General features: G+C 36.6%; 1 protein-coding gene across 3 annotated transcripts; it reads right to left on the reverse strand.

Annotated features, from left to right (window-relative positions):
- Nucleotides 1-942: 942 nt before the first annotated feature.
- Nucleotides 943-105,513, reverse strand: PKIA (cAMP-dependent protein kinase inhibitor alpha). 3 transcript variants are annotated; one of them, NM_001444954.1, is given in 4 exon segments: nucleotides 943-4,383; nucleotides 7,833-8,010; nucleotides 35,569-35,696; nucleotides 105,354-105,513. In NM_001444954.1, coding segments are annotated over 2 exon segments (231 nt in total). In that variant the 5' UTR covers nucleotides 7,984-8,010; nucleotides 35,569-35,696; nucleotides 105,354-105,513; the 3' UTR covers nucleotides 943-4,303.
- Nucleotides 105,514-137,099: the final 31,586 nt, after the last annotated feature.

The raw sequence follows: 137,099 nt of genomic DNA on the forward strand, positions 1-137,099 counted from the left end.
CTTTCCTGGATTTGGTCTGAGTGCTGTTTGATGCTTGTGTTCTTCTGAGCCCTGCTTTGGTCTCTGCTTGGTCTTTATGGTATGCCTGTATATGGTAAAAATAATATTTTTAAAAGAGCAACATTAAGATAAAAGAAGTTAACTCTTTGCTCCTCTATCCCAAGATATCCTTCATATAGTAAAACCCTGCTTGGCTGTGAGAACGCTGATTCACTTTAAAGTTTTTCAGTGAATAGGGGGGTGCATCAGGAAGCCTTGTACTTCTAGACCTTGCAGGGGTGAGAGTAGGAGGAAAAGTTATGAAAGTGTTAGAGGGAATATTTGTAAGAAAAGGAGAGTTTGTGCATGAATATATATCTGCATGTGCAGTTAGAGGAAGGAGCATTGTAAACACTTTCAGAGGATTCTGATAAACACCTGCCTTTCTTCTTCAGGTGAACAGGTAAGAACACAGGAGTGATAGCAGGGTTTAATATTTGAGAAGTAGGATGGCTCTGGTAGATGATAAATAAAAGTCCAGGAGGATTTCCTGCTGTGGTACAGTGGGTTAAGAATCTGACTGCAGTCGCTTAGGTCACTGTGGAGGCGCAGATTCCATCCATAGCCAAACCTCAGTGGGTTAAAGGATCCAGAGTGGCCGCAGCTGCAACGTTGGTCATAGCTGTGGCTTGGATTCAATCCCTGGGCTGCGAACTTCCATATGATGCGAGAGTGGCTATTTTTTTTTTTTTTTTTTTTTTAAAGGTCTAGGAAGTGGGCTACCAGGGTGGAATAGAGGAGGTCAAAATGATTGGATTAGAGGCCAGAAAAAATGAGGCTGGAATGCTGGGTACTTCCACCACAGGATGGTTGAGCTTTGGCTATCTCCTTTATCCCCCACAACACTTTCTCAAGCACCAAGTACATAGTTGTGTGTTCAATAAATACTCTTAATAGACTGTGTACATTTCAGAAAAATGTATTACTTTTAATATCAATTATGTGAGCATGCAACATTGCTAAATACAAAAGTCATACAAGCTCACAAATGACTTCAGAGACTGCCACTTTTTAAATGAAAGAACAATTTAGGGCCTATTAAGACATCATAAACATAGTTCCTTTCCTGTTTTCACTTGATGACTTTACATATTCTCCCCATGACTACTGGCTTCACCAAGAAACTTTACAGCCCACAGTTACATTTTTTTTTTTTAACCCCTTATTGCCTCTCTGAAGCAATATTGTTCATCTTCTAAAACAGTACATTTCCACTGTAAGTAAGACTTGAGTGTTGGGTATTTACAGTGTGTAGCTCTGGGGATATTGCCTAAAAATCATTTGTCATCTGTTGTAAAAACATTTCTATGAATTTATGATTTCAATATCAGCACAGGATGCTTACAATTGATTAAAGATAAATTTGAAAAGTTCTCTTATTGCAAGTAAGTCAAAAAACTGAAATTATCACATTTCTAGTTAATTAAACAAAATGAGTAGCATGGAATGTAAAAAATCTGAACCATGCTAAGTTTATAGACTTCATGTCAGAAAAATGTCTTCTGGGAAGTATAACACAAAAAATAAGTTTTAATTAAATTTATTATTATTTTTTTTAAATAAAAGTGCTAGTCACATCTGCGTCATTACTCATCTAGGTAACTTTGAGATCAACAATTACTCTTTCCTTCTCTAAAATATGGAGGCTGATCCAGTCCATCTCTTATAGACATACATGCTCTGTAACTGGCTTCAATTTTAGAGCATGTGCCGTGGAAAGCTCCCTGGAGACAGATAAACACAGGTTCAAATTTTATTTCATCATTTATTAGCTTTTTAAGCTTGTAAAAGTTATACCTTATTGAGCTTTAATTTCCTGATTCCTGAAATGGAATAATGTTACCTCTTTAATTGAATTGTTTGAGGATTAAGTGGAAGAATATGTGTGCTGAAGTGATTAGCAGAAAGTCAGTTAATAGGCATTTAATGTGTATAATCAAACCAAATGCATTTCTTTCTCTCCTTAAAAATTCAATCCCATGTATATTATTGACTTGCAAAGTAAAAGATATGACAGAATTTGGAAGTTATTTTGAACTTTTGCTGAGCAACTTTCATGGGATGTGGATGTTTTGGAGAGTTGATTTTTATTTTCTGGCCTGGTAATACCTTTGGGTTTGAATATAGCAGACAAAGTAGCAGTAAGAGGTCAAAATAATTCAAAAGCTCCATATGACTTCACAATTTAGCACTATTATATATTCAAAGACAAGCATGATACCACATGCATTAATAATTATATATCACATAGGAATATAAATCCTCCACATATACTCAGCACTAGTCCTAAACTTTACAGAATCACATGAAATCAGTCTGGAACTCTATAAATTTAAGGATGAAGAGAATGTTACCTGGATGCACAAGAAAGCTATGAGGATAATAAATGAGGATATGAAAAAGTGATTGTATGGATGTGTAAGTGGATGTCCTAAATGGACTACCAGAAATTGTCTAAAATAGCCTCAGGAACCTCTTTTCCCATTTGTGAGTCTATTAATAGGTGGATTGGTCTGAAATTTAACTGGCCATTTTGGACCCTATTGGGTTAGACAAAAGGAAGTTCTCTAAAATTTAATCTTTCCTCCTCCTATTTTCTCCAAGAGTCACACAGTTAACATTTTTTCTAGTAATACATGATTGAGGATTAAGTGATACCCATGCCCTTATCTCATTCAAAATGTACTGTAAAGGGAGATGAGGGCAGACTTACCTTTCATCACTTATGTAACTACAAAGGAGGGCTGAGATCCTGGTTTGTCCATACTGATTATCTGCTGAAATGCTGCCTAACCTACTTCACGTGAGACGCTATCTAAGACCTCGAGGATAGTTAAGTGGGCTTTTTATTGTAAAGGGTCTTCCTGTTGCCTTGTATTTATCCAGTAATTCATGAGCCACTGCATATTACTGGTGCCTTTTTTATTACTACTGAGAAATGATTTCATAATACTGACTGGAGGGATTACACAGGAAACTTTCCATATAAGAACCATGATGTCAAAACACAGCAGAGGCCATCAACAGTATTAATAAGGATTTTTGTCAGCTTCTAATAATGATTATTATTGTATCAGAATGCAATTCACACTAATTATATTAGTAAAAGTTTACAAACATTAAAAACTGCATAATAACATTTGGATCTGATAGGGCTGAAAAAAGACATGAAAAACACAAGGGCTTTATTTTTGTGATTGGTGTCCACATGATTGCAAGGTCATTTTCTCCATCTTTTGCAGCTCTGTGGAGATAAGTTGTCCTCCAAATTTTAATAATATCATACAGCACTGTGAGAAATTTGATTTCATAGAAGGAAGTATTTCCAGTGCTTGGTATTACCTTGGATTCTCTTTCCCACCTCCCCAATTCTCCCAAATCCTCATAACTGAAAATAAAAATATTCATTGGAAAAAGTTTTACACTTGGGCAAAAGACAAAATTTGCAGATTGAATTCTGGTCTGTGCAGACACCAAACAGACTGAATTCAGGTAATATTCACATTAATGGATATTTTCGAATGCCTGTACAATAAGCAAAAGGAGTCTTGATGAATCTGTTAGACTTAATTCATCAGCAGTGAATTAAGGGGAAAGATTATGTTTAAAAAAAAAAAAAGTGTGTTCTATCTTATCCTGTGGAGCAGAAAAAAAGGCAGCCCTTTTAAAAATGAGTGGTATAAAAATTCACAGTAACAAGACATCATTTTTGTTTTTCATAAGCAATCAAAGAAGGGGGCAGTGCTGAGCATCTATATTGTACAATACAAAACAGTGTAAATAACACAGCAGGAACACACAGATACATAATGTTAAAAACAGTGCTTTCTGGATGGTTCTTTTACTGGGTGAATACTTGGGCCAGAGATATTTAAAACTCTGGGGTTCAACCAACCCTTTGCGATTAGACACAATTAAATCCTCTGACATTGTGAGGGGCCAGATGCTACAGGAAGAATCATCATCTAGGTCAGTGCTACTCTCTACAAGCATTTCGTCATATATATGGTCAAGTGAAAGGATCCATCCAAAAATGACATCCAAACACAAGCCACATGATTTCAACCATTGCTAATGCCAGAGGTAGAGAAAAGTCTGTCTGCAGCCACAGCCTCTGCCCCCATTTTTAACATAACAAGCAGTTTCCGGCAATGCAGAACAGCCATTTTCTTTTTCCCCCTTTCACTCTCGGAAATAAATGCATTCCAGACAGGCCCGGAGATTTGAGACATTGTCAGGTGTTGATAAAGATCAAAGTGGAGTGTTAGCTTTCTGATTTTGCTGCTTCTCCCTGGGCTTCCCCACTTTGTTCTGTCGAATTTCGCTGTGCATCCTCTTCACCTTCTGTTAGAGACATAAAAAAAGATAAAGGCCAAATAAAAATGACTGTTTATATTTGCTGGCTTTCAATATATCATATTGGAAATTTCACAAATACTCAAGTCTGAAATCCTCATAGAGACAAATGTATTTTCATGGTTATCAGTTCCCCACCAAGAAAACAAATAGCTTAAGTGTTTCAAGGGCTGACTAACTCTGGTTCTGGGACAGCATGGCTCAAAAACAAAATAATAATGGAATTTTTAGAGTGGTTAGCGACGCTCTATGCTTTTGATAAATAGCTAGGGATGGCCAGGTCATGGCATGGCACTTGCAGTTTCACAGGTTGCAGAAATCAGATAGGTCGTTAGGTAGGAATCAGAAGTAGGGAGCAAGTTTACCTTTAGATGTCTGACTGTCCTATTTTAAGAAATACTTTTAAATTGAATTTTACCTTATTTTGAACACTTGGTGATAACTTGACTTCTCAGAGGATTAATTAGTTTAAATGAAAAGCAACAGCGAAGGACATTATGTCAGCTGGTTAGCCTCTGTCAGTTATGAAGGCTTCTGGCCTGCCCTTATAGAACATATGTACGACTCCAATAAAACTACCTTCATAACTGCACCCTTAGCAACAATCTCAGTCAGTGACATAACAAACACTAAAATTAAGCAATGACTTCTCCCCATATTAGGTTACTTTACCTGGGTGCAAACTGCAGACAGTCCTTGATTCAAAGATTCAAATATTTTTGTGTGTGTTAGCTTGTCACTAAGCAACCGATATGGCTTAGTGGACAAACTAATTTGGGGTGTTGCAATAATGTACGTTATATTAATTTTTGCTAACAGTTTGTTACCATAAATCAAATGAATAGAGGAAGGTGGCCTTTCCATGAATTTAGCTGGAGATGTTAAAGGCAATTTCTCCTTTACATTTAATAAACACATAAGATACCTCACCATATACCATACTTTAGGGAAATTGGGAAATTAAAAGCAGTTTTTCCACATAAAAATCATATACTGTTCTAAAGGGGTTCTAAGAATATCACAATGCACTATATATAATTTTCATGTACAATGTTTATTATTAGAGCAATGAACAAGTCCCCAAGATGTGCAGATGGCCTGAATCTGAGATGTGTCGATTAGCATGAAATAAGAACTCGATAAATAGGAGAAGCTCTTGGTAACCAAAGGGATGAAGTCATATTAGGGCAGATGCAAGAGAGTAGAATATTAAGGATGAAAGTGACTGCATAAATACAAAATGAAGGTCTCTACTCCCATGGGGCTTGGGACTTTCTAGGTATCCAGGGACACTTTTCCAGCCCAATATAATGCTGTAAACACAGAGCTGTGGCTAAATAGATGCTTGTTAACTTGTCAAGATAAGCATGGGACAATATTGTTCAGCATAAACTTAAAAAGAAACTGAAATACTCAGGAATTACAAAGGAAGTCACGCACTATTCTATGCTAGTGATGTTTAATTTGCCATTGTACAGTTGTCATTTTCTTACATTTTAGAGTTTTAGTTGTACAGTTATTATTTTTAGTTCTTTGTACTTAGAATAATAAACAGTCAATGTTGTTCATATTTTGCCTTATTCTTGACTTTGTGATTTTAAGAGAAACAAAATTCTTTCAAAGGCCTACAGAATTGCAACTAACCTAGAGAAGTAATTTTAAAAGAATAAAATTTGGAACCATAAAGATATTTGAATTATTTTAAATTATTTAATTATAATAAATTAATATAAAATATAAATTGTATCTTTATTAATATAAAACATCAACTTATATACATTATAAGAAAATAATTTAATATAGTCTCATATAAGAAAGGTCTTAGGGCTAATGGATCTCCATTTCAGTGAAAACAAAAAAAGAAATACTAAACTACACCAAGAATAAAAATGTCCTTATATTAAGGGTGGCTAAAATGAATGCAGGAGTTCCCATTATGGCTCAGCGGGTTAAGAACCCAATTAGTATCCATGAGGATTTGGGTTTGATCCCTGGCCTTACTTAGTGGGTTAAGGAACTGGCGTTGCCATGAGCTGCAATATAGGTCGCAAATGCAGCTTGGATCTAGTATTTCTGTGGCTGTGGTGTAGGCTGGCAGCTGCAGCTTGGATTTGACCCCTAACCCCATATGCCACAGATGCAGCCATAAAAAATAAAATATAATAAAATAAAATTAATGAAGATTATTTAAAATAGAATACTCGCATCAAATTGCAAATTTTATGAAGAAGATTAGCAAATTCTCAAAGATTACAGAAAAAAAATTTATTTACTTACCTCAAGCCACCAAATTGGAATAATTCCCTATAGCCTTTCTCACAGCCATTTTAAAAATTAACCCCCGTTAGTAATAAAGGGAAACAATGAAACCTCAAATATATATCAGTCTATATATCCCATGGTGGCGATTGTTAAAGTTTTATTTTCAACCTTAATTTGAAAAGACCAACCTATGACCTGCTGACCCACAGCCACTGAATAAAGTTCTGTCCATTGGTATTTTAAAGTCATGTTGCTAAGCTGTTTCGTTAACATATATACATATAGTCTGACTCAGTTTTCTAATAACTGGAAGGCTTTGACATAAAAATTCTAATAGCAAAGAGGTATTGAGTGGTTGCCATGAATCAGAAACTTGTAACTGCTTTTTATGTACACAATATCATACTTCCTTAACTATGAACTCCATTTTACTTTTAAAGATTATTTTTATATAAGTTTTTCTCAGAGAAATACATTCAGCTTTGATACTGCAAAAGTTATGGATGAAAGAACTATCAGGAGAGTCATTCACATATTCAGAAGTACTTGGTCATGTTAAACTTGTTTTACTTTTGCATTGGTAAAGTCAGATTTGATGGGTGGGAGTTCAAGGCCTAATAAGATACAATTTTCAAACTCAGTGTATCATGAAAGGAGAACTAAAAGAACTTTTACCTAAGACTTATTTATGTTACAGACTATTTTGCTTCTATTCGCAACAAAATTGGTCCCGGAGACCCTTTTCTTTTGAAATGGTTCTTGGGATTGAGGTCCATCAAACTCATCTATGAATCTTATTAAACACATAACACTATTAAATGCTACAGGTGGGCAATATTGTCAAAGGAGGCACTCCAACTTTGTTAAATATTCTACATTAGATATAATAGAGCTTTTATAACAATTAGGATTAAAAAAAAAAACTCCTGTGTTTTATTGATTGCATTAGTAAAATCAGATTGAGGACTCTGCATTTGAGTGGAGAACCTTGTAAAAAGTCACTGAAAACAGAGTGGGAGTGATTAAGAGATTAGTCTCTGACTTTAATCTTGCTTTAGACTGTTTATAACTCTATTAGGTTACTCTCAAAGGTGTTTTTGGATGCCTTAATCCTACTTAGTGAAATGCTGCAAATCATTCCATGTTCATAAAGAGTTGGGTATCAAAGGACTCACCTGTCTTGTTGATATCAAGACCTGCTAATTTCAAGGCTAATTCATTGCTGTTGCCACTTGCAGAGGAAACCAGGATATCATGTATTGCATTTCTTCTACCTGTTCTTCCTGAAGCAATAAAATCTGCATATGTAGTTTCCACATCAGTCATTGCTAACAAATATCCACATAGCAGGGACTACAAAACAGAGAAAAATTAATAGGTAAATAACAATGCTGGTCAACGGTAAACATTTAACAAAGACACTTGTTATATTACTGGCCTACAACATAAATGTGAAATAACTGTCTTGCTTACATTTCTGCAAAGTAAGTAATGCTTTGATTATTGATCAAGGGTCAGGGAACATTTTTTGTAAAGGGCTCTGTTAGTAAGTATTTTAGGCTTTGAAAGTTAAATAGTTTCTATCCAACTATTCAACTCTGAGTTGTAGTGAAAAAGTCGTCAAAGATAATACATTAAAAAGATGTAATAAACAAATAATAGTTACAAAAATAGGCATAGGGCCAGATTGGGCCTGCGTGCTGTAGTTTGTGGACACCTGGCTTAGATCATAAAATTCTCCTTCTCTAATACGTTTTAGTCAGTCTTCAACTCCACAGAGAAGCACCACCAAGGTGGTGGGGGGTTGAGTGGAAGTGGTCTGTTCCAGAAGTAAGAAGTAAGCAAGTGCATTGTGTGCAGAGAGTCTAAGAACGATAATAAAATAATGAAATTGACCAAAATCTAGTTTGCTTTTTATTATCGCATGAACCAATGAGTCTAAACAATGCCAGTGATCAAGTATTTCTCCCATTCTAGGAGGCCTGCTCCCTTGTCCCCCCAATCCCCTTCCCCGTAAGTCATTGTTTGAGAGGAATAACAATCTTTTGACTGAATCTTTGAAATAAAATCCTCAGATTTACAAAGGAGTCAATAAAAGTGAGTTGTCCCAAACAAACACAGTAACACACATACTTAAAGACTTGATGAAGAAAATATTGTCAAGGTAAAATATGAGATACATGTAATAACAAAAGATCATCAAATGTATATCTTTATTTTTTTTTCTATGTTAAAAATGTATATCCTTTCCTGAAGGTCAAAAGAAAATGAATATTAAGATATAAAATAAATTTCTGCTGGAGTAATTTTCTTTATTTTCTTTTTTTTTTTTTTTTGTCTTTTGTCTTTTTTTTTGTTGTTGTTGTTGTTGCTATTTCTTGGGCCGCTCCCGCGGCATATGGAGGTTCCCAGGCTAGGGGTCGAATCAGAGCTGTAGCCTCCGGCCTACGCCAAAGCCACAGCAACGCGGGATCCAAGTCGCGTCTGCAACCTACACCGCAGCTCACGGCAATGCCGGATCGTTAACCCACTGAGCAAGGCCAGGGACGGAACCCGCAACCTCATGGTTCCTAGTCGGATTCGTTAACCACTGCGCCACGATGGGAACTCCTATTTTCTTTCTTTATTTTTTTGTCTTTTTGCCATTTCTTGGACTGCTCCTGTGGCATATGGAGGTTCCCAGTCTAGGGGTTGAATTGGACCTGTAGCCACCGGCCTACGCCAGAGCCACAGCAAAGAGGGATCCGAGCCGCGTCTGTGACCTACACCACAGCTCACGGCAAGGCCGGATCGTTAACCCACTGAGCAAGGCCAGGGATCGAACCTGCAACCTCATGGTTCCTAGTCGGATTCATTAACCACTGAGCCATGATGGGAACTCCAGATTAATTTTCTTTAAACAGAACTGAAAAATAACATAATTTCCCTCCCACTCCTAAACATGCCAATTATATTTTACTGTAGTTTAACATTAAAAACCCATGACAACAATCGAGAGAAAAGAGTCTTTTCAACATATAAGAAATATAGGAGAATCTAAAATGGTAGAACCATACACTATCATGGACATGCCCACTGGCACTCTGAAATGACTTGATGCCATTTACAGTGCAATTCAGTGTGGTAGTCAGTAGCACCTTCCTTGAGGCTTAGTATTTCTTCTCCCAATGCATAATGAGGGCACTATGAACTTAATATGGAGAAAACTTTTATACTCTCTTCTGTAAGAGGAAGCTGAAAGAGGAAAGACGGAGGAAGAGCATAATACAAGTTTTGAAATAGGAAATATATGAATACTGCATGTTTCATGGTGACTATATAATGGATAGTATTGGTTTCTAATCACTTGACTATGTCTACCGTTCTTTTTTACGGGAATATGATTTAATGATTGTTAATTAAAATTTCAAAATGATCCTCAAGAGATCCTGGGTTTGTTTAGTACTGGCTCTGCCACCTGGTCATGGAGTGACAGTCAAAAAATCACTTGGGAGTTCCTGTCATGGCTCAGTGGTTAACGAATAACATGAGGAACCATGAGGTTGCGGGTTCGATCCCTGGCCTTGCTCAGTGGGTTAAGGATCTGGCATTGCCGTGAGCTGTGGTGTAGGTTGCAGATGCGACTCGGATCCCACTTTGCTGTGGCTCTGGCATAGGCCGGTGGCTACAGCTCCGATTAGACCCCTAGCCTGGGAACCTCCATATGCTGCGGGAACGGCCCAAGAAATGTCAAAAAGACAAAAAAAAAAAAAAAAAAAAAAAAAAAAAAAAACACTCGACTTAGTCTTGCATTTTCTAATAAGTAAAGTAGGACAGATGGATGACATAACCATTAATGATACTTCAAGTGAAAGTGTAAAAACAATGATCACTCAAATCTGCATCATTTCTAGAATCTTGAACTTAGAAATTCCCTTCTGGGACCATAATCACCTATTCTTTTTCTTTTCTTCTTGCTCTCAATGAATCTGTTTTTCATATTCCTTTAACCCTTTTTGTTTTAGCTTCTTCTAGGTCTAGCCTGTTTCAATTGCATGTAGTTTCTTATTAGCATCGAGAAGTCCCTTTGCTCTACTGTCACCTTGACTTTCCTAAGCCTCACCTGGAAAAACAGCACGATGCACTTTCTCTGATCTCATTACTGGATGGCCGAGTGTTACAAGAAAAAGTCACAAAATTGTGCCAACTGGCTCAACTAAACATTTTTACTCTATTATTAGTATACAGTCTGAGTTGCACGGAAATTCTTTTGTTCACCTCTAGTTGACTCCTCCTTATGTTTCTTTCTGTGGGAAGGATACTAAATCCTTTCTAGTCCACAGAACCAGACACCACCTGCCTTAAGAAATGACTTTGCATCTTCTTTCTTGGAGAAGATATAGGACATCTGCTGCAAGTTCTATAAATTTCTTCCTTTCTCAAATACATTTTTCTGTAAATCACTACTCTTTCTTTCTAGATAAGCTAGCTGCTTTCTTTTAAAGTGTGCTATTGATTCCCTTTCTTGTGACCCCCTATAGGACTGGCTTCATCCATTTTTTTTTCCTCAATAATTTGAGTTTTCTTTCTCCTCTGGTTTTCCTCCCTTAAGTTTATAAGCATGTTCAAGTCTTCCCTTACTAAATAAATGAACTAACCATCCAACCAAATACCTTTTCCTCAACCTTCATACAGCTTTTCACTACCATCTCTTTCCTTCATTAAATATCTCAGAAGAGTTCAGCTGATTTTATTTTATCACTATCCTTGAACCAACCTTTAGAATTTTTCTTTTCCATTGGCTTTTATATAGTATGTTTTACTTTCTTATAGAGCACTGAAATCATCTGTATTAACATTAAATAATTGCTTAGTGTTAAGTTCTTGTGCGGGTGTCCAATCTGTTTGAGCTAACCATAATACATGACACTGCCAGCTACATTCTCCTTGCAACTTTCCCCTAGTACATACAGAGACAAGATAATTATAGGAACATCCTCCTGTGTTTGAATCCGGACTTCCCATTTACCTGTTATGCTGTGTCTAATCTCCTCTGTATTCAGTTCTTTACCTACAAATTGTGATAAATATACTTAGTTCTCAAGATGTTATGAGAATTTATTTGGACTATGTATTTCAAGAGCCTACCACACTGTTTGGCACATGGTAAGTGTTGATTAAAAAACAGTTGTTTATAGCTTTCGTGATATCTTACTATCCTGGGTCCATCCAATTTAGCCTTTGTATTCTTCACAGATTTCCCTTTCTAGGGTCTTCTGTAGAAATAACAGCATATTTTGTAGGAATTTAGAATCAGTCATTGACCTTCTTTACTTCCTGACTTGAATAACTCATCTACTCCTAATGCTTCTAATTCTTCACTATGGATAATGTGAAAGTGAACACCTCCTATTGAGACTGTTCTCCCTAGCTCCTTACACACAAGAGCAACTGACTGCTAATTAGGTACTTCTACTTGGTTTTACACAAACATTTCAAATTCAGTAAAACAAAATAAGATCACCATAAAACACACAAATAGAATTGGCCTCATTAATATGCTTTGTTGGATCATATTTTTACTTATTTGCCTCACTTGATATCTATGTCTAATCATTTGCCAGGTCATGTTGAGTTTTATTTGCTGTCACTCAAATTTATCCTCTGTAAAACATAGGAGAAGCTCTTACCAGAATTACTGCTGAGTTTTTTCCACAATCTGGTGGAAAAAAACTGCTTTAACCACTAGCTCTCATACTTCATATGTTGCAAAATAATGCACAGTATTTCCCCAGAGCTTCTCTGATGGTGCATTTACTTAAGCTTGTTCAGCAATGCCTTCCTCTGGCAAATTAACTTTTTTTTTTTTGGTCTTTTTTTGCTATTTCTTGGGCCGCTCCCGTGGCATATGGAGGTTCCCAGGCTAGGGGTCTAATCCGAGCTGTAGCCACCGGCCTACACCAGAGCCACAGCAAAGTGGGATCCGAGCCGCATCTGCAGCCTACACCACAGCTCACGGCAAGGCCGGATCGTTAACCCACTGAGCAAGGGCAGGGACCGAACCCGCCACCTCGTGGTTCCTAGTCAGATTCGTTAACCACTGCGCCACGACGGGAACTCCAAATTTACTTTTTAAAATGGATTTAGCCCCCCAAATTCAGCCAAATTCCATCTTCTCTTTGTCTTCTTTCTCTTGTCTCTTCAGCTAGCACTCCTATGGGACTGTATCCTGGGGACTAAAATTCTAACTAGCATTATGGTTGCTTGTCCTTCTAGACAGATCACAAATTCTAACAAGACAGGAACTGAATTTTGTCCCTATTTTAACTACATACAATGTCTAGTAAAGCCTTTTGCACATGGTCAGTGCTGCATAGAAGTATGTTGAATAGCACTGAACAATGGAAAAGAAACATTAATCCACTCTCATCAGTAGCCCAGAGAACTTCCCTATTCCCTGGTTATACTAAATTACCAAATCATAAAAATCTGGAAGGTTTTGTAGGTGAAGAATCTGAGAACTAGATCTTTCAAGTGATCTGCCCATCTTCACAGTCAATTAATTATTTGGAATGAAGGTCAACAAAGTCTCAGGCCACTCTTTCTGTTTTACCAGGTTGCCTATCTGTGAGTAAGCTATTAGTTTGGATAAAGTTTTTTACCTTGAAGTAATTCAGGGATATTAGTTATAACGATATTTTCATTAGTTACTCCGCCACCATTAACCAACACAGTACTTAGTTTCTATGCTATCTTACAGATTTAGAATTGGACTTCTTTACAGATTTTTCTATGGTCACCTTTTGAATAAGAGCAAAGTTTGTAGGAATTTAGACTCAGTCACTGACTTTCTTATATCTAGCAAAAATATCTAGGCAGGTTAGAGGAATAATAAGATTGTTGCATTGTCTTTCACTCAGTCTCTATGACTTTTTAAAACACAGGCTTTAAAAAATAACCTAACTGTGGAGCTCTTTTGTAGCACAGTGGGGTTAAGGATCCAGAGTTGTCACTGCAGAGGCTTGGGTCACTGTTGTGGCATGGGTTTGATTCCTGGCCTGGGAATTTTCACATGCCACAGGAGTGGCCAAAACAAAAAAGAAACAAACAAAAACAGCACAACTGCTATTATTTCTCATCTGATAGCAAGTCTATGAAGCAGGCAAAAATATCCTCATTTTCAGTTGAAGAAAATAGTCTCAGAGATGTTAAGTGACTGCCAAATAACACACAGAACTATGACTTAAACCCAGGTCTGTAGGTCTTGCATAAAGAACAGTGTATTTTATAATAAAGTCCCTTGTTTTTTGCCATTATAATTTTTTAAATATAGATTGTCCTAAGAATATACATTTATGAGAGAGTTTACATCTAATTCACTTGGCCTTGAAGAGATTTAAAACATCAGAGTGAGACAGAAAAAAGTGGTGACATTATCCATAAGATATAAATTTAAAGGTGTCCTGTGTTATGATTTGTATATCTTGGAATGTAATTTTCTGGTGATGGTGGTAGTTCTACTTATAAGAGGGGAGCCAACAACTTAATTTGAATTTTCACGTAGTGTACTCCTAAATAATAATCACATGGAAGCAGAAACAGGGTTATGAAAGACACGTGTATACATATATATATATATATATAGAGAGAGAGAGAGAGAGAGAGAGAATTCACCTTTAAAATGTGTGTATCTAGCTTTTGATTGGATTGAATGAAGGCAATAATGACAGTTGTGAGAGAAGATTATTCCTGTAAACATCTTTCCTCAAGCGTTTATGAAATCTATTTGCTAGATTAATTATTATAGAGTAGTACTGAATTTTTATTACATTGGCTTTCTCCAGACAATAAACTTGTTTTTCAGCAAAAAGAACAATAGCTGACAAATTGTACATATGTAAATATGTAAATGAAGGAAGAATATAATTACATTTTTAAGCAAAATATCTAGATACTATGAACTTTGTATCCTTTTCTCTCTCTCTATGATCATACTTCCTTAGTGAATTCCCATTAGGTGCTCAAAAATAGCAATTTTTACATGCACGGCAGCTATATTATTTTTTTTCTTTCAGCCAAACACTTAGACACAGCTCTTCAGTTTATTGATATGACAACCAGAGGCTCAGAATATGTTTAACACCAACATAATAGCTGTTTAATGACTTGTAGTTTGCTCAGAAATTCTGGGGAAACTGTTGCCAAATGATTAGTTCTGACAGATATTCACCCCAAAATGATGAAAGTCAAAAAAATCTAATAAATGCCAGCAGCCGGTAGAGGTTTAACAGAGTAGCAATTAGCACATATTCCGGCCTTATGCAAAGTAATCAGAATAAAACTTGAAAAATTGACCAAAAGTGGGCTTTGATTCTTCACTAGAGTTTCCTCTTTATGTTGCTATAATTCAAATTTTCTAGACATGACAAAACGGTAGTATTGGGTATAAACAAGATAATATGGTGGGGTTTTTTGTATCTATCTATACACAGAGACATTATACTAATAATCCAAAATCTAATTAGAGAGAGGAAAAGACATTTTATTAAGTACTGTACTATTTAAAACTAGATTAAATTTTACAGTATAAACCTCTAAATATTGATATCTAAAAATCCAATAAATGTCTTTTCCCCCTTCTTAAAAAAGTCTCACTTTGTTCCTCTTTAACAACGGAAGTAGCATATTAGTATTCTAAAAATTCTGTTTGTATAATGGATTTCTAAAGTAAGATTCATGACTTGTGTTGGTATTTTCCTTATGTCCTTTTTCTTTTTAAATATCATATACACAAATTGAGAGAATAAATCAGAAGATTTTACTCTAGTACAATGTATAAATTTAGATAGAATGCAAGAAGCCAGAAAAAGTATGTACTTACGTCTCCTCTATGAAAACAAATCAAAGCATCCACATAGATGGATCCTAAAAGAGTTGGGTCTATGAAGCTGCTTACATGATTTTTATAGTGACATTGAGTCATAAGCCAAATGGTGACTGGATGACATGCTAATTTTACTCCTGTAAATGGGGACACATGAAATGAGACTCACAGACTTGGAAGAAAGAATGGAGAGAATGCCATCAGCAGGCACTGAAGTGTTCTCTCTAATATGAATGGTATGATTTCTTTTATGTTTAAAAGAGAAGGAAAATTATTCCTGCCCCATTATTTGCAAGTGCAATTGCATGAATTTTCAATTGTTACTTTATGAAATCATGTGAAGTTTGTTAAAAGCCCTTGAGTGGTTTACTGTGTGCTTAGGGTTTGGTCTACATTAGAGTTTCTGAAATGATTTGGTCTCATATATCCATTGCATTCTCAAAAATTATTGAGAACTCCAGTGAGATTTTGTTTATGTGGTTCTATCTGCCAATGTTTACCATATGAATATTAAAACCAAAAAATTTAAAATATTTATTAATTCACTTAAAATATAAATAATAAGCCCATTACATGTATCCATAAATAATATATGTTTAGTGAAATGAAATGTATTTTCTAAAGTAAAAAAAAGAGTGGCAAGAATGGCACTGTTTTACATTTGAAATTCTCTGGCTTAATTTTGCAAATGTCTGGTTTAATAAAAGACATCTGGTTTCTCATATCTGCTTCTCTATTCAATCCGTCTCAATATGTTGTTTTAGTTGAAGTGTATGAAGAAAATCTGGCCTCACACAGATTTTTTTTTTTTTTTTTTTAGTTGGAAAAGTGAGGAGAATTTTAGTAGATTTTTCAGATAATTGTGGAATTTTTTTTAATGTGTTTTCCATACTATCAAACGTATGGAAAACCATATCAATATGTTTTCCAGGAGTTCCCGTTGTGGCGCAGTGGTTAACGAATCCGACTAGGAACCATGAGGTTGTGAGTTTGATTCCTGGCCTTGCTCAGTGGGTTAAGGATCCGGCATTGCCATGAGCTGTGGTGTAGGTCACAGACGCAGCTCGGATCCCGTGTTGCTGTGGCTCTGGCGTAGGCCGGTGGCTACAGGTCCGATTCAACCCCTAGCCTGGGAACCTCCATATGCCGTGAGAGAGGCCCAAGAAATGGCAAAAAAAAAAAAAAAAAGAAAAAAAAATATATGTTTTCCATACTATTTTATTAAAATCTTTTGTCTACTTTGTACTTTAAATTAATCTTTTTCCCATGCATATTTTTTAAAATATCAGGCATTGGTCATTTGGAAAAATATTGGCTCACTGGGTTATGCAAAATTTCCAGATGGTACTGTATTTCATTATACAATACCACATCTGTTAGTAATACCACCTGTCTCATCAGAAAAGTCTTTAAGAACTAGGAAACTGACAAGTTCACAGGGGCAGATAATAAGCTTCCCGAAATTGTAATTTTTGTTTGAAAGCTCTGATTTTATCAGGCAACAGATACAGTTGGATCTTGCTTCCCTTGAAGTGACAAACTCACTTTATTCATTTTCAAGAAAATCTCTGCCAAATATCCAAGTTTGAAAAACCACAGTTTGCCTGTCAGTTGTTCTTTCAAATAAAAATGGTGATTCATGAGAAAAGTGGCTCATTCAGCTCTCAATCCAAAGTACACAAGTACTTTACTTGAGACAACTATCCACTTTAGTACATGGCAAAAGTGCTTCATGTGACTTACCATTTCATCACAGAAAAAGAACAAAAAAGCAAAAAACAGACAAACAAAAACAACAGCAAAGAACACCTCTATTCAAGAGTTGAAATTTGGTGAAATTAATATTTTTTACTGCTTCATCAAGTACATTCTTAGGTTAATCTTGTATTTTAAGAATATTAGCTGCGAGTGTAAAGTGTCGAAGAATACAAGGGTTACTCGTAGAGTTTGATACGGTTTGGGGACATGAAGGAGTCAGGGGACCAAATTTTGAGAACTATTGATCTACACAGTAACAGGAAGAATCTGACAAATGCTGTAGATTATAGAAGGGAACTCTTGTAAAAAAAAAAAAAACTTAACTAAGCAAGTTTTTGATTCCTGAAATGTTCTGGAAATATTAGCTATTTCCATGCTAAGTACTATATATCTTTTTCTCATTTCTTTTCCCGTATAAGGATATTATTTCTCTAATTCAGGCTTACAAACAATCTAGTAGCTCATCTCTAAAAACAACCCCTCAATCTCACAAATTAGAGGGCTTCAAAACTGAGTCTCATGAGCTCAGGACAGGGGGCCAGAATTTGATGCTACTTCAAATCCCTTTTTCCTTGAATTGGGCTATCTTCTAGTCACATTTTGGAGTGAATGACAGCAAAGAAGAAATCACGAACTGCACCCTATTAATAGCAACAATTTGAAATTTTCCACAGGAGTTTCTTCTGTTAAGGCATAATTATAATTCCTGTACCAGATCATGACATCGTGTGCTCCAGAATACCATTTGGTATAACGGGACCTCCGCTGTCCTTTAGAAGAGTTTGGATACTGTCCTATCCAAAGTACATTTTTAAAAATGTAATCTCTTACACTGGGTTCTATCACAGAAAGATGCCAACACGCATTAACTCTGTCAAGTCAAACACCCCTGCCGCCTTTTTCTTGTTCTAAATCCAAAGCACTGACCTCGTTATCATACAAACATTCGGCTAGAATAAATTTTGCCTAATGTGAGAGAAAAGGTCTTTTGATAATTTTCACAGTAACTTTTTAATTTTTTTTTATTTTATTTTTTTTATTTTCCCACTGTACAGCAAGGGGGTCAGGTTATCCTTACATGTATACATCACAATTACATTTTTTCCCCCACCCTTTGTTCTGTTGCAACATGAGTTTCTAGACATAGTTCTCATACAGTAACTTTTTGACTAATACTTCTAGAAATAATAATTCTCTACCTCTGTTGGGGGAAGTTCTTCACTTCTTCCCTGATTTTCAGTGTATAATAAAAATTCTCAAGCTCACAAAGTTCCAACATTTGGTACTAATGGTTATTCTCAATCTTCTCTCTACTCATCAGTTCATCTCTGATCCTCAGTGATGTGATATTGTGATTTGTATGCCTTCATTCAAGGAAAAAAAAAATATATATATTTCTTGTTTTGACATTCACACATTTTTATATTGCTTTTGTAAATTCATGACCTCATCAATTGTATTATTACTTAGTTTCTTCTCTAAAACTTCCCTTAGCCCAGATTCAAATTCTTTTTTTTTTTTTTCTTTCCACAATACTTCTCAAATCAAAACACTGTAATGAGAAATCTAAGCCAAAAAATGTTATAAAGCCAGAGGCACAGGCTATATTCCTTTAGGGAATGTTTTCACTAAGGAGGCAACAAGTGACCTCAAAGCTACTCATAAATCCTTTTGCTCATTTTTACCTGACCTCTCTACCATCCCTAACAGCAGCAATTTATTTTTGTGTGTGCGTCTTAAGTCTTATTTATATTTCATCTTCTCTCTCTCCATAGAAAATCTTGCTTAATGACTTCATGGAGAAGATCAAGATCATTCTACATAAAGTCCTCCAATTTATCTTTATCCTCACATCAAAGTCGGCCATGTCTTTATTCAAGTCCTTTTGCCAATGTTAATGCCCGACTGAGCTCTTGATTCTATCTTCTCTCCCATTATTGTTCCTCAGTTCTGCCTTGTGCTTCTGGGGTCTCTTCCCTATTCTTCCAATGCCTATAAAATTGTTTATATTTTCTCTTGTTATAAAATATATTTCGCCTTTTAACTCTTTATGTTCTTTAGGACACTCACCTTTTACTTTCATGTGCTCCCAAACTTCCTGCTTCCTCCACATTGCTTTATTTTTAATTCCTTTGCAGTTTAACTTACAACTCTATCAATTTACTAGAATTGTTTCCTCAGAGAAAAACCATTACAGATTGATCCCAAAATTCAATTTTGCTTTTCACAATAATCCTCTGTATCAAATTGTATACATTTTACATCATTAATTATCTCTTCTTGAAACATTTTTCTCCCTTGGCTACAATAGTTACTGTACTCCTAGTTCTCTCATAAGTCCTCTTACATTTCTACTTGCCTTTTCCTCACTTATCTACTAAGTAATATTTATTCTATTTTTTAATGTCCTGTTTGGTAATATTAAGTATCCCAACTGTCTTAATTTCCAACTGTGTATAGATGGCTATGGAATCTATAATTTTGGAGCCTGGTATTCTTCTGAAGCATAGCTTGGGGAAATTTACTTCCTATTGGATATTCCCTCATGATTGTCCTTAAAAATTCTAATTCATAAATTCAAATGAAATCTCTTTGCTACGTCTTCACCTCCACTCCTGAGGCTATTCATTATCCTTATCATTTTAGTGTATATCACCACTATTTTCTTAGATATCTATGATAGAAATCTTAGAATTGTGTTCAATTGCTTCCATCCATTAATTCTTCACATTCAATCAGTTCTCAAGCTTCATTGTTTTAATTCTGTCCATTCACTGTTTTTTCAATATTCTTTACTTGCATTCTTTCTCTAGTCACTCCCTTCATCATCTCTTTATTGACTATTGCAATTATAGACTAACTACTTACTTATCTAAACTTATTCTTCTCCAAATCTATCTATCATAAGAATTAACTTTATAAAATCGAAAAAACTCAAAAATCTTCAGTGGCTCCTGGAAACCCACAAAGCATAGTTTTAACTTTCTTGCATGGCCCTGGAGAATTTGAGGCTAACTTAATTTAATACCTTCTTTCCCTGTACTATCTCTCCCCTGCATACTAAGGTTTGGTCATTCCAAACACTTGCAGTATCTCTGATGTTCTTTTATTGGTTTTCTCTTGCTGTTTTCTCAACCTAGAGTGACCTTCTCTCCCAATGATAACAAAATCTTCCTCATCTTTCAAGCCCACTTTATAAGCCACACCCTTCCCTATCTCTAGGTATAGTGAATAACTTTATTATAGCATTTATTTAACTAGACAACATGCAAGAATTAATTATTTTCATGTTGCTCTTCTTCCTATATTTTCCTTGAGATCTGGGCTTTTGATTTTTGAGTCCCTCAGAATGGTTGGCACAGGATTTTTTTATGTTCTTACATCTGCAAAAAGTACATTGCACACTTATTTTTATTCATCTTCTCAAGATCCTTATTGGTAAAGTAAATTTGTCAAGGTTATATACAATTGTCAGTAGCAAAAACAGGCTCAGAAAGCACGTTTCTTTATTCTTACTCAGTTCATTTTCATGTCTCATAATGGTTTTCATCAATTTAAAGAGATGATCTGCAATCATTTCCTCTAATACACTTTTTTCTGTATATTCTTAATTATGATAGAAGATTTAAAAAAAAAATAACAGCAACAAAAACCACTCTATAATGCCAAGTAGTTTATCATGTTTTCACTTTACTGAGGGCTACCTCTTAAGTTTTTTTTTTAATGAAATACATATGACTAAAGCTGCAAATTAATGAATGGAATGATTTGTTCTGTCCTTTTGTTAAGGCTTTTTACATCATTTATTTAATATTTCAAAAGGTTTATAAATCATGTATCAGCTAATCTTTGCAACATCCCTGCTGAGACAGTCAATTAGCTGAAGAAATACTGCTGGTTGGCAAGTGACAAATAATATTACTTGCACATTACAGATAAAGAAACTAAAACAGAGAGAGGTTAATTGACTTGACCATGTCTTACACAGTAAGTGGTAGTACTGGTGTCAGAATGGGGACCTGGGGTTATTCGCATCAAAACCATAAAAGCATTAAGCGCCTGGAGCTGATGCTGTTCTTTATTATATAATACTTTCTAAATCCTTTGTTTTAGCTCCTTTTCTGGTTGTCTGTACATTCAAGGAGGAAAGATATTTTTAAAATCTATACCTTCTCATTAAACTAAGACTATGTTTCTACATCAAATAAAAAGGATGTTATAATACTGACACATTTCTCCTTAAACTAACTCTGTATTAACTTTTTCTTCTTTAAAATCACAATGAAAGATCGAGTCAAGCTCAGTAGTATTTTCTGGTCTGCTCCAAGTTGTAACAATGACTATAATAGTGAAATAGCTATTGTTTACTAGTTCCTTATCAATATAATAATAACAAAAATATCAAGTATTTGCCAGATATGACACAAAGAAGTTTATGTGAACAGTATATATACAGCTTAAATTTACCAACAAATCTATCAAAAAGGAATTCTCATTATCTCAGTTTTAATGATGAAATAAAAACGGTTTAAAAACATAGTCATTAAACTGATAGATGATTTAACTGCTTATAATGCCATTTTCCAACATTCATTTTGTAACATACTAAACTTCATTTTTTGCTGTTGGTTTGCCATTAATATTTTAAAAATATGCAAGCAGTGCATATATATGTGTTGAGACATTACTGTGTAGGTTGATATTATATTGACATCTCTATAGAACCTGTTTTTTAGCATTATCATCTGATACACATCATATTAATGGACACTGCCATTTCTTCCTTGATGTCTATATTTTTTTTTTCCTACAAACACTTTGCATTCCAACTCCCACACACCTGGTCTACTCATCCATATGACAGTTCTCATCTTCAGACATCTTGTTATCTGGGCTATTCAGCCTATGCGTAAAAGCTTACTTGTAAAGGACCAAGAGTTTGAGAAGGACTTAGAAAATTGTATGAGGAGTTCCCGTCATGGCGCAGTGGTTAATGAATCCGACTAGGAACCATGAGTTTGTGGGTTCGATCCCTGGCCTTGCTCAGTGGGTTAACGATCCTGCGTTGCTGTGGCTCTGGCGTAGGCTGGCAGCTACAGTTCTGAATGGAGCCCTAGCCTGGGAACCTCCATATGCCGCGGCAGGGGCCCAAGCAATGGCAAAAAGACAAAAAAAAGAAGAAAAAAAAAAGAAAGAAAATTGTATGATACCTGAAAAAATGGCTGCAAAATATGAAAACAGGGAGTTCTTGTCGTGGCACAGCAGAAACGAATCTGACTAGGAACCATGAGGTTGCATGTTTGATCTCTGGCCTCGCTCATTGGGTTAAGGATCCGGCTTTGCCGTGAGCTGTGGTATAGGTTGCAGAAGCGGCTCCGATCTGGCGTTGCTGTGGCTCTGGCATAGGCCGGCGGCAACAGCTCCGATTAGACCGCTAGCCTGGGAACCTCCACATACTGTGGGGGCAGCCCTAAAAAGACAAAAGCCAAAAAAAAAAAAAAAAAAGAAAGAAAGAAAGAAAAAAAGAAAACAAATCTGTAAAACAGTAAACAACTTGTTTAATTAATGTATTCAACACTAATATAACTCATCAACTGCAATGATACTCAGCTTTCATTTAGTAATTGATAAATTATACTGAATATGAGATGAGGGTACATTTTAGTGCATTTGGCAACATTTAGGGTGAAGCTTCCAAAAGTGCAATTATCTATGACTGAGGAAGGTTTAAACATAGCCCTGCTCACAATGAACTAGAACTGACTTCAATAGGGGGCTGAGGCAGAGACCCTGGCCCCTGAGAGTGACAGAGCAGGTATACCTTGGAGAGAGCTTTCAGATATAAAGGACAGCCAGGAATCTGTGACTTATTGGGTGGGGAGCATGAAGGTAGGGGACCTTATGATGAGAATCCTGGGATTGCTTCTAGATGTGTAACTCGAATGAATGACAGGACAGTACTCTTTGGTGAATGCTAAAGGAACAGCACAGCAGCAAAAATTTAAGAATGGAATTTTAACATATCACAATGCCATATTCAAAGTAAATTTGGCATTCTTTTCCTTTCTGAATGAATGAAAATAGATTAATTAAAAACACATTCATATACATGCTAGTATCAGCTCTTCTGCAATCACAGACTTTCTATGTAGGGTCTAAATATCTATTCCAGTTCAAGCAGTACTGAAACACTTCAATATGCCTCTTTTCAGACAAAAAGAAATACTTTCTATGACTGTGTTTAGACATGTTTTAAATATATGTATAATCATTGCCAACTTATCTGCTTTGCATATACTAGTTTCTGATGGGAAACAATATTTAATATCTGCCTTTATTGAAAATATCATTGCTCAGTATTATAATTAATGTTCTTCATTTTTATTATGTCAATGTTAGAACTATTGATTAATCTCTTCATTAATGAAATGATCTTCAGAACAATGTTTTATATTCTTCTTTTGTACCATCATTATATGTTATTTTAATGATTTTTCACACCTTTACTTTAATTGGCCGATTTTTCAGGCTCTTTGAAGTCAACAACGTGATCTTCACTGGGAAAAGGAGATGTTGAAGGATAGCAATATGAAGTAAAAACAAGTAATTAAGAAAGCACTAAACTAGCCATTGAGAAATACATATTAATATTTACATATTATATAATGGATATATAAATCAGTAGTTTCAACCTGAGATCATCTACTGAACAAAATACCTGAAAATATGAGATAAAAGATGTTGTAAAATCTCTGTATAAATTAAATAGAAAATGTTTATAAGCCACAAAAATAAATAAGTACATTTTTTTCCAGGAGACAAGTTGTTATCTTAGAAACCTTATGACATTTTTTAGATTATCAAAGTCACTTTATTGTCAATCTTGAGTATTTCTCTTATCAATTCTGTTATTATTACTATTGAAAATTACCATTCTGACTTTATTTCATTATCAGGAACATTCAAGACACTAAAGTGCTAAACACTGGTTTTAACAAATAAAGACAACTCATTTGATGAAGATGTTACAATGAACTGAGATCTAATTCCCATTTTTGTGTCAACCAAACTTATCTGAGTGATAATTAGAAGACTTTGTTTATCCTATCCCCTAGGATTTCATTTTTGCATATCAGTTCATTAATTCACACTTTTGATACTGCTATAGCACAACCAAAGACTATAAAAACATAGAACAAGCACTTTCCAAAGAACTCTAAATAAAACAGGTCTCAGATATGAAATTAGAGTCATGCTTGGTTATAATTTCATCAAAGTGTTTCATCTAAAGAAAGACATAACCCTGCTGCATGTAATAATCACCTAGAGTGACTTTTAAACTTACCAATGGCTGTCCCTTCTATCAAATCTGATTTTAGTCTAGATGATAATAGTTTTTTGATCAGAATTTTATTTTACTGGTTGCAGAGGCAGCATACTAGTTGATAGCAAATATGTGCACACACACACACATACACACAGTCCTAGTGCCTTTAAAATTGTGGGACAGAATTAATAATACCTATTGAGTTTAAATGCCATTTATCAACTTATTAAAGTGCAAACAGAGAAAATAAGTTAAAAACAAGATGGTTGTCTTTTAATTTATTTTTTAGAAGTCTTTGAGAAATCTTTAGGAAATTAACCCAAAACAGTGGTACACAAAAATCTTTTTGCCATGTTTACTCCCTAGTCAGTGGCAATGCACACAATGGAAGTTAACCTGGAATTTACATTAAGGAAAGCTATAGTGTATTAAGTCTAGCTAAACATTGTCTAACTTGCCACTGTTTTTTTTCAAACAAAATTTCTGTTTTCTTCCCTCTCTCCCCATCTCCCTTTAAGGTATGTCAACTCTACCCACCCAGTTTTTGCCCCCAACACTTAACTCCTCTACTAGATGTGTTCCTGTACTTATTGCTATACAATAGGTCAACAATAAAAGATCATAAATGCAGGCAGAGATGTTATAAGAAGGAAGGAAAATGCTTATATTTTAAACATAGAAATAGCATTTATCAAAAAAGTAGCAAAATTAAAAAAAAAGTAGTTATAGCCAAAGGTTGCAAATAATGTTATCATCTTCTTAAAGAAGGAAGAAGGATGAGGTGCAGAAGGAATGTGGTTTTGAGGGCAATGAGAGCAGACACTTACTGCAATCTGTCGTATGCTGCATTCAGTGGATTTAGAAGACAGAGGCTTGAGTGCCATCATCATTACTTGTTTGCCACTTGATGCTGAGCAAAAGATTTAATTTCATTGGGCTTCAGTTTCTATGCCTCTAAAATATGGGTTCCTAGGCTAAGAAAAAATTTCACATCTTTTCTAGGTCTAAAAATCACTCACCTAAGTGTCTGTGTTTTAAAGACCATGTTTTAGCATTCTTGTAAAATACTTTTAGAGAAAGGAAAAGCTATGTTTAGAAAGCCCACTCAGTGTCCAGGGGTGTTCTCAAGCCTTACTGCTATTTATAACCAGGTGTGGACCAGAAGGACAACACATTTGCTTTTAACTAATAACTGCCCAGGTTTCTGGGAGTTAAATGTAAGTTTTCCAGTATTCTATGTTGACATAAGAAATTACTGAAAACAAGAATTATTTTAACTTGCCTACTGAATTGTCCAGTTGTTACATGGCCTGACATGAAATGTGATTTTAAAGGTTGCATTTAAGTTTGGACATAAAGTCTTAGACCTCTTATAGGATAAATATGTGCAATCATTTTGAGTTTCTGAGAGTGAGTGTTCCTTATAGTTTTTCCCCCTTATAAATATGATATCAACTTATTCCAATTCGAATGGTAGAAATTTATAAATTTCTCTAAAAACTTATTTTCATTTGTATGAATCTTATTGATTTCATTTTAATACTGAGGACTTTGCCAAATTCATAGATATTTGATGGAGTGAAAAAAAAAAAGCATAATTAGGAAAAAACCAAAAACCTCAAGTAGAATATAAGATGCTGTGTGGTTAATAAGAGCAATTAGCACAAATAGGCTGAACAGCTGACTGTCATTGTAAACTGAACTTTTAACTATGTGACTCACCAGGAAAAGGAGGATTACCTGACTCAGGGATCTTTTCATTTTTCTTTTGTTATTTTTTTTCTAACAATCTCGAATATCACAGAAAGGTGACTATAAAAATAATCTGTTTCCCAAAACCATTTGAGAGTAAACTGCCAACACAATGCAATGTCCCCCCCAGATACTCTAGTATTTCCTACAAACATATTTCATCCAAATATAATGATGAAAGTCAGGAAATGAACACTGACACATTACTACAGGGCTATCTAATCCTCAGGCCCCTTTCCAGTTTTGTCAGTTATTCCAATCATGTTCTTCATAACAAAAAGTTCAGGCCAGAATCACATACTGCATTTACTTGTTCTGTCTCTTTAGTTTTTTAATCTGGAAAATTTTCTCAAGCTTCCCTTGAATTTCATGAACCTGAACACTTTGAAGATTACAGACCAGTTATTGTATAGGATTTAGCTGCCTGTATTTGTCTCTTGAGTAGATTCAGGATACAGGAAGTTGTCAGGAAGAACACAGTGGTGAAGCTCTGTTCTTCTCATTGCATCCTATCAAACAATTTTGGCAAACTTTTAACTTATAACCTTACTGGAATATTACTTTACTCATTTGATTAAGGAATATCACTTAGTCTTCTCCATTGTAAAATTATTTTTTCTCCTTCATTATTAATAGTTTTTGTGGTAAGGCACTTTGTAATGATATAAATATCCTGGTCTGCATCAACTTGTAATTTACCCAATTTAATTATTTATATCACTATGAACTCACAGACTCCTATTTTGTTCAATGGATTACAATGTGTTTCTATCATTATTTATTCTGAGCCTTAAAATATTCAAGATTTGACCAGTGGAAACCCCTTCAATTTGGCTTATATGTTCTTGATGTTTCCCCATTATTCTTTGACATCTCCCTTGCTTCATGAAATAGTAACACTTTCTACTATCATCTTAGACTTTCCCTATGGTAGCTCTGGAATCAGCCATTTCTCCAAAGAGCTTTAGTTCCTTCAACTGGAAGGTATTTAGAAACCAAGATCTAGATACTAGGTTATTCATTGCACTTGGGAAGTAGCGGTACCAGGTTTTCACAGTAGGCAGAGCTAGGGAATTTATGTACATATATACATATCCACATGTGAAAATAAATATTCATGAACATTTATATCCTCATACTCACATGCACATTGTTTATGTTTATTTCTTTTTCTTTTTTCTTTTTACAGCTGCACCTGCAGGATATGGAAGCTCCCAGGCTAGGGGTCGAATCAAGGCTACGGCTGCCGGCCTATGCCACAGCCACAGCAACACTGTATCTGAGCCTCATCTGTGACCTATGCCACAGCTCGTGGATCTTTAACCCACTGAGTGAGGCCAAGGATCAAACCCAAATCCTCACAGACACTATGTCAGGTTCTTAACCTGCTGAGCCACAATTAGAACTCCCATATGTATATTACTATAATGTCTGTATACTGAAAATCATGAATTCATATTAATATCTTCCATTCTCCTTCAACACCAATGAGTTCATTCTAGTTTTTGCCCTTTTTCATATTTTAACTCCCTCCTCAGATACTAAAAAACACTGATTACCATATCCTTAATATCCTTACTTATTTGATAAGTCTTCCTGTATTTAAGTAAATTCTTATACAGCCACCCTCCCATCCCATCCCTTTTCTCCACCTAGGGCAGATTATGACTATCTGTACTGAGTGGATATTGGGCCACTTCCTCATGCAGATGCCCTTTCACACCAATCAGATGTCAATAATCCATGGTAGGCTCCCTTCTGTAGACAGCTTCCCCCCTTTCTTAGGCTCTGAGACCCAATGCCAAACCTTTGTGATTGCTTCCCCATGCCAGCAAAGGGTTACTTTACCTCACCTAATGGATAAAATTGACCAAGAAGGGAAGAGACAAAGAAAGGGATGAACACTTTGTTGTACAGCAGAAATTATCACAACACAATAAATAAACTTTACTTCAATAAAACTTTAAAAAATGAAAAAAAGAGGATGAAGAAAGGGATGAACAGGTATCTTTTTTTTCCTAAACAATATGTTAAGAAGTACTAGCTGAAGAAATGAACCTAGACTACCTATAGTTACATATCTATATCTTCTATATTTATGACACATAAACACATAATTTTATAGCAACAAAAATATATGTAACTGAAGTTCCTGTCATGGCTCAGCAGTAACGGACCTGACTAGTATCCAGGAGGACGCAGGCTTGATCCCTGTCATTGCTCAGTGGATTAAGGATCCAGAGTTGCCGTGAGCTGTGGTGTAGGTCACAGATGCAACTCAGATCTGGCTTTGCTGTGGCTGTGGTATAGGCCAAGCAGCTATAGCTCTGATTTGACTCCTAGCCTGGGAACTTCCATATGCCATGGGTGCGGCTCTAAAAAGACCAAAAAAAAAAAAAAAAAAAAAAAATCAGTATATATATAAATGTGTATATATATATGTACATATATATATAAAACAAAGTTTATGATGTTTTTAATATATTTTAATACTTAACAACCAAAAAATAAAAATACAAAATAAAAAATAAATAAAAAACTCCTAGCCAAGAGTACTGGGAATAACACCTATATTGGTCTTTATTGGAGTCTCTTCCTCTTTTGTCACTTGGTTTTTAACTCATCTGTTGATTCTCAGTAGCATCTCATTGGTGAGTTACATGCTCATTAGTAGTCATATCTGGTCTCCTGTATCTGAGCAAATACACCAGCATGGTGTCTCTGAAAGGGCTCTCTTCAAACCATTTGTAACAGAATCAACTGTGTTAAAATTCAGGGCCATGGGCCCTGTGCTGATTTCCTGCTGAGAATCTCTGTAGGGGATAATGGGTATTTGGAAAACACCTCAGCAGATTTTTGTACATTAAATATTGAAGCCATAGTGTAGCTCGCATGGCTACAATTCCTCAAAGTTCACTTTAAAACATGTATGTCTCACCAACTCCAATTTGTTTGTTTTAGCTTTATCAATTCACATTTATTATTTAACTAACTTGGAAACTGCAAGATGGTGAACTGTTTCCAAGGTAAAATGTATCTATTCTTTGCCAAAATATTTTTTACCAAATGTCTCTACAAAGTGAAATGTAAATGCCTTCTGAGATTTCATTTGGAGGAATCTTAACAGATATTTAAAAAAGCTTCCAGGTTTTAGGGAATAACAAGGGTAAAGGGGCCTGATGTTGGGAAAGCCATTGAGGAAAGAAAACCTGGAAGTGAGTGTGTGAGAGAATAGTAGTGGCAAATGAGATTGGCAAGTAGGGCGGGAGAGATATGGAGTAAAGCATGTGAGGCAGAAAGAGGCAGCTTAACTCAGTCTAAAAGGGATCAGAATGGGTTTTGAGAAATAATGTGATCTGATTTATGAGTGTTTTTAGATTATTCTGGCTAATCTATTGGTTATAGACTCTAAGGATTGGGGCAAGAGAAGTGGGAAGACTATGGAGGAGGCTGCCGATTCCATTAGATGATGGTTAAGATGGTGAGAGTAAGGTGAGAGATAGATGGATTCAGAATGTAATTTCAAGAGTTCCCATCATGGCTCAGTGGAAATGAATCTGCCTGGTATCCATGAGGATGCAGGCTTGATCCCTGGCCTCGCTCAGTGGGTTAAGGATCCAGTATTGCTGCGAGCTGTGGTGTAGGTCATAGAGGTGGCTGGGATCTGGCATTGCTGTGGCTCTAGTGTAGGCCAGCAGCTACAGCTCCGATTTGACCTCTAGTCTGGGAACCTCCATATGCTACGGGTGCGGCCCTAAAAAACCAAACCAAACCAAACCAAAACAACAAAAAAGAATGTAATTTCAAGTTGGAGAGGGCAAGAATTTCTGATGGACTGGATGTAGGAATTGTGGGAAAATAAGCATTTCAGGAGGACTCTAACACTTTTGGCCTTAACAACTAGATGAGTCATGGAGCCAAGAAAAACAAGAGTGCAAGGGATGGAATGAAACAAAATACTGACTTTTATTTGTTAAGTTTGAAATGTCCATTATGCATTGATTGGAGATATTTAGTGGGAAATTAGAATTAGGAGTCAGGAGGGTAGGTGAGTGGTTAGGGCTGGAAGTATGAATTTGAGAGTCATAATTATCTGCCTATTAAAGTACTGGGACTAGATGAAAACTCATGAGTATGAGGGTAGACGGAGAGCGCAGAGAGCTGGGAATGAATATGAGGGCATTCTGACAGATGTAGAGGAAGGGGAGGCATCACCAACATAGACTGAGAAGAAATGGCAAGTGAGGAAGGGAGAAATCTTAGAAAAGTATGGTGTCCTGGTGGCCAATGAAACAAAATATTAATGCTAGAAATTATAAAGCTCATTTTGCAAAGTTTCCTGAGTTGATGAGAATTTGAAACTTGATATTTTAAATAGAGCTTTAGAAAAGAGAATGGGAAATAACTGTCTATCATGAGTGACTGGCTGCAATAGCATGGGGAATGGAAAAATTGTGAAAAAGGAATCAAGAATTTAGGTAAGACACAATTTTAAACAACAGTATTCATTTAAAATACAAGTACACAATATTTAGACATTATGTTTTGTCTATGTGCCAACCACCACTACAACATGCTTTAAGTGAAGGAAGAAGGATTACAGTTTAATATCAAATCAGGGAAAAAGTGAAATACTTGAATTCTTTATAGATTTTTAATAGATTTCAAAAGCTTTATGGGTTTTGAATCTTGTCATATTTCAAGCATAGTTTTCTAAATAATCATAACAATTTTAGAATAAAACTAAACGTTATATATGAAATAACTTACTTGAATGCACATATAATTTACTTTTATGGTAGAACTAAAAACCAGGTCTTCTGACTGCAGTACTATTTCTTATTGCAACACACTGTTTAAATGTATAGATGGTTTAAAAGAGAGATTAACAGTGATCTCTTAGGTTTTTTTTTTACAAAATATTAAGAAATTAAAATCAGAGGAAATAAGGCTCATAAAGATTAAATTATAGGAAGAGCTTGTAAGACGGCAAAACATAACTAGATGCATTTCTATATGGATAAATATGAGATTTTAAGAGAAAACAAATCTGTAAGGTCATGATAGTAGAGAAAATGAAATAAAGACAACTATCATGGGAATAATATATAATTTTGCAAGTGGATTTTGAATATGAAGACTGATACAGATTAATATATAATTATTTCAAAAAGTTAGGGATGACTCGGTTAAGTAACTTCTCTTTTTAACAAGAGAATAGCTGTCACATGAAAAATCTCACTATGCCACTGACAATGACAAAATCCCAGATCTGCATGGCTCTGCAATCTAAAAGATTAGAGGTACACTGTCCAGTATAGTGTCCATTAGTCACAAGTGACTATTACACACTTGAATTGTGGGCAAGTTTGACTAAGGAACCTAAATTTCAACTTTATTTGATTTACATTAAATTAAAAAAAAAACACGTGACTAATGGTTACAGAATTGGACAGCACTAAGAACATTTCCATTACCACAGAACGTTCTAGTGACCTGAGCTGACCCATAACATTTAAACAATTTTTACATTTATTCCTCTTTGCTAAGAAAATCCTCTCTCACTAATAAATAATATTAGCAAGATGATTAGATATAAGCTCAAGATGCAAAAACCTACTGGTGTTCTATAATCCAGCAACCAAGAGAGAACTTAAAAATCACTTAAAATTTTAAAAAAGTTACCTAGGAATAGATTTAAATAAAGATGTGCAAGACATTAATGGAGGAAATAACAAAACCTTATTGAAAAATATTAAAGAAGTCTGTCTCAAGTAAATGAGGAGTTATATCTTGTTTATGGGTAGAAAGATTCATCATAATGATGCAGATTTTCCTAGCTTCATTTATACATTCAGTACAATTACAATAGAAATACTTAGAGGTTTTGCAGAACTGCTTATTCTGAAATTTATAGGAATAGTCAAATGGCCAACAATAGCTCAGACACACTAAAAAAATCCATTTGTTCTAAAATGATCCTGGAAAACTTAATTATTCATAAGGAAACAAAGAAATTGGATAATACATACAAGTCAATTCTAGAGGCATTAACGGCTTGAATATAGAACAGAGATACACTAGAACTTTCAGAGGAAAAGCTAAATCTGTACAGCATAAGCTAGGAAAGGACATTTTAAGACAAAAAGGCACTAAGATAAAAAAATAAATTTGATTTCATTAAAACTGCCAGCTGTTACTTATCACAACATTTAAAAAGTGAGAAGACAAGACGCAGCCTATTTGTGTCATATGTATTTGACAAAGGATTATTTATATGTATTTAAAGAACAATGAAAATAATTAAGAGGAGTTCCCTTGTTACACAACAGGTTAAGGATCTGGCATTGTCACTGTAGCTTCAGTGGCTCAGGTCACTGCTATGGTGCAGGTTCAGTCTCTGGCCCAGGAACTCCATTTGCCACAGGGTGGCCAAAAAAGAAAAAAAAAATTAAGTGAATGTTGAACATAAAGCTACGATCAAAATGATTTCTTTGATGAAAGCAGGAAGGTGGGATCAGGGTAGAGAAAAGAGATCCAGCAGTTTTAATTCTAATTCTTAGTTTTGAAGGTGTGTTTGCAGGAGTTTATTTTATTATTTCTCATAGCTTACTAAAATTGAAAATATTCTTTTGTATATCATTTAATAATATTTTAAAAATAAAAATCCCATTAGACACCCCTTAGACATTAATTATAGAGAAGAGAATCCATTTTGAAACAATATACATATTTGCTCATAAATATTTTATAAGTTGAAATATTTCAGCTATGACATTCTTCCTTTCATATGAGAACTTTGTTTCATAATGAAGCCTCCTGCTTTGGGACAATTTGCCCTCTTTATTTAAGTGATACTAGTGTTAGTATCACTTACCTAGAAATTTTAAAAAATAATTAACAATTACATCTTCTGCCCCCAAGAGAATACAGGAAAAGGATGGAGCAGGGGAGACAATCTCACACATTATTGTTAAATACATACAAAGACAGTACTGATACAAAACTATTTATCCATCTAGCAACTCTGAATTTTTATTAATAAATACATATAAATATCAAATATTAATAAAAGAATAAATTATCAAATATGAGTAGATTTCTTCTTATTTTGCAATGAGTTCCAGGGTCCTATTTTAGATGATTACTTCATATCTGAGTCTGTGAGTGTGTGTGTCTGTATGTGTTTGGTTTTGTGGAAGCTGCATTGTGCTAAATTTTACATTTCTTTTTGAATTAAATGGCTTTTGTTCTCCCTTGGGAAAACAGAAGATGGCAATAGCAGATTATTGTCTACGGGTGGAAAAGTATAAATAGCAATTTTAGCAGCTAGTGATTCTGAAATTGCCCTTAACTTTGTCATTATAAAAATGCTCCAAAAATCATGTTTTGCAAGTCAAAGGATTTTCTATTCATATTCAAGTCATTTATATGGACAAAGAATATTGCCTGCCATATTAGCATAGAAAGTCCATCAAGCGCTCATCCACTGTAGCCACACCCCTCTCCCCTCCCCATTCTGAGGGGGATTCGGGATGGAGAAAACGGGATACTGGTCCTAGATATTTAGGGAGCATATCAAAGGAATGATTTCAATGACTTCTTATATCTTCCCATGCATAAAAAAGTGCTAAATTCATTAACTTGAGATGTCGGATTTCTTTAATCAGCAGTAATCTTCTGATATTCTGACTACCTGGTTTTTGTTGCAAAAACTCATTATCCTGGTCCCTTCCTTACTTCTTCAGAACACTCCCTCAGAGCTATCTGAGAGGCTATCTCCTGGCTTATGTCCCCAGTATGTCCGCTGAATAAAACTGAATATTTCTCAGTTTTTAGCTTGTACATTTTTTTTAAATTGACCTTTAACAGTATATTTCATGTAGCTACTATGCCTAAATGCAATGGGATGAACTGTCAATGATTAAAACTAGATAAATTTTGTCAGCCCTATTGATAGCTGAGATGCAAGCTTTCATTTCATGGGTACACTTGTCATAGACCTTAGCAAATGGGGTCTGTGTTGGCCTTAAAATTATCCTTAGAATTGCCAGGACTCATTCATTCTTCTCACAAATTTTATTGCTTACATTCTATGCATCACTTACAGTGCTGGGTCCTGAAAATACAGGCAGCAGCACACAAGAAAACACATTTTTCAGAGTACCCTTTGTGGCTCAGTGGGTTACAAACCTGACTAGTGTCCATGAGAATGTGGATTTGATCCCTGGCCTCACTCAGTGGGTTAAAGGATCAGGCATCCCCACGAGCTGAAGTGCAGGTAACAGACGTGCCTCAGATCTGGCATGGCTGGGACTGTGGCCAGCAGCTGCAGTTCCAATTTGACTCATAGCCTGGGAACTTCCATATGCTGCAGATGTGGCCCTAAAAAGGAAAAAAAAAATTTTTTTTCTACCATATTAACTTTTTTCATTCATTCATCCATAATTCTTTCAAAGAAAATCATATTGAGTACTGATTAGGGGGTAAGTGCTATGTTAACACTCAATATATAATGGCAAATGAGACAGATAGGCTCTGATTTTGATGTCACTGCTATCTCTTGTCCTGCCATATAATGAGATCTCTTTATTGTTCTCTATACCCTAAGTTTTGTTTAAATCACACAATTTAATGAAGTAAAATTGCTAGTGTGGTTTTTGACATGCATAGGTAAATGAAAACAGAACTCCTCTTTCCCCTGCCCCATTCTCCTCTCTCAAACTCCTTATGTGAAATCTTCGTGCCAAGACCAAGAAAATGGTCAATAAGAACCAATAAAAACCAAGCTGATATCCACACACCATTGACTGGGACTGTTCCTCACTTAGAAGACTTGATGCTTAATTTTGATAAGCAACTAGAAGATCATGGAAACAACTTATGAAAATGAATCAACTTGGGAGAAAATACCAAAAAGGTTCATCTGCTATTCCACATGCCTAACCTCGTAGGATTAAACCACAGGCACCAAGATCACCTTGTGTACTTGGCAACATTGAGCTAAAAATGGAAAAAAAAGCATCATACTGCTGTTGTATTCATTTTCCCCAGGGTACTGTCTGATAAACACCTTAGCCTCAGGGGAATTGGGAATAGCTTCCTTGCAGAGTAGGTTATATATCTACCTTTTTCCAAGAAGTTATATTGTATCCAGCTATCAGCACATTTTATTTAAGGTGGTTAAATGGAAGCAATTTAGTGTCCCTACCTGACTGGAAACCTTCTTGTCCTTAATTCATTGGCTATACTGGATTTTTTTCCCTTGGATCAGACCTTCAGACCTCTACCAGAAATCACTCCTCTGGGGAAACCAGGCCTTCACAGAAATTCAGGAAACTGAAAAGAAGAGAGCAAGAGAAAGGGAAATTATTTGTACATATAGATCTCAATTTTTCAGTTTTAAGTAAACATCCAAGCATATACCTTCTAAACAGTCTAACTTAAGAGAAATTCACAGTTTATAAATTTGAGTACTCACAAAGTAAACACATTATGACAAGAGTACAGGTGTATTTTGTGTCTTCAAGCCAAGCAAAGACGTCAAAAAAGGACTAGCTGTCCTTTGTTCATTAAGGTCCAAGTGAGGGCAAGTTTCTAAGTTGTTTTCTTTAAAATTGACTTCCTCCCTTCAGTATTCACCAAGCCCTTCAGGAAAAGTATTGATTTGGCTAAACTTAATTATTCATAAAATAAATACAGGAACCTGCAGAAGAATATTTCAAAGACCTGTAATGTACAATGTCATCTATTGCACATATGCACTACAAGCTTGCCTTCCCTAGCACCGTCATACACAAAAAGTGTGTGTGTGTGCATGTGCATGTGTGTCTTTTTTCGTGATGCATGGTGAGGAGAGAATAAATCTGTTGGCTTCTATTTAATGATTTAGAAAGATAGATGTTAGGAGTTCCTGTCATGGCTCAGTGGTTAACAAATCCGACTAGGAACCATGAGGTTGCAGGTTTGATCCCTGGCCTTGCTCAGTGGGTTAAGGATCTGGCGTTGCCGTGAGTTGTGGTGTAGGTCGCAGACGTGGCGTGGCTCGGATCTCGAGTTGCTGTGGCTCTGGCATAGGCAGGTGGCTACAGCTTTGATTAGACCCCTAGCCTGTGAACCTCCACGTGCCATGGGAGTGGCCCAAGAAAATGGCAAAAAGACAAAAAAAAAAAAAAAAGAGAGAGAAAAAGAAAGAAAGATAGATGTAAAGAAAAAGGCTTCATCATCAAGTGAAGCAATAAAGTTGTGAGGTTGTGTTTCCATAATAATTGCAGTTTTCTGAGTAACCAAGGGAGCAGTCTTCTTAAATAATAGCCACACCTGTTACAGACCATCTGCCATACATTTCACATGATCACTAATGGAAAACAAATGGCACTGTCTCTCCTTGCCTTTATCCATTGGCCATTCTCACATAAACCTTTTTTTTTTCCTTCAAGGTCTTCCTATCTGCTTAAAAACATTAGGATCTAGGAGGAGTGACACATAATGTGCCATTCCTTGGAACCTATACCAATAATCGCCCTGTAAAGAGCACTGAATTGTTAGGAAGTTATAAATTGGGATTGTCTTAGGTTGAATTCCCCTAGAAGCAGAACCTGAGGTAAGAATTCAAATGCCAACTGTTCATTTGGGAGGTGCTTCCAGACAACTCAAAAGTGGAGGGGGAATTGAGAATAGAGGCATGAAAGGGAGCCAATAGAGGTGCCTTACTGAACAGGTTACTCCTACAGGGAACTGATATCTTCAGGGGAGTTCTATGAAATGCTATAGGACATGCCTCAGAGTCATCCCAAGAAAGGGTGAGAAACTTGAAGTTATTATCTTCCACCCGCCTCTGTCCCTGGTTGAAAGCTATACCCAGATACATTACCTCCTGGACACCTCCGGCCTGCCCTAAGGTGGATAATTGCAGGTGATAGTATGACTTTATCAGTATATACTGGAATGATGACTGCTGGGGAGATATAAGCAGAGAAGTGATACCACCTAATATGGTGGGGGCAGAAGTTCTTAATTACTGGCTTCCAAGCCCAAACAGATAACCTTAAATTCCTGGGCTGATGATTTTACTTTGAGGTATTCAAGCACAATGTGTCAGTAAAAATTTCCTCTATTAAATCAAGTCTAGGAACCTAAGTCCCTAACCTTCTGGAAGACTGCTGGGTGTCTTTTGACAAATTTTTTTTTTTTTACCTTTTTAATTTTTTATTTAGTTTTTAAAATTTTTAAATTTTCCCATTGTACAGCAAGGGGGCCAGGTTATACATTACAATTACATTTTTTCCCCCACCATTTGCTCTGTTGCAACATGAGTATCTAGACAAAGTTCTCAATGTTATTCAGCAGGATCTCCTTGGAAATCTATTCTAAGTTGTGTCTGATAAGCCCAAGCTCCCGATCCCTCCCACTCCCTCTCCCTCCCATCAGGCAGCCACAAGTCTCTTCTCCAAGTCCATGATTTTCTTTTCTGAGGAGATGTTCATTTGTGCTGGATATTAGATTCCAGTTATAAGTGATATCATGTGGTATTTGTCTTTGTCTTTCTGGCTCATTTCACTCAGTATGAGAGTCTCTAGTTCCATCTATGTTGCTGCAAATGGCATTATGTCATTCTTTTTTATGGCTGAGTAGTATTCCATTGTGTATATATACCACTTCTTCCGAATCCAATCATCTGTCGATGGACATTTGGGTTGTTTCCATGTCCTGGCTATTGTGAATAGTGCTGCAATGAACATGCGGGTGCATGTGTCTCTTTTAAGGAGAGTTTTGTTTGGATAGATGCCCAAGAGTGGGATTGCGGGGTCATATGGAAGTCCTATGTATAGATTTCTAAGGTACCTCCAAACTGTTCTCCATAGTGGCTGTACCAGTTTACATTCCTACCAACAGTGCAGGAGGGTTCCCTTTTCTCCACAGCCCCTCCAGCACTTGTTATTTGTGGATTTATTAATGATGGCCATTCTGACTGGTGTGAGGTGGTATCTCATGGTAGTTTTGATTTGCATTTCTCTTATAATCAGCGATGTTGAGCATTTTTTCATGTGTTTGTTGGCCATCTGTATATCTTCTTTGGAGAAATGTCTATTCAGGTCTTTTGCCCATTTTTCCATTGATTGATTGGCTTTTTTGCTGTTGGGTTGTATAAGTTGTTTATATATTCTAGAGATTAAGCCCTTGACAAATTTTTTTTTTTTTTGTCTTTTTTGTCTTTTTGTTGTTGTTGTTGTTGTTGTTGTTGTTGCTATTTCTTGGGCCGCTCCCGCGGCATATGGAGGTTCCCAGGCTAGGGGTCTAATCAGAGCTGTAGCCACCGGCCTACGCCAGAGCCACAGCAACGCAGGATCCGAGCCGCGTCTGCAACCTACACCACAGCTCACGGCAACGCCGGATCGTTAACCCACTGAGCAAGGGCAGGGACCGAACCCGCAACCTCATGGTTCCTAGTCGGATTCGTTAACCACTGTGCCACGACTGGAACTCCTTGACAAATTTTTAAAAAGTAAAATGATTAAGATTTCAAGTCAACCATTCATTCATTTACTCATTCAAAAAGCATTTATCGAACACCTAAAGTATGGCATGGATTAAGCTAGGTACAAGTGCTGCCATTACTAAAATCATTATCTTGCCATCTAGAATTCAATGGATTGGGACAGCCAGAGAAGTAAATCCATACCTCCAGTACAAATTACAGACTGCTTATTACAGAGTGCTATGGGAAGATCCAGCAAGACTTTAATTCGTGCTGTGGCCAAAAGCATATAGGAGATATCAGCAGGGCTTCCTGTTGAAGGCAGTACTTAAAATGGATATGCAGCATGAAAGAGGGGTGCATTTTTGAGGCAAAGAGAAGATAAATTCATGGTTGCAAGAAAATGAATGGCTAAGGATCAGATCAGAAAGGAGTTCCCTTTATAATCAGTATAAGAAATGCTCATTAGAGCGTAAGAAAAGACAACAGAGAAGGTGGTAGAAACCAGATCATGAATGGTCCATGTGTGTATAGTAAATGCTATGGTCTAATTTTTGGGTCTCTCCAAATTCCTATGTTGCAATCTTAATTTCCACAGGTGGCAGTATTAGTAGGTGGGGCCTTTTGGGAGACGATGAGGTCATGAGGGTTGGAGCCCTCATGAATGGGATTGGTGCTCTTATAAAAGAGACCCCACAGAGCTCCCTAGCTCCTTCTGCCATGTGAGGATACAATGAGAAGGCTATGACTTAGAAGAGGGCCCTCATCTGACCATACTGGCACCCTATTCTTGGCCTTCCAGCCTCCAGAACTGTCAGAAATAAATGTCTGTTGTTCACAAGCCACCCAACCTGTGGTACATTCCTAACAAATCGGTACAGCTCAAATAGACAAAGAGTTAGGATGTGAGATTTTACTCTAAGGAGGATGGGAATCCATTGAAGAATCCATTGAAGAGATGAGAAATGCAAGTGTTTTTATAAGAAAAAAACTGTTTCACTTTTAGAAAGATCACTCTGGAAATACTGTAGCATGTTGCTGGAGAAGAGTGATGGCAATCTTGGATATAGAAAGATGACTTAGTAGTGCATTAATATAAGTCAAATAAGAAAGTGAATATAAAATGTGTGATTTTGTGACTGACAGTTCTTTTCTTTCAGTATTTAAGAAATGTTATGCCAGTACCTCTGACTCCATAGTTTCAGATTAAAAATATACTGTCATTGGAACTTGTGTTTATGAATAATGCACTGTTTCCATTTGCCCACTTTAAACTTTTTTTTCTTTGTCTTTACTTTTCATGAGTTTAATTATGATGTGTCTTGGCATGGCTACCTTTGTATTTTTCTTCTTTGGGTTTGCTCAGTTTTTTTTTTTTTGTTTGTTTGTTTTTTTGTTTGTTTTTTTTTTTTTGGTCTTTTGTCCTTCTAGGGCTGCACCCGCAGCATGTAGAGGTTCTCAGGCTAGGGGTCTAATCAGAGCTGTTGCTGCCAGCCTATTCCAGAGCCACAGCAACTCGGGACCCGAGCTGCATCTGCAACCTACACCACAGCTCATGGCAATGCCAGATCCTCAACCCACTGAGCAAGGCCAGGGATCAAACCTGCAACCTCATGGTTCCTAGTTGGATTCATTTCTGCTGCACCACAACAGGAACTCCCCAGATTCTTAAGTATAAACATACGTTTATGTCTTTTTAAAAACTGGGAACTTGGAGTTCCCGTCGTGGCACAGTGGCTGACGAATCCAACTAGGAACCATGAGGTTGCGGGTTCGGTCCCTGCCCTTGCTCAGTGGGTTAACGATCCGGCGTTGCCATGAGCTGTGGTGTAGGTTGCAGACGCGGCTCGGATCCCACATTGCTGTGGCTCTGATGTAGGCTGGCGGCTACAGCTCCGATTCGACCCCTAGCCTGGGAACCTCCATATGCCGCGGGAGCGGCCCAAGAAATAGCAACAACAACAACAACAACAAAAGACAAAAGACACACACAGACACACACAGACACACACACACACAAAAAAACCTGGGAACTTTTTAATCATTATTTATTTAAATATTTTGTCAGTCCTACTTTCTCTTTTCATTTTGGGATTTTGATGATGAATGTTATTTATTTTGTTACTGTTTATAAATTCTTGGGATCCTGTTCCTTCCCCATCCCTCATCCCTTCCTCCTCCCCCATCTCTTACTCCCAGTCTATTTTTCTGTTTTTCACATTTGGTACATTCTATTGATCTCTTCTCAAGTTCATTATTCTATTCTTTGTCATCTCCATTCTACTCTTGAGCCTGTCTAGAAAGGTTTTTATTTTGATTGTTGTATTTTTCAGATCTATTATTCTCATTTGTTTTTATTGTTATAACTTCTAGTTCTTTGCTTACATTTTCTATTTTTTCCTATTTCCTTCAAGGAACACATAATTGCTAATTGAGATTGCTAATTGATGCATTTATGTAACAGCTTAAAGTCTTTGATCATTTCAACAGCTGTTTTATCATAGAGTTGGTGTTACATTCATTGCCTTTTCTCATTTATTTTTTGATTTCTTGGTTCTTGGTATCATGAGAAATTTTCAATTGCATTCTAAACATTGTGAGTATTATATGACCCTGGATCCTACATAACTTTATTATTACTTTTTAGCAGAAAGTCCTCTTATATTGAGGTACATAATATGAAGGCTGGAGATGTTATGAACAGCTTTCCATTGGGCCCTGCTAACAATACCCCAACAAAGGTGGGCATTTACACTGTCTCATTGCAGAGAGATCAAGTAGAAGTTCAGCTCCCCTACTGGCCCTTCTTAACACCTTCCCTCTCAAAGTAGAAACATTCATATTATCGTGTTGCCTCTAAGTGGAAGTGGAAGTTAAGCTCCCCCAGTAGATTTCTTGACACCAGGGGAGGGGGAAGAGAAGTTTTGGCTGTCTTTCTCCTCACCCATTCATTCCATCTTGTTGATGCTGGGTGTGAGTAGAGGCTCACTACCTACTAGACCCCACTGACACCAGGCGGGAAGAAGAGAACTGCCATCTAGCCCTGCTCTGTGCCATCTCATTCTGTTTTATTTCCTCAGGATACATATAGTGATTCTGCGCTACACTGGGTCTCACTGACCCCAGGTGCTGGGAATAGTGGAGTGTCTATTAGTTTCAACTTGCAATATCTTATTATTGATGGTTGCTAAGCCTCTCCCTGCCCCCACTGGGCCCCAAGCCTGTGTGTGGGAAGCCCAGTGGTAACTAGCCCATCAGACACTACCTTTTTAAGTCTGCTTGCTAATGGAAAGGGGCTGGGGCCCCACTCGCCAGTGGACCACACTGAAACAACCCCAGTGGGGAATCTGAGCACTGGCTCTTCCAGAGGGCAGGCCTGGGGTGGTGTGGAAGATCAGATCCTCCCTCAGCCCAATTGAAATCTCAGGACATCGCAGATGGAAGCAATATTTCCATTGGCATTTGGCTCAACTAGTGTGTGTGTTGCCAAAACAGTTTTCTGTTTTTAGCAACCCCTTTCCACATACTTTGGCTAGAGATAATAGGTTTTTTTGGGGGGCAGGGGATTTTTTGTCTGTTCTATTGGTGGTTATGGATCAGAGACTCTTGTGGTGCCCTCTCTAGGATATACTGGAAGGAAGCAATAGGAAACACAGGAGACTCAATACCATGTCATTTCCCACGTCCCACGATCCCTTGTAAGTCTGCTTTCTCATTTCCACCTTTCAGTGTCTTCCTCTGCTTCTTTGTTGTTATGCTCGGGTGTCAGGAGACATGTTTCTACAATCTTTTCTTAGCCTCTCTGTTTCTATTCTCTATGCTGAAAACTCCATCTTGTCCTGTTTTACCTTTACCCTAAATTCCTGCTTGAAAAACAGTCACCATGCTGGTAAATAACAAGCGAAAGAACAAAGACCAAAAGGCATAAGTTATTCATGTGGTCAGCTGAATGAGGACATTATGCGTTGGTCTAGGCATGCCAGACCTGTGCAGATAGGCACAGCATGAATGTCCTGTTAAAATAAGAGAAAGAGGAGCCTCAAGGCCTCACAGATTTATGAGGGGTCGTTAGAGGGATATGCATCAGCAAGGAGAACGAGGTGCAAACCTAGGCATGGGTTGCTGCAAATAGGAAGCACAGTGGTGATTCTCTAGATGCTATGCTGACTCCAGGCTTCCCCAAAGTTAATGATTGTTAAATGCCTAAAAGTCAGAGTAAAAGCTTAACCAGCTACCAGATATGAGACTTTTAAAATAATAAAAAACTATATCCTGCACCTACAGCCCCCTCCTCACTTGATGTCATCCTAAAGAACACAATAAAAGCAGTGTGGTTTCTTGAGGTGTTGCTCTTGGTCCCTGAGACCTTGAGTCCCCCGGTTCCCACTTTGATTAAGATAAATGTCTCTAAGTCTTGTTTTATGTCAACTTTTTCTTAAGTTTCACAGCACCCGTTCTTCAGCCCTCACCTGCTGAACCGGTCTCAGCACTCGGGGTTTTAGCTTTACGTAGGAGAACCTGGGAGAAAAGTGCTAATTCATCTTCTTAGAAGCAGAAGTTTGGAGCTCTACTGGTGTTAGAAAATTCTGCTGACTATAAATTAAAATTTGATGCTGTACACCTTGCCCTTTAAGAATTATTTGCTAGATAATATGGCTTCCCAAAGTCACTATAATTTGATTTTCACACTTATAAAAGGCAAGTGTTTTGCTGGAGTTGAAATTTAAAGATGGGAGATGAGGCTAAAATGATCTCTGTGGTACTAAAGTTGGAGACACCAATATACACTCATGTTTAGCTTAATAATGCTTAATATACACATCATTTGACATATATATTTATATACATGTAATATACACACATTTAAATCTTTGTTCTGTCAGGTGATAAGACTTAGAAGCAAGAACATCCCGGCAGCAAATAGCACACTTCACATCTAGATCTGGCTATCTAACACCATTCGCCAATAAAAAGATCTCATTCTCCTTGAAGAAATACCTGATTCTAGAACTGGAGCAGTAAATAAACAAGAGAAGCCTATATAGCATCAGAAAGTATGGAAGTGCTAAAAAAATAATATGGATGGGGAGACTTCAAAGTAGTATCAAGCACAAGAGCCAACTGAAAGAGTTCACAAGGGTCAGGACTAGACAATTTGAGCAACAAAGTAAATAAAGTAGACTTAGATTATAACCCAAAGTAAAAAAATCCATGAGTTCTGCTGATATAAATAAATAATTGGCTATATAAATAATGAAGGAGAATAGACAAATCTCCATCTTAAACATAATTCTCTACTCCTTAGTTGTGGGCTGAGCATGTTAATTTTCTTCCGAAAAGTACAGTATGAAAAAGGGAAAAGAGTAACTTGACAATAGAGAGACCTGAAAAACAGCCTCAGTCAGGTGATCAAGATCGACCTCAGCATTCAGAATGCATATTGATACTATGTATACGTCATGTGATCTGACAGAAGAGCCCTTCTACTCTGTGGTCTTCCTCCCCAAATAATTCCAATCTTATAAAAAATGATAATCCCAATCTTATCATAATCCCAATCTTATCATAAAAAATGCATCGAATCCCAATAGTGGACATCCTATAAAAGCCTAAGCGATACCACTCACAATTGCCAAGGTCATCAAAAACAAGGAAAGTCTGAGAACCTATCAAAACTAAGAGGAGTCTAAGGAAACATGACAATTAAATGTAATGTGGTGTCCTGGTTGAAACCTTGGAACAGAAAAAGGACATTATGTAAAAACTAAGGAAAGTGGACTAAAGTGTGGACTTTTAGTCAATGAAAATGTATCAATATTTGTTAACTGATTGTAACAAATATAACATACTAATATAAGTTGATCATAATAGAGAAATGAGTGAAGTAAATGGACACACTATAATATCTTCCCAAATTTTCTATAAAATTAAAACTGTTCTAAAAGTAAAGTCTATTAAAAAAGTTGTGTTTACTTGTTTTCTGATTCCCTGCCTGTATTTCTTTCTTTCTTTCTTTTTTTTAGTCTTTTTGCCATTTCTTGGGCTGCTCCCACAGCAATGTGGAGATTCCCAGGCTAGGGGTCTAATCCGAGCTGTAGCCGCCAGCCTATGCCAGAGCCACAGCAACGCGGGATCCGAGCTGCATCTGCAACCTATACCACAGCTCATGGCAATGCTGGATCCTTAACCCACTGAGCAAGGCCAGGGATCGAACCTGCAACCTCTTGGTTCCTAGTCAGATTCGATAACCACTGAGCCACAACGGGAACTCCCCATGCCTGTATTTCTTAGTGAATATGTAAATTTGCTTTACTTCCATTGATACTGATGCTAAAGAAAAAAATAAGTAACTTTGAAAGGATCTCTAACTCCAATTCAACAAGCAGTATTACTTTTTTGGAAGAATCCACTGAATAAATCAAAGCAAATTGTCTTTTAATGCTGAACTTCTTTTCAGTGTTTCATCTTTTATATGATTAATGTATACCACAAGCATCATAATTCTGTTTCAAAGGGCAGGAATTATAAACATTGATTGCAGGCAGCGTCTAAAGTACAGTGAAATATCAATGCAAGATGCTATAACAGCTTTAATGTATTTTGTCTTTAAAATGGTGAATTGTTATTTCAGTCAACAAAGGATTCACTTTTATACATTTCCTATCCACCTTTTCCCAAAACACTCACAAGGAAATGATACTATCATTTGATAGTAGGTTCCTCAATTCAAATTGGAGTTTGTTGGTACTTGTGGTTGCCAATGGTCCTGAAAAGTATGTTACTTTTACGAATCCTCTCCATAGCAAAATCTGATCTTCACAGGGTAAATCACAGTAGGTGCCTGAAGCCATATGACATATAGCTTTGTAGCTTGATTACCAAGCATTTTACTTAGAGGCGCAATAGAATGGAGAAAAGGCCATTTCTCTCCCTGTCTTTGCTACTCAAAGGTCACTCACCACCTTACTTTTTATCAGCCATCTCAGAAGTGTTCCGTAAGTTTAGACCACATAATGTCATTTAATATGACTGTAGCCCAATATTTTATCTTAATATGGCTAACCCCACATTACTTTTATTGGTGCTACATATGGAATCATCAGGGAATTTTGTACTTAACTTTTTAAAATAAAGTAAGTTATTTAACACATTTTTCCTTAGGTGTTTTGAGAATCATCTGGTATCATTGTAATCTTCATTCTACAGATAAAAATAACCAGGCTCAGAGACATGAGGTTATTTGCCTAAAGTAAAATGGCCCAGAACCTACAGAACTGGAATTAGAAGCTTAGACTTGATAATGCCAGATTCTGTTTTTAATCACAATATGTGTGTATCTCCGTGTATGTGTGAGAGAGAGAGAGACAGAGACAGAGACAGAGAAAGAGGGAGGGGGAGAGGGAGAGAGTGTGTATGTTTAATAGAGAACTTCTGAGAAATGGCAAGAAAACTTCTAGGCATCCATCAACCAATAATTTAGGAACTTCTTACTATACAGTAATTGTTGATCATGTGGCTGAACTAAGGATCTCTCTCTTAGTTTCTTTTGAACTAAGAAATCAAAAGGCTTCCAGAAGCTGAGTCCAAATTTTACACTTACATAGGTACTTAATACAGAATGCCAAAGTATAATTCAATAACTAAAGAGCTCTGAAAATACTGGAAGCATTCATATTAAAATGATTTCATAATGTGGATAATAGGGGATTAAGAAACTCACAGATGCATCTGCAGATTCATTTGTTAGCATTTCTGAGAAGGGCAAGATAAATTAATAAAAATGAGAAAAGTAGAAAAGAATGGCTAGCAATTTTAGATAGTTTTAGTAATTTCCATACTAGAAAAGACTAAGAAAGAAAAAAACCAAACATACCTTGAAATTACATTTTTAAAGCACCTAAAGTACATATGGTCTTTTTATACCAAATAACTTATAAATATGAACTGTTAGATAAGTCTAATCTCATATTAAAATTTTGACTTTATTTGAAACGAAATGTAAAATGAAACAATAATCAGAAAGTCTTAAGAAAAGGAGTAGAAAAAAATTCCTTATTGCTTCTCTTAAAAAGCAAAATTGGAGCTCACTGACGACAGCGGCTGAGGTCGCTGCGGAGGTGCGGGTTTGCTCCCTGGACCAGTGCAGTGGGTTAAAAGATCCAGTATTGTTGCAGCAGGCTACAGCTGTGGCTGGATTCAGTCCCTGGCCCAGGAACTTCCCTATGATGCTGGTGTGTCCATTAAAAAAATTATAACAAGAACCATGTTAAAAATATTTTGAGGGGAAAAAAAAAAAAAGACATCCTGTTGTGGTGCAGTGGTTAACGAATCCGACTAGGAACCATGAGGTTGCGGGTTTGATCCCTGGGCTTGCTCAGTGGGTTAAGGATCTGGCGTGGTGCAGGTTGAGCTGTGGTGCTGGTTGCAGATGCAGCTCGGATCCCACGTTGCTGTGGCTCTGGCATACACCAGAGGCTACAGCTCGGATTAGATACCTAGCCTGGGAACCTCCATATGCTGCAGGAACGGCTCTAAAAAAGGCAAAAAGCAAAAAAAAAAAAAAAATTTGAGGGAGTTCCCACTGTGTCACAGCAGAAGTGACATGAACACAACTAGTATCCATGAGGATGAGGGTTCAATCCCTGACCTTGCTCAGTGAGTTGGGGATCTGGTGTTGCCATGAGCTGTGGTGTAGGCTGGCAGCTGCAGCTCTGATTAGACCCCCTAGCCTGGGAACTCCCATATGCCACAGGTGCATCCCTGAAAAGCAAAAAAAAAAAAAAAAAAAAAAAAAAGAAACAAAATGCCCATTACTTTTACAGAGCTTTTAAAACTTTATTTTGGTTTAATTTTTAATAAATGTTCATATGTTTACATAATAACTGCCACAAGGCAGTTTTAAGTCAGCTTTCTTCATTCTTTCTTAAGAATCATTCTATTTTGCCACATAGTCTTGTAGATATGATAACTGTGTAATTTTCTACTAAATGGATACAATTTACTATCTTCCTATTGCTAACAATTAAAAGTGTTTGTGATTTTTTATTATAAATGACATGACAATGAACACCTTTATTTACATAATAATGCTCTAGATATAAATTTTTTATTGGCGTTAGCTTCCAGAATTAGAATTAATGTGTAAAAAGCTATTAACATTTTTATCTTGCTAGACATTGCCGAATTACTTGTCAAAAGATGAAACCAGAAGTTCCTGTCGTGGCTCTGTGGTTAACGAATCTGACTAGGAACCAAGAGGTTGCGGGTTCAATCCCTGTCCTTGCTCAGTGGGCTAAGGAGATCCAGCGTTGCCTGAGCTGTGGTGTAGGTTGCAGACAGGGCTCAGATCCCGCGTTGCTGTGGCTCTGGTGTAGGCCATCAGCTCCGATTCGACCCCTAGCCTAGGAACCTCCATATGCCGCAGGTGCGGCCCTAGAAAAAGCAAAAAAAAAAAAATAAATAAATAAATAGATCAAATCAAATTATACTTCAAGGAACTTTGCCAACAGAAGATATTATATATAATTTTTGATTTTACTAAATTATTAAACTGGAAACCTATGTTTCATTTCTTTGAATTTTTTGATAACCATTGAGGTTGAACATCATTTATATATTTAAAATATGAATTGTACAGTCCTGTTTGGTTGGGGCAGTCACAGCTGCTGGAGGCTGGGAGAACAGTTATACCTGCGAAGGCTTCCCAGTATTGGAGTGGGGAAAGAGGAAAGAGTTTTTTAAAAAAAAATCCCACTAAATTGTATTTTCTCTTGATTGTTCTCTCGCATTCTTTTCTGCCTTTTTGTAACTTATATCCAGGTAGCTGGAGAAAAATCCCTGTGTGGCAGGGCAAATTGGTATTGCACTAAAAAATGATCGTCAACTTCAAATGGGTTCTTAAAACTGGAAACATTGTTTGACTTATCAGTAAGTTCTTTCTAATTCTCCTGAAGGACTATTTTCTTAGAAACTTTACCCACTCTCCTCAAATTCCCCTCCATGCTCTCTGCTCTCTACCTCCCTCACTCGCAGCTGGCTGTGTTGCATGATATCTCATTTAGAAAATAGAAGTCAGTAAGTAATCCACAGCCAAATCCATTAGTTCATTAGCATTTGCATGGATCTTTGTATTCCCTTTTGCTGTGGGCATGAAAGTTAAAAGGCCTTGTGCACTAGAGATAGTACTTCATTTCCTCTCATCTCCGAAAGTACTTCACAGCAACGCATTTTTTTCAACCCATCTACTTATGAATGAGTCTCCTCAAAATTCAAACTTATTCTAGACAAATAATTCCTACTGAAAATGTTAAAAACTATACATGCAACATGAAACCCTCCCTGATCTCTCCGTACCTTTATCCAACTTGTGGTTGAGCTTTTCAAAATTGTTACCTTCATATATTGTTTCCTGACATAACAATTTACTCTATAATTTACAGCTGTCTGGCTCCTCTCACAGCAATCTCTTTGCCCACTGTCCTGAAATTTTATTTATGAAGGTCACCAGCAATTTCCACGTCTGTATAGCCACTGGATAGTGTTTATCCTTGTTCTAGGCCTTTCCTTCTTAAAAAAAGAAGGAAACAAAAACAAAACAAAAAAAACTTTGTTTTTTTGCTTCTGTTTTTACACCCTCATCATCTTTTACCTTGGGGTGTTTTACTGGCTTTCCTTATTTCATCTGATTTCTAAATATTTTTGTATCCTTTATCTTCAGAGGAGTATACCACTATATGAAGGATTTTTCTCAACATTTAGTTTTCATAATTACAGTAGTAGTAGCAGCAGCGGATACTTCTATAATGTTTGCTATGTGCCAGACACTGTAGATACTGTTTTATAACATACTTATAGGGTATATATATTTTTCTTCCTCATAAACCTATGAAATAGTCCTGTTATTATTCCCATATTACAAATGAGAAAATTGAGGCACTGAGGCCAAGGTTATACAATTAATACTTGGTGATGCCCCAGCTGAGTTAATGCTAGAATATTTATTTATTTATTTATTTATTGGCTGCACCTGCAGCATCTGGAAGTTCCCAGGGCCAGGGATTGAATCCAAGCCCAAGCTGGGACCTACACCACAGCTACAGCAATGCCAGATCCTTGAATCCAAGCCCTGGCTGTGACCTACACCACAGCTACAGCAATGCCAGATCCTTTAACCAACTGTTTTGGGCTGGGGATCAGATTTGCCCCTCTTTAGTGACCTAAGCCACTGCGGTAGCCACTGCAGTTCCACCGTGCCACAGTGGGAACTCCTATGCTGGAACTTTAGTCAAGTTAAATAATGTCTCATAGATTGGCCTTAAAGTAAGCAACATTTAATTAATGTCTTGGAAAGATGTCAGAAAAAAAATGGAACATTTTATATTGAATGGGAGCTAATATGTCATGTGTCAGTAACTAAGAATCATTGACTCTTACTGAATGAAATTATTTTTCATTATTCTTTTGAAAGAAAAATATTCTTGTGCTAGTGTTTCACAGGTTTTATTCATTCACATACTTATTCATTTATTCAACACACATTTCCTAAACACTTTCCATGTGCTACTGTCTGTTACAAGCCTTAGAAGATTCAGTGGTGAACAAGAAAGCACAAAGTTCTTGCTTTTAAGAAAATGCCCAGAGGCAGAGGGAAGCCAAGTAAACACGTAAACAAATTTCAAACAGTGACAGAAATATGACTGGATAATGGGCTAGAGAGGCATTGAGGAGGCACATAGGGTTTTCTGCACATGAGCAAGTACGTGAAGAGGAAAACAGAATGAGTAGGGTAAGAGTATAGTCACATATAGAACTGGTGGAAGCCTTAGCAGTAACAAAACTAGTGAAATTAGAGCTAGTTAATTAGCAGTCAGGAAAGTTTTTCATGTGTTGCCATTAATTGGTTAACTAGAATTAATTAGGCTCACAAACAATAGAAAGCAGAATGGAAAATCTATTATTCCCAATAACTTTTCCTGCTTGTTATCAGAGCAATTTTGTTCCCGTTTATGAAATAATAACAGTTTAGTATTCAAATTTAAATGTCATCAGTGTAGGATATAGAGATGAATAAAGCCTACACATTTTCCTCATAAATTTAGTACTATAGCATCATAAATTCCACAGTAGAATGATTTAGGAGAAAGATAAAATTCATGCATAGTATACTAATTGTTTAAATTTTAAAAGTATTACAAAGATTGCTGACTATGCCTTGGCATACCTTTCTTTGTAGAATGTTAGAGCTAGCTTTTCTTTTTTTTTTTTAAATTAAGAACTACTGTTCTAGAAAGAATATTTCTATTCATATTCATAAATCATCAGGCATATCAAGGAGCTGACTTCTTTAGAATCAGTAAGTGCTTTTTCCCCTCACTTTTTTTTTTAAAATAATATTTATTTATTTATTTATTTTTTGTCTTCTTGCCATTTCTAGGGCTGCTCCCACAGCATATGGAGGTTCCCAGGCTAGGAGTCCAATCGGAGCTGTAGCCTCTGGCCTACACCAAAGCCACACAACGCGAGATCCAAGCCGAGTCTGCGACCTACACCACAGCTCAAGGCAACGCCAGATCCCCAACCCACTGAACAAGGCCAGGGATCAAACCCGAACCCGCAACCTCATGGTTCCTAGTCGGATTCGTTAACCACTGAGCCATGACGGGAACTCCTTCCCCTCACTTCTTAAAAAAGAACTGAACAGCCCATAGGAAAAAAAAAACTCCTCTTTTTTTACTGAATTATAGATGATTTACAATATTATATTATTCTCAGGTATACAACATAGTGATTCAAAATTTTTAGATTATACTACACTTAGTTATTACAAAATAATGGCTATATCTCCCTGTGCTATCCAACAAAATCCCTCTTTTTGTTAAAAAAGTAGCAAATGTGGACTGTCAGAAAATGAATTTTTTACTTTCCATGAATGATGATCAATAACTATTAGAGAGTGATCCATGTAAGTTCAATAGAGGCTTCTTTTTTTATGTGATTCTGAATACAAAATATATCCATACCCAGGCAACAATTTCAAAGTGAATTTTTGTTTTGGTAACTAAATAACCATAATAGGTAGTAAGATCAGTTTATTTTAATTTACATAACTGCTAAATATAAAACAATAAAATGTAGGGTATTTCTCAGTTTTTAAGTTTGTATATGATACAAAGAAAACTGTTTTCTATCATATTGTAATTTTTGTGTAACTACTGCTGCCAAAATTCTTGAAAGATAGTACTACCTCTTTGTGTCTCCTCAAAACAAATCCCAGTGCCATAAAAAAAATCAATAGCCTTGAGAGACCTTTCAAGAAAGTCATTGTTATTGATTCATTCATCAAATATGACCCGACTTAGCAATAAAATGATGTTGAAGTTTATTGCTTCTCACTGAATTAACTTTGGAAGGTTTAAATGTCTTTTCCTAGATGACAGATTTGGCTTCTTTATACATATATAATAAACATATATACACAAATACACATATATACACATCTTGATACCCAGTTTCTATCCATTTTCCATACTGAATTTCCTCTGCCATTTACCAACACGTATATACACATCTTGTTACCCGGTTTCTATCCGTAATTCCATATTGAATTTCCCCTGCCATTTACCAACACCAATGTTACATTATTCAACTCCTTTTCCATGCTGGACGGTTTAGGTTTGGGAAACAGAGAACAATTTTAGGTCCTCTTTAGTATTCTATTTATGAACTAAGAAATGGTTTTTATTTCTATTTTCTGTTATCTTAAGCCTTTCATATGATTGTGTCTCTCTAACTGGATAGCTTGCAGAACTAGTATCATGATTGGAGATTTGGAAAAGTTCTAACACCTAAAAAGGTCTTCCTGCTTGCTAGCCCCAGGCTGGAAGTCAACTCTCACCCTTTTATCTCTAAATCTTATCACCACCGGTTAGCTTAAATCTTTCTTTTCCCATTGAAATTCAAATCCTGGTTGTGCTTTAATATCTTAGTCATTTTTACCTCAGCCTGAAGGATCCAAAGGTGAATTCTGAAGACGTGTAGGAGGGAAGGGAACTTGAGGGTGTAAGGCTTCTGCAGAGGGCATTACGGAACAGAAAAGATAGAGCAATAAGTAGACTCACAGGGGAAACTCAAAAAGGAGAGCTTGAAACAAGCAAACCTTACAGTTGTGCTAAGGTCTGTTCTAATTAGTTAGAAAAGAAAGGTCTAAAGGCAACTGCTGTTCCTGTGTAAAAGTCTTCCTGAAAAGCTTAACATTTGTGCCCTTGCCTACTACAGATATACAATATAATTCACAAAGAGAAGGGAACACACTAATTACCACATGGCCTCCGCCATTCTCCATTTGGTAATATGACCACTTTTTTTTTAATCATTCAATTTTTTTTTTTTTTTTTCCATTTTCTTTTTCTGGCAGCCCCTGTGGCATATGGAAGTTCCCGGGGTAGGGTCAAATCAGAACTGCAGCAGCTGGCCATGCCACAGCTAAAGCAACACCAGATTCAACATGCTAGATTCTTAACCCACTGAGCGAGGCCAGGGATTAAACCCGCATGCTCATGAACACTAGGTTGGGTTTGTAACCCACTGAGCTACAACAGAACTCCCTGTAGCCTGCCCACTTTGAGCATCAGAAAATGGATTGTAGAAATTTGGTTCATTATATTTTAAACTTCTCTTCCTCAAATTTGAACCAGTATTTATTTAAAAACTAGGCTCTTTAAAAAGACTGCAAAAAGGGAGTTCCCATTGTGGCTCAGTAGGTTAAGGACCCAACACTGTCTCTGTGAGGATGTGGGTTTCATTCCTGGCCTTGCTTAGTGTATTAAGAATCCTGCATTGCTACAATCTGGGGCATAGGTAGCAGATGTGGCTTGGATCTTGCTGTGGCTGTGGTGTAGGCCAGCAGCTGTAGGTCCAATCTGACCCCTATCCCAGGAACTTCCGTATGCTGCAGGTGCGGGAGTTAAAATAAATAAATAACCGACCATAAAAAGACTGTAAAATTATTCACTGAAAAGAACCTAACATTCACTACTGTAATGCATTATGTACAATTTATTGACTGTTTCTTCTGAACATATAATTATGTATTTTATAATCTAAAATTTATATTAGTTGTAATTATAATAGGATTTTGGTGTCAACAAGGAAAGCCTTTCTTACAAAACTGGTGAAATCCTTTGCTACAAAAATGTCTCTGCCTTATATTGTTGTTTTAATATTAGTTTCCACACTTGCCAACAAGTTATATTTCATACTGGTAAACTTCTAATAGGCCATTTCTTTGAATCATGGATAAAATACAAATTACAGGGAGTTCTTCATTTCTGATCATAATTTTAAAAATTTTAAGTGAAGGGCAAAGACTTCATCAATTTCTATAGCTTGCTCTCTTCCTAAACCCACTTGCTTCTTACGTCAATATTACGTTTCCGGTTTTAGATACCTGTGATTCTCCTTTAATGTGTTCTCTGTTAAAAGCTTTCTCTCTTTAGAATTATTAGTAGAAGTGGAATTTTCGTGGGAAGAAAATAGCATTGCCTCTACTTACTAGGGTGTCAGGACTGCAGAACTACATTCTTAGTTGCATAATCAAAAACCTGGCCTGGCATCAGCTAGTGGGATTACAAACCACTTTTTCACTTCCTTGCAATTAAAATATTTACATCAACTTCTCTTTATTTTAACAATGGCATACAGAATCCAGTGTGGGTGTAGCTCATGATTCTGCTTCTCTAATTCATGATCTTAGACTTCCTGCTTCCAACCTCTGATGAATCTCACCCTTTACCAATTGCTGGGGGCCAGGTTTGTTTGCTGCTATTGGTTCCCAACAGTTCAATGTCATGCGGCATCTTTTGAAAGTATTTTTTGCTATGTTTACAAAGTAGTTCTCTCTCCTGCCTTCTCCCTGCTCTTGGGTTCTATTGCTTATTTAAACTTAACATCTGTAAATAGTCCACTGGGTTTCTTTCATTGGTGGACTGGCTATTTTCCAAGATTCTATGGTTGATCTTGTCTGACATTTTAAGAATGACCTTTCGGTGATGTTATAAAACTTCTCAAGAAGAAGAAAACAGATGTGCTCATTTAACCCTCTTCCAAAGGCTGTGCAAAAAAGACTTTTTTTTTTTTTTTTTTTAAACAGAATGGCTGATGATATAAAGGGCTGCAGCATATTACATCTGCACCTGCATGTTTTTAGTTTCCAGAAAGTAAAAAATGCGCTCTGCAACATGTAATTAGACATGAAGAAAAACCAAAGGGGAAAAAAAAAAAAAAGACTTCTGAAAAATTTTTCTGCCTGATGCTTGAATGTATTGGTGTGAACAGGCCTCCTAATATTTAGAAGATAATTGGTCAAATAACTAATTCAATAAAATAACCAATTCTTCCATGAGAAAGAAAAAAAAGAGTGATGCTACTTAGAATTGACAGAAATTAATTTTAGGAGTTTTAGACCTGGAAATAATCTTGAAGGTCTCCTTTTATGGATGTTAAGTGACTCGTCCAAGCCCTAGGATCAGAGATGAGGTGTTCTGTCAGGATGTTGAGCTTATTCTTTGACTAAATTTGCTGAATGTTTACGCATTACATCAAGAGGGCCTATATATGCTGGATTTGCTTCCATTTATAGATAGGAGCAAGTCAGTGCTTTTACAGGTATTGTAGCATGAAATCAGTCCATTCAACCACTATTAAAAAATTAGTCAGTCTAGAATTCCTAGAGACAATGCTTTTAAGCCTTTTTTTCCCATACTGGAAATGTAAATTAGATAGGTAATGCTGTTTGTATGTACATAAATACATATATTCATTTATATGTTCAAATTTAAAAGGATGTAATTTTTATTGTCTAATTATATATGATGACATAAAAAAAACACCTGTAGTTAATAAAAAATATTTGTAGTATTTACTTTGATAAATAACTTCTTTATATATCTCTACGGTTTTCAAGATAATGGCGCAACATAGAAATATTACGCATTTTCAAGCAAACACTGAGAAATACTGTTTTATGTGTCCTAAATTATGCAAAGACTAAAAATACCATTGTTCTATCTATTCTATGGAAAGTGGTTGATGCTTAGCTATGAAATAATGCTATATACATCTCAGGAAACAAGGCTTAGGTTAAAAAAACTCTTTCTCTCCACGACGTACTGTTTTTTCCACAAAGCTTTAATTCAAAGAATTTGCCTTTGTAAGATTTTGAGCACTTTTCACCATTGTTCCCATGCATGTTCCTGTTAAGGATGCCTGATTCTGTTGCTAAGCAACCTTGCAATCTTGTTGGGGCATGATGATGAACTAATAATTATTTTAAATATGCCTGTTGGAATATGGTCTCTTTAAAAATATCCTGATACTTTTGTCAAAGAGGCTGTATGAGAGGAAACACAATTCTGTAGGAATATAAGTGATAGAATGACGTTTTCCAGAAGAGTTGGAAGAATGCCAACAGTGCACTGGAAAAGCACTAAGCCTTTACTTCCTCCCAATATGCTCTTTTCTTTCTGGAAAAGGGTAAAAATCAGCTGGATGGCAAATCAAGAAATTTACCAGAGGATTTCAAAGAAATGTGAGGAACATTAATATTCCTTTTATTGACTAGATTATTTTTCTTCTCACCCAAAATTCTTTTTATTTTATTTTATTATTATTAAAGTATAGTTGATTTACAATGTTTCATCAAATTCTGTTGTACAATAAAATGACCCAATCACACATATTTCTCTGTGCTGTACATTGCACATACATTCCAAATGTAACAGTTTGCATCCCCCAAACACCCAAAATGCCCATCCATCCCACTCCCTCCCCTTCCCCCCCACCGGAACCCCAAGTCTGTTCTTCTTGGCCAAGATCTGCTTCTGTTTTTTTTTTTGTTTGCTTTTTTGTTATTTTTAGATAGGCTCATCTGTTCCATATTTTAGATTCCACAAATAAGTGATATCACATGGTACTTTTCTCTTTCTTTCTGGCTTACTTCACTTAGTATGAGAGTCTCTAGATCCATCCATGTTGTTGCAAATGATATTAGTTTGTCTTTTTATGACTGAGTAATATTCCATTGCATATATGTACCGCATCTTCTTAATCCATTTATCTGTTGATGGGCATTTAGATTGTTTCCCTATCTTGGCTATTGTGAATAGTGCTGCTATGAACATAGGGGTGCACGTATCTTTTCCAATGAAAGTTTTGTCTAGATATATGCCAAGCAGTGGAATTGCTGGATCATATGGTAGTTCTATATTTAGTTTCCTGAGGTAACTCCACACTGTTTTCCATAGTCGTACACAAATTTACATTCCCTCCAACAGTGGAAGAGGGTACCTTTTTCTCTCCAAATTCTTAAGAAAAATTGTCGAGCCACATTATGTTGAAAATTAAGTGCCATACAAGCCAGATATGGGCATTTGAATTTTATCAGGCTTTCAGATCTAACTAAATTGTTGATTAAATCCTCCCTACCTTGCTTTGTCTTATCCCAGACATTCTCCCTACTTCAGGAATATCCTCCTTTAAACAGTTTATTTAATCCGATGGTACTGGTACCAGTAGCCTTACTATTTCCTGTCTGATATGTAGGGATATATAAGAGAACTACCAACACATCTCTAGCTCGTAGTACGAGTGAGTAAATAGCTAGAGATACCAGCATATCTCCAGCAAATAGTGAGAGTAAGTAGTATTTGAAAAAAACAAAAAGTTTATACCTTTAAACAATTTTTTGGTGATAATGCAATCAAAGAAACAGATACATTTCACTACTGAAGGAGCACAGAAAATGTCCTAAGAGCCCATCTAATGTCATCTCAATTTCCATCCCACCCAGAAATGCAGAGCTGACAGCACTATCAAGAGACAGTCTCTTTGTGGTGACACCACCCTCAAAAGCTTTGGAAGTTACCCCCCCCCAAATCACCTGTTTTCTTTACAGCCTTCTTTATATCTAGTATTTAAAGATCCATCTGACACTGTATTGATCCTATTTATATTTCAAAAATTGAATCCTTCTTCGTTGTGTCATCTCACATGCTAAATTAAACATTTTGATCATTTTTTCCTTCTTCTAAAACTTAAACTATCACAATTTATGTTTAAGGCAGCCAAGTTTAATGGCTGTTTTTATGACTTGGAGCCATAAAGGTGAGGGTTTAAAACTTGCTTCACTATTTCGTAGGTATATGGCCACTCTAAGTATCAGTTTCCTTACTTATGCAACAGATTTGCAATGCTTTCCTCACAGATAAAGGATTAAATCTGATAAACTAACACTGTGTCTAACATATACTGTACATTAAACGAGAGCCCCCTTTCCTATATTCACTGAGTATGGATGGCCCACTTCTAATTTTCTAAATTTTAGTAGAAAATTTCAAACCTTCTAGAAATATTTATGGCCTCTGACCATGTTCCCTTAAAATTTTCATTTTACCAAACTAAAGGCCCTTATGTCTTTTGTGATTCCCACATTCTTATTTCCCATCTACGTTACCTTCCTCTGAATTTTTTGAGAATTGTTTATTTTAACAGGCATTAATTTAGGTTAGGGGTGTTACCGTAGGTCCTGCAGTTACAAATGTAAATAGGATCTCTGTCCCCTTGTACCTTATAATCTAGTGCCAAGAGGAGTAGTAAACAGACAGAATTGCAGTTTGACCTTTTAATTTCTGTGATATTGGCAAGCCAGTGACAACACAGAAGTGAAATATCTAAATCAGATTAGGGAGGATGAGAGATTAAGGGCACTACCTGTTCTTGGATGCTTTTCTCTAGAGTTGGCAAATATCTGTACCTGTATATTCCAGGTGTAGCTTGACCAGGACAGCCTTAACATTCCTCTCCGCTAGACAAAACTTGAGACAGGTTTCCTCCAGACTATAAGCCCCTAAACTCCCCTTATTAGAGTATTTACACTAAAAAATTTGCAACTGTAAATTCTTTCCCTGCCTCTTTGACTTGTAAATCTTCTAGTAATCTTGGCAGTTTTACAACCAAGTAAGGTCTTTCTTAAAGAGCTGGGAGCCATTTTTTTTTCTTTTGAAATGTAATCATTAAGAAAGATAGCACCTCATTCTCTGTGGGAGGGCAAGAATCTCACTTCTATAAGTGCCAATTCGCAAACACAGATGCCCTATTCACATTGACCAGTTTCCCCTTAGTGCCCTCCAGTACTCCCAGGCACTGAAACGCACTCCCACTTTTTGTTTCAGCAGAGTTGACTCCAATCTCTCACTACTATTGCAATATTTTTGTAATTTTTTATTAAAGTATAGTTGATTTACAATGTTTTTTTTTCAATTTCTGCTGCACAGCAAAGTGACCCAGCCACACAGAATATTCTTTTTCTCATATTATCTTCCATCATGTTCTACATAAGTGATTGGATATAGTTCCCTGTGCCGTACAGTAGGACCTCATTGCTTATCCATTCTAAATGTAATTGTTTGCACCTGCTAATGCCAAACTCCCCATCCATCCCACTCCCTCCCCCTCCCCCTCCCCCTGGGCAACCACAAATCTGTTCACCATGTCCCTGAGTTTGTTTCTGTTTTGTAGGTGGGGCTCATTTGTGCCATATTTTGGATTCCACATGTAAGTGATATCCTACCGCACTTGCCTTTCTCTTTCCGACTTACTTCACTTAGTATGAAAACCTCTAGTTGCATCCTATTGCAATAATTTTGTTTATTTATTTACTTATTTATTTATTTTGCTTTTTAGGGCCTCACACACAGCATATGGAGGTTCCCAGGCCAGGGGTCCAATTGGAGCTACAGCTGCTGGATATACCACAGCCACAGCAATTCAGGATCAGAACCGCGTCTGCAACCTACACCACATCTCACAGCAGTGCCAGATCCTTAACCCACTGAGCAAGGACAGGGATCAAACTGGCAACCTTATGGTTCCTAGTTGGATTCGTTTCTCCTGCGCCACGATGAGAACTCCATGTTGCAATAATTTTTTTTTTCCTGTCTTTTTGTTATTTCTTTGGGCCGCTCCCACGGCATGTGGAGGTTCCCAGGCTAGGGGTCGAATTGGAGCTGTAGCCACCAGCATACGCCAGAGCCACAGCAACGCGGGATCCGAGCCGCGTCTGCAACCTACACCACAGCTCACGGCAACGCCGGATCGTTAACCCACTGAGCAAAGGCAGGGACCGAACCGGCAACCTCATGGTTCCTAGTCGGATTCGTTTACCACTGCGCCACGACGGGAACTCCATATTGCAATAATTTTGAATAAAACTTCTCTTGCCTGTTTAATTCTGTCCTTTGACAGGATGCATCCAGGTTTTGTACAAGGGGAAAAAAAAATGATTTTGCCCAATAATCCACTCACCGAAGCTTAGCACTTGGTCAACCTCTGTAATTGCTGTTTAAAATAAGTCCATATTGGGAGTTCTCATGTGGCGCACTGGGTTAAGGATCTGGTGTTGTCACTACAGCGGCTTGGGTGGCTGCTGTGGCATGAGTTCAATCCCTGGACTGGTAACTTCCACCACATGCTTCAGGCACAGCCAAAAAAAAAAGTCCATCATGTCAGTGACTAGGGAAGAATGTTTTCAATGGCTCTAAACTCTTCCACCAGCAATAAATGAAACCTCAGAGTTCACCATCTTCTAATTGTAACCAGAATTATTTTTTGAAAAATATATTTCTTTATGCTTATGCACAAAATGTGCTTTTGCTTCAAAGAGACCATGAGTTGGCCAAAGTATTCACTCTCCCTAATAGCTTTATACTCATTCTTCTGGTATTTCAATGATCTCAAGGTTTAGGAATCATGAATAAACTAGGGAGCAATTCATGATATTTATCATCTATACAATACTCTACAAGCGTTCTCCCTACTGTTCTCCATGAAACTCTCCACAGCATCAACTCAAGTACAATGTAGATTGAGAAAGGATTTCAAAAAATTGACGGTTTTTGTCAAAAATTTGAATTCTAAAAGTGGTTGGAAATTTTTAAATCGATCACAACAAATTATAAATTATTTTCAAGAAAGATTGCATAATAAAATTTTCCCTCTAGTGTGCATTTGCTCTACTTGCTTTTCCTCTTTCCAAAAAAACTTTTACCAACTTAAGGACATATACAACATATGGCACCTTAGAATTAAGGAAATATGGGAGAATGATTTTGATTATCTCCTCAGGCTACATAAAAATTCAAAATTCATTACTTCCAACTTTCTTGGTCAGTTTTTAAAAAGATGCCAGTCATCTAACTCACAGAAACACCCATATACATATGTACATCTTTCCTGTTGGGGAACAGACTTATATAAGTGTAACTAAGTGGTAATTAAAGTTAATGAGTTCATTTTATATAATGATAATTTAAGACATAGTAAAAATATGGTTTGTATATAAAAATATATCCTTCTTAAAAATATACTAGAGATTTATATAGCTACCTCACAGTGCATATATTTGTCCATTAGGAGGTTTAGAATATACTTTACTACTTAAATGAGTTGGGTAGATATTTTATAACTATACATTTGCTTTCATCATATATTGTGATTGCAGAGTCTTTGGTCAGAAATATATCCTCTGCGTTATAATAATATCATTACAGGAAAATGCAGTATTTTCTTAATATATAATTTATTATGAAACTAGGACAGATCTTCAGCAAAAGAAGGGGGTGGTATATATTTGGTTTCAGTCACAGGACTGTTTCTCCCCAGTAATTACCCAGTCTTTACATTTCAGTGCTTTTAAGGAAATTCAGCTTTTTTTGCTCTTAGGTCTTTTCTTCTCACAAAATACTTGGCAAACACATAACTATAAGCTCGATACGAAGTGGTTGTATATATCAAATTTTTTTCACAAGCCTGCCTAACCTAGGTACCAAGTAATTTGCCCAGAATCCAAAATAAACCATTAAGCGCTAAGTGTGCAAAAATTCCTACAACACCCAAGATTCCAATGAGCCATAATTGTATTAACTTTGTATCATTTAGCAAACTCAGACTGGGTTTTTGGGCCTTTGAGTTTCTTTAACTGACAAAATGTTGAAGAGCACAGTTTAAGTACACTGACACAATGAGACTGTGATGGAAAATGCAGTAGGAATATAGGGAAAAAAAGCCCCACAAAAAACCACTCACATATGTCCTGATCATCTTCTGCTGAAGAGAGAATATCAACTCCATAATGACTATATAAATATATTATATGTTTCTTATAGTAAGTTCATATCTTTTGAGAAAGACCATTTAACATTCTGTGTGGCTTAATCCTTCTTAACTTGAAATATACCTTTAGAAATAATACTTTGTTACTGTTACAGTTTGAGAAACTTCACCCATTACATAGTTATTTATCAAAATATTTATGAGATATTATGAAGGCATTTTATTAATAACTTTATGAAGACATTGTAATGACAATTTAGTCTTAGAGTTTTATAAAAGAAATAGGCCAACAATAGAGGTACTTCTTTTGGCTCAAACTGTACAAATGAAAATTCTGAAGCGAAGTAAATTGGATAAAGTATGTTCTTGTTTCATAAGTTAAAGAAACTAAATTTATTTTATAATATTTATTTATCTTGTATTGGTTTATACACATAAGTTTTAGCAGGTATAGTATTATATTTGACATCTGTATACACTACAGCATGCTCATCACCAAAGTTTAGTTTTCATCTGTCTTCATACTCTTCCCTCATTTACCCATTTGCCTTCCCTCTACCCCTTCCCCTCTGGTAACCACTATTCTGTTCTCTGTATCTATTTGTCTGTTTCAGTTTGGCTTCTTCATTTTTTACATGTCACATATGAGTATAATCACATAGTATTGGTCTTTCTCCATCTGACTTATTTCACTTGACATCATACCCACAAGGTCCATCCATGTTGTCATAATTACATCTTTTTATGACTGAGTAGTATTCCATTATATATATATCATGACATCTTATTTATCCCTCAGCGGGTACTTAGATTGTTTCCATATCTTGTCTATTGTGAATACTGCTGTGATGAACATAGGGGTGCATATATCTCTTTAGATTATTGTTTTGGTATTTGGATAAATACTCATTAATTGGCATTGCTGGGTCATATGATCATTCTATTCTTAATTTTTTGAAGAATCTCTGTACCATCTTCCCTAGCAACTTCACTAATTTACATTCCTACCAAAAGTGCACAAGGGTTCCTTTCATTTCCAACACTATTTTTTTTTTTTTGTCTTTTTCATAATAGCCATTGTAACAGGTGTGAGGTGATGTGTCGCTGTGGTTTTGATTTACATTTCCCTGATTTAGTGATGTTGAACATTTTTTCATATGCTTGTTGGACATCTATATATATATTGCCTTCCTTGGAAAAATATATTCAGCTTCTCTGCTTTTTTTTTTTTTCTTTTTATGGCCACACTCACAGCATCCTGGGTCAGGGATTGAATCTCAGCCACAGTTGAGACCTATGCAGCAGTTGTGGCAACACCAGATCCTTTAACCTACGACTCCAAGCCAGGGATTGAACCAGCACCTCTACAGTGACCCAAGCCACTGAACTCAGATCCTTATTATTGAAGCAGCAAACACATCCTACACAAATGCTTGAGCCCTGCTAATAACACTAATCGCCACATCTCTAACCGCCGTCTATAGCACCCGAATCATTTTCTTTGCGCTCCTAGGACAACCGTGTTTCTCACCCCTAGTCCTAATTAATGAAAATAATCCTCTATTAATCAACTCTATCAAACGCCTCCTGATTGGAAGCATCTTCGCGGTTTCCTCATCTCCAATAATATCCCTGTGCCATGGGAAGAACTCTTCTGCTTATTTTTTTAATAGGATTGTTTGCTTTTTTGTTGCTGCATTGTTCGAATTCTTTATCTACTTTGGATATTAATTCTTTCTTAGATTTATGATTTGCAATATCTTCTCCTATTTGCTTGGTTTTTGTTTTGCTGATTGTTTCCTTTGCTGTGCAGAAGTTTTTTAGTTTGATATAGTCCCATTTGTCTAGTGTTGTTTTTGTCTCCTTGCCTGAGAAGACATATCCAGAAAGATTGCTAAAACCAAAGGTGAAGTGAATACTGCCTGCTTTCTTCTAGGAGTTTTATGGTTTCGGGTTTTACATTGGAATCTTTAATCCATTTTGAGTTGATATCTGTATATGGTATAAGACAATGGTCTAGTTTTATTCCTTTGCATGTGGCTGTCGAGAGAAACTAAATTTAGGTGATCCCCTTCTTTCATCACATTTTAAATCCATTGAGATTAATCTGGAAAACTTCAAGAGGTTTGAAAGTAGAGAAGTTATTACTGTCTGGCTGATATTTAAGAATAATTAGGGCAGAGTTATAAATCAAATTAGTGCAAACAACATCTTGGCTAGTCCGTGTCGGTTAGTTCCCTAAATTTCAAGGTTATTAATTACTCAATTTATCTTCTGATTTTAAATTTAGAAAGGTTCAGATTAGCAATAGGTTTTCATATGACTCAAAGAAGTAGGGGTTTTACAGAACGATTCTGTTAAATTAATTCTTGTTCAATTGAAATATAGATGATTAAGATATATATAAATTTATTACAGAAAAGTCATATACGCTTCAGTGGAAAAAGTCTTTTCTGTACTCCCTCGGGCTGTTTGTGCAAATTTAACAAATATTGATTCAACTCTTTTTTTCTTTTCTGATTCAAAGCTTCAGTATGAATGATGATTAGATGCATGACTAATGAGACAGTAATCTTCTCAAACATTTTTAAACCCATTATACAATCTTTTATATGAAGCAGTAGCTCAATATGTGTTGAATGAATGAGTGACAGATCCTGTTCATGTGGAAAACTTCTCTAAAAATCTGAAGGTTAATTTTGTGGTCAAATGCTTAGAAATGGAAATAGAAGTCAAAGTTCCATTTGATTTATAGCATGAACTCTTTCTTCAGCAGATTAATCAGGTTAGTTTTACCAGTGGCTTTAGAAAACATAGTAAAGGTGTTAGCAGAATCATGATATTTATGGTACATACTTAATTGGTTTGAGAACTAACTGAACAGGGCAATCAGATGCCAGTTTCAATGATGAGACCTGAAATGCAGGAGTTTCAAAGTCAGCCCTTGTTAATTCTGGCTTAATTTATAATGCTTCCTGATGCTGCCACATAGCCTCTTATTTTGAGGTAACAGGTGATCTGACAGTGCTTTTATGTTTCGTTTTTTGTTTTTTTCTTTTAGTGTGCACCTGCAGCGTATGGACATTCTCAGACTAGGGGTCAAATTGGAGCTGCAGCTGCTGGCCTGCATCAGGGCCACAGCAACGTAGAATCTGAGCTCTATCTGTGACTTATGCCACAGCTTGCAGCAATGCCGGATCCAGAGTAAGGACAGGGATCAAACCCGCATCCTCATGGATACTAGTTGGGTTCTTAACCCACTGAGCCACAGAAGGAACTCCTTTTTGTTTATGTTTTTAATGTTACACAGAAAGCTAGAGTGAAGAGTATGTATGTTGTTTGAGAAATATGATACTTTGGATATATTGTTCTTTATGATAAATCTAGATTTACATAAGGTAATCTCAAACTGAAAAAAAAATTAATTAGAAATTTCCCCTTAAATATAATTATTGACAATCCTTTTCTCCTTAAACATATGGCCCTATATCTAGGCTGCTTTATTTGTGCAAGATACCAAAGTTGTTACCACAGGACTCTGCCATTAGAGGCAGATTTTCCAAATGAAGTCAAGACACCACTCATGGTTTTAGCATGATCCTAAAATTGGCAGTTTTAGGGCATTCATTGCTGTATTAGACAAAGCCATGGATTTCATTTGCTATTCAGAAAACCTGTATTTTATATATAAAGAGAAGTACTGCGCAGCCAGTGGGCTGGGCCAGCTTTTGCCAATTACAGGAAGCCTGGGTTCATAAAGTAATCTAAGGGCATTCCTGATCTAAACTCCAGCAGAATGGGATTAATACCTAAATCCTCGCAGGAAGTTTGGACATTGGAAAGATCCGTCACTTAGGATGGCAATTCAATTTAACAAATGAGGCAATGAGACTGATGGAATATGCCATTTCCAAGGAAGAAGTTCCAATAATTTCCATAGATGCTATCAGTATATCAGGCCTGTTTCCAAGAGGTTATATATAATATCATAGAACACTGAGAACAGATAATTGAGCCTTTCTAAGAATCAGAAAAAAAAAAACATATTAAATGTCTCTTGACAAGAAGAATAGAGCTCTTTTCCTGATTACAATCATTATTATCATTATAGAATTACTGTATTATTTAAATAATTATTATCTGCAGAGAAGACAGACTGGCATCACATAAGTGTTACATCATTAAAAGCTAATCAATACACAAAATGCACTAAGCCTACACTAGGGCGTCTCATTTCTGATTTTCATGTGATGCCCATTTATCCCAATTTTTCAACAAAACTTTGTCAAACTTACTGTATCTTATCCTTCACTATATCAGAACTATTTCAAAAGGGATATTGTTAGTCATCTCCTTAAAAAAAAAAAGAAATCCAAGCCATGCCTTTTCTATGAAATCTTTCGAGGTTGCTATGACAATGTTATTTCTAGCTCAGCCCACAATTCATATTCTTCAGCTCTTACCCAAAGTAACCTGGTTTTGCTCACTAGGTGTCATCTTTTAAGACTCCAAAAGATATTGCCAGAGATTTCTCCAGAGATTGGGATTGGAAAAATGATGACATTATTAAGTACTGAACTTAAAAAATCATTTCTATTTCGAGCACCCTAATATAGCTATCTTCATTTTGCATAATTCTTTTTTTTTAAACAAAGATGCACATTTTCACATGCTTGCAATTAGAGTGAACAGTTTGGCTTTATTCCTTTATTATTTCCAATAGTGACAGAATTTTCCACTTATTACAGTTTGGGGTATTATTTTAATATTAAAGAATACATGACATTTAGTGGATATAATTTATATTTAATTTAATCAGGCCCCTACTACTACCTATATAATTTGTGTTATTTTTTTTCCTTATTACTGATAGATTCACAAGTAACATGAATTTTATTTTCCTCTATAGAATTGTTTCTTTAGAATAGACAGGTGTTATGGTTTGTTTGGCTTGTGTTGATAGTATTTATAGAAGTCTAGATCTGCATGTGTTTAGGTGAGGCAAGTGAAATAACCTGTATTCTCCATTGCTTTTCCCCGGGCCAACACTGCAAACTGAGATTACTTGCCTGACCCTGAAAGCATCTGACTTTTGACTCCTGGTTTACTGGGTCAAAAGTGTAAGTATTTTTATGACTTTCAATAATGATTACTATTTACCTTCTCAAAACTAGTTATACATGTATTTCAATGTCATCAACTTGCATTCAAGTAATTCCATACCTTAAGTGCTGTGGAGACATTAAGGACACGATGAGGAAATAAAACAATGAGCAGGGAGTTACAATGAAGTGTGAATTAATACAACTTAGTCTAGGATGCTAGGGAAACCTGAAAGAGGAACAGAAAAAAGTCTTTTCCAAATAGGGTCAATACATAGGGAAATGGTGGCAAGCAGGCAAAGTATGGAGGAAGGGGAGAATTCCAGGCAAAGAGAACACCACATGCAGTGGCCTAGAAAATATAAAGTAAAGCAAATTTTAAGTAGTAAGAGAACACAGTGGGTGAGGTTAATGTCGGAAGGCATGAATATACATAATATATATATACACACACACATATGTTGGCTTTATAACAACATAGCCATCAGTAAGTATCATTAATAATTTTTGTTGGGAGTTCCCATGTGGTTCGGCAGGTTAAGGATCCAAAGGTCGGTGCAGTGGCTTGGGTAACTGCTGTGGGGCAGGTTCACTCCTTGGTCTGGGAACTTTTGTATGCCATGGGTGTAGCCATAAAAAATAATAGTAATAAATTTTTTTTGTCTAATTCATTGATTACATAAGCATGTTATAAATGTAGATTTAGTATGCCTTGCATCTGAGAAAATCAAATGGCATAATCACTGAATGAAAAGTGACACAGAGATTAGAAAACAAAATCCCCAGCACTTAGGAGAAAAGATGTTTGTGTAGTTTGATGGCAGCACAGGCCAATGTGTAGAAGCAGAAGTGATGGAACTACAGGAATAGGTTGGAAGAGTCGAAAACCTAGAGTGCCAGGCCAAGGAGTTTACTTTGGCTTTATTTCATGGTCGATGAAATTACACAGAAATTTTGGAGAAAACAAAATTGTTATTAAAGGCAACACTAATTCCTTTCACTAAAGCCAAAATTCAGAACATCCTGGTTTTAGCAATGGAACGCAATCTCCAGGTAACTGAAGCAGGAAAACCATACTCATTTAGGGGTTCTCTCATTTGGATTATCATAGTTAACACCATGCCAGTCTCCAGGCCTCCACTATAACACTTTCATCCAGGTATGGAAAAAATAAAAACATCTCCTTTTGTTTCACTTTAGTACAAATGATATAAAAGAGACATCAAAAGAATTTATGAAGTGATAAGAGAAAGTAACTGGGAAACAAAGAGTGTGAGAAATACATAAACAGTCTAGTTTACAAGGCACTAGTTTACTCTTTTAGCCTGAGGTCCATGGAATTCTACATTGGACTCCAAGTATGTTTTAACTCTGTGACGTAATATGTAAGACAATATGTGCATTTGTATAGTCTCTGTACAAAGGATGTGATGGAGAAGGCCCTCTACCAATAGACAGAAAAGAAATTCTTGCAACTGTCTTTTGTGCAAGCCAAAAGCAGATGGGACAAATTGGCAGAAATAATACTATAAAGGAGATAACGTAATGTGGTCCAAGTATAAATATCTCTGTGGGTTGCATTATTCAAGAGTAAATTTTAGAATGTCTGGAAACAGAGTTCAAGACACATAAGGTTTCTGAGAATCTCTTTGAAATCACATTGAACATCTTATGCAAATGTATGGGGATGTATGTATATTTTCTGAGAAGTTATTAAAAGGCTCATTAGCTCTTCTACGATGCTTCCTCATTTCACTTCTCTGCTGGGCCTGCCCCCTTCTGAAGGCAGAAGTTCCAGTCTCTGAGACTTTGGGCACAAGGCAGCAGGTGGTGACAGCTTTCTCCTCCAACACTCTGCATCTTTTAAGTGTTCTTAAGAAAGCAAGCAGCCATCTAGTTAGGAACATCATTCAGAAGATGTTCTGTATGTAAGAACTGTATTTCAGAAGATTAACATGGGAAAGAGATGGGAAGTGAGTAGACAAGAACCTATTATAAACATAGAGGTGAAAAGTGACAGAATCTAAACTATGATGGGATGAGTGGGGATATAAAACTGATGATGGGCAGAGGAGGCACATCTTGGTATTTGGTATATAGCACAGTGCTTTTTTATGTACTAAGTTGTCATTCTCTCATTTGAAACAAATTTTTTTAAAAATTGCCACTTATTGGGAAAGAAAAATGAAATTGAAGAGTCAGTCAGTGCTTGGCATATAATAGGAATGTAATACATTTTGGAAAGGAGCAAACTACCATGGTGAAACTACAAATTTTAGTATTAACCCCATGTTAATTTGTAGAAGAGGCAGCAGCTGGACTTTTATATAAGTAGTGCTTACAATACTTTAACTTCTGGTCATCTTATAGAAGTTCATTAGACCACTAGTAATGGTTGCAATGGAGCTCTGGAAGTTTGTATTTTGAGATGTGAATAAGAAATGATGTCATGGCATAAATGAAGATAGGTGATGAAACTATAAAAATGGTAACAAGCTTGCTGAACTGTAGTTGACCTCGTTCAGGAAGATGTAAGTGGGTACTGGTTCTAGAAATACAGGAGTGGCTTTAAAAGAGAGAAGGCTAACATTACTTCCTAACATTAAGTTAAAATTAAGGGAATACAGAGATTATAGAATAATTTACGACATCAAAAAATGGCATAAATGTAAGAAACAGACTGGTTCTTCTTACACTTATAGAAGAGAAAGCTAAATTTCTGCTGGAGATGGTAGGGAAATCATTTGAAACAATCTGGATTTCTACTCAATACTTTGTAACAACCTCTAAGGGAAAAAAGAATATATATATATATATATATATATATATATATATATGTACATATATATGTATGTATGTATAACTGATTCACTTTGCAGTACATTTGAAACCAATGCAAGATTTTAAGTCAACTATACTCCAGTAAAATTTTAAAAATAAATGAATATGTATATCCCATAGTCCCTAAAAAAAAAGTCAGAAAATATTAAGGAAAAATAAAGCTTAGGTTATTTCTTAGAAACATAGAAGTTAGAGTTAGGAAAACCATTGCCAACATAAGGCTTTACCATTCATTATTATTTTATAATTCTAGACTAATCAGAAAAAAAAATATGAACTACAGTGCATATTAAGTCAATGTTGAGGAAAATGATGTATTTATTTGAAGTATGATCAGTTATTTTGCAATGTGTTAATAAAAGTACGCACTACATATGTACTTTTATGTATAGTATAGTGTACAGATAGATGTAGATCTTTATATATATACTTTTAGCATAGAAAATTATAAAATTATCTAATGATTTAAAAGAAAATAGCATTATCCCTTCTCATAAAGTTCTGAAATTAAAGAAAAATTATGAAGACATAAACTATTCACTGAAGTTTCTGAAATAATCAAAAAGCCTGAAGCAAAGAGATACTATGTATGTTTAACAAGGATGTGTTATTATTTAATTTAATGGTTAAAGAAATAGAATAACTCAGTGGAAATACTTTTCTGTTCAACTTTCCCCTCTGGCAGCTGATGCAAATAAAGGAGGTAGTATCAGCTCCCCTTCAACCCCATTTCCCTAGAACAGGGGTTAACTTCTTCCTCAAGGGTTTAACTTCATGATTAAAAGCATGGCCTCTGGGCTCAAACCCTTTGTGCCTGAATCCTAGACGTGTCACTTTCCAACTGTGCAACTTTCGGCATTTTTCTTACTTTTTCTCAGTCTTTGCTTGTGTGATGTGGATAATACTTGTAAGGATTAAATGCCAGGGATAAATAGTAAATGTTAGTATAATATTTAAATGCTCAATAAATTTGTCTATCAAGAGGAGTTTGGATGGTAGATGGAGATAGATGACTTCATGAAGGAAATGCAAGAATTAGGTTAGAATAAACAGTTTCACAAAAGATAACAACTGAAAAGAGTCCTCCTTCCCTTTCAGCTGCTAGGAAAAGGTGTGGTTAACAGGACGAGAGAACAGGTTGAAAACTTGTGACTCTGTGGGCATGTTTGTTTTATGCATGCAGAGAGAAGCAGCTAAATACTATCATCCAAAAGAGCTGCAGATACATACTTATGCCTGTTTGTGGGTCTGTCTGTACAATGTCTTTCTTGAAAAGTCAGCAAGAGCTGTGAGGATAGAGTTGCCATCCCCTCTGACACTTGTTTGGGGCAGGGGCAGCAGCAGGGGTAGAAGAGAAATGGCAAAGTGAAAGGCAACCCACCAATACCTGCAGGGTATTACTATTTCTCACTTTCCTTCTAGCCTCAGAGCTCTCAGTGATTGATAACTTTTCACTGCCTTATTCATTCCCTCCATGCACCTTCCACAGTCAGGCTTCTGTTTCACATTTTTTTTTAATGATTTTTATTTTTTCCATTTTAGTTGGATCACAGTGTTCTGTTAATTTCTACTATACAGCAAAGTAACCCACTCATACATATACATATATATTTTTTTTTTCTCACATCATCCTCCATCATGTTCCATCATCAGTGACTAGATAGAGTTCCCTGTGCTATACAGCAGGATCTCATTGCTCATCCACTCCAAATGCAATAGTTTGCATCTATTAACCCCAAACTCCCAGTCCATCCCACTCCCTCCCCTCCTCCTTGGCAACCACAAGTCTGTTCTCCAAGTTCATGAGTTTCTTTTCTGTGTTTCACATTTTCTACTTCATTTTCTTCTGTGATGCTATAATTGCAAAAATGAAGTGATCTTGCCTCAATCCTTTTTCTTTTTGTCCTCGATGAACAACGGAACTGGTATTTAGTTTTTTTCTCTTCCCTTACCTAGAAATCCACCCTTTAGCGATATGAAATCCTACAACGTGTAAGACAAAATTGTTCTCTTATATTGCACGTAACTGTATAAATCTTTACATTCATAATATATATAAAATACTCAGTTGTTATTCATTATATATTTACTATATTCATATTTACATGTAAAATGAACACAAATACCAGTTTTATCCCCCTTAAATTTAAGCTTTCCATGTAAGAAATCTTTGTCTCTATCACATTCTTTCTTTTCCCTTTTTCTTTTCTTACAATTTTAAAAAATGTAATAACCATTGGATTTGACCCATTCGACATGGTTTTTTTACTGCTGCTTTAAAACTAAAAACTCTTGAGTTTGAGAAAAATACAACAAAATTCCATAATCAGTTGTTGATGCTGGATATTATACATTTTAGTGTAGGTGAGAGATGACAAGTACTATGGTGAGAATATGCTTATCAGTTCCCAACAAATCTGAGGAACAAAAGCAAGTTATGTGAAAGGAAATCAAAATGGAGTCAGTGTGGGGAAATGATCTGAAAGTGAACGGATGTGTGAACATGTATAACTGAACCACTTTGCTGTAGAGCAGAAATTATTACAACTTTGTAAATCAACTATACTTCAATAAAACTTGAAAAAAGAAAAAACAGAAAAAAAAAAAAAAAGAGTCAGTATTGCTAGAGAGAGCTCTCTAAAATGAAGCCTCTGAGGAAGTGTGACTTACTCAACTCTCAGCCAGGATGGGATCTGAACTTTGACCACCTAATATCTTAATGCAGGCATCCAGAATATCTGTCCAGGGTCCAGAAACTCAGGATACTTATCAGACCCTTACCCTGATATAACTTGTGACAGAACATCCCTTACGGACAAATATTTCCTTTCCTGTGTCAGAGGCGATCATAATTCCTGCCAGACAGCTTTAACAGTCTTGTACCTTTTATCTTTATAAGCCCCTGATGCTTCTTCTTCCATGGAACACTTTTCGAGTTTTACCTGAATCTGTGTCTCCCGAATTGCAATTCTTAGGACCCCAAATAAAACTCTTTGTTCTCTGCAGCCTTAATACTGATGACTGAGAGCCACATCATTTATGAATAAATGAGGCAAGTTCCTACCTTATCTGTTCGAGTTTCTCTTTGCTTGTTTTATTTAACTGTTACTTCCTACCAATGATTCCTTCCTTATATTAAGATAGAGTTCTAATATTCATCTTAGATCTAGTTTTGTGGCAAAGGAATTCTCATACTCATTTTCTCAATCTCTTATGTACTATTTTCTGCTTTGATACAGCAAAACTATAACTGTTGAGAAAATTATTTATTTTGCTTGTTAATTTGATCTCACTGACCTTTTCCTGTATATTTTCAATGCTACATTTAATCAATTTAAATTACTGACATTTGATTTCCAGGCCTACCAAGATACTACTTCTGTCTTTCAGTATTCACTCACCTTGCTTCTATGCACTTTTTTGTGTGATTTTTTTTTTTTTTTTTTGGTCATATCTGCAGCATGTGGAGGTTCCCAGGTCAGGGATCAAACCTGAGCAGAAGCTGCAACTTGTGCCACAGCCACAGTAACGCCAGATCCCCAACCAACTACACCACAAGGGAACTTCCTTGTCTACCATTTTTGCTTCATTTTGCTCATATTTAAAAGTCCCCTTGTAATATCATGCATAATTCACTCACAGATGTCAGAAAAACAGATGTAATGCCTTTCTGCCAAGGCAAAAACTCACTCACAATGCCCACTGGTTTCTTTCCTTAGCTCCATATAGGATCTTTCTGCTGGGATGGGTCTTTTATCATCTTCAAACACGCAAGACTAAGCCACACATACACCTTAACATCTCCAAATCCTACCAGTCTTCCAGGCTATAAAGTTTGTAGAGCAAACTTTTTAACTCCTAAGCATCTGCTACAGTCTGAATGTTTCATATTGAATTGCTATGTTGAAATTCATATGTTGAAATCCTAGTGCCCAATATGATGGTATTAGCAGGCAGCCCTTTGAGAAGTGCTTGAGTCATGAGGGTAGACCCAGCACGAATGGGATTAGTGCCTTATAAAAGGCTCCAGAGAGATGCTCTGCCCCTTCTACCTTGTGAGGACACAGGGAGATGATGCCAGTCTATGAACCAGGAAAAGGGTCCTCATCAGAAGACAACCATGCCTTGGATTTTCCAGCCTCCAGAACTGTGAGCAACAAACTGTTGTTGTTAGAAGCTACCCAGTTGGTGATATTTTGTTATAGCAACATGATCGGAATAAGACAGCATCTTTCTACCCTAGGGGAATAGTTCCTAGACCAATTACACAGTAAAATTTGTGTATTACTTCAGCATATACCAAGTCATGATGGATAAGGTGAAGTCCAAAAACAGGGCTGCAGAAGAGTTTTATCATAATCTATTATCACATACCTGAAACATATTACCCAGTCATTAGTGTCAGAAGCTCTACATGGCAGTGCTTTCTTCATGGCAGTGTGGATACCAGCATCAATGCTACTTGCTACTCCTAAAGGAGCTGGAATGCTTCTCTCCTCTTCCTTGTTTGAGAACTATTCCAGTTTTGACATGGCTGATCTTCAAGCTAGTTATCCTAAGTGCCCATTCTCTTGACTTTCAGGAACATTCATTACTCTTCTATCCCACAGAGCAATTTTAGAAGTTTAGAGCAATGAAGAGTAGCCTCTTATGACAAGAAAAAGAATTGCTGTTGGACTGCTCTTCATTTATTTGGCATGTATAAGTAGTTGGTATGTGCCAGGCATTTGGGCATTGTGCTTTTGATGTCAGAAACAGTCCTTGCTTTCAAGCTGGGATGAGTTTCAACTAGCCAGAATGGTATGAAATAACCGGTATCTAAGTGCCAGGACAGAGTGCCAGGGTGGGAAGGCAGACACAGAGAAAGAATAAGTTCATCATGAAATACTTTTGACTAACAGGACACCTGATTTGTGTTTTGAATGAAATATAGGAGTGTGAAAGACAACAAAAAAAGTTTCAGAAATGAAACGTTTCAGTATTTCTAGGTAGGGGCTACAGCAAGATTTAAAAAGCAAAGGAGGCACAAATAGCAATGAACTTCCAATAGTTAATAGCAATGAACTGCCAACAGTTAAATATGACTAGAGTCTAAGATGCATTTGAGCAAGTAATGCAAAATTTGCCAAAATTTGCAGTGGATACTCAATGGTAAGAACACGTTACCTTCCTTTTTTCCATTCTGGAAATATTTACTTTGTAGCTCTTATATGCCAATGATTGTTGCATGTTCTGCAGTGAAAACACCAAGACCCTACCCTAAAAGAGACAGAAAATAAACCAATACCAAACTATAGTGTTTGGCAGATGGGAACAAACATATGGAGAAAAATATATCAAGGATGGGACAGAGCATGTGTATAGGTTAATGTGTTCATTTTTAATAGGATGATCAAGGCTCACTGATGTGGTAACATTTGATCAGAGACTTAAAGGTGATCTTGTCCTATCTGTTAGCATATCTTCTAGTATAATATTCTATTTATATGAATGGACTTTTCTAGAACATTCCTGGAAGATGAAATTATAAATGCAAGGGCCTCGTCATGGGAGAATGTTGAGTGTTGAAAGCATAGCAAAGAGGCTGGTGTCCTTAGTGTGGAAAGAGTGAGAAGAGCTGTGGATAATGTGGAGAGCTGGTGGTGATGGAGGAGGTGCAGATAAGATAGAGCTTTTTAGAGTGTCTTTAAGTACTTGTTCCCTTGTGGCTCCCCACCTCGTAGATAAAGCCAAGGAAATGTCTGGGTCCAGGCAGTAGAGAACAGGTATTTGATATTTTGGGCTAAACATCTTTATATATAGAGAGAAATTTTGCTAAACTTTTGTAGCTCTTCCTTACTACATTAGAGTAAGAGATGAATACATCTAAAGAATTTTCCACATAGGGAAAGCACCATAAGGATTTGCATATTTTTTGTTTTGTCTTTTTTTTAAACAAGGAAGAGAAATTACCATTACTATTTGGAATCTGAGAAAGACCGGAGCAAAGAGAGGCTAAATGGTTCATTAAGTGCAAACCTGGGCTTAAGAGTGGGAAGGTTAGGCATGTTCTACATGCTGCCCTGGTCCAATCACTTATGCAGAGTGTCAGGAGACATGTTTCTACAATCTTTTCTTAGCCTCTCTGTTTCTATTCTCTATGCTGAAAACTCCATCTTGTGCTGCTTTACTTTACCCTATATTCCTGCTTGAAAAACAGTTGCAGTGCTGGTAAATAACTTAAGCTTAAGAACAAAGACCGAAAGGCATAAGTTATTCATGTGATCGGCTGAATGAGGACATAATGAGGACATAATGCGTTGGTCTAGGCATGCCTAACCTGTGCAGATAGCCACACTGTTTGCACAGCATGCTATATCCTGTTAAAATAAGAGAAAGAGGAGCCTCATGGCCCCAGGAGGGTTATGAGGGATCGTTAGCAGAATATGCATCATCAAGGAGAATGAGGTGCAAACCTAGGCTGGCCACAGATAGGCCATGTGAGGAAGCACAATGATGATTCTCTAGATGCTATGCATAGACAGCTGACGCCAGGCTTCCTCAATGCTAATGATGGTTAAATGCCTAAAGGTCAGAGTAAAAGCTTAACCAGCTACCAGCTACATGACTTTAAAAAATAATAATAAAAGAACTAAATCCTGCACCTACAGCCCCCTCCTCACTTGATGTAATCATAAAGAGCACAATAAAAGCAGTGTGGTTTCTTGAGGTGTTGCTCTTGGTCCCTGAGACCTTGAGTTCCCCAGTTCCCACCTTCAATTAAGATAAATGTCTCTAAGTCTTGTTTTATGTCAACTTTTTCTTAAGTTTCACAGCACCCGTTCTTCAGCCCTCACCTGCTGAGCTGGTCTTGGCAGCAGAGGAGGGCCATTTACTTTCAGTAAGATCCCCTGGGGCAGTGGTGATTTTCTTCCCAATAGCTTGGACAGCTTGATGAGCAAGATCAGAGGTTGGCTTCAGCTCTTCATAGCTATCTTTTTCTACTTCCTAAATCCCCATTCCTTTTACTTGAGCTGCGGTTCATCAAATATGTAACAGCAGCAAAAGTTTCTCCTAGAAACTTGTTAGAAATGCAAATTCCCAGCTTAGGCTCCAAAAGGAAATCGTTGTTTTGACAAGCCTTCTGATTCACACTAAAGCTGGAGACCTATTGCTCTCCTTCTGGTCTGGGAGAGCTCGAGAATGCCTAGGAAAGGATATTGGAAATTTAGATAGCTTTTTATGTTGGCTATTTACAGTGGTAATTTACAAACGATTGAAAACAACCACAAATGGAAACAAGTGGTTACTTTGAGGTCTCTTTAGCAGAAATCAATCTTATACCATGACAGTTTGCCTATACTCACGTCTATTATGTAATAGGTCATTTCCCCATAGCGATGACTAACAGCAATTCAACGAAAATGCTTTATATTTAAATAGCACTTTCTGTTCCAAGATGTCAAAATGCTTGACAAATAGTCAAAATGTAGCTCACTAATATATTCTCAACTCCATGGCAGTAAATAACCGGCATCTACCATCACTGCTGTTTACCAGTGATTTCTTACCTGGGAAAGTCGAAGCACCCCGGCTCCCTGTAGAAAGTCATAGAAAGTCAATGACCAAAGGAGAAAACATCATTCACCGTGGTTCCCATAGGAAACCAACTTGTTAAATTACTCACTGACTTCTATTATTGCATCTCAAGGACAGATAACAAATGCTCATCAAGGAAAAATCACAAAGAACATGCTTGCGCTATCTCTGATCATAACTGATTTTTGAAAATCATCTGGCTCAATTACATTTAATTATGATATGAATGCCACTTAATTCCCCATTACTTCTGATTGCATAGGATCGATGCCACCTGAAGAATAAGAAGCAAAGACTCACTGCATTGGGGTCTCTTTGAGAGCCAAGTCTGTGCCTTAGTCATCTTTGATTCCCTAGTAACCAGCCTGATATCAGGAATAGTATATGTGATCACTCAGTAATTATTTCTTGAATGTATGATGTATGAATGAGTCAAGATATTTTTAGAGTTGGAGTCATGGATCAAGAGGAAAAAAGTATTTTTCTTTTTTCTTTGTTTTTTTTAAAAATACATTCTCAAAACCCAGAGCTGGAACGAATGCAAATAACAACTTGACAATGTCCTCTGTTATTTAAATAATGTTGTGATACCAACATTTTTGATAATCAATCAAAAAAAGATTTTCAGAATTCAAATTCAGACAGGATCTGGGGCTGGAGATTCCTCTCACCTATCTTTTCTCATGATAAAACTTGGAACTATAGTGTCAACAAATAGAATGTCAGTTTTTCATTTAAAATTGGAAGGTTTAATCCAATTCTGGAGACATGAAATGAAATTGATGTGCTAATATTAGAATTTCTATCAATGAAAAAAACCTAATTTCCAAAACGCTGGAGGTTAGTTTCTCAAAATATAAAAACTGCCTCATATCCTAAGTCAAAGGAACCCATTTTTACTAAATAAGAGATAAATATATACTAAGTATATGTTGTGTAATTACTCTCAGTGATTTTTTAACTCAGATTGAAAAAAATTGATTATTTCAATAATACAAAGTTCAACAGAAGTAACTACATATCATTTATGCTGTAAAACTTGAGTTGGATTTCTTCTATCCCAAAAGTGCCAACCATGCATATAAATAAAAGGGCTCAAACCCTTTTATTCATTATAGGGCTTGGGAATGTCGACTCTCACTAAAACAGAAACTTGATTTTAAATACTATATCTATGCCTTACTAGCTGTGTGACCATGAATAATTTAATCATTCTGTGCCCCAGTTTGTCCATTTGATAAGTAGGTAATAATAGTGCCTACCTCTTAAGATTGTTGTGAAGGGGAATTCCAACTGGTTATAAAACAGTATTTAGCAAAAAGGAAACATAACAAGTATTATTTTTTACCTCTCTCATACATAAAATGTTTAGTACTGGGACTCATAGTCTCAAAATCTAACATTTACTCTTGTGAATATCTGATTAATTAGCTAAATGGAGAAAAAAATGTTATAGTAATTATTTTTTTTAGTTTCTCATTTTTTTAAAACTAAAAACCAGAATCAAAATTTCTTGGCATTATCTGTTATCGATAAAAAAATAAGATCATAAAGAAAAAATGAATGAAAAGAATTGAGGACAGTCTAAGAGAAGTCTGGGACAACTTTAAATGCACCAACATTCATATTATAGGGGTGCAAGAAGGAGAAGAGAGAGATAAAGGTCTGGAGAAAATATTTAAAGAGATAATAGTCAAAACATTTCTTAACATGAGAAAGGAATCTTCCACTCAAATCCAGGAAACACAATGAATACCATATAGAATAAAGCCAAGGAGGAACTCCCCCAAGACACATATTAATCAAACTGACCAACATTAAAGACAAAGAGAGAATACTGAAAGCAGCCAAGGAAAGGCAACAAATAGCATACAAGGGAAACCCAATAAGGTTAGCAGCCAATTTTTCAGCAGAAACCCTGCAGGCCAGAAGGGATTGGCATGATATACTTAAAGCGATGAAAGGAAAAAACCTCCAACTGAGAATACTCTATCCAGCAAGGCTTTCATTCAGATTTGAAGGAGAAACCAAAAGCTTTACAGACAAGCAAAAGCTAAGAGAATTCAACACTATGAAACCAGCTTTACAACAAATAATAAAGGAACTTCCTAGGTGGGAAAGAAAAGGCCACAACTAGAAACAAGAAAATTAAAAATAAGAAGGCTCATTGGTAAAGGCAAACATATAGTAAAGATAGGAAATCATCCAAACACAAATATGATACCAAAATCATCAATTGTGAGAAGAGGAGGGTACAAATGCAGGATACTGGAAATGCTTTTACAATTAAGAGACCAGCAACTTAAAAAAATCTTGTATATATATAGAGAGAGACTCCTATATCAAAACCTCATGGTAACCACGGACCAAAAATATATTTTCCGATATAGATACAGACACAAATAAGAAGAGCAATTCAAACACAACACTAAAGATAGTTATCAAACCACAAGAAAAGAGAACAAAAAAAGAAGGGAAGAAAAAAGACCAACAAAAAAACAAATCCAAAACAGTTAACAAAATGGCAATAGGAACATACATATCAATAATTACCTTAAATGTAAATGGCCTAAATGCTTCAACCAAAAGACACAGATTGGCTTACTGGGATAAAAAAACAAGACCTGTATAAAGAAGACGAGGTACATATATACAATAGAATATTACTCAGCCATAAAAAATAGTAAAATAATGCCATTTGCAGTAACATGGATGGACCTAGAGATTATCATAAGTGAAGGTAGTGAAAAACAAAATATGGTATCACTTATATATGGAATCTAGAAAAGATACAAAATGAACTCACTGCAGAATAGAAACAGATCACAGACTTTGCAAACAAACTTATGGTTACCAAAGGGGACAGGTGGGTGTGGAGGGAGGGATGAACTGGCCATTTGACATTGGTATATGCACACTTTGGTATGGAGGATGACTGGCTAGGGGGGACCTGTTGTATAGCACAGGGAACTCTACCCACTATTCTGTGATAATCTATATGGGAAAAGAATCTGAAGGGATGTGTGTATATGTGTAACTGAATCACTTTTTTTGTACAGCAAAAATTATCACAACTTGTAAAACAACTATACTTCAATAAAACTTTTAAAACTGGAAAAAGATTAAAAAATAAACAATAGAAGATCATAATGTTACTTTTGAGAAGGCACTGAATATTTGACATGAAGGAAACAAAGAGATATTAGTAAATAAACTTTTTTATTTTACTAATCCCAGTGAAAGATGAAATTAATGATGATATATGTGAAATCTCTGGAGAAGTCATACAGAAAGAACCTCAAGTACTTACAGTGTAGTTGAAATTCAAATGACAGAAAATGACTAATTCTTAAATCAAGAACCCTTCGCTAAAATTAAAAACATAAATGCTTTCTTTTTCTTGCTTTCTTGTGGGAAGTGAAAGAGTACTTGGTAGGTGTCAGACTATTTTAAAAAGCAGGTATAGTGATATTTCAGGAGCATAAAAATACTAAGACAGCTCTCATAAATGACCTGTTTAAATTTATGCTTAACAGAAACTTAATGAAATACATTACAACTGTCCAATGTAGTTGTAGGAGAGAATTTTCTGTGAATTTTTTTATTACCTTTTAAAATGATAGATTATATGGCCATGTGTTACAACTGTATAACATTCTAGTTTGGAGAAAAAAATCACTACTTAAACCTAGTGAGTGTGTGTGTGCGTGTCTGTGTGTGTAAGTAGAATGATACAGTCTCATGAATGTCATCATTATATCCATGCAAATCAGACTGATATATTATTTAACTCAGGTTAACGTCAGCATTTCTATGTTTACGAAGCAATGCAGTCTTTTAGATAGGAGGCATGGTTCTTTGCAGTAGTTGTTAAGTACAAGATACAAAAAATGGAATATGGTGAAAAAATATAGACAATATAAACTTTTTAAAAATTAAATCCAGGAACTTAACATAGCCACTCCTTTGGATTGAAGGAAGAAATCCATATAGATTTTCCTGGTTCAGGCCCCAGTGAAATCCATAGGCAAGTTTGTAACTAGAGGCAGAGTCAAGCCTATTTCCATTTTTGTGCTTACCTCTTAAACATGTCCAGTTTCTATGGCATAGAGAGAGAGGAAAGCACTAGCGTGGCCATGACAAGAAACAGGTTTGAATTTTGATCCTGCCTCTTAATAACTGTGTACTACTTAAATAGGCGATTCGCTAAACTTCATGAGATTCAATATCCCCCACTGTGTAAAATGAGTATAATCTTTTTTCTACCAACTCTAGATAGTTAGGATGGTCTGAGAATATGTATATTAAAATGCTTTGAAAATTATATAGTGCTTTAAAAGTATTATTTATAATTATTATTTCAGGATGAAGGAAAATTCTCCCTCATCTAATATATTAAGTAGTTTTATGGCCAGCCTAGATCTTCCAGAAATCTACATAAAAATTGAATATTTTAACAAAACTCAGCAATGTTTAGATGTTAAAAAAAGAACACCCAAAGTGGTACATTTCTTGATAAATAGTTCTAAAAGTAATGCACACCAAATGCAATTAATTTAGAAGTACAGAATGAGATAAAGAGGAAATAAAGATCACTTTGACTCTACTTCTTGAGTTAATCATTGATAAATGATTTTTTAATTTTCTTTTGAGTCTTTTTTTCTATGTATGTGATATTCAAAACCAAGTTGTGAATATGTCTTATTTATTATTTAACATTCTTCTCTTCTCATTTAACATTTTATAAAAAATTTATTAGTTTCTATAGTTTCCCAATCTAAGCATCTTAAAATACTCAATAGTGAAGATTACCTATGAATTATTATGTAAATAAAGTTCAGCATAGATAAACTAAATATACTAGAAATTCATATGCTTTAAAGGATATTCCTATGTTTTTTGTGTGCTTGATCATTTCAAAACTTTCATAGACCAACTTCAATATTTATATTTAATCAAAGACCATGAAATTTTTTTTTTTAGTATTTTTAAATAAAAAATGTTAAATAAAGACAACTTCTTTTAAAAGCTGACATGAAAGCTCTAGGAAACTTCTATTTCAGTATAGTGGTAGATGTAAAAGCACTACAGAAGTATAGATTATACTTGAGTTTAAATTAAAATATGAATAATTACTATAGAAGTGTTATTTACTGGAGTTCCCGTTGTGGTTCAGTGGTTAACGAATCCGACTAGGAACCATGAATGAGGTTGGGGGTTCAATCCCTGGCCTTGCTCAGTGGGTTAAGGATCCAGCATTGCCATGAGCTTTGGTGTGGGTTGCAGACACGTCTCGGATTAGACCCCTAGCCTGGGAACCTCCACATGCCATGGAAGCAGCCCTAGAAAAGGCCAAAAAAAAGACAAAAAAAAAAAAAAAAGTATTATTTACTCATTCTGTTAATAATTGGTAATAGGCATATTATGGAGAATGATTGAACATTAATAGTCATATGTCAATTATTAAGATCACATTTGTGCAGTACAATGAATTTGCAAAAATAGAGTATGAAATATATTTTATTGTTACAGACATTTCATAGTCTAGGCTCTAAAACATATCATTTATTGATAACTAAGAGACATCTTAGTACATGATTTAATGGGACAGAAACTCTAAACTGGGGATATTTTTGTCTTTATCATTCATTTGAGATAGCAGCTATTAGAAACCAGAATAATAACACTAATAACCTTCAAATTAATTTTGACCCTAAGCTGTAGCAATTTCAACAGTAGTATTTTTACATACCAAATAAAAATTTCTAAACTAGAATTACAATTGATACAGTATTTATATGAAATGCTACATGTATAACACTTCACTAAATTTGTAAAATGGAAACAGTACTGTCAGAAATATTTGTATCCTAGATAGGATTTAGAAGGAATTTCTGATCATATATACATGATTAGTCCTATTACTTTTATCTATAAAGCAGCCAGATATATAATTCATCTGTAAGATTATATATCTTTAACATCAAGAAAAATGTATTCTAGAATTAATTTTAAAAACATTGCTTTTTTGTGCTTATATTTTCTAATTGAGAGATCTGGCTTTTAATCATTTTCAAATCATAGAACTAATCAGATAGAAAGCATGAGGAAACCAATAATCCAACTCATAGCATTTGTTAATATAAACCTTTGTATAAAAGTGTTATGAGGAGTTCCCGCTGTGGCACAGTGGGTTAAGAATCTGACTTCAGTGGCTCAGAGGTGCGGGTTTGATCTCCAGCCCGGTGTAGTGGGTAAAAGGGTCTGGCATTGCCGCAGCTGTGGTGTAGGTCACAGTGGCAGCTTGGACTCAATCCCTGCCTTGGAATTTCCATATGCCATGGGTGTGGCCATTAAAAAAACCAAAGCCTGTTATGAAACTAAGAATAAAAAAAATAGAATGATTAATCAGCAAGTGGATATTTTTTAAAATCTAGTTAATAGTATATTAGCTTGGTTTGAATAGTGAGGAAGACTAGAATAAATGCCAGAACAAGTTTGGTTCTCTTAGTTGAAAGAATTATAACATATTGGGTCTATTTTCTAATTCGGGACTATGTAACTGCCACTTTCATGTTTCCTAAGTTTTACTGTGTGAGTATATTTTGTTAGGAGTTAAGTGTAGGGAAAAAACTCAAAAAACTAGAAAATTCCATAGTGCAGTTTCCTTCTTCTCTTTCCCCACTCATTCTCTAACAGAAAAAAAAAAGAAAGAAAAAAAATAGAAATACCTAACAAACAGATCAGATAATTCAAAAATGGACAAGTCTCTATTTTGAAACACTATTCTAATCATAACATTCCAAATTAGGATTTTGTGAGACCCTGGAAAATTATGGCATGAAACATAGAATATTTCTTATGCAATGTAAAATATATTCCTCAAAGCGCAAGAGCTGAAGGAAGGTCAGAGCACTTAATGGATCAAACATAATCAAATGAAACAGAAGCATGTTCCAAGCTGACAGACAATTATACCACTATTTTCCTTTTTTTCCTTTTTTTTTTTTTTTTTTTTTTTTTGTCTTTTTGCCTTTACTTGAGCTGCTCCTGTGGCATATGAAGGTTCCCAGGCTAGGGGCCTACGCCAGAGCCACAGCAACATGGGATCCGAGCAGCGTCTGCAACCTACACCACAGCTCATGGCAATGCCAGATCCTTAACCCACTGAGCAAGCCCAGGGATCGAACCCGCAACCTCATGGTTCCTAGTAGAATTTGTTAACCTCTGCACCATTACGGGAACTCCTATACCATTATTTTCATATAATTGGACAGTACTTAAAAGCCAGTAAGATCACTTTAAAAACATTTAAATATGTATAAATAGACACATATACATATATGTACATAATATATATAGAAATGTGAAGTAGATAAATACATATCCATATATTAAAGAATTACCTTGACAGTTTTAAGATATTTCTCTAACTTTTGAAAAATAAACAGCTAGTGAAAAACTAAGTCTCCTTTGCAAAACTTGACTCTGAAAAGAAAGATTCTTCAAATGCTTCTCCAAGAACTTGTCTATTTATTTTAAATGAAATCCAGCTGTGAAGTAATCAAATACTTGAAATAGAAGGAAAATGTTCATGAAATCAGACATATATACATACATATATGTGTGAATATATTTACACACAACTGGTTAAATATAATTACTATATAATACATATAAAATATAGATCTTCCTTAACTTAACTATGGCATTACATCCCGATAAACCCATCATCAATTGAAAATATCATAAACTGCAAATGCATATACTATGCCCAATCCACCAACCATCAGAGTTTAGCCTAGCCTACTTTACATGTGCTCAAAACACCCACATTAGCCTACACTTGGGCAAAATCATCTAAGATAAAGCCCATTTTATAATAAGGTGTTGAATAGCTCTTGTGTTTTACCGAATACTGTACCAAAAGTGAAAAACAGAATGGTCGTATGGGGACAGAATAGTGTCCATGTGTTGTTGTGATCGAGTGGCTGACTGGGAACAGTGGCTTTTGCTGCTATTGCCCAGTGTCACAAAACAGCATCGTGCTGCATATCACTAGCCTGGGAAAAAGATCAAAATTCTACTAAATTTGTATCACCTTTGTACCATCATAAAGTTGAAAAATAATGTCACACCCCTGTAAGTTGGAAAATGTCTGTATATAAATTTTTATATAATATATGTGTATACATGTGTACACATGTATATTTAACACAGGTATTTTCATTGTTCGTAACATCTCATCTTCGAATCGGATTATGCCCAAAAATCTATGCAGCAAGCCTTTGGTGAATAACTAATGAATTCAACATTTGAACAGGGAATACTGGTGTGGAAATTCAGGACAAACCTATACTCCTAAAAATGTTTTACATTTTTTACTTGGAAGAATAAACTTAGGTACACATGATTAGGCTCTGCCATTTGAAATAAATGACTGCAAATCTGGCTAGAGTTGTTGATCACCACAAAATTCTCACTTGTGAGCAACTATGGCTTACATATTAAAAGGAAGGCTTTAGGCAGTTTTTGTACTCGTTTTCTTAAACCAAAGTGGTCCATATTGATGATTAAAAGTCATACAGAAATGTAAAATTATGTGTTTTACAAGCCCTTCAAAAACTGTTATCATACTAAAGCCTATGTGTGTCCTGTTTTTTTAAGTGAGTGTTTTTGGTACTAAAGTTTTCACATTAATTGAGGCTTTTTTTGGGGGGGGGGGGCTGTGCCTGCAGCATGTGGAAGCTCCTGAGGCAGGGATCAAACCCAAGCCACAGCAGCAACCTGAGCTACTTCAGTGACGACACTGGATCCTTAACCTGCTGCACCACAAGGGAACTCCTCATTGAGGCTCTATTTTTGATTTCAGTTTTAAGGTGTTACAAGTGATTGAATCTAATCAGTAGCACAGAGTTAAGGAATGAAATTCTGAGTGTTAAAAATTAATTCTGAGTATTACATGTTCTCTAAATTATCTGAGATTCAGTAATCTAGAAAGATATCATATACCAAAAAGATGCTTTTGTAAATGATGTACGATGGAGTCACAGATTAATTTTTCTTTTTGGAAAACTTAATTATATTGATTAACAGTTAAAAAACTTTTTCAGGAGTTCCCTGATGGCCTAGTGCCTTAAGGATCTGGCATTGTCAAAGCTATGGCTCGGGTTCAGTCCCTGGCCTGGGACCTTCCCAATGTCACAGGAGTGGCCAAAAAAACCAAAACCCAAAAAATTTCTTCAATAGTTATATATTTAAAAAGAAAAGATTGGGGTACAAGGCAGATAATTATCAGGATTATCTTTAAAGGTTTTTGTTAGAGGAAGTGTTAACAAATCTTTATAAATTAAAGTTGCCCTCTCCCAGGAACATCAACACTGTATTATAAAAAAATTAAACTTGTCCACTGTTGCTTTAAGAAAAGGAACATTCCCATTTTCTGTGACATTTGCTTCTGAAATCAACACCCTTATGCAACAACCTTGATATTATTTCTAACAATGAGTCAGTGAAGGGTAATTAGACATATGGTACAGTTCAGAAAAATAAGATGCACAATTATTAGCCAATTGAGATTTCCCAGGTCATCCAATCAACTACCTGCAGAGGTAAAAATAGAAGCTAAGTCTAATTCCCACAGCTACTTCCAGATCAGAGCCTGACAACTTTGTATTGTGGTAGCCACTACTGGGACCACCTGCACTGAGACATCTTCCCATGAGGTTCAGTCATTTCAAGGCTTGGTTTAAATGGAGAGAGGAAAGGTTCATATTTTGGGGTGGGGGGGAATGGAATTTTTGGTATGAGATCTGGTTGGAAATTGCTTATGAGAATTAGAATTAAAAAGATAAAAACTGGAAACATTTATTAACCCTTACTATGTTTCCAACAGTGCAAAAGTTCCCTTTTATGTTATCTTTAATCTTCACAACAACCCTGTGATTTTCCTGTTTTAAATACCAAGAAAAAACACATATTGGTTAAGTAACTTAGCCTAGATCATAGAGATAGAAAACAATAGAGGTAGGATTCAAACTAGGTGGGACTCAAAGTTCAAATTCACTTCCTAGGAGTTCCTGTTGTGGCACAGTGGAAACAGAAATCCTGAGGTTGCAGGTTCGATCCCTGGCCTCGCTCAAGTGGGTTGAGGATCTGGCATTGCCCTGAGCTGTGGTGTAGGTTGAAGACACGGCTCGGATCTGGCATTGCTGTGGCTCTGGCATAGGCCAGCAGCGACAGCTCCAATTAGACCCCTAGCCTGGGAACCTCCATGTGGCATGGGTGCGGCCCTAAAAAGACAAACAAACCAAAAAAAAACCCAAATTCACTTCCTAAAAGACATGATATGGACATAAATGGTACCCCAGACTCCCCATAATAAATAAAAAATAAAAATAAAGAGAGAAAGGGAAGGAGGAGGTCTTGTGATCAGTATATCTTAAAGACAATGTTTAGAGCTTTTTGATTCATTTTAAAAATTACTAAAAGCTTCCTGAGAGCTCTAAAAATAAAATTATCAAATTAAACATAAACCATTGATTTTATAATCATATATTTTGACACCAACCCAAGTGCTTTCCTTTAATAACGCTGTATTGCCATTTTATTTCATTTTCCATTTTATTTACTAAGGGATAATTTAAACACAGGTATTTAAACACACGGACACCTGAATGGGTTACTGATTTTTTTTCTTGTAAACAATGACCAAGATGCCAATCTTCTCTCCTTAATCAATGAACTATTTAGTGTCAGATCAATTTAGTGTCTAATTTAATTTTTGTGGTAAAATACTGATTTCACAAACCCTCTGAAGATGTTATAGGTCCACTATCTCAAACTGTATCAAAGAGGAGTTTTTTCCAAATGATATGGACTTTGCTTTCTCTATGATTGCGTTCTTCACAATCAATGAGATTGAAAAAGATGTGGAGATAAGAAAACTGTTGACTAATATTTTCTTATTAAAATCTGTGCCTTGCATTTTGAATTTTCTAAAAGTTCAAATCCTTTGTGGTTGAAAAGAGAAGAAAAACATCCTATGTCTTGTCCTGGATAAATGGACTGTGCTTGGTTGAGTGTCTTGAACTGCTCATACTTTAAGGTCCATCACCTTAAATTTCCACCTTACCAAAACCTCAGAGGGAACAGAGTATGGTTTGGCAAGGAACAGGGGAAAAGGTGGTGCCACCCATAATTCATTCCCACCACACCTACAAAAATAATCAAAATGAACTTGTATAGAATACCAATTATTTTGTATTAGGAGGGCATGGTATTGGTTCATACTGTTGTTTAATAAATATCTTATATATGCCTATCATAAAGCCAAGTACCAAACTGACCATTTGAGATGCAGAAATTTTTATGCTCTCAATATTTAACTGTTTTAAAATACCAGTTTACATTTGAATGCTTACCATAGCATATGATACCATTAACATATCATAATATGATACCAATAATACATGATACCATAATGTATGAAACCAATGTTGAGATGTCTAGGGACAAAAAAAAATATGAAATATAAAATATACCAACTGCCAGAGGCCAGCTCTGGCGGCCAGGGAGTGTACACTTTCCCGAAGGAGAGGGATGGATGTTGGCTTTTGCAACAGAGACAGTCTCTTTGTCCCTTCTTTCAGGGAGCTGGACTGCTCAAACTTTATTGGCAACAGTGGTTGATTATATAGACAGTTTTTCATTACAGATTACACCACAGTGTTAAAAGTGCATTGGTTAACTATTACATGGTATAGCAGCTATACATCATGTTTTAAGATCTCTATCTTAACTAAACTTAGTGAGTACTTTGAAGAGGCCATAGACACAAGAATTTGGCATTCACAAACTTTGTTTGTAGACTGGTGCTTATCTTCAAAGTGTTATGGCAGGGAGATAGTGTAAGTAAATATAAACCAACTTAACTAAACTAGCTATCACTTAAAAGCTTTTAAAACCAAGGACAAAACTCACAGCTAGGTTTTTTGGGTAATATATGTCTAACTTTTATGAACCTCATTAAGATCCTAACTCTAAAGTTTATAACTAGTTAATAGATAAACACTATGTTTTAACTAAGTTGGATTAAAATAGGGGAAAGTCCTTCAGGATGAAATTCTTATTATATTATTGTTGTAACTTTGTTAAATCACAAATCACCACAGGAAAATAAGAGTGGGAAATAAGAATAATAAGCAAATGATCAGGAAAGACTGAGGAAAACTGAATAACAAATAAAACAACGGGAAAGACTAGGTCACCCAAGAAACAATCCATGTTCTCCAGCGAAAACATGGAAATTGTTTTCCCAGGAAAGCCCCAATTCTTCCCCATCAACATCAAAATAGAGCTGTGTAACCTGAGGCCTGCCCTCAGCTTGTACCATACAGGCAGGCTTTCATCCTGACCAGAAGCCCACCTTTGGCATGTACCGTTCAGGCAGGCTTTTTATCCTGACCAGAAGCCCACCTTCGGCATGTACCATTCAGGTGAGCTCCCTTCCTTGGTAAGGAACCTGCCTTCAGGTTTTTCTGCCATCAGGCAAAGTCCTTTTTTTGAGTCTCTGCATCTCCTCGGCTCCCCGCAACCAACCAAATGCTACTATCTCATACCTTGCTTTGCAATCCTGGGTTGCTTTATAATATGAAGATGATGTAAGAAATGTAATTTAGGTACTGCTTCTATAGGATCAGCAGCTATGTCTCAACTAACTTATATCAATGGAGAGGCTCAGTAGGTACTTATTTATTTTTTATAAAACCTTTCGGTACTGATCTTTAGGTAATTCTCATAAGTGTGGGTGTGTCACAATAGTTAAGAACGTCAGCCCCATTTCACTTCAGCTTGATCCACTACAGGAAAGCACAAATTAGATAAGAGCAATTTACCCCAGAACAACTCACTTCCTTGAGATGAGAGGTAAACTTGGATGAACAATGATGCGTCATAATTTATTTTTGAGAGTAGTGGTTTTTAAAAAAGTGCTCATGTAGTCTTTTCAGAATGAATCCTTCTAAGATGCATTATTCTCCAGTGATTATAATACCTTATAATTTAAAAAACCCACACATATAAATTTTACTTTTTGAAAGTTTTATTTATCACCATAATAACAAATATCAAGAGATTAAAATCTTTAGTGTCTTTACAACATGATGGACTTTAAATCTGAATTTGGATTTGGTAAATTTGACGGATTATTCTGAGTGATTCCATTGGCTATCTACCAATTCAAATTCAACATTATTTCTGCAAGTCCTAACAGGATTAAGTTTTGTTGAATGGATAGAGGGTATGAGCATCCTGGTTGGTTTTCACTACATTTCAATTGAAAGAAAACCCGAGTGAAAGGTCATGGAGAGGAGTGTAAGAAATGGCACTAACGATATCACTGACGTCTATTGACTCAGATCCTACAATATACAACAGAAGGATCAAAGCAGGTTGTGTTGCTGCTGTTCTTGCAAAGACCAAAAATCTTCAGTTTCATAGCCATTGCAGTCCATCATTTAAGAGGTGGATTGGTGTTGCTTATTCAGGCAAATGTCAGAAAGCTTATTTGTTTTATCTCTGTTTTGTTTTGTTTTGCTTTTTAGGGCTGCACCCATGGCATATGGAAGTTCCCAGGCTAGGGGTCAAATCACAACTACAGCTGCCGGCCTACACCACAGCCACAGCAACACAGGATCCGAGCCACATCTGCGACCTACACCACAGCTCACAGCAATGCCAGATCCCTGACTCACTGAGTGAGGCCAGAGATTGAACCTGCAGCCTCATGGATACTAGTCAGATTCGTTTCCACTGTGCCACAAGGGGAACCCCTATTTTATGTCTGTTTTTTAATGAGGGTTTGATCAGACAGTGATAAACACAAAGTAAATAAATGGAGAAGTATTTATTAATAGGTCCCTTCCTCCAAATCAACCAAAGAAAAGGCATACCTTAAAATACTGTTGTGAAATGTTTAGGGTATGTTTATCTGTGTTCTTGCAACCCTTCACTTTTAAGTAGCTGTTCAAAATATGTTACGAACATCCTTGCCCTTTTGGCCTGTTAATGTCCAATTCAAGTAAAACATATGATGCAATCGCCAGCAAGCTCTCTGTTTCTCCTTTCTTGGACAAGGCAAATTAGAACAGTCTTCCTCTAAGGAAAGTAGCTAAAAGTTTTGCCAACTGTGTTCATACTTCAGATATTTCAATATTCTGCAGTTTAGCTTCATAAGTCACTCTCATGACTGGGCTTTAACTATTCTGTTTTAACATAAATTAAAAAGGATATATTAAAGAGAAACTAAGGGGAAAAAACAACAAAGTAAAAGATTTATCATAATGCAGGTACACAAATTTGAACTAAAAAAAGATTTAGGTTAAAATTTAATCTATTTTTTATTTTTTAAATTAATCTAACTAAAAATTTAGACTAGGCTAGATACGAATGATCCACTGCTGAAGCTTAACAAACCCTAGCTATAGACAGTTCTAGTTTTCTACATTGTTGTTACAAGATCTGACTGACATCTGTGATGTACTCTATAGTATTTCTGAAATGATATGTGATTGAGAGACATGAAATCTTTCAATACTTGTGTATAGAATTTTTCCTCCATAAATTAGAAATGAAAAAAGTAAGATTATTTCCTTCCTCCAATCACATTAAAATGGACTCCCTTATATTACCTGAATTCATTTTAAAGACAGTCATAAATGGTTACAGAAAATACAGGCATACTATCTGTTGAAAAAGTTCATGGTTTTTATAGTCAGTGTACGCCATTTAAATTACTATGTTTGTGCATAATCTCTGACCCAACAATACCACTTCAAACCACTCTAAGAATTCTTCCATCTAAAGTAAAAACACTGATATATAAAGATACACACCTCTATGTCCATTATCACACTGCTTGAAATCATAAAACAATTCGGAACTTAGTAAATGTGTATCAATGGGTTTTGAGTGAATTAAATTATGGCACACTCACAGTGCACAGTGCTGGGCATTTACTAAAGGTTATGCGATAGTGTTGTGTGCTAGATATCACTGATATAACAGAAAGGCAATGTACCAAAAGTGTTTTCCAACTAAATATTACCATATGTGGTATATATATAGACAATGAAATATCATTCTGCCTTAAAAAGGAATGAAACTGTGATACATGCTATAATATTGATGAACTTTGAAAACATGATAAATGAAAGAAGCCAGGCACAAAAAGACAAATATTGTATGATTCCACTTCTATGAGGTAATTAGAATAGGCAAATTATAGACACAGAAAATAAAACAGAATTTACCAGAGGCTGAGGAGAGGAGAGAAATAAGGGGTTATTGTTTAGTGAGTACAGTTTTTGTTTAGGATAAAAAAGTTCTTAAAATGGACAGTTATGATGGTTGCTCAACATTGCGAATGTACTTAATACCAATGAATTGCACCCTTAAAAATGATAAATTTTATGTTATGTACATTTTACCAAAGTAAAAAATAAAAATCTATAAAGTACAGATTTACCTCATATTAGGCTCATGAAGTTTCTATCAAATTATACTTATTTTAGAAGCTTATACAGTTATTATCATAATTGGGAACCTGTAAAGAAAGCAACAGTTTAGCTGTCTTTTTGAGTTTTCTACCTCTTCCTCTTTCCATCTCTATTATTTCTAGATTAATGTTCTTTTCATACCTTTATTTGACTACTAGCATTAGTAGGAACCATACTAGCTGGTAATGGTTTCCTTAAGTATCGGCTAAAATTTTTAAAGCATTTTTATGTGGTAATTGCTTTAGAACCTGGGAGAGATGTCACTCTTTCTTTAACCTGACGAAAGCAAATACATTACTCTAGACAGCATTACTAGAAAGAAACAGTAACTTTGAGGCAGACATACGTCCATCCTAAGAAAACTGAATATATTTCAAAGTAGACTACACCACTCAACTGCTGGCAATGTTCTTCTGCATATTTGGCAGTATATAGTACTGTATGTCTGAGAACTGTTTCTTTTTTGCACAAATGATTTTGATTGGAAAAACCCTAAATAAATCATTTGGAATGTGTCACGTTTAGAGCTCCTTCTGGGATTCCTTTTCCATGAATCAAGGATTTTTGACTCACTATTCTCATTGGCACTTGCTTCCTAGTCACTTCAGCTGCCTTTGTGCCAGTGGCAGTGAAGAGCTCTTATTTTAGGTCCTAAAGCTAGGAGAACAATAAAAAGAGAACTTCATTTCAAGTGCCAGAAATATCTGGGCTACAAAGGACACACACATTGTCAACATGAGCTCAGAGTGGGGTGACATCGCTAAGATCATTCCTGGTTCTGCTCCCCCTCACGGGAGGAACAGCTAACAATTATTTGGGGACAGGACACTATTTGAGAGAACCTTATTACACATAGGTGAGGCTGAAGAACCCCTTGCACCACAGACACCAAGACAGATGGCATTAAAAGAGAGAAGCAACTACACATTCATTGATCACACTGCTCCATGGGTGAGGTCTCCCTTGAGCCTCTGATTCCTCCCATAGGAGAAGAGAACTGGGGGACAGCCAGCAACCCCCCCCATCCCTTTTGTGGGAGCCACTGCTCTGATCTGACCCACTATGCTTGCAGGGGAATCTGTGGGGCTTGACCACTGAAAGTTGGACTGTGATAAAGGGGGAAGGGACACGCAACAGTCAGCACATGGATTGTGACAGAATTCATACCTCAGTACCCAAGCAGTGATCACAACCAGCATCTTTGCTCATCAACAGAGCTGGTGGGCTGGGGGTACAGTACAACCAGGGGACTTAGCAAGGTACAGATCTGCCTGATTTGCATCAGCCATAGAGCCAAGTTTGCCCACACTCAAGAAAAGAGAGGAGTCATAGCCACTCACCGTGGAGAGCGTCTCTAGCCATCTGACCCAAAGGGCTTGCAATAAATCCTGGAAGCTCTGGCCCAGTGGTGCTCCAGCTGAGAGGTGGGCAGGCAGAGCTGATTAATCCCAAAGCAAAGTTAGTAATGGCTCTGGGCGTTCCTGTGCTATGCATAGGCAGGGAGATTAATTCATAGACACGGCGGAGGGTAGCCCCCAGCTCCTTCCAACTAGAGAGCCTGCTTGAGAAATTAAGAATAGCCAAGAGTGTGCCTCCTCCTTCTGTCCAGGCAAAGAAGCCAAGCCTAGCCCCATCCCACTTGCTGTGGAGGGTTATCTTCCTGCCCCATCTGACTAGAAGGGCTGATAACAACTCCTGGAAGCTGTGCAGCCCAGCAGTATTCATGCCTAGAGAAGGATGGGCAAAGCTGATGGTGTGCAAAGAATATTCAGCCAGAAAACCTAGGGTGTGGCCTGGCTTGAATTAAGACAACAAAGAGCCTTACTGGCTTTACAGCTGCTACTCCTGCTGCACCTGGGCAAGAAATCTAATTCATAAACCTGCTCATTGCTGAATATAGTCTTCAGCCCATCCAACCAGGGGCCTAACCAGAGTACACAGAAGCTGTGTACACAGAAGCTATTCCACAGTCCTAGATACAGTGGCATCTAAACAGCACAGCCCATGCTGCCCCCATCTGTAGAGTAAAACCACTGTTCTCACCTGACTACCCACTCTGGCTTGATTTGGGTCCCCAAACAATGAGCTATATAGGCCCTCAGTCCTGTTCTATTTCCCTGTCAGGAACTAATCCATAGCCTCACCTATTACTGAATATAATACCCAGAAAAGTTTGGAGAAGGAGCCTAGTTACTCAAATATGCAGATGCCGATGTAAGGAATAAGGATCACCAAAAATTTAGGCAAATATGACACCACCAAAGGAAACTAATAAAGCTCTAATAACTGACCTTAAAAAAAATGAAGACCTATGACCTGCCAGACAAAGAATTCAGAAAAGATTCCGCTTGGCTTTTAGTGTACGGATGTCGTTTCAAGACTTTTGAGCAGAGACATATATTTTCTGGTGAATAACCACAGGGTGGGGGACATGGGCATGGCTGTGGGGGCACCACTGACCTGCTTCCCTTTGGAATAATCCCTGCGATCTCCCCCATACGTCCTTTGGAATCCTGGTGGTACTCGACCTGTGTTTCCCTGTGGGGTCCACAGTTCACTGCAAGCCGCTGTACAACTCTGCTGCATTGTAAGGCCTTTCTCAACAGAGATGCATGGCAGGGGGTTCAATGCCTTGATATAAATCTGAGTTACTAACATATTCAGACTTTTTTTGAATGGGCCATTTTTGGGCCTCTTGGTTTGGCTTTCTGTCTTCCTTCCCGTTTTCTGTCTTCCATTCTCCTTGGTTTCTCTCCGTATCTGTGTGTGTCACAGGAATTCTATCCTCTTCAATGCAATGCTTGGTTCTAATGTCGTGAATATTCTATTGGTCTATTTTTCTCTCTTTCTACTTATTGTCATCTATTTGTCTATATGTCTATTTATGGTTCTTTCTCTGGATTTTACTTTCTTCAAGGATTTTGAGCCAATTGAGGGTGCTTTTTTCCTTCTGGAGACTCAGTGGAGACACTGGATCATGGTTTTTGTCTGTGGTTGAAGATACAATGTATTTTGGTGTATTGGGAACTTTGCAGAGTTGTTTTTGGCCTGGTGTGGTCATGGATCTGTAGTCTGATTCCTCTCTAAAATATCAGCAAGTATATTTACAATGGGGAAGGGTGTTTGGGCACCTGTTGCCCCATAGATCTGGGGTGCCTGGGGAATGGTTGAGCCCAAAATATGGAAATGTCTTTGACGGTTTCAGGAAAAAGAATAAGGGGCCAGAAAGAAATTGAGGGACCCACTTTCCTGCAGGAAGGGTGGAGCAGAGCGTGGAAGTGTGTGGGGTGTGGAAGGGTGTGAAATGATTTGTGACTGGTGTGGAAGGCTGCGGGGATAGCAGTTTGGAGTGTGGAGGTGTGTGGGTCCTGCAGAGCAAAGCACAATGGGTCTGGAGTGTGGTGGGGTCTGAACTGGAGTGTCAGTCTGTTTGGCTCGCCATGAAGACCACTGAGGCTGCATTTAGGGGATCAGGGAGACTCTGAGCTGGCCTGTCATTTTAGAGTGCCTTAGGTTCTTAAAAAAAAAAAAAAAAAAAAAAAAAAAAAGAATTCAGAAAAATCTTCTTAAGGAAGTTTAGTAAACTATAAGAAAACACAAACAACTACGTGAAATTAGGCAAACAATGGATTAATAAAACAAGAAGTTTGAGAAGCAAATATCAACATCAAAAAGCAAAAACAAAAAAACCCAAAAACAAACAAACAAAAAACAACAACAACAACAAAAACACAAACGCAAACAGGAATACTGGAATTTAAAATTATAATTACTGAACTAAGGAATTCAATATATTTTCAAAGGTGGATTCAACCATGCAGAAGAAAGAATCAGCAAACTGGAAGATAAGACATTAGAATTTACCCAGTGAGAGGAACAAAAAGAAAAAAGAGAAAAGAGTGAAGAAAGCCTACAGAAATTATGGGACACAATGAAAAGCAAAACGTTTGTGCTATGGGAATTCCAGAAGGAGAAGAGAGAGAGAAAGGGATGGAAAATATATCTAAAGCAATAATGGCTAAAAAGTTCCCAAACCAGAAATGAGAAATGAATATCCAGAACCATGAGGACCGAATGACCTCAAATAGGTTAAACTCAAATAAGGCTACACTGAGACATGTTGTAATTAAATCATCAAATTCAAAGACAAAGAAAAAATTTTAAGAGCAGTAAGAGAAAAGAGAGAAATTACCCAAAGGTTACCCCCATAAGACTATCAGTGAATTTTCAACAGAAACTTTTCAGGCCAGGAAAGAATGGGATGATATATTCAAAATATTGAAAGAAAATAACTGTCAACCAAGAATTCTGTCCTTTAGAAAAAAAAGGAGAGATAAAGATTTTTCTGAACAAACAAAAGCTGGAAGGGTTTATTACCACATGCCTTACAAGAAATGCTGAAGTGGAAGTAAAAAAAAAGCCAATTGATATCATACAAACCTTAAAAGGTAGCATAAGTATCACTGATGATTGTAAACATATAGTCATAGTTAGATGTTGCAATATGGTAACAGTGGTGTTTAATTCACTTATAAGTTTAGTTTAAATGTTAAAAATACAAACAAAACCAAACATAATAACTACAGTAATTTATTATTGGTTACATGATATAAAAAGCATAAATTGTGAAAGCAAAAACCTAAAATGTGAAGAAGTAAAAATTTAATGTTTACAAATTCTATTGATGGTATTATCAATTTCAAACAATTATAATTTATTTTATATAAGCCACTTGGTATCCACAGGGAAAATCTTATAGTAATTACACAAAAGAACATGATAAAAAGTCAAAGCATACTGATACTAAAAGATGTCAAAACAAAGAAAAGACAGCAAAATAAGAAACAGGGAAAAATGGACCTACAGAACAACCAAAAAACAATGAGCAAAATGGTACTAAGTCCATGCCTATCAATAGTTTAAAACTGTAGAAATTAATGTAATATTGCAAATCAACTATATTTCAATAAATTTTTAAAAGTAATTTAAACACAACTGGATTAACTTATCCAGTTAAAGACAGAATGGCTGAAGGGATTTAAAAAACAAAATCCAGGAATTCCCTTGTGGTGTAGTGGATTAAGGATCTGGTGTGGTCAATGTAGTGGCTTCGGTTGCTGCTGTGGCATGGGTTTAATCCTTGGCCTAGGAACTTCCACAAGCCATTGGCACAGCCAAAGGAAAAAACCAACAAGAAGACAATCAGAAAATTCAGGGACACATGGAAATTAAACAACGGTTTTCTGAATAACCAATGGCTCTAAGAAGAAATTAAAAAGGAAATTTAAGTTACTTGAGACCAACAAAAATGGAAACAACATATCAGAATTTATGGGACGCACAAAAGCACTTCTCAGAGGGAAGTTCATAGCAATATACAACTACATTAAGAAGCAAGAAAAATCTCAAATAAACAACCAAACACTATATCTTCAGGAATTAGAAAAAGAAGAACAAGCTGAGCCTAAAATTAGTTAACAAAGGAAATAATAAAATATCAGGGCAGAAATAAATGAAATAGAAAACAGGAAAGCAATAGAAAGAATTAACCAAACTAAGAATTGGTTCTTTGAAAAGATAAATGAAACTGACAAACCCTTCACTATACTAACCAAGAAGAAAAGAGAAAGGACCCAAATCAACAAAATTATAAATGAAAAAGGAGACAATATAACTGATAACATAGAAATTCAAAGGATTATAAGAGGTTACTATCAACAACTATCCACCAATAACTGGACAACCTAGAAGAAACGGAAAAGTTCTTATAAACATTCAACTTACCAAGATTAAATCAAGAAAAAATAGAAAATCTAAAGAGATCAGTTGCTTGTAAGGAGACTGAATCGGTAATCAAAAATGTCCCATTGAAGAAAAGCCTAGAACCAAGGGGCTTCATTAGTAAATTTTACCAAACATTTAAACATTCAGTCCTTCTCAAACTCTCCCAAAAACTGAAGAGGAGAGAATACCGTCAAACTCATTTATGAGGCCAGCATTATCTTGATACCAAACTAGAAAAGGATGCTACCAGCAAAAAAAAACTACAAGCCATTATCCCTGATGAATATAGGTGCAAAAAAAAAGAAATCTATAAATAAATTAAATAATAGCAAACTGAATTCAGCAGCACAACAAAAGGATCATCTACCAAGATCAAGTGGGATTCATCCCTAGCATGCAGGAGGGTCCAACATATGCAAATCAATCAATGTAATAGAACATATCAACAGAATGAAAGAAAAGAATGATGTGGTCATCTCGACAGATGAAAATTAAGCATTGACAAAATTCAGCATCCAGTCATGATAAAAACTCTTAACAAATGAATAGAAAGAACATTTCTCAACATCATAAAGGCCATCGAGTCTACAGGTGATAACATACTCAGTGGTTAATGGTTAAAAGCTTTTTCTCTAAGATCAGGGACAAGATAAAGGTGCCCACTCTCACTTCTATTCAACATAGTATTAGAAGCCCTAGCTAGAGCTATCAAAAAAGAAAAGGAAATAAAAGGCATCAGAATTGGAAAGAAAGATGTAAAACTGTCTCTGTTTACAGATAACATGATTTTTATATATGGGAAATCCTAAAGACTCAACCAAAAAACTGTGGGATCTAATTAATGAATCCAGTAATGCTGCAGGATAAAAAATTAACATATGGAAATCAGTAGCAATTCTATACACTAAAACAAATTTTCTGAAAAAGAAATGAAGAAATTGATGTAATTTACAATAGTAGCAAAAACAATTAAATACTCATAAATTTAACTAAGGAGGTGAAAGTTCTCTACTGGGAAAACTAGAGGACAATGATGAAAAAAAATTGAAGGTTTAAGTAAATGAAAAAGTATCCCATTTTCATGAATTGGAAGAAGACTGTTAAAATGTCTACCCAAACATTTAGACTGTTAAAACACTACCCAAAGCCATCTATAGATTCAATGCAATCAACACAACAAGTTTAGGGAATGCACTAAGACCATAGTGAGATATCATCTCACGCCTATTAGAAGGGCCATCGTCAAAAAATTAAGAGATAGGTTATGCTGGTGCGGATGTGGAGAAAAAGGAAAACTTTGTGCTGTTGGTGAGAGTGTAAATTGGTATAGCTGCTATGGAGAACAGTATGGAGGATTCTCAAAAAATTAAGACTAGAGCTATATATATATGATCCAGCAACTGCACTTCTGAGACTAAACTCAAAGGAAAACACTAACTACAAAAGATTATCTGCACCCCCATGTTCACAGCAGCATTATTTATAACAGCCAAGACACAGAAACAGCCTAGGTTGCGTATTGATGGATTAATGGACAACCTCTTTATACAATTAAATAATCTTCATCTATAAGAAAATAAGGAGGAAGTTTCTCTGTGGCACAGAAGGTTAAGGATCCAGTGTCGCCACAGCTGTGGCACAGGTCGTAACTGCAGCATGGTTTCCATCCCTAGCCTGGGAACTTCCACATGCTGCAGGTGCAGCCAAGAAAAAAAAAAAAAAGAAGTGCTTACTTATCTAAGACACCTTCCCTTCCCCTGCTGACTAGTTTTCAGTAGAATGCAAACATACTAAAGCAGGTACAACTTCTTTAAAGTTTTTATTTTACAATGCTTACTATGGTGGGTTTTTTTGGTTTTTGTGTTTTTTAATATGGATGAGCCAGTATTCATTTTAGTGGATGTAAGCTCACAACTTTTTTTTTTTTTTTCTGTCTTTTTGCCTTTTCTAGGGACGCTCCTGTGGCATATAGAGGTTCCCAGGCTAGGGGTCTAATCCGAGCTGTAGCCACCGGCCTATGCCAGAGCTTACAGCAGCACGGGATCCGAGCTGCGTCTGCAACCTCCACCACAGCTCATGGCAGTGCCGGATCCCCAACCCACTGAGCAAGGCCAGGGATCGAACCCGCAACCTTGTGGTTCCTAGTTGGATTCGTTAACCACTGAGCCACGACAGGAACTCCAAGCTCACAATAACTTTTGTTGAATATAACTATTTGAATGTACTTTCACTATATTTATTATTATATAAGAATTTTAAACAACTAAAACCAACTCGCACACATATTTAGAGCCTAACTTGCTGGGAGTATAGGTAGACAAAGACCCCTGGGAAACAACAACTAATTTTTTCACTAAAATCAAATTGCAAAGCAGCTACTTTGCACATCCATAGCTAGGCACCGTACTATGGGTTGCAAGTAATAAAAAGTTGTTAGTTACAGACTCTGTTCTATAGGGCTATTTTAGAAGAGCAAATCGTGTTCTCACAAAAAGAGAGACCAAAATAGAAAGTGTCATAGGAATTTAGACAAGGGAGAAACACATCTGACAGGAAAAGGAAGGTGGATGTGGGGAAGGCTTTACAGAAGAGGCAGTGTCTGATGTGAGCAAGGTTTCAACATGTAGCAAGCAGGATGAGTGAAAGAAACAAATTAATGATATTATGGCGAGTAAACTGGAAATAAATACCACTTGGTTTTGGCTGGTCATGGGGTAATTTAAAGGGATAATGAGAAACTAGATAATGAGATATTTCAGTGCCTCATATATATTACTTATTAATAATATTTTAAGCATAAGCATTTAAAAAAGAACAATATGGGGTAGAAGATTAGGAGGTACAAACTGTTTTGTATATAATAAGCTATGAGGATATATTGCACAACATAAGGAATATAGTCATAATTTATAATAACCACGAACAGAATATAACCTTTAAAAATTGTAACTATATTGTACACTGGTAATATATATTACACATCAATGATATTTTAAGTTAAAAATATTATTTTACACTTACATGTGGAATCTAAAAAAAGGACACAATGAACTCTGCAAAGCAGATACTGACTCACAGACTTTGAAAAACTTATGGTTTCCAAGTGAGACAGATTGGGGGGTGGGGGATGCATTGAACGTTTGGGATGGAAATGCTATAAAATTTGGTTGTGATGATCGTTGTACAACTATAAATGTAATAAAAATTCACTGAGTAACAAAAAAAGATAAATAAAAATGTTATTTTAGTGAATGAAACACTAATCAGTAAAGTTTTTAAAAGAACATAGGAGAGAACTTAAAAATAAAGACATAATGAACATGGTGAAACAGTAAAGAAATCTGGCAGAGGCCATTGACTACTTTAAAAATAGCACTATTTCTACCCATTCTCAATGGAGGCAATGGCGAAATACAAATGACAACTCTTCTTCCGCCTTATTAACCCTACTTTTCTTTTTCCATCTTTCAAAATCTCAGGATAAGGCTATTTCAATTGTAGCTAATGACAGTAATGAAAAACCAGAAAATGACTTTTGTTAGGAGAGGGCAACTTTGATTCCTAAATATGTACTCAATTTACTGATAATACTGACCACCACTGGAGTAAATTTTTATGTGATTAGAAAGCAACATATTGATTTCTTTTTTCATTTGTTTGCTTGTTTGTTGGCCTTGTCTATGGCATTGGAGAGTTCCTGGGCCAGGGATGAAAATCACACCACAGCAGTGACCCACTGTCCATCCACTGACAATGCTGGATCCTCATCCTTAACCCGCTGCACCACAGGAAAACTCCAGCAACAGACTGACTTCTATTCTATCTTGTCAAAACTACAAAAAGTTCCTACAGTTCATTTAGCATCTAATAGTGCACATCTTCCTATTTTGTATTCCTCCTCCATTTCTTAACACTAGGCAATTAATGTTTCCTTTCTCTGGTAATTTTTTTTTTTTAAAAAGGGAAATAAAGTCATAAATCAGTTTTAGTCGGGAAATCATACACATATTTCTTCCTAGGACTCTGAATTTAGAAACTTGCCTCAGAAATTGTTTAAATATAATAAAGCCCAGATGCAGAAATCCTTTAAATTTAATTATCATATTCAGTTGTACTGAAACAAGAAATTAAATTTTCTATCTTGTTTTCTTTCTTCCCAAAAAGGCTTCTCCAACCCTCATCCATAACTTCATGCATCCTCACCTGTAAAATCACTGGCAGTTATGACACCAGCTTAGGCAGCACCAATCTCCTAATCCTGACCCATTTCCTATCAAAGAATTCAGTTTTTCCAGAAACCAAGTAATAGACGCTGTCAATTTCTTACCATCATTAGGATATATTCACGTCTTATACTTCAGTATAAAGACAGTTTTTAAAATTACAGAAATTCTTATAGTACTTAAGGTCAGTTGCACTAATCTGTATGCTGTATGTCACATACTTTGGGCTACTTTCTTAAAAATGAATTATTATTTTAACATGTTTCTCACTCTCACTTATTATCAGAATAATTATTCCTATGGTTGAATATTTTATGATTAGGCCAGAAAGGTGGTAGAATAAAGGGTTTTGCTGTTCTCCTTTGTTCCCCTAGTTGGTGTGCCAGAGTCAAATTTTTGGAATTCTGAAATTTAACATTTCAAACACAAACTACATTCAACAGATAATAATAACAACAAAAACAAGCCAAAAAAAAAAAAAAAATTTGACCCAGAGGTTTTCATGGTCCAGGAAAACAGTTCCTGGAATGGGCCACTTGGAATAGGATTTGCCCACTCCCTCCACTCCTTCTGCCCCAAATACTGACGGTAGAGACAAAGAAACCAATTCCAGTCTTTTCAAAGTGTATTTATAAATTGAGAATTTATCACCAAAAACCAATAATGATGTATAATAGAATGAACATGATTTTGCAGAACCAATATCTTCGTCTAAAAACAATATTTAAAAAAGCAGAGCTAATATTTTTCGCTATAAACCCTGCCCCGCTTTTCCACTGATTTCCTATTTCAATTTGCTAAAATAAAACTGCTCAGCTTTTGAGTCCAATTGACTCTTTCATTGCAAATGTAAAGATAACAAATCTCCTTTTAAATAGAATGGTGGCACACAGAACACCACACAGTCTGGCTTATTGCAACTGTTCTCCGTTGGTGAAGTGGCACATTTGCAATCCCCACCACAGCCATCTTAACCATTTCACAGAATAACATTCACATGTACATCCCTCCGTGGGCAACAGGAAGAGGCAGGAGCTTGGCAGCAAGGCACTTGTGTGGGGAAATCCTAGGTTAGAACCCTTAAAAGGGGAGACTAACTTGAGGATGCTCAAATATCCTGAAGTTTAAATTGGGCCAGCTCCCCTGGCTTTCTGACTGCCTGTGGGGAAAGCCTCTCTGGAAACTCTTTGGAGGTTATTGAGGAATCCTAGGACAAATGCACTGCTTGCTTTTGAGGGAGGGCTTGCCTCATACTCTACCAAGCTAGATATCTCACAACCCAGATGGATTTAAAAAGATCCAAGTAAATACTGGATAGACTGACACTCACATTTCTACTTCCACCTACTCCCATGCACAGGGAGCAAAATACGTAGGTATGGACCGCTTTCTCACACCCCAACAGTTTCTGCTGTCCTCGAAAGCTGGCCAGTAGCCACAGGCGCTACAATGGAGTTATCAGAAACCATATCGGTAATAGGCTTAAAGGATTTTTCATACCATGTATTAGGGTGACGGACACAGGTAACAGCTCAAACGCGGTGAAGAGCAATGCCCTTTCTGGGTCCTTGACAAAATCAGTCATGGAACAGAGGTGGTGGACAGGAGCTGAAAAGAGTGGCGTGGGAAGGGGCACAGCATGGGAGGGGGGGTAATCAATGACATGATTGACAAGAGAAGATGGTAAATTGAAAGGAGAAGTAGAGACAAGTGCTGCTAACCCAAGCTGAACTCCAAGAGATAAGTTTCTCCTCTAATGTGAGACTCCTTCTAAAGGTTCCATTGAAGTGGCTGTTTGACATTGAAATGTGCACAACCCCATTCTGATAACTGGAAAGGGAGAGGGTAGAGGAAGGAGGAAGAAGAAGGAAGATTCCTGATTACTTCTCCAGGCTGCTGCCAAGGACCTGCTGCTCCCAAAGCAGAAATTAACCAAGTGAAGGTTGAAGGTAGCAGCGTAAATGTGCAGCTCAAAAATTATTTTACATTTTGAATCCTCTTCAATGTCTAAGCGAGTCTGGCTTTGCAATGGTTGATTATCTTTAAAGAGTATAAAGGCTGACCGCCTTCTTTGTTTGCCCAGTAACACCGCTCCTCCAATCTCAGGCACTTGGCTGATTAACATTTCAATTCCAGTTGTTGCTCCCTTTCCCACTGCAGAATGCAGGAGGGACATTCCCCTTCTTCCCTCTGTATTACAAACCCCATTATTAACCGAGCGGAAAGCACCGCGCAGTGTGGCCGAGGCTAATAATAGCGAGGCTGCTTACCTTCTCCGGATCAAGTCAGCGCATGTCCCCAGCGCCCACTGCCCCGGGGCCGCAGTGCCACCGCGCCGGGCCGGTACGTGGTCAGCTCCACCGGCCCCCACCCCACCTGCCAGCTGCAGCAGCTGCTCCCGCCGCCAAGCTCCGGCCGCATGAAGTCATCCCCCGCCCCGGGCCGGATCGCCACATTCCGCGCCAGCCGCGGGGGGAGAGGGACATCTCCCGGCTGCAGGGACTGGCTCCTGGAAATTGTGACCGACGACCGCTACCCTTCCCGCTTTTAGGATAATTTTCTATTAATGCTTTTACCGAGGACGCGTCGCTGGACGGGAGACCGAGAGAGAAGAGCCAGAGAGACTTTCTCTGCATAGCGCCTTTCCGCCGAGCGCTCCCCTGTCCCTCCCGCGGCATGGACAGCTCCATTCTGCTGTGTGGGTTTCCCACCCTCTTCATCTTCCTTATCAGTATTGTTCATTTCGCTAAATTTGAGAGTGGAATTAGCTTTTAAGATAAACATTCAGATACTCCGAAAATGTTTTAAATTGGCAACCAGTTTTTCCAAACCTCTTGTATCAGGCTCTACTTTCTCCCAAGGCGGGCGCGCGCGTACACACACACACACACACACACACACACACGTACACGCACAACCAAACCACTCACAATTATGAAAGCTGGGACCTCTCGCCCTCTTGCCTACGTAATGGAACAGGAAACTCCCAAGGGAGTGGAGAAGTAGACCCACTAGAGAAAGCATTCAAGGAAAGAGACAGGGGTAGCCCCAGTATTTTGTTGCTGTTTAGCGGAGTACTTAGTGGACAGATGTTCCCCCTCTAACACCCCCCTCGCCCCGCCCCATTTGAGAAGCCTGCTCTGGTGACAGCTATAACATTTGGAAACAAAGAAGCTGAATCCACAAGAACAGATGGCTGTATCTCTTCCTTCCCGGAAGAATTTACCAGAATTGGCTTTAGGAATAATATAAGCACATACCCATATAAGCCCTTTCCTTCTCTCTTTAATTTGGCACCAGCTATTAACAGTTCTCTTTCTCTCCCTTTCTCCCTCCTTCCCTTTCTTCGCCTCCTAAACTGATTAGATCAGCGTTTCGGGGATTTAAGGGGTGAAAAGGCCAAGGATGTGCTCTCTTTGCAGTTTAACCGGGGTTTCTTTTCCTAATATATAGCCATTCCCAAGTAGAGAGGCTCTTTGACACTAGGGTTCTGCATGAGGAAAGCTCTCACATTCAGAGTGCTTTTGGAATCGCCCATCACTAACTAGGTCCAGGTCAGCTTTACTCTTGAATTTGTCCAGCCATCTAAACAGTATAATTGCACAAAGCCAGGACAGTACTTTCGATCTATGAAGAGTTCCCAACCCTCCGCTTAGCAGTTCCAGACTGGGAGGTAGTGTAGCAAACAGAGCTCCAGCAGGACTCCGTAAGAATTCTTGACCCTAGAATGCATGCTTTTTGAAAGGTGGAATAATCACGTATTCATCTTTCATAAAGTTAGGCCATAAATATCACCAAAGCACAGGGGATCCTTCATATATATTAAAGGGTATGTGGAATCGGGAATAGGAATATTACATCTTTAATTTCACTAACTTCTAATTGAAATTTAGCATTTAGCATTTCCTTTAAACACAAATGCAGACAACAAACCACAATAATATTAGCAGTACCTGTGACTTTATCACTAATAGATGTCACAGATAATTTCCTATTGCAGTTTTTATAGCTATCTCAAAATACCACTACTCTGTTACAATCAAGTCATCATTACCTTTTTTGTTTTATTTAATAAAGACTATATATTTTGAGAATGCTTTTAGATATACAAAAAAAATTAAGGGGAAAGTACAGGGAATTCTCAGATATCCCATTCCCAATTTCCTCAGTATTTTGGTACCTTTATTACAATTAATGAGCCAATATTAGTATAATAACATTAACCAAAGTCTGTATTTTATTCAGATTTCCTTGGCTTTTACCTTATGTCCTTAAAACTGTTCCAGGCTTCCATGCAGGACACCTTGTCACTTTTGGTTATCAAGTCCCCTTAGGTTCCTCTGGGCTATAGTAAGTTCTTAGGCTTTTCTTGTTTTTGATAACCTTGACAGTTTTGAGGAGTAGTGGTCAAATACTTTGTAGCATACCTCACTAATGCAATCTGTCTAATGCTTTTCTCATGATAAGACTGGGCTTATGGTTTACTGGGAGGACAATCACAGATATAGTGTCATTTTTATGAGGTCATATCAAGGGTATATACTATCATTGTGATTTGACTCTTGATGTTGACCTTGATAACCTGGCTGAGGTAGTGTCTCAGATTTCTCCACTGTAAAGTTGCTTCTCCACCCTTCCTTCCACACTTCACTTATTGGAAGAAAATCACCATGGGAAGTCCACATCCAAGGACTGGAGATTTATTCTCCACCTCCTTAAGGAGAGAGTAGGCACAGAAAGTATTTGGAATTCTTCTGCATAGGAGATTTGTCTATTTCCCCCCAAATATGAACATATTCTATTATTTATATCAATATAGACTCATGGATATTTATTTTATACTTGATGTTATAATCCAATACCATTTTATTTTGTTGTTCAAATTGTTGCAGCTTTGGCTATTGGGAGCTTTGTCTGTGGGCCACTTACGCTTCTTTGACAAACATCCTTTGTTGTGTGTGTGTGTGTCTGTGTGTATGTGTGTGTACATGAGTTTAGAAATGGAAAAAGAAGATGTTTAATCTTTTCTTTCAATTTGTATGAAGCAGCGGGGATTAAGTGTGTTGAATTGGGACATGACCATCACATATTGTATTGTCCTTCCTGGCATAGTTTTTATTCTGTGATGCCAGAATCACTGAAGGCATAGACAGTTTCTCACGATAATTTCCTTTCTCTATCACAGTACTTTTACCAGGTTTTCTTTGCTCACGGAAGACAATCAGTGTTGATGGTGCTAAGGAAAAAACAAAAATTAAAGATATTAAATGGCAGGAATTACTGTTTCAGATATCACAACATGGCAAGAGGCATAGGGGAAATAGAAAGAAAAAGAAAGAAAATGAAATGACATTACATCAACATATAGTGCTTGAATCTGTCTGCTTGGACCTTGACATACACCAGTCTGACAGATAATTTAATTTAATGAGTCGTGGCTAGGGTGAGGTGAAATAGATTGATTTTTTAATCTATGACTTTTCATTGCAAAAACATTTTTTTAAAATCATTCTTTGGATCATGACTTTGAGGTCTGCAATGCTTCCTTTCTGATATTCTGGAATTACAGATCCAATGCCCTAATGATATTATGAGTCTCCACAATGGCAATATGAAACCTGAGCCAGAGGCCCTGGGTGCCTAAAGATGTCAGCCTTAGAACCACTCCTTTGGGTTAAGGAGTCCTTCCAGAAAGGGCTCATTTAAATGCAAATACACCATCAGGAGAGTTAAATGTGTATCCAGTATCTCATTAGCAGCCATTAGCAATTTAGCAGAAATTAGCTTCCCAGATTTATTATGGAGAGGAGTTGTCAGGGTGATTTGGCCCATGCATTTGTCATCCACTGACTGCCAGGTCCCCTGCCCTCGTCACTATATAGGGGTCTGCCTAAAGCTGGGAACTTAGTTTACTTGGTGCATGACAAATCAATACTGTTTTATATAATTTTGAATTACAAGAAAGGGTAGAGGGAGAATTTCTATACTAATAATACGTGTGTGCTCGCGCGCGCATGTGTGTGTGTGTGTGTGTGTGTGTGTGATAGCTGCTCAGCTTAGGTTGATTAATCATGCCGTACAGAAATCTTGAATTTTATGGCAAATATCTACTCATTCAATGTGGTCAGCATACACAAAATATGCACAAATGTAGTTTAGGGATAACAAAGCTATAGTAATAGAAGTAGAGTTACATTCAAGTAATTGTAGATAGACTGATAATTTCCTCCATTAATATGAAAGCTCTGATACAAGAATACAAGAAAATGATCATTCATATGAAGATTGATATTCAATATTGAATGTCTATAACAGACATAGGAAAATGGAAGAAGGAAAGTGACTACAAACAGAACAGGAGCTGTTTTTTGTTTGTTTGTTTGTTTTGTTTTTTTTGTCTTTTTGCCATTTCTGAGGCAGCTCCCTCGGCATATGGAGGTTCCCAGGCTAGGAGTCAAATCGGAGCCATAGCTGCCGGCCTATACCATAGCCACAGCAATACGGGATCTGAGCCGTGTCTGCAACCTACACCACAGCTCATGGCAATGCCGGATCCTTAACCCACTGAAGTAAGGCCAGGGATCGAACCCACAACTTCATGGTTCCTAGTCGGATTTGTTAACCACTGAGCCATGACAGGAACTCCTGTTTGTTTTGTTTTGTTTTGTTTTGTTTTTTAATATGGAGTTAGTTTTTGGGCAGTGTTTTGGCCACAATTTTAGCATGCAGAAGTTTCCTGCCAGAGATTGAACCCGAGCCATAACAGTGACAACACTAGATCCCTAACTCACTGAGCCACCAGGGAACTCCATGAACTGTTTCTTTAGACACTGCTAGGAATTTTTACTGGTAATGAGTTGACATATAATACTGGATCTATATATATATATAATACAGGTTGTGTTCCATAATTGTGAAATGTATTTTACTTATATGAGATGCTTGGTAAATGGCTTATGATACATTCAATATCATGCTGTAAGTAATTATCAAATAAACCTTTTAAAAAAAAATCATCGTGTGAAGTCATGAAGAAAAACAATCCACTTCAGTAATGATCTTTAAATTTTTTAACCTTTAGATTTAAAAAAAAAAAAATGATGAAACCAAAACTTTCCTTCTAGAAAAAAGTACAGTTTAAAGAAAACTTTTCTATTGTAATGAATAGATTACTAAATAGTATTTATAAAGAATTATGTCTCTATAATTTTTCATTTTTTTAAAAAAAGGAATATTCAATTTTTCAAACCTAATTTAGGCTAATAAAAAGTGGAAATTTAAATTTGATTAAAAAGCAAATTTCAGGAGTTCTATTGTATCACAGCAGGTTAAGGATCCTATGCTGTTATTGCAGTGGCTTGGGTCACTGCAGTGGTGCAGTTTCAATTCCTGGCCCAGGAACTTCGAAATGCCATCAGCATGGCCAAAACCAAAAAAAAAAAAAAAAAGTAGGTTTCAATTAACTGTGCTTGATCATCAGAAAAGTTGATATTCATCATTCAGTAGATACTGATTACTGATGGATCATCTAATATGTGCTGCTGTTCTAGGCACTGGAAGTACAAAAGCAAACAAATAAATCTCTTCTTTATGAATCTTATGCTCCAGGGGAAAGAGATAAACATAAACACATAAATATAGCATGCTAGTTGGTGGAAAGGATCATGAAGGAGCAGCATAAATGGTGGGGACAATTATATAGGGTGGCCAGGGGACATGTGAACAGAGATTGGAAAGAAGTGTGGGAGCAAGCCATGTGAATACATTGAAAAATCGGTTTGGCACATATAGGTAGGTGAGCTTATACTTTATGTGTTCCAGTGACTACGAGGTTAGTTTGTTAGTAGTGAAATGTTCAAAGGGGAAATGGTTGAAAGATGAAGTTGGAAAGCTAAGTGAGTAAAAAATCATTAGGGCCTTTTAGGTAGTGGTCAAGAGAGAACTTTAGAGCAATAAGAGTTGGCTTTTGGCCATGCTAAAATTGTGGTTATCTATCAGATCTTAGTGGCTGCCTAAAGTAGACAGCCAGATATACTAGTCTGAAATTCAGCAGCAAGAGACATCATGGTAAAGATGAACATTTGTAAATCATCATGGTATTTAAAGTCTTCAGACAAGACAAAATCACTTTGTAAGTAGGTGTAGCAGAGAAGAAATGATGGTGAAGGAGCCATGAGACATTCCAGTGTCTTCTGGATCCAGGAAAGGGTATAAGAATAAGTGATGAGGGAGAAAAGAGGAATTGTCTCATGAGCCAAGTGGAATTCGTTGAAAGAGGGCATGATTATCAGTCCTACTATTAGATTAACATGAGAACTGATCATTTAATATAGGATTTGGCAACATAGGTATAATTAATAACCACTTCCATGTGGTGGAGAGGACAAAAATATATAAGTGGGAGAAAAGGAAGTAAAAACATCAGTAGAGCTATCTTTTTAAAGTAGTTTTGCTGTGAAGAGGAGCTGAGCAACAGGGCAATGATTAGAATGGGATATAGGAACAAAGAAAGTTTTTTTCCTTTAAGATGGGAGGTATTAGATCTTTGTATGCTGATGGAAGCACCTGGTAGAGAGCAAATAATGGAAGATACAGGGAAGAGGAGACACAGGAGAAAAGAAATCCCTGATGAGGCAAGAGGGAAGTGATCCAGTGAAGAGTGAAGGGTTTGGGTTTAGAACAGAAGACAAACATTTTTTCTGCTAAAGAGGGAAGGCAGAGCAAGTGTGGCTCAGCAAGTTAAGGATCCAGTGCTATCACTGCAGTGACTCAGATTGCTGATTTGATCTCTGGCTTGGGAATTTCCACATGCGGCAAAGCCGAAAAGAATTTATATAAAAGGGGTGGGGGGACATGGTTTCAGAATCAATCAATCCAGGTAGACTGATTGATGGACTTGGTGTTAAGCAGTTCATGGATATTCTTTTCTAATCCCTCTTGTGTTCTCAGTAAAATATGAAGCAGCTGAGAATTTAAAGAGAAGAAGAGCTGCAATAGGTGTAAAGAAAGAGGAGTTATGAAATTGTTGTCTGGCACAGAAGAAAAGAGAATTGACTAAGCAGTCAGTTTTCTAGTAAGTACTAAAAGTTCACTTGGGGTAAATGATTATGAATTTAAATGAGATCAATTAGCAAGGTTGCTCGGGTTTTTTTGTTTGTTTTTTTTGTTTGTTTTCTGTAGCTATATTTTGGTTCTTGGCACAGGTGCTGAATTGGCATGAGGTTCTGTTTCACTAGGGCTGGCCAATATAACTGAGAATGAGCGCCAAGGGACTTCACAGAATCTGTGCAGCTAGAGTGATTCTAATATGGACTGTGGACTCGAATCAGGCAGGGTAAGCCGAGAACTGAGGAATTAGGCCATAAGCACTACACTTGATTTTAACTGTACATTGGGTCACAAGAGCTGAAAATCTTGACTGATGATGGTGATGATGGTACGGTAAGAGCAGAGCTAGAACTTCCACAGTTCACTCTGTTACACAGGAATTCTCCATGTTTCTTTCAGTTGAATTTCTGTTTGTAATTTCTTGATCCTTAGGTCAACAATATTATCAGAAGTGAGATATACATTTTTGATAAAGCCTTTCAGAGATGCATTTTATAAGACTATTTTATTTATTTATTTTTTTGTCCCTGCTAGGCATGTGGAAATTCCCAGGCCAGGGATCAAACCTGCACCACAGCAGCAACCCAATCTGCTGCAGTAAAAATGCCAGGTCCTTAACCCACTGCATCACAAGAGTGCTCCAAGACTATTTGAATTTTAAAGTGATCAGAATAGAAGTAAGTACAACAGAGCTTGTGGTGTTTTCAAATGCTTTGCTTACCTTTAAAGAGACATTTGTCTGTTACACCTGGTTCCAACCTTCAGGTGTTCTTCCTCTGGCACTGAAAATAAGAGTAAAATGTAAAAATTAAGCAAACATATTATCTTTAAAGGAGTATGTAGCATACCACTGTTTCCTTTCTAATATGGGCCCAATCTCTCTATTTACTCCACTTCCATTTTTTTCCTCAATGTACCTACTTTACTAATAGTTTTCCCTTGTGTGTATGAGGCATGTTTGCCCCCTCGTGGAAGATTCTGGAACTGTAACCATGATTTTTTTTTCTTTCTAGTTTTTAGTAAGAAAAGATAAAGTCTGAAAATGCAGATATTGTGGTCAATGGGAATTATTTTCGAAGAAGCGTTGAGGCTGACCAAAAGAGGTTGATACCACTAGATATTTAACCTTCTTGTATTAGCTTGAAAACTAAGGACAACATGTTGGCTGAATCTGGAAGAAGATGATAGTCAAGAAAGTTAAATGTTTGACATTCTTTTAAAATATGAGAACACAGAATTGTGAAAGTTAATCTTGCCTTTATTATTTAATATGAATATAAAATATTAAATTTTAAATATTAAAACAGTGTTTGTAACTTAATTCAGAAGGATGAGATAGCTTTTCTTAAATTAGTTTAAGAGTACCTAAATATAAATAAAAGAAAGCCAATGTTTTCCTCTAAGAGTTTTATAGTATCTGAAAATGGGCAGAAGGTCTAAATGGACAATTCCCCAAAAAAGACATTCAGATGGCCAAAAAACACATGAAAAGGTGTTCAACATCACTAATTATTAGAGGAATGAAAATCAAAATCACTATGAGATACCACTTTACACCAGCCAGAATGGCCATCATCAAAAAGTCTACAAACAGTAAGTGCTGGAGGAGAGTGTGGAGAAAAGGGAACCCTATTATACTGTTGGTGGGAATGTAAATTGGTGCAACCACTGTGGAAAGCAGTATGGAGATTCCTCAGAAACCTAAAAATAGAATTACCATTTGATCCAGCAATCCCACTCCTGGGCATCTATCCAGAGAAAACCATGACTCGAAAAGACACATGTACTCCAATGTTCATTGCAGCACTATATACAAAAGACAAAACATGGAAAAACCTAAATGTCCATCAGCAGAGGAGTGGATCAAGAAGATGCGGTACATATATATAATGGAATATTACTCAGCCATTAAAAGGAAAGAAATAATGACATTTGCAGCAACATGGATGGACCTAGGAATTCTATGCTAAGTGAAGTTAGTCAGACAGTGAGATACCAACATCAAATGCTATCATTTACATGTGGAATCTAAAAAAAGGACACAATGAACTTCTTTGCATAACAGATACTGACTCACAGACTTTGAAAAACTTGTGGTGGGGGGATGCACTGGGGGTTTGGGATGGAAATGCTATAAAATTGGGTTGTGATGATCATTGTACAACTATAAATGTAATAAGTTCATTAAATAAATAAATAAATAAAAGAAATCCAGCCATTGATTAATCTTCAGTTGCTATGTATCAATTATACGAGAAAGTCCTTTCTTAAGAATATCTGAATATCAATGAATCTCACTTTTCATTAATAATTTTTCTTAACTTACTAGAAAAAAGAACTTTAATGTGTTGAACTAGGCACTTTGACTTTAACTGCTTGGCACTGTTACAGGCTCTGGGAATAAGACCCAGTTTCTTTCCTCAAAAGAGTTGCAAGCTGATGTAGAGAAAAAAATTGCATTGAAGTGTAACAAATTCCACTGCAGAAGTTTGTATTTGATGTAGATTAATGTAAATGCAGGCCACATAAGTTCATTCCAGAGGAGTGATTGAGAATAATTTCATAGAAGAAGACCTATGAAGACAAGTGCCATCTTGGGAGATCTTTACACAGATGCAGAGTGGGAGCTGGAGGTGAGAAGGCAAAAGCAGTCCAGCCTTAGAAAGCAAATGCACAGAGACATGCATGCTCTTGCGGCTTATTCACCATTCTTATAAGACTAATAACACCTTAGTAGCTTCATTGCCATCACCTTCACCGTCACAATGAATGGACTCTTATTGTCAGTCAAATAAACGCTTTATAGGCAGCGTCTAGATGTCTTCTCCCATGCACCTTATGAGTTCAGTATTGTAACTATCCTCATTTTACAAAGGCTTAAAGAGATTAGATAATTTGTTCAAATCTAGATGTGTGCACTTTCAACTCCATGCTTTGTACCTCTGTGCTTCACAGGCTAGGATGATTTGCCCATATTAAGGGCCCAGATATTGGTTGATAAGTATAATAATCTCCTAAAAGTTAAAGTGAAGAAATCTACCTTGATGTTTATGATGCAGTTTGGTGAATGAAGTGTCCATAGATAAACAATGAAAGTGAGAAACACACAATAAATAGAGAATAAAAATTCATATATGTATGTTTGTTAGAAACAAAAAATCCTTTTGAATGTCTCATTTCTTAGCACATAGCAGGATATCACATACATATATCATCATAAGGCAGCATCTGTGGAATATTCCTAGTCCCCTGCAACAGGACCATGTTACAGATACACAGAGAGAAAATCCACGTTTCCTGCACATTATAGATAAGAACATATGATGGTCCTTTTTAAAGAATGAAGTAATCTGAATTTTTAATTTTTATTATCAGTTGGTATATATAGACATTCCTGCTGTGGCCAGTGGGTCAAGAATCCAACTGCTGCAGTTCAGGTCACGGCAGAGATGTAAATTCAATCCCCAACCTGGTGCAATGGATTAAAGGATCCAGCTTGGATTCAGTCCTTGGCCCGGGAACTTTCAAATGCTGCAATTGCGGCCATTAATGAAAAATGATATATGTGAACCATGTTAGGTGAATTGGATATTTTATGTTTAAATTTTTTACAGAAAACAGTAAACAACTCCTTTTAGGCTTAAAATATCATGTTCAGCAAATGAGTTATGCTGAAGAAAGTGATCACTTCAGTAAAGTGTCTGGAATCTAAAATATAGAAGGAACAGAAGGAACAGGGAATAGATGGAATGAGACAAGACCAGGAGGGAACTAGGTGGTGACTAAACTATTTTAAGAATTGTCCTGTGAAAAAAGGTGTGGCTGTACCGCACTGAGGATTTTAGACCAATTAGCCAGGTTTAGGTTGATAAAAGGATGCGTATCTTAACTAGCAGAATCTTTCAACAATAAAATAGACTGCATTTTAAAATCACGAGCTCCAGAGTTCCCGTCGAGGCACAGTGGTTAACGAATCCGACTAGGAACCATGAGGATGCAGGTTCGGTCCCTGGCCTTGCTCAGTGGGTTAAGGATCCGGCATTGCCGTGAGCTGTGGTGTAGGTTGCAGACGCGGCTCGGATCCCGCGTTGCTGTGGCTCTGGCGTAGGCCGGTGGCTACAGCTCCGATTCGACCCCTGGCCTGGGAACCTCCATATGCTGCAGGAGCAGCCCAAGAAATAGCAAAAAAAAAAAAAAAAAAAAAAAAAAAAAAAAAAAAAAAAAAAAAGTCATAAAATCACGAGCTCCCTGTCATTGAAGTGTTTTAACAAAGGTTGAAGTTAGGAAGTTGGAAAGGATCCTTTACCGTGAGAAAATTCTATGATTCTATTGCTTTCAACTCCTCATAAATTTGTATACTTCATGCATTCCTCTCATTGTGATAATTAAGTGTATGATGCCTTGAAATGGCCACAGTTGTTTCCTGTGCTGCACTCTATGATTGGTCCCAGATAAATTTTGTCTTCCCTATTGAATTAGTATTATTATTCCCAAACAAGCAGCTTTGGAAACAAAAAAGAGGTTTGTAAATGTCCAAACTAAATTTAAAAAAAAAATTCTGTTTACCGAATTTTTACAAATTTTTACAAATTTTGTTTACCGAAGAAACTTCAAATGGCAGTATGAGTTCCTATATAGCCTTTACACAGCTTTCCCAAATGTTAACATTTTATGTTACCATAGTACAATGATTGAAACCAGAAAGATTACCTTGTCACAATGCTACTGAGGAACTTATAGACTCATATTCAAATAGTGCCTGTTGTCTTGTGGTCCAGATTCAAATCTACGATCCCTTATTGCATATACTTGTCATATCTCCTTATTCTCCAATCTAAAATTGTTCCTCAGTCTTTTTTTTTTTTTTTGTCAATTATGACTTTGAGCTAATGGAAAAATTCTAGTCAGTCATTTTGTAGAATTCTTCTCACATTGGTTTGTTCTATATTTTCTCATGGTTAGACAGAGGATATGTATTTCTTGACAAGAACACTTTAGAAGAGATGTAATGTCTTTTTCAGTATACTGCATCAGAGGTCCAAGAAATCTATATGTCTCATCACTGGTGATGTTAACTTCGATAACTTGGTTATAATGATAGCTGCAGTTACTCTTTTCCTGTTTGTAATTATTTAATATTGTTCGAATATTGTGGCTGCTTTCATTCTTCCACACTACTGTTAATAATTTCCATAATTCCTGGCTGCAACAATTATTGTGGTATTTGATGAATGATCATTTTCTATTCCTATCATCCCTTCTACACTTAATTATAATTTGACTGTCAGAGAGAGCTATTTTTTCTCTTTCACTTACATATTTATTTAGTTATTTGTGTGTATCAGTGTGAACATGTGGGTATTTATCTTATTCTGTAGGATAAAGTCCATTACTACTATTAATTATTTATTTCTCAAAGTATTCCTTATTGGTCATAGTACTCCTTCAAATTGTCTCCTATTGTTCCTACATGGCCATATAGTTTTTAGAGTAGTATCTTATTTTTGGCACCAAAAAATGCTCCAGATCATCTTTTACTTTCCCAGTCTCAGCCTTGAATCAGTCATATCTCCATGGAATTCTGGTTCCTTGCATTAATAATGGTGTTTAGACACCATCATCTTGGTACAAGGTGGATCCATTGCTATGCAAACTAGCTCATTTCCCCTTCAGCATAGCTAAGAACATATATGTGAATACATTCATATATACAAATATCTCTCTTTTCATATTTATCTGCATGTGTGTATACACACATACACACTCACATATATATGACTTCAAATTGATATATGAGTATTAGTTTCCAATCTAACACCATAGGGTTTATCCTTATTTGTAACTCATTTCTTTGACAATTAGAAACCTAATTCTCATTATCTGCAATCTATTTATTTATTTGCTGAATTCTGGAATGTAAATAAAATATTTCAAAATCATTGACCTGTACACCTGTGAAAAATAAATTTACTGACAAACTCAATATTAGTGTACAGTTCTTTTTATCTTAGGTGTATGTTTAATTACAGTATATTAAAATACACTTTTCCAAAGTTATTTAGGTTAGTTTTTCCTCACTGTCAGTGTGATTTTGTTATTCATTTGTAATAAAGTTAGGTTCATTTGTTACTGTTTTTGTTCCATTTTGGGATCCTTTCAAATCCTGCATGATTTTAATTATTTATTTACTTAGGTATGTAAAAAATATTTGTTATTTGGAGTTCTCTTGTGGCTCAGTAGGTTAAGGATCTGCTATCATCACTGTAGCAGCTCAGGTCACTGCTGTAGCCAGCATTTGATTCCTGGCCCAGGAACTTGTTTTAGTTGGAGCTATACAAAAAGTTATACTCAAGTGTCATCTCCTTCTCATCCTTCTCTCATCCTTTCCATCCCATTGCCATTCTTCCTATTTTTCTGTCCAGTTCCCATCGGCTTCCTGTAGATCATCAGTCATACTAGCTTCTGGTTTATTCTTCTTGCATTTCTTTTTGCACAAATGAGTAGATATACATGCATTTTCTTATAGTCCCTTCTTTCTTACTTGACAAATAGTATATTATAGATACTCTTTAGAACTTTGCCTTTAATATATGTTGGAAATCACTCTATAGCAATTGATAGGGATATTCTTTTTTTTTTTTTTTCAGTAGTGTGAAAAAAATCCAGTACTTTGTGCCCAATTCAGACTACTGAACCAGAATTTCTAGCAGAAAAGGTGATAATCTACGTATGTAATAAGCTCCCCAGGTGATTCTTTTCATTGGGGAATTTGAGAAACACTGCTTGACAGCTCTACAATTAAGATGTCTAAAATGAAAACTTCAATTATTCCTTCATCCAAACTATTCCATCTTGCAAATCTTTTCTTCCTCAAAGAATGGTGCCATGATCCATATAATAACTAAACACAACTAAAACCTAGGAATGATCCTCAATTCCGTACTTTTCTTTTCTTTCTGCTTAAACTACATCACTCAGCCTTCTAGAATTTCATCTCTCTCTCTCTACATAGATATAGATATGGATATATATATATATATATATATATATATATATATATATACACACACAAACACACAATCTTTCTCTTCATATTCATTGCCACCATCTTAGGCATCACCATTTCTCCTTTTTTTCTACTTGAGCAGCTTAGTATCTGCACAAATATGATCACTTCATCTCTCTTTTAAAAACTATTTAATCGCTTTCTCTTGCATCTAAGTTAAAATCAAAATCCTTAGCCATATAGGTTCTGGCCTTGCCTTTTCTTGTAAGCTGCATTTTCATTCTTATAAGCACATACACACTCAGACACATGTATAATTGATATTGCTAGTTTAGGCTTTACTTTTCTTCCCATCCCAGCATGAAAAAATTAAGAAACAAAGTCAAACCAAAAAAACTAAGCTTTAAAGGTAAACTCGAATAGTATAATTTCCCTATAGAACATTTATCTAAAGTAGCATTATCATTAATGGAAGTACAGACCAGATTTCTTCCCCTTGGACATAAAGGCATGATGAAGAAGTCTCAGTAGAAACTGGAATCTAAGCTTTAAAAGTCAAATTCTATCTCTCAGCTTTTTTAGGATGCCATAAAGATTAAAACATAGGAATCAGAATCAGGTTTGGGTTGAATCTAAGCTTGTTTCTTAGCTTTTTACCTTATACAAATCATTTATCTCTCCATGCTTCAAGTTCTTTATTTATAAATGGTGATGTTAAGAGTATTCATAGTTAAAATTAATGAAAAAAGAATGCCTGTAAGTACTACATCAAGAGCTTAAAAAAGTGCCTAGTTCAGTTCCTTCTGCCCAATGTTAGTCAGAATGTTTGTGTTTTTTTTGATATTAATTTTTTTCTTTTTTTGCTTTTCAGGGCCACACATGCAGCATATAAAAGTTTTCAAGCTAGAGGTTGAATCAGAGGTATAGTTTCTGGCCTACGCCACAGCCACAGCAATGCAAGATCTGAGCCCTGTCTGTGACTGATGTCACAGCTCAAGGCAATGCTGGATCCTTAACCCACTGAGCAAGGCCAGGGATCAAAGCCATGTCTTCATGGCTACTAGTTGGGTTCTCAAACTGCTAAGTCACAATGAGAACTCCTTGATTTCTTTATATAATTTGGATATTACCCCCTTATCAGACATATGATTTGCAAAAATTTTCTCCCATTCAGTAAGTTGCCTTTTTATTTTGTGATTGTTTTCTTCACTGTGCAAAGATTTTCAGTTTGATGTAGTCACATTTATTTAATTTTTCTTTTGTTGGCCTTGACTGAGGAGACAGATCCAAAAAACATTACTAAGATCAATATCAAATAGTGTACTGCTATTTTTTTTTATAGGGGTTTTGGTTTCAGGTCATAAATTTTAGTCTTTAATTCATTTTGAGTTTATTTTTTATATATGGTATAAAAAAGTGATTATTTCATTCTTTTGCACATAGTTGTCCAGTTTTCCCAACACCATTTATGGAAAAAGCTTTTTCCATTATATATTCTTGCCTCATTTTTTGTGGATTAATTGATCATATAATCAATGGAATTATTTCTGGGCTCTATATTCTTTTCCATTCATCTATGTGTCTGTTTTTATGTTAATTACATACTGTTTTGATTACTATAGCTTTGTAGTATAGTTTGAAATCAAGGGCATATGATGCTACCACCTTTTTTGTTTGCTTTGTTTTCCCCTCAATATTGCTTTGGCTGTTTTGTTTAGTTTTTTGGATGATTCTGTACAAATTTTAGGATTATTTGTTCTAATTCTGTGAAATATACCATTGATATTTTGATAGGATTTGCATTGCTTTGGAAATATATACAAATGACCAACATACCCGTGAAAAGATGCTCAGTATCACTAATCATCTGAGAAATGCAAGTCAAAACCACAATAACACCTTACGCCTTCAGAATGGCTATCATTAAAAAGGCAAAAATTAATAAGTGTTAACAAGGATGTGGAGAAAAGGGAACCCTCATGCACTGTTAGTGGGAATGTAAATTGGTGCAGCCACTATGGTAAATGTATGGAGGTTCCTCAAAAAGTTAAAAATAGAATTACCATATAATCCAGCAACTCAACTTCTGGGTACCTATCCAAAGAAAACAAAAACACTAATTAGAAATAAATATATGTGGCCCTCTGTTTATTGCAGCATTATTTATATAATAGCCAAGATAGAGAAGAAATTAGTGCCCATAGATAGATGAATGGATAAATATAAATACATATGTATCAGTCATAAAAAAGAATGAAACATTTTCATTTGTGACAACATGAATTGACATATATAGTATTGTGCTAAGTGAAATGAGTCAGACAGAGAAGAAAAACACGCTATATGATTTCACTTATATGTGGAATCAAAAAAAAATAAAACAAACTGAACAAAACACAAACAACTTATAGATTCAGAGAACAAATTGGTGATTGCCAGAAGGGAAGAGGAATAGGGGGTTAGGCAAAATAGGTGAAGGGGATTAAGAGGTACAAACTTCCTGTTATAAAATAAATAAGTTGTGTGGATATAACATATAGCATAAGAAATATAGTCAGTTATACTAAAATAATTTTGTATGGTGACATACGGTTACTAATTATGGTGATCAATTCAAATTTATTTAAATGTTGAATCACTATGTTGAAATCTTGAAACTAACATAATACTGTACATCAACTATACACCAATAAAAAAAGTAACCAGTTAACATTAGTTGGTATTATAATTACATTTTCTCTTCATAAAGGCATCTTTTATTAATTTTTTTCATTCTAAAAAATGAAAACTGAGTGAGACCAGGGATCAAACCTGCATCCTTGTGGATACTAGTTGGGTTCATTACCACTGAGCCATAATGGGAAATCCAAGTTCCCTTTTTTTTTTTTTTTTTTTTGTTGTTGTTGTTGTTGTTGTTGTTGCTATTTCTTGGGCCGCTCCCGCGGCATATGGAGGTTCCCAGGCTAGGGGTCCAATCGGAGCTGTAGCCGCCGGCCTATGCCAGAGCCACAGCAACGTGGGATCCGAGCCGCGTCTGCAACTTACACCACAGCTCACGGCAACGCCGGATCGTTAACCCACTGAGCAAGGGCAGGGACCAAACCCGCAACCTCATGGTTCCTAGTTGGATTCGTTAACCACTGCGCCACGACGGGAACTCTCAAGTTCCCTTTTCTGATCCAAAGATTGCCAGTTGTTTCCCTCTCTGTAGTCTGTGTTACACCTGAAAGACAGCATTAAATGAACCTATTGACAAAAGTGTTGCTTTTTCTTACACTGTATTTGAGAATATTTATCTTGCTAAGTTTCTGGGTTTCTTTGTCTTCCGGACTTAAAATTTGGAGCAGTCGTTAGGGGTGGTATTACATATTGTGGGAATCCAACATGGCATTGAGCACCTATTATGGTATGTAAGCCTGTAACTGAATCGATTTAAGGTGTACAAGGACTGGAAGGTCAACAAAAGTGAACGACTATGAGGTAGTAGAGTTATTATAATTTGTTAAACATCTTTCCAATAAAAATACTTAGCTTTAAAAAAATGAAATAAAAATGAAACTAGATAATCATCTACTGAGGAAGAAGAGAGTAAAATAATCTGTGAACAAGTCCTTTTTTGTGATATTAAATGAAAAACTAATTATAATGAATATTACCAATCTAATGAGTTTAAGAATTCTCATTGGAAAAATTGATCTTTTCTTTACAAAAGAAAGTAGAAAGTCCAAATGAGTTATTTGCATTTGGTAGGGCAACTCTACTGACTGTCTAAATCATACTCATTTAAAGGTCCAGTTCAAAGTCTCTCATAATTTTTTACTATGTATGTAGTTATTTCAATGTATATAAATGTATATATGTATACAAATGGCAACAAAAAATCTTATCTATAGTTCTTTGAATAGGCCCCGGGAGTGACATATTTCTTCTTTCTTTTCAGATATGGAGTTGTGGTAATTATTTTTAACTGAAATGAAAAAATTGATTGTGCAAGAATTCCCTGTGGCACAATGGATTAAGAATCTAGCATTGTGACTGCAGGGACTAGCGTTGCTGCTCTGGTGAGGGTTCAGCCCCTGACCAGAGAACTTTGACATGTCACAGGCACGGCCAAAAAGACCCACCCAAGCAAAAAAAATTTGATTGTGCGTATCACAATACACTGGTGGTACTTAGAGGAATATTAGACAGTTAGACTTTGGGATCGTGATTGCTCATTGACTTTCTTCATAAAGTTATCAACATTACTTATTACTAAGACTTCTGTTTTCTGAGTATTTACAAGGTTTTTGTGACATTTAGGTGAATTGCATTAAAGATTTTATAATTTCGGGAGTTCCTGTGGTGGCGCAGTGGTTAACGAATCCAACTAGGAACCATGAGGTTGCGTGTTCGGTCCCTGCCCTTGCTCAGTGGGTTAAGGATCCGGCGTTGCCGTGAGCTGTGGTGTAGGTTGCAGACGCGGCTCGGATCCTGCGTTGCTGTGCCTCTGGCATAGGCCGGGGGCTACAGCTCCGATTCCACCCCTAGCCTGGGATCCTCCATATGCCGTGGGAGCGGCCCAAGAAATAGCAACAACAACAACAAAAAAGACAAAAAGACAAAAAAAAAAAAAAAAAAAGATTTTATAATTTCAAAAGTTAGAAGTTCTTTCCCTTTATGTTCTTTCTCATGATTGGCAGATATTTACTTTAAAAAACACCTTGGTAAACAATAATTTTGTTTTAACTATATGCAACATTTGAGATTATATTTTAAGTAAATAATGCCATTAAGTTTGAAGATTAACCTATTTTTCACTAATCTTGGCAGTTAGTACTGTTTGTTCCAAATCATCCTTGTTAGGCTAAAAAGCAAGGACTCTTTTTTTCTTTCCTTTATTTTTTTGTTTTTTTGTTTTTTTGTTTTTTGTTTTGCTTTTTAGGGCCGCACTCGCAGCATGTGGAGGTTCCCAGGCTAGGGCTTGAATTGGAGCTGCAGCTGCCAGCCTGCACCACAGCCACAGCAATGCAGGATCTGAGCTGTGTCCGCGACCTATACCACAGCTCACGGCAATGCCGGATCCTTAACCCACGGAGCAAGGCCAGGGATCAAATCAGCATCTTCATGGTTTCCACTGAGCCACGATGGGAACTCCCTCTTTTTTCTATTGTTAAGGAGACTATGCAGACAGTTCCCATGGGAAGAATACATATTCTCTGAAAAACAAGAAGTCCAGGGAACTACTTTCATAAGAAGCACCTCCCATCACTATCATTTATGTTCATCTCATTGCTAAACCCAATAGTCAATTCTTAGAACTTATTTTACAACCTGTTATAAACATTTGATATGATCACTCCATCCTTGAAGCACTTGTGACCTATGGCTTTGCTGCTACAACCATCTCCTAGCTTTCCTCTGGCCTTTCTGGTCTCCTATATTGGACATTTCTCCTCTCCCAGATGTTAGACCTCTTCTCTTTAACCAGAGCCCCTGCTCTGGGTAACCAGTGTGGTCTCCTGGAGAGTTGGCAATACTTGCTTTGCTGAGGCACAATGGCTGGTAAGAATATTGCTACCCATATTTTGAAATGCAGTAGTGAGCCAACCTAACCCATGTTTCCTATATGGGAGGAGATATTCAGATGCTGTTGTATTGCTGCTTCTTGCTAATATCAGCATATTCTTTAGAAGAGAGATGAAGTCTAGTTCTCTGCAAACAGAGATAAAAGGAACCATTGCTTTAAATAAAGAAAGTGCTGTTTGCCTGCAGCCTGTAATCGAACCCAACGATAATGTGGTAAAATCAGACTATGCAGGGTAGAAAAATCCAACGATTTCTCTACTTGAAATGGAAGTGCTTACAAGACATGGTTGCAAAGCAGCAGCCTTTGCAGGACATTTGACTGTGGCCTCAAGTCTTTTTTAAGCATCTTTCTTTAAAAGTTAAGGCAAAGCCATGGGAGCCATTCCAGCATCAAATACTAGATGAAGGGCAATACATTCCCGAGTGTATTCACTCCTATACTTTGCCTCACCTCCTTTCAACTTCATGTCTGACTCTGGCCAAAGCTAGAATGGAAAGTCCTGTACAGGCTTTAAATCTCTTTGCCCAATGATACCCTACCTCAAAGCATGTATTCGTTATTTTTCTTTTCCTCCCCAGGTCTTTTCTAACTTTTTGGCATGAGACCCCAGTGGCAGCCCCTTCAGCCTTATAACTGGAGGAAATTTGGGTGACCCTAAACCAACAGGAGATGTGAGCCAGTGCTAATTGCTTCTCCATGTCTCCTCAATCAGAAGTTTTGAGAATCATTTCATGAGGCGCTGTAATAAGTCACACATAAATCCAGTCATCAGCCTTGTCTCTATTGAAACCACTTTCTTTTCTTCCCTGTTCAGTCTCCAATCCTTGTGTCTGCTCCCTGCCAAAAGACTCCCAAATAAACTTGCTTGCACACAAGAAGAATCTTGGACTCTGGGTATGAGGGAGACCTCACTTAAAACACTGCCCAAAGCCATATTAGGAGAGGGTTTCCCAAGGGTTGAGATAAAGTGGAATGAATGCAACACAGAGGCCAGTAAGTACAGTAACAGCTGCTGTGAGGCTGAAAAGTTGTAACTAGATGAGAACGTTCATGTATTTTTTTTTTTTTTTTTTATTGGCTGCGCTTGTGGCACGTGGAATGGATCCACTCCACAGCAGTGATCCAGGCCACTGCAATGACAACGCCTGATCCTTAACTTACTATGCCATCAGGGGCGCTCCTAGATGAAAAATTTGACTGGTAATTTACATGGGGGCTGGCAGGAACCAAACTTTAGCCCCACCAAGTTTTTGAGGGGCTTGTTTCACAAAGAACCCCCAAACCTGACTTGAAACAATATCTGCTCCCTTAACTTGCACCAGCAGGAAATGGCCCATAAAAATCTCTGGGATACCTTTGTCTTTAAAGTTCATGTCAAATATGACTATGGAGGAAAATGCACAAAAAGTGCCTTGCAGAAAACAGAATCAATGAAGTAACTGATTCTACCTACAGAGAAGAATGTGCTTGTTATCACTGCCTGGCAGGATGTTAAAATTGCTGTGGAACTTTTCCAAATGTGAGCTCTTACTGGGTATTATTTGTTTTGGCAGCAGATCGCTTTAGTTTATAGTTTATATACTGGCCCATGAGGAATTACGTTTGCACTTTGTGGAGAGGACTGAATCACTAGGGGATCCTGGATTTCTTGCTGAATGCACTACAGTGATGGGGCTTGGTGCTAAGTCCTCTCAGGAAAAGATTGAAAATGTTCTTTTTGGTAGAAAGAAGGATGCATGTTGATGTTCGAATGGCTGAAGGGGCAGACTGCCTGAAGCTAATAGTTTTCCCACAATATCTATTTTCTTATAGAATTAATCATTTATAATATTATTAATATCATAGCATATTATAGAATATCAATATCCTATATTAATAGAATTAAATAGAATACCTAATTTATATACAATTATAATTTATTAAGAATTTATAATATTATTAATACCTTAGAATATTATAGAATATCGATATTCTATATTAATAGAATTAAATAGAATCCCTAATTTATATAAAATTATAATTTATTAAGAATCCTAATTAATATGGAATTCCTTAATAGAATTCCTAATTTCTACTCAGACACAAAAATATTCATAATAAAATTATTATCCATTGACACTCTTCTTAGAGTGCCTATGTTCTGGCCAATAAGTAGAAGTGATTTGTGCAAATTCTGGGATGTGTTCTTAAAATGGGGATAATGCTCTTTCCTTTCCACTTTCTCTCTATCCTGGTGCAACATGGTAGTGAAGGCTGGAGCATCATCTTGGATTATGAGGATTAGAGCACCATCCCAAACATAGCAAAGTAAAAATCTGAACTAGACTCTTTTTATTTTGAGCTATCTACATCTGAATGGTTAAGTGAGAGAGAAAAAGAAATTCTAACTTTAGAAGAAAAATTATTTGGGATCTGTTATATGAAGCATTAGTTTACTCAGACACCCTAAGACTCAGTACTGTCCAGTGTGTCTTGGAGTGCTATCTGGTATGGATTTTCTGGAAAAAGATCTTTACTGCTAAAAGAGCTGCAGGAACAGGAAGAGACACCTTTTCTTTCTTTTTTTTTTTTTTTCTTTGAACATTGTTGTATCTGGGTTGATGCCTGGAACTGCTATTGTTATCTTGCTGCCCTAAAGACAAAGTCATCATTGAAGTTATCAGAGTCCAGACAGGAGAATGGAAGTGACCCTAGGTGTTCAAACAGAGGAGGATTTGGGAGTTCCTATTGTGGTCCAGTGGGTTAAGGACCTGATGTTGTCTCTGTGAGGATGCAGGTTAGATCCCTGGCCTGTCTCAGTGGGTTAAAGATATGGCATTGCCTTAAGCTCTGGTGTTGCCAAAAGCTGCAGCATAAGTTGAAGATGCGACTCAGATTTAGTGTTGCCATGGCTGTGGTGTAGGCTTCAGCTGCAGCTCTGATTCAACCCTTGGCTGGGAAAGTTCCATATGCTGCATGTGCAGCTGTAAGAAAAGGAGGATTTAATGCAGGAAATTAATTAGCAAGTTATTGGAAAGGCTGGGATAGCAAAGAAAAAGCAAGCTGGAGGAGCAAAGGGAAGAAGAGTATGAACACCTATAAAAACGCTGTTTCCACCTTTTAGCTGAAGCCCTTGACCACACGCTTGCCAGCTGTTTGCTGAAGGCAGTGCTAGTGCCACAGAGCAGTAACAGGAGAGCCAGTGCTATAGACCTTTGTGGCCCAAAACCCCACAAATGCCAATAAAGCCTGGAATTCTCTGCATTGATCAGCTGTCCACCAATGCCACTCACTGATGTTACTACAGCAAAAGCATCATCAGAAGAAACGTATTTCTTTTTTTCCCATCTTAAATCTCCCACCAGGCACTCCATTGACATGGGTACCTTACAAACGTAATTTGAGGGCTCTGAGCCCCTATGACACAGAACAGAGTACAGAGATAGTACAGAGGTCTTTAACAGGACTTGACACATAGTAGGCACTCTTTAAACACCTGTGAATTAATAAATAAACATATGAATAGATGGTAAAAATGAATGACTGTGAATGCAGGATGGCTGAGAATGGGCTGTCTACTTTAAAATATTTGAGTCAGTCTGCACCCTCAATTGTTATTTACAATGTTATATTAGTTTCAGGTGTACAGCAAAGTGAATCATTCATATATATAAATATATACATTCTTTTTTCCCATACAGGTTATTACAAACTATTGAGTAGATTTTCCTGTGCTACACAGTAGGTTCTCATTAATCATCTATTTTATACAGTAGTGTGTATATGTCATCCCCATCTTCTCAATTCTTCTTTCCTCCCAATGGTTTCACCTATGATAACCATCAAATTGGTTTTGAAATCTGATCCAGCAATCCCAACTCCTGGGCATATATCCAGAGAAAACTCTAATTCAAAAATATACATGCACCCCAATATTCATTGCAGCACTATTTACAATAGCCAAGACATGGAAGCAACCAAAGTGTCCATTGACAGAGAAATGGATAAGGAAGGTGTGGAAAATATATACAATAGAATACTAGTCAGCCATTAAAAAGGATGAAATAATGCCCTTTGCAGCAAACAGATGGACCTAGAGATTATCATACTAAGTGAAGTAAGTTAGAGAAAAACAAATATCATATGATATCACTCACATGTGGAATCTAATAAAAATTGATACAAAGGAAAATTTAAAAAACAGAAACAAACTCAATTTCCAATAATTTTTTTGGCATCGAGCAGATTTAATATGGTTATATTTATACAATGTTAAATTTTTGTAAGGTTTGTATAATAACTTGTTTATGTTCTTATTTATATTTTATTATTTATATTATCAAACTAGGGTTTATATCCATACTCTTTGCTTGTATTGATTGCTTCCTAACAAGCGCTGAAATATTTGCTATTCAATATGAAACAATTAAAGGAAAATAAACCTCATAGTATTATTGTAGGCAAATATTTTTTTTATCATCTTTTATCTGCCTTTAACTTGTGATATTTCAATATATATATACAAGTATATTTATCTATATAAGTGTACATGATTTAATTGCAAATATTTGCATATGTTATATTTTATTCCTACCTGTTCTAATGGGCAACCACTATATTTTTTAGATATGTGCACTGATTATAAGAACATTGAAAATACCTTTGGGGAGTTCCCATTGTGGCTCAGTGGAAACAAATCTGACTAGTATCCTCAAGGATACAGTTTTGATCCCTAGCCTCCTCAGTGGGTTAAAGATTTGGCGTTGCTGTGAGCTGTGGTATAGGCCGCAGATGCAGCTCGTATCTGGTGTTGTTGTGGCTGGGGCGTAGGCCAGCGGCTACAGCTCTGATTTGACCTGTAGCCTGGGAACCCCCATAGGCTGCAGGTACAGCCCTAAAAAGACAAAAAAATAAAAAAATAAAAAGAGGTTGAAACTTTAAAGTGAAGTAGCTTATTTTTCTTTGTCAAATTGAAGTATAAATTTTAGAGAACAATTCTTACTTTCTATTTAAAAGCTTGTCAATAGAGCATATATGTGTTTGTCAATGAATTCTTCACAGAGAAGATATTTTACATCCTGAAGCAATAAGAGGATTCCTTACTGTCTTGAAGAATAGATGAATGAAAATCTCTTGTTTATTGTTTTTCTGACAAATCCACTTGAGCAACAAAGTAAAAATTACTACCAAAAAACCCTGCACAAATATTGGTTGGTTCAAAAGAAAACAGAGTTTACAATTTTTATGAAACTGCTTATCATATCCCTTGATTGTCTGTAGCTTTCTTATACTTTAAACTCATCTTGATGATCTTGTGAAATAGGTTTGCAAAATTTTATTGCCTCTGTTATAAATAAGAGTCTTTTGAAGACACATGGAGGAATGTAATATACCCACAAGGACTAAGACATTCAGTAATAGTATACTTTGCTGATTTTCCTCAAATACGTTGTAGTTTATAGATACATCGTATCCAATACTTAGCTACAATTTTTTTTCAAAAGGAATATTTAAAATGTATACATTTCACAAATATATTAAAATGTATTTCTAGGCTCAAAAAGAGGAAAATAATAAAAAAGAAGATTAATACTAAAAATTCTTTTTAATTTTATGTTTAGGAGTTCCCGTCGTGGCGCAGTGGTTAACAAATCCGACTAGGAACCATGAGGTTGCGGGTTCGATCCCTGCCCTTGCTCAGTGGGTTAACAATCTGGCGTTGCCGTGAGCTGTGGTGTAGGTCACAGACGTGGCTCGGATCCTGCGTTGCTGTGGCTCTGGGGTAGGCCGGCAGCTACAGCTACGATTAGACCCCTAGCATGGGAACCTCCATATGCCGCAGGAGCGGCCCAAGAAATGGCAAAAAGACGAAAAAAATAAATAAATAAAAATAAAAAATAAATTTATGTTTAAAATTTTAGTGTGCAGATAACTTATTGCAACGTGTAACAAAGGCTTATAACAAAAGAATGAGTAATAATCATATCTGTGAATTTCTTATAAGTGTATTTTGTGGGGAAAATTTGGCTGAGCATAATTTTGGAAGTATTTGGGAGATTAAACTGATTATAGGTTTTTGCAATATTGTTTCAAAATGAGTACCTAGATATTAATACTTCAAAAAAGCTAGAACAATATTAAAGCATGAAATATTGTTTTCAATGTCTTGACAACTCTATGATTTGATTATTGTTAAGTTTCTCAGAAACCTAGATACCTTCCAACCTGTTTCATTTAGCCATTAACTTCTATTGGATAGGCAGCTCTATTTGTTATGCTTTTTATATTTTTCAGGTATTGACATGTGATAGTTAACTTGATTGGTCTGTGGGATGCCCAGGTATCTAGTAAAACATTATTTCTGAGTGTGTCTATTGAGGGTGTTTCCAGAAGAGAATATCATTTCAATAAATAAACCAAGTAAAGAAAGTTTCCCTCTGAGTTCTCTTGCGGTGCAGCAGGTTCAGGATCCGATGTTGTTACTGCAGCAGTTGGGTCTCTGCTATGGCTTCGGTTCAATCTGGCCAGGGAACTTCCACATGCTGCAGGTGTGGCCAAAAAAAAAAAAAAAAAAAAAAAAAAAAAAAGAGAGAGAGAGAGAGAGAGAGAGAGAAAGAGAGAAAAAGAAAAAGAAAAGAGCATCTCCCTTATCAATGTAGGTGGTCATAATCCAGTTCATTGAGAGCAAGAATAGAATAAAAAGGCAGAGGAAGTACAAATTTCCTCTCAGCTTGAACTGTGTTATCCATTTTCTGCCCTCAGATATTTATTCCCCTGCTTCTTGAGCTTTCCCTCTTGAACTGAGACTTACCCATTGACTCCCCTCGTTCTTGGGCTTTGGGGTTTGGGCTTGAGTTACACCATTGGCTTTCCTGGCCTCTAGCTTGTAGGCTGCAGATTGTGGGACATCTGAGCCTCTATAATCACATGAGCAAATCTCTTATAATCTCTATCTACTTATCTATCTATCTGTCTATCTATCTATCTCTCTAATTGTTTCTGCTCCTCTGGAGAACACTGACTAGTACATATTTTGGTAGAAGAGTGGTTTTAGAGGAAATGATTTTAAAGATGAACTTTGTGAATTCATTCTGGAGTTTCTGGAACTGGCTCTCTAATCTGATTAAAGATGCTAATGACTCTATCTCCAGTAGTAGAGAGCGCTGAGTGTCCTTGGCTCGATAAGCAAAATATCTGTTTTGGTTACTCCTAATCAACCACTTTTAAGAAGCAGGGAACTAAGTAACTGCATATATGATACTTTTGAGCATTTTAGAAAACTAAGTGATATAATGACATTGGTTTGTTGCTCCTACTGATACTGGACAAAGTGGTGAAATAAGGATGAGTTCAGGAGTCCCGTCATGGCTCAGTGGTAACAAACCTGATGAATATCCATGAAAACTTAGGTTTTATCCCTGGTCTCACTCAGTGGGTTAAGGATCTGGCATTGCTGTGAGCTGTGGTGTAGGTTGCAAACGTGGCTCGGATCCTGCGTTACTGTGGCTGTGGTGTAGACTGGCAGCCACAGCTCCCATCTGACCCCTAGCCTGGGAACTTCCATATGCTGCAAGCGCAGCCCTCAAAAGACAAAAAAAAAAAAAAAAAAAAGTTCAGGTATTTGACTTCCCAGCTCAAGCCACAGAAATGACCTGAGAGCTTCCAGGAGTGCTCTGAAGGAGACTCTTATCTCCTATAACCACAGAGCTGAAATTGCTGAAAATCAAGTTCACTCATGGTCTCCTAAGGTGTCTATTGTTAAAGTCAGGGCAGTGATTGGGAATAAGTGAGATTCTTTAAGTTGTGTTGGGGATCTGTGGGAAGAAAATCATGAAGCTGGGGATATTGAGCCCTAAATTTTGATTAGTCTTCTGCTCTAGTGGAAGAGGTCTCCCCATCTTCAATGGCAAGGCACAACCCCACCCCAGTACTTTGCACCTTTCTCTGTCTAAGGGAGTTAATTCTGCATTGCCTGAGGAAACATAATGTGCTCCCTGAGGCAGCTGCCCCTGAAGTCAATGCTGACTGTCCTCAGAACCCATCCCCACTGTCCATCTTAGCTTCTAGACCTTTAACTAGACTCAAGTCCCACCAGGCTCCTAATGGTGAGGTTCAAAGTGTGACCCACCAAGAGGTAGCTATACTCCAAAGAACACTCCAAAGAATTTTCTAATTTATACCAGTGAAAATCTGGGGACTATATGTGGGAATGAGTATAAAGGTAGGGGCCACATTAGTTTTGTTTATTGTTTAATTGCCAATATCTCGTGCCGACTCTAGCACATAGAAAGTACTCAGCAAATATTCTTGAATAATTGAATAGTTGCTAAAAGTAAAATCCATTTCTCTTTTGACATTTTTCATATGTAACATATATAAATATATATAAATGTTATAGAACCCTCTATAGAATCATGTATAGGTATATATTTCTCACTGGTATAAACACACACACACACACACACACACACGCACACGCACACACACACACACAGGAACCAAAGAAAGGAGGAAATACTGAAGCTTTCTTATCAGTTTTCCCAAATGTGAGGCATAAAGGGAAAAGGAAGCTGTTGGTTTTGAAAGCTGACAGCAATCAAGCATCGAAAATGGAGTCAGACTCCTTATTACATGTACTTATTTTTAAAATTATTTTAGTATTGATGTTTCCCTCACTTGATCTACAGTCCTATAAAAGTAAACAACACTTCTCTGTTTCTATCTGAACACCAAGCACCAATTGTATGTGGTATGTAACATAGAGTAGATTCTCAACAATGCCAAATAAATGAATAAAAAAATCTATTTAATAGTCAGAGGTATATGCCTTCTAATGTCATAAATGACTTTCAAGCAATTTGAGAGTAATTAATAAAATAATTTCATGGTAAGTGAAGCTTTTTATCACTGGTGAGTAATTTGTTGGGAATACATGAAAATGTACATACAAGTCAAGAAAACCACACAAGTAAATATAAATAAAAACCAAAAAATATTTACTTATATATTGTAAAAAAGGTTTTTGTGGAGAGGAAGCCCAGAAAAGCAAAATGTGGCTTGCCTGGAAATTGAGAGACATGTGATCTGATTTCATTTCTATCACTAATTATTTGGCAGAACTAAACAAGTGGCTTATTTTCTTGGTTACTGTTTACTTATCTATGAAACGAAAGGGCTGGAATTGATGATTTCTAAAATGTGTTGAAATTCTCAATTCCTATGAATTTATCTGACTCTTGGGTTTTTTACCCTCGCTTATACTGGAAAAAGCAGAAGAAACTTGAACTGTCTAGAGTCAGTAAAAAATATTTTTTATTGCATTCAGGTGTAAGTGGTTCTTATCACTGACCCATGCTGGGGCTGTCTCATGCGGCAGAGAGGCTGTGATGGTTTATGAATTTATCCTGCCTGGGAAGATTTATTACTGTGTATTTTATTGATTTTTCAATTCCATAAACCTGCTAAACTACGTTATTGCCTACTCAGAATTGGATAAAGTTAGAAAACCTTACAGGTTGAAAACAGAGACTAAAAGGAATATGGGGTTAGAGTGAGTAAACCAAAACTAGATGGAGAAAAGACAAGCTTGGTGAAAAGTAAGATCTCACTTCAAAATTTTTGTCACATTAAAAAAATGTTTTTGGGAGTTCCTGTTGTGGTGCAGTGGTTAACGAATCTGACTAGGAACCATGAGGTTGTGGGTTTGATCCCTGGCCTTGCTCAGTAGGTTAAGGATCTGGTGTTGGCTTGAGCTGTGGTGTAGGTTGCAGACACAGCTCAGATCCTGCATTGCTGTGGCTCTGGCATAGGCTGGTGGCTACAGCTCCGATTCGACCCCTAGCCTGGGAACCTCCATATGCCGCGGGAGCGGCCCCAGAAAAGCCAAAAAGCCAAAAAATTAATAAATAAATAAACAAACAAACAAACAAACATTTTTGGGGAATTCCCATTGAGGATCAGCAGATAAAGAACCTGATTAGTATCCAAGAGGATGCAGGTTCAATCACTGGCCTTGTTCAGTGGGTTAAGGATCTGGTGTTGCTGCAGGCTGCAGCATAGGTCACAGGTGTGGCTGACATTCTACATTGCTGTGGCTGTGGTGTAGGCCTGCAGCTGCAGCTCCAATTCAACCCCTAGCTTGGGAACTTCCATACTATGCAAGTGCAGCCTCCCTGCCGCCCCCCCCCAAAAAAAAGAAAAGAAAAAAAGCTTTTACAATTGAATGTGTGTGTGTAAAAACACACAAATTATAATTTTGCAGCTCAATGAAATTTCATGAAATATTATTAGGACCTTAGAAGCTTCTCAGGTCCTTTTATAATCGTTTTCCCCTAAAGTGTAACTAATGTTCTTGGCAGTGCATCAAAATTGAAAATCATTTTACCTCTATTATCATAGCTTTAAATTATTCATTTCTCTAAAAACAATAACATACGTAGCAGTCCTGATACAACTTTTCATTTCCTTACCTGTGAGTATACTTCCCAGATTAACCTCATTGAGTTTGTGCTTACTTATATTCCTCATCCATATGATCATATAATGTGATGTTCTCAAATTTCACTGCAAGGTTCCCCACTCACATCACAGCATAATGAATCAACAAGAATGAGGCAAATTTCTAGATTCTGCTTCCAGATCCCAATACCAAAGACTATCCTGTCTTTCCCATCTGGTATAATCCTTAGTGACCACAATGGGCACTTTAAATTTGCAGATAGTTCACTGGGTTATTTTCAAAGGAACTATTCTTAATATGTAATCTGAGAAGATATCACAATTACCTGTAAATAAGCTTCATTTAATTGGTCTAATTTATTTGACTGGTTTTATGTAGATAGTAGGGATTATATGAAGCACAACCAGTAATTTTTGATAAATTACATGCCTGTTGTCAGATGTTTTATCACAGCCCTGCCATTGGCCGTAGATAAATACACAAAATTCAGAGGTAAATGGCATGCTATGATGAGGGTCCTTTCAAGTAGTGAGCTATAGAAGTGAGGGCAATGCTTGGTTGGCAGTGGCACTGGAAAATCGGGTGTAGACAAAGAAAATGGATTGAAAACGCAAGCAAAACAAAATCATGCCTGGTTCATTTTATCTATGGTCAATCGTGGCATTCAGTGACTTTAAAATTCACTATTATATACAATAGATGTACAAAGGTAATTTCCTGCAGAGTTAATTCAAAGTACAAACTCAGTAAATAAGATACAACTGTGGGATTTTCTTTTTGTCTGTTCTAAAAGTTTGCTGTTGTTTTGGTGGCTGGAATTCAAGCTGTTGCTGCCAATTCTGAGAACATGGAAAATGTGTGTCTGGAATGTTTTAAGGAATAGGAAAGACATTGAGGAACAACAGAAAGTGGGAGAAATGAGATTCGGTGGTAATGGGTCAGCAGGCAAACAAGCAAAGAGACAAAAAAAGCTGAATGACTAACACTGTCTTATAAAAATGTAAACATATTGAAAGAAACTTAGGGGATCTTTGTGGATCATTTGCATTTCCATGAGAAGCAAGTGCTAGAGTTTATTTAGGCCTTAGGAAGTAGTCTGTGTTCTAGATGCCCTCTTGGTTTTCAGCTTTCAAAGTAAGGACTATTTAAAAGTGTGGGCAGAGTTCCTGTCATGGCTCAGCAGAAAGAATCTGACTAGCATCCATGAGGATGCGGGCTCAGTCCCTGGCCTTGCTCAGTGGGTTAAGGATTCAGTGTTGCCTTGAGCTGTGGTGCAGGTCACAGATGCAACTCGTATCCCGTGTTGCTGTGGCTGTGGTGTAGACCAGCAGCTACAGATCCAATTCAACCTCTAGCCTGGGAAACTTCCATATGCCAAAAGTGTGGCTCTAAAAAGACCAAAAAAAAAAAAAAAAAAAAAAAAAAAAGTATGGGCTAAAACCTGGTGGCATAGGAATTTCTATTTTTCTACCACTCATTTACCTGTCCTCATCCCCTGAATTTCCTCTCTCCCTGACCAGAAACATTAATTTGAGTAACTAGCTGCTCAGGAAAATACCTTCTCAAGCGCTAAGGAGTCCAGGCAAGGGATTGTAGGACCTGAGTGAAGCACAGAAATATGAAAGGATGTAATGAAGATGGTAGGAAAGATAGATTCATACTACTCCCATTACCTCTTTCCCAAGCCCCAGCAGCCAGTGAGGAGAGACACTATCCCTGTGGGAGACGGAGAGTGAAGCGAGTGCCAGACATCACCTTGACCCAGAGCTGGATGCCCAAAAGCAGGCTGAATCCTGCCATATAATCTACCAATTCCACTTCTAAGAATATGGCTGAAGGAAATGAAAACACTATCTCAAAGACACATCTGCAACCACGAGTACATTGCAACATTA

Source organism: Sus scrofa, chromosome 4, assembly GCF_054392235.1.
Source record: "Sus scrofa isolate SSC_HxYL_T2T_F1_AM1 chromosome 4, Sscrofa_HxYL_maternal_Yorkshire_Landrace_v2.0, whole genome shotgun sequence".
NCBI lineage: Eukaryota > Metazoa > Chordata > Mammalia > Artiodactyla > Suidae > Sus > Sus scrofa.